The 144,179-nt window shown below is 43.9% G+C and overlaps 2 protein-coding genes and 1 non-coding gene across 4 annotated transcripts; 2 read left to right on the top strand and 1 right to left on the bottom strand.

Moving 5' to 3' along the window:
• Nucleotides 1-78,145: 78,145 nt before the first annotated feature.
• TRNAS-AGA (transfer RNA serine (anticodon AGA)) lies at nucleotides 78,146-78,227 on the top strand. Its single transcript has one exon. It is a non-coding gene; the product is annotated as a tRNA-Ser (tRNA).
• Nucleotides 78,202-88,895, top strand: CFAP418 (cilia and flagella associated protein 418). Of its 2 annotated transcripts, XM_005499492.4 has the most exons (6): nucleotides 78,338-78,560; nucleotides 80,054-80,153; nucleotides 82,769-82,839; nucleotides 83,358-83,423; nucleotides 84,230-84,325; nucleotides 86,239-88,895. In XM_005499492.4, exons 1-6 carry the CDS (start codon nucleotides 78,427-78,429, stop codon nucleotides 86,396-86,398), a joined length of 627 nt encoding a protein of 208 aa, XP_005499549.4. In that variant the 5' UTR covers nucleotides 78,338-78,426; the 3' UTR covers nucleotides 86,399-88,895. The 2 variants fall into 2 exon arrangements, with proteins under 2 accessions (XP_064910117.1, XP_005499549.4); XM_065054045.1 differs by lacking the exons at nucleotides 82,769-82,839; nucleotides 83,358-83,423; nucleotides 84,230-84,325; nucleotides 86,239-88,895 and adding an exon at nucleotides 81,737-82,759 and having other exon boundaries at nucleotides 78,202-78,560.
• Nucleotides 86,236-130,239, bottom strand: PLEKHF2 (pleckstrin homology and FYVE domain containing 2). Its single transcript, XM_065054044.1, has 8 exons — nucleotides 129,322-130,239; nucleotides 127,575-127,670; nucleotides 120,322-124,947; nucleotides 109,049-110,286; nucleotides 106,424-106,495; nucleotides 97,841-97,974; nucleotides 96,552-96,733; nucleotides 86,236-93,823 (listed from the first exon to the last, which is right to left on the bottom strand). The coding sequence occupies exon 3, from the start codon at nucleotides 124,931-124,933 to the stop codon at nucleotides 124,184-124,186; it is 750 nt and encodes a 249-aa protein (XP_064910116.1). The 5' UTR covers nucleotides 124,934-124,947; nucleotides 127,575-127,670; nucleotides 129,322-130,239; the 3' UTR covers nucleotides 86,236-93,823; nucleotides 96,552-96,733; nucleotides 97,841-97,974; nucleotides 106,424-106,495; nucleotides 109,049-110,286; nucleotides 120,322-124,183.
• Nucleotides 130,240-144,179: the final 13,940 nt, after the last annotated feature.

The following is a 144,179-nucleotide window of genomic DNA, read 5'->3' as shown; positions in this document are numbered from 1 at the left end:
GATACTGCCGACAGTGGCAAGTAGCAGTAAGTACCTGTGTTTATGCAACCAACCCTTGCTCTCAGATCACAAATGCATCATCTCATAGTTCACAAATAACTTTATCAACAGCACTAAATTATGTAAAGCCAGTTCTACCTATTTTTCTGTCTCCAAGGCTGAACCATGGACTTGGACATAAAACTGAATTAATAGGCATGGCAGCTTTCTGGTGCATAGAGAGGTCCCTTTCAGGAACCCATCCAGACTTGTTAGGGTGGAATTAATTCCCACACATTCCTGTCCCACAGCACTACAAGAACTAACATAAGATCCCTCTGCGCACAGCATGCTTACACGTGACACCAGAAAGGTGGATACTGCTGGGAGGATAGCTTCCCCACTTCGCACTTTCTATACATTCTGATCCAGAAAATAAGAAAACCAGCAACGTGCTGTAAGAATCCCCTCAGCAGAGTCCAGAGAAATACCAGGAGCAGCACTTCAGCCTGAACCAAGCCAATGCTGACATGTAAAACCAGAAAGAGGATATGCAACAAGATGTGAGGATGGTACCAGCTGGTGGCTTCAAAACTACCTCTCACCCTTCTCTGAAGAGAGGATGAAAGAGAAAAAAGCAGAGAAGCTGCTGAACAACAAACTCTTCTAGCCCTGCATAAAAACAAGAAAATGGCTTCATCTTCTACTGGAGGGGAAAAAGGTCACCTGGGCAGAAAAGAGTGATCTTGGCAGGAATTTGTTTGTATTTGTCACCTAAAATAGGGATGGTTTGCATGCTACATATTTAACAACTTCCTACCCATCTTCCTGTGGAAGAATGCATTTTGCAGAACATCTTGCTAAAAATTGGCTTTTCCTCCTCCATCCCTGAACCACTTCCCCACGAGCTGCGAGTACACTGCCAGCAAGGCTCCCTGGCATCCCCTACAGATCCTCACCAGCACTGGGCAAGATGGGCCAGTGAAGCAGAGCTGGTAGCACAAGATGTAGCAAGCATGGCAGCCCTCTGGCACACACCTGACCACATGAGGTCAGCCGCTTAAGTTTTACTTCATCATGAGGAACTCTCTCAAAATATATGGAGAAGCCAAAGGCTTCAGTGGGATGTACAGATAGGCTGCAATGTCTCACCTTCCAGAAGTTAATAACTAATATGAGTGGAACTATGACTCCTGTTCAAATGATCACCTGTGCAGATCTCCTGCACTGTTTCCAGACAGCAAAGCAGGAATTCAATCTTTGGGTTTGCACTTGGACATCATGTGTTTTAAACTATGGAATAACTGACCTTACTGAAACCACTCAGAGACACAGAAATATAGCCTACAAAGACAAGACATATAAAAGGCAGCAAAGGGCAAAAAGATAATTTATTTTTCAGAAGTAACATCAGTCCTTATGGTTGTAGGATTCAGAAGTTCTTGCTCGTCTCTTCATGCTTCCTCTCTAACAGTGAGATCTAGGACAGTATGAGTGGAGGAGTAAAACTGCTCTCTCTTTCCCTTACTCCTGACTGGGAATGTTCTCAGCACAGCAAATCCCACAGCAGGCATTCCATGATGGTGAAGCCAACTGTGCATGAACTGTGTTACCATCCCTGTGGAGCAGTGGATTTGGCAGCCCAGGAGGACTGGAATGATCAGGCAAGCTCCACGGCGTGCCCTGCCTGTGCCAGGCTGGAGGTGGCTCCACTGCTTCTCTGTTGGTTGATAATTCCCACTCACTGGGGAAGACTTTGCCTCCTAAACATCTGCAGCCAAAGTACCTAGCTTCTGAAGCACTCAGGTGGCATGGAAGGGTCAGGATCAGCTGCTCAAGGGTTGTGTACCTTCTCAGAGCACAGCAAAGCTCCACAAATGGTTTCAGGAGTGATAGTGGATCCTTTTAGTCACTGGCTTAGCATAAAAAAGCCCACAGCACCAGGAAATTAGTCCCTTTGCAACTCACATGTGATCACTTGTGAAGTATTTGGCCATATTCTGCTCCATTACATGGAGGCACTTCTTTCAAGTATGTGCCATTAGGCTAAGGTTACCATTATGCTACTAAGATTAGAATCAAGGCCTTCAAGCAAGCCCATCTCGGAGCACATCCACTATTTACCTCCTCATGCCTCACTCCATTCAAATGAAGAAGTGTGTGGGAGAGAAAAGCAACTTGATGGTGCAGCAGAACTGATTCTTGAGAAACCCCCTCTTCTGCTTCATGATATTATTTCAACACAATCATTTTTCAGTTACTAAATGGTACCCACCATCTGTTGCAGGAGAAACCACAGAAACAAAGAGAGCTGAGAATACCGGTTCACACTTAGAGAGTTTCAGGGTGAGGGCAGATGAGATGGACCCAACCCCATCAGAAAGTAATGAACGTGTTCTTAGCCTTGTGAGAGCAATTAACCACTAGCCAGGACATATTAGAAACACAAGTACTCACTCCTCTAAGACCCTCAGTAGCTCTGGCTTACTTTGAAATCAAATAGAAATGTGAATGCTGAATGAGTCCCTCATCTGAGCTCATACCTGTACTTTAGATAATGTCTATATAGAGTCTGCACTTACAGAGCCAAAAAGTTAAAAACACTGAATTCTTCTGAAATCAGCAATGTGAAGGGTCATTGAGGACTTAAAATACTTCCAACCCAACTTGCACATTTTTTGAAGTAATGTCACATGGATTGCCATAAAATGAAGGTTTGAAAAACAGCCTATTTGCAATGATGACATTTTATGAGTTGTACTTGGATGAAGTGAACTCTCAAAAGAAAAAAAAATGGGTTTGTAGACTGAGGTTGTTCAGCTCTAATATTGCTCAACACTGGAGAATAATTTAAAATGCCCTTACAGTTGGTTTTGTAAATGAGGCAGATACAGGCACCTGTTCAGTTACCTTAAGTACTCAGGATGGCGAGAGACTCTTGAGACCAGGCACTAGAAGAAGCAAATATAGGCAGAACTTGGCCTGTTCCATTTACTTGAAGCACATTATCCCACTGAATTCAAGAGAAAGAACAGACAAAAGCCAGAAGACAGAAAAAGGAGATGTGGCCAAAAACAAGCCACACAGGCTACACCACAAATTAATAATATTAAACAGCAGAAAAGGACAATATTAGGCCAAGGGAGAGGGGGTGAGGTGGGGGAGAGGAACAACAACTCTTCAAGAACAAACTCAGGAAATCAGACCAACTCCCTAGAAAGTAATAAGAGAGCTCAGAGAAAATTTCTGAGGTGTCTGTAGACAAATGCAACAACAAAGAGAAAGAAATTAAAGAAAGCAGAGACAGCAGTGGTGGGGGCAGGGGGGGAGGGGAGAGAACGAAAAAGAAGTTAAAGGCATAACAGAAAAGCAAAGAGGTCTGTAAAGATTAAATAGGAAGGATGGTGTTAGAGAATAGCCCATATTCACTGGGAATTTGGAAGAGAAGACCCACTAACTTTAAGTCAAGTATCCCACGAGTCTCATCTCCCTGAATCTCATGATTTGCATGTTTGATACCTCTTGGAATTTAACTCAAAAGGGATGATTGCCAACTTCATTAAGGTGCTCATTATTGCTATTTCTTCTTAATATTTGTAAATAGAAGGCTTGTCCATTATATCTCATCCTACTGTAAAGACAGCTTCTTCCAAGGTCTGGTGAGAGTTCCTCCCTCTCCCCTTTGAAGGTCCTAATCTCTTCTCCATCTTCGTGTTGCATGTGGTCATTATCTCTTCCAGGACATTCAAAATCCTTTGGACCCTTATGGGGGTCCCCTCTTCCAGCCATTTCTATCAAGACAAGGCTATGCTCAGACCCACTCCCTCTGCCCCCCACCAAGGTTTACCCACTTTGGTATCAGGGAGTTATCTGAGAGAGAGTTTTACAGTTTTTCTTCCCCTAAATTTCAGATATCCAAGGCAGGATCTGTGTTCCTGAGCAGGAGTCATTGTCTTTTCCTACCAGCTAACTCCCCAGGATAAACCAGGGAAGCACCCTGGCAGTTTGCAAGGTGCCCTGTGGGAACCTACTCACCCCTCTGTGTTCACAGCTGAAAGGTCCTGGATGAGCTACCTCACTCAGACGATATCTCACTGGATAACTCATTGAATAGGCTTTGCAAAGGTAGGCAAGAAGTCTGGAGAGTTGGAGTTTTTTTCAGCCAACAATCTTGGTAATTATGATATCTCTTCTCTCCTTTGCTCTTTTCTTCTTTTACAAACCTTTTCTTCATGGGATTTCATTTGCAGCACACATACATGCATACAACACATTTGTCTCGAGGGCAGCCTTAAGTATTTCTGTTTGTAATACTGGTGATGAGTGATGTTTTTCCTGTCTTGCAGAAGTGAAAACATCTGAAGTCCTTTCCTAACCCCGGTCGCAATATGTATATCTTCTTCTTATACTCTCCCCAAAGCATGCCCTGCAGCCATCGCTGGATATTGGCCCTGTGGACCAGCCCAGCGTGACTGTTCTTATATTCCTGCCTCCTCACATCAAATATTCTTCTGGGAGTGCATGTGTCAGCTTTCTAAATGTTCCCATCCTGTGCCTGTGTGCTGTTTTGCCTGTCAGAAAGGGCTAGCTTGACTCTCATTGGTATGGATAGGTATAAGCCAACATGATTAGCTAGAATAAGACTTTTTTTAAAAACACAGTAACACTTTATTCACTGCAAGGGGTAGTTGCAGGATGGTAACAGGTACCGGGCAATGTGCTAGATGGGTAAGTTTTGAAAATTCATCTAGATAAAGCTATGTCTGACCTGATCTAGTGATGGCAACAGTCCTGTTTTCACCAGGCAGTTTCCACCAACATCCTTCTCAGTGGTGCTCCCACAATTTCAAGCAGAACATTTAAAGAAAAAGGACAGCCCTAAAGTGGTTTTCAATCACTCAGATGGATCCCATCAAACAGATTCAAACTGTAGTTGAGCATATGCCCTTTATTAACTCCTGCAGCTTACAACAAAGGTACAGTTTGTTGAGCTCATTTAGACTGGAGCTGCTGAGGAGAGGTTCTTAACAGAACCGTTAATGTCAGTGCTTGAGTGCCTTATGTGCTTCTCACATTGGACAAGGTCAATTTCACCCTTTTTTTTTTTTTTTTTTTTTTCAAATAAAGAATAAAGCAAAACAAAACAGAATCTGAACTATCAAATAGTATGCAGGTTGGCAAATAGAGCATAATGAACCAATTCACAGATTCTTACACAATACATGGATTGGTACAAAATAAATGTGAAAAACAGGTTAACTGCTTAAAAGCAGAACAAGGCTGCAAGCTACATCCCTTTTTAAAATGTATTCTAGGAAAGTCAGGATTCACTGGAATTTAGAGTTCTTGTTTAGTATTGGATTTTTTTTTCTCCAAGAATAGTGAATGTTTTTATCAACTGAGCAAGCAAAGGTGCACTTGGAAACAAGCTGAGATAAGAAGAAGGCTTACCTACTGATGCCACATTCAAAGTCTCCCACTCTTGATGTATGTGGATGAAATATCTACGTGTTTGATTTCTAGGCCACCTTTGACAAATATGGACAGCAGGGAAGTGGGAGAAAAAAAAAAAAAACAAAAAAGCAGAACAAACAAACAAACAAAAAAGGAGGTAGAGGAAGTTTGTGCAGCTTTAATTCCCTGGTGAAATAACCATTTGTTTCCAAATAGCCCCATAGCTCCCAATAGCCATGACTGGCTATTACTCCACTGTTCTGGCAAGTTGCTAATGGCTTTGCAGTTTCTTTTATTGTCAGCAAGAATGTCTGTTATTCATTTAGAATCATATGAATAGCCCCTGTGCTTTCAAACTAGATTTGGGAATACAGCCAGGAGTGATCAGTGATTTCAGACTTCTGTTAATTCTATGGTAGCTCATCATAATTATCAAAGGACTGAATAAATAAAAAAGCACTTGGTAAGTTGTGAAAAGCTGTAGGTAGGTTTTATAAAGTGCCATGTAAATGTAACAGAATATCAGTTACATTACAAGAGTTGTTGTAAAGTTGTTGTAAAGTTCTAACAAGAGCGAAAATAAACTAAGAAGATAACACAGTAGCTATAAACTTAAAAAAAAAGCTTGTTCCCTGAAATAAAAATCATAGAATCATAGAATCACAGAATCATTTTGTTTGGAAGAGACGCTCAGGATCACCTAGTCCAACCATAATCTAACTCTAGCACTAAACCATGTGCCTAAGAACCTTGTCTAAATGCCTTTTAAACATCTTTTTAACATCTCCAGGGATGGTGACTCCGCCACTGCCCTGGGCAGCCTGTTCAAATGTCTGACAACCCTTTCCGTGAAGAATTTTTTCCTAATATCTAATCTAAACCTCCACTGGCGCAACTTGAGGCCGTTTCCTCTCATCTTATCACTTTTTACTTGGAAGAAGAGACCAACACCCTCCATGCTACAACCTCCCTTCAGGTAGTTGTAGACAGCAATAAGGTCTCACCTCAGCCTCCTTTTCTCCAGGCTAAACAGCCCCAGTTCCCTCAGCTGCTCCTCATCAGACTTTTGCTCCAGGCTCCTCACCAGCTTTGTTGCCCTCTTCTGCACTCTCCCTAGTATTTCAATGTCATTCTTATGATGAGGGGCCCAAAACTGAACACAGGATTCAAGGTGGGGCCTCACCAGTGCTGAGTACAGTGGCACAATCACTCCCCTAGTCCTTCTGGCCACACTATTTCTGATACAAGTCAGGATGCTGTTGGCCTTCTTGGCCACCTAGGCACACTGCTAGCTCATATTCAGCCAGCTGTCAACCAGCATCCCCAGACCTCTTTCTGCTGGGCAGCTTTCCAGCCACTCTTCCCCGAGTCTGTAGCGCTGCCTGGGGTTGTTGTGACCCAAGTGCACTTGGCCTTGTTAAACCTCACACAATCGGCCTCAGCTCAATGATCCAGCTGGTCCACATCCCTCTGTATGGCCATCCTACCCTCCAGCAGATAACACTTCAACTCAGTTTGGTGTCATCTGCAAACTCAGTGAGGGTGCCCTCAATCCCCTCATCCAGATCACTAATGAAGAGATTAAATAGAACTGGCCCCAAAACTGAGCCCCAGGGAACACCACTTGTGACCGGCTGCCAACTGGGTTTGGCTCCATTCACCACAAAAGTTTGAGTCCAGCCCTCCAGGCAGTTCTTTACCCAGTGAAGAGCATGGCTGTCCAAGCCATGAGCTGCCAGCTTCTCTAGGAGAATGCTGTGGGAAAAAGTGTCAAAGGCTTTACTAAAGTACACGACATACATAACCTTTCCCTCATCTACTGGGTGGGTCACCTTGTTGTAGAAGGAGATCAGGTTGGCTAAACAGGACCTGCCTTTCATAAACCCATGTTGACTGGGTCAGAGCGCATGGTTTTCTTGTATGTGTCATGTCATATCACTCAGGATGGTCTGCTCTGTGACCTTCTCCAGCACCGAGGTTAGACTGAGAGGTCTGTAGTTCCCTGGATCCTCCTTCCAGCCAAATCAAATACTTGCATCCATTCACATACTTTTAACTGACCATAAGGATCTAGCTGAGGCAATATTCACTTATAAGAGCTTCTAGAGGAAAAACAGAACAACCAGGCCCAATTATTCTTCTGAAGTGTGAAGAATGCATGCTTAAAACCCAGAAGACAACTCAGGGGGCTGCTCACAGTTGCCACATAAATACATTACATTGACTCAAACACAAAGATAGAAGTAGAAAATGTGGCCATTTAGGTTTTATTTTTTCTTGTATTACTTCTCAGCATGCAATAAGTTTTTAAAGATACAGGAATGTACCAAAACATTTATTTCAGACTCCCATAGAATTTTAAGTCTTGAAACGCAGCAGTCTTGGTACTTTCCATGCATTTTTCCTTACCTATGTGTATTATTTATAGCCAGATATTAAACTAGATACTCCTACTCAGCATGCATGAAATGAGGCTGGATCCCAGTGAGGACTACTAGCCTATCGAATAATCTCCCAAAGGAGGTGGTCCAGGGTAAATAGCTTCAGAAACTGAAAACTAGACTAGACAAGATACTAGGAAACATAACCAAGAAAACAACCCCCTACTGCAGAAGCAGCATCTGGCCAACCTGTAACAGCTGATGTGGTATTCTGTAATGTGCAATCCTTGGCTATCCCCAGGAAAGCAGCAGAAAAATATTGGACCTACTCACCTGGTCAAACACACAGTATGGGCTGACCTACTCATAGATATTGGCCTTCTGTGGATGATGCAATTCACTTAATTGACCATTTTTCTTTCACCTGAACCTGACAGAGAACAGTGTGTACATCACAGTAACAAATGAAGTGTGAGTTGGTGAAAGCCAACGTTGCAGAAAAAGAAAATAGGCAGAAGAGCTGATGGTGGTGTAATGCTCCTCCTGTCATCGATCTGGCCATCTGCCATTGGACTTGCACCTTAAAAGCCAGCTCCTGTTCCTTGCCTTCACACCCTGTGGTGCTCTCACACCCTCCAGTCAGGATGGGGAGAGGGGACCGAGTCCCATTACTCTAAGAGAAAATCTCCATGGAGTTACTGGAGGAGAAGACAAAGGTCTCAAAACACTAGTGAGCAGCACCGGGCACGTTGCAGGATTGTGTCCCAAGAGACACTAACCCTAGGGAAAATGCCTGTTGAACTGAGCACGATCAGATGATGACAGGGGCTTAAGCTGTGGCTAAATGACCTGAACAAAGCCTGGGAGGTGAGGACATGGCCATTACTACAATAAGTCTACGCGTTTTGATCTATACTATAAGGATGAGCATTATCAGCAGTAGCGATCAGGGCACATACATTCCCCTGGAGATTAATCACCGTTTGGAAAGAGCTGAGGGACAGAGGGCCTTAGGGCATTAACCCCCAATGGCCATTAATCCCCCAAAATGTCATCTACCCGGGCCTTTATCACTATTAAAACTTAAAAAAACTTTGAAAGGGAAAGGGATAGAAGGGGAAGGACTGCCTGAAAATCAGTATTTTCTTCTTCCTTTCTGTGAGACAGTTCAGATCTGTATAACAAGTCACATAAATCAAACGTTTTGAGATATTGAACTTTACTGGGACAGAAGCAATTCTCCCTTTTCCTCCATCCCTCTCAATTAAGAGTAAAAATAAATACAGTGCCTAAAAGAAAATGAGGGGGAGAGAGGGACTGTGATACAGTGCTGGGCTTTAAGCTGGTGTGTTTTATCCATTAAAAGGCCACATCAATCTGACCACTCTGATCAGTTTTGGAAATTCAAAATAGAAAAAATGATCTTCATACTAGGTGCAACTGACTCCCAAGATATCCGTATACACATAAAGTGAAATAATTAGACCTTGGATGAAAAATCTTGACAGTACAAAGAAAGACCATGATCTAATATCAGAACAAAGTTAACAGATGTCATTAAGTGAGACGATTAGCCGATGACGGAAGGTCGCACCCAGTTTACTTTTCACAGTTGACAGATCAAAGTTATTCGTTTAGTTTGAGCAAAGACTGAATACAGTTACCCAAGGAAAATCCTTTCACATAACATTAAGTCTCTCTCTGTCTTATGTTTCTTAGACATGAATTGTCAGGAAAAATACCAGTGAAACAGTACAGAGCAAGGGCAACCAGCTCACATAGTATTGAATGGAAATTCCCTTAGTGGTAGGTAAAAATAAATGTGCAATTTTATCCAGCGGCCTTGACACTCGTGTGAATCACATGCCTGAGATATTATGAACCTGACTCCAGCATGAGTTACGCAGCTGTGAATTGGGAGAAGCCACTACACCAGGTCCCCAGATGGATCCAGCCCCCCAGGTCTCCTCTGATGCCAACTCTCACAGGCCACTGATGGGGTCCCCCAGCCCATGTCCCCCTCCCTGCCCCAACTGCTGTTCCGCTGTCAATGAAACATGACTATCCAGCATGAGGGTGCGAGGCCAGGAAGGAGCATCCCGGCTGTGAGTGGCTGTGGGCTGGGCAGCACTGGGGGTCTCAGGGGATGGGGGAACAGGGGACAGGTGAGACAGGGGGAAGCACAGTTGCCTTCCTCTTTGGCAAGCCCCAGCCCAGTGCCTGGCACATGTCCTGTGCTCTGGAGCCCCAATGAGCTCCCTCGAAGTCAGTCTCCGTCATCAGCACTGGGGTGCTGTGCACTGCCAGCACACCGGCAGTGGGGACACGTTGCCGCTCAGCTGGGCATCGTGCCCCTCCTGCCCAGGTGGGCATCCAGCATGGACAATGCATGCTGCAAAAAGCCAGCAGGGTAGTCCTAATTTCTCTTCTATTATTACATTGTATGCATAGCATCGGTCCAGATTTTGGAGAGTTGCTGTTAGTGTTGGGTTTTGCTCCCAGTTTTTCTTGTTTGCTCTCCAGAACTGGGAGAAAGGGGAATATTTAAAACTCAGATTTGAAACCTGACCTCCTTCATACTTTTTCTATTATAAAGTGTAACTGATTTAATATTGGATTTTGCTTAGAAAGAGACTGAATTTATGCATGTGTAAACCTGAAATCTATAGTCAAAAAGAGGAGAAATCCTCAACTTCAGAAAATTCACTTTACTCCAATGGTACATCCAACACCTGTCCATTTACTTAGTAACACCATCACATAATAGCCCATATAGAACCATACTTCTTTTTTCCTATCCATTCAATATGCAGGCTGGACTCTGCTGATTTAAAAACTATGAGCCTTTATCTCAATACTGCCCACTTTGTATTCAAGCTTCCAAAAATGCACATCTTCCATCTAGGGGAAAATGAAGCTCCAGCCTCCAAATAAGTGACAGAAAAAGTTTTAAAAATATGCTTGTACCACAATAAATAAAAGCAAAAATAACACATTTGTATCGTAATAAAAATATTCACAAATGCAGTGGGGTAAAGTTTCAATAGGCTGCAGTTCAAATATTCTACAAAACTCTATGTCAGCTAAAGTTACCATTTGAATGCTGAGAGCCTAACATTAAAGAATGTTTCAAAATGCAGAAAGATTGTGCTGGCCACTGCCCTTTGCAAGCTGGGGAATTTGTTCCCTGCCAAACCTGCTGCAGGATGAGAATCAAGACATTCAGACCCTGCCGGGGAAGAATGATTGCTTCATTGTGTGAAGGTATTTCTGTTACATGCAGCACAATAGCGGGGTTCTTCATCAGAGAAGTGCACGGTGGATTATAAAAACTCTTAACTCTGTGGTCATCAGGAATTTTAGCAGTATCAAAGTAAGAGGACCAAAGAAGTCGTGCCTAACAGAAAAAAGAAAGGGAGGGCTTAACCTTTGTCCTGAGGGTGATAAAATAGCATCACATGGCTGAAAATCAGTCTAACTTCAGCCATGTGATGCAGTTGACAGTCACTTTGTGAAAGTTACAGGATGGCATCAGTAGTTAAAAGGTCATATTTGAAAGGACTTTATAATGATACCATCAAAATACTGACTGGAAGACTCTGTGAGGTTTTATTATGTAGTTACAAGTCTGAGTATATACGTTCCTCTTTGCATTAAACACCATTGTACATTCACAAGAGCAACAAACACATCACATGCAATGGAGACATTTACTTGTGGTCGCAAATCTTACTTCTCATTGCACAGACACCATCTCCACCTGTCTCAGCACTTCTACAGGGCCAATTACAGCAGCATTTGGGTGGAATTATGAGTGGACTTAATTGGCGGAAGACAATTCTAGAGCGATCACTGAAGACATGGACTATGTTCTCTATTCTATGTGTTGCTGTTGTTGAGAGCGTAAAAATGTGTTCGTGTCCTTCAGCTTTCTTTTGAGAGAAGACATATTCCTCAAGTAGCAGGAGCTACTTGTCACCACTGCTGGTGGACATTCAAACAGACCTATTTCAACTGGCTTTACCTGTGGAGCCAGGAATTGCTCTTTACTTCCTCTTCCCAAGGCTGTTCTGCTCTCATTCTCCATGACAGTCCACCATGTGCTGTCCTCCTCCTGCAGCTTTCAGATCATGCCTTCTTCTGGATGTGCTCCTACCTAACTAGCCAATTAATCTGTGTCTTTCTTGATAAACCCAGCTCCTCACCACTCACCCCTGAGTGCTAACAAAGGTCTTTTCCTATGCCTGCTCCTGCAGTAGCATCATCCACTTGCACACATGTGGCTTTTTCTCTGGTAACTCCTTCTCTCTCCAGACTTTCTAGCCCGCTCTGTGTAGCCCCTTGAATCTCTCTGCCACAGACATGTCAGCCTGTTTGGCCTTCTGCTGAGATCCATGTGACCAGAACTCATTTCCTAAACTTTCTTTCTGAAGTTTTCCTGCTCTCCCAGAGTCATTGGCAACACCAAGAGGTTTTTCACAACATACCCCATACCTTTAGAACCACTGACTCTCTTAAGAAATTGATAATAAAGCTATCTTTCACTTCTTGCAAATAACCAGTGAGCTTCATTTTAAACTGACCTCTCATGTTTATCACATAACTCGTACAGAACTGAAAATTTGCTCTGTGGTTTTGTGATCATATTCCTCCATGCTGACTGATGTAACATCAGATGAGAGTTCAATATCTGAGAGCATAAACTGCCATAAGAATCTGTAAACCAGCACAACATAAATTTCTCACACATCTCTCAGACAATTTCCCCAAGTGCCTCTAAAGGGGAACAGGCAGACATCCCAAGATGAACAGCCTTAAGCACAGATTTTGCAAAAGAGCAGTTTGCCAATCTGTGAAGAGTTCAGAACTTCAGCATCCCCCTTAACTCACAGTAACCTTCTGGAAGGCAGATGAGTGATTCCGGTAAAAACTTTCCCAACTTGCTTGTAAAAATAAGAAGACTGAGAGATAGGTCCAAATCCGTTTATTCTGAAAAATACTCTGAAAAAAAGCCCAGAAGCATACAGAGGACAGAAACTCCCTTGTTTTGTTTTGCAATTATCCTTTGGTTCCCCAGAAATCTCAGATCTAATCAGTCACCTTATTAAGAAAGAAGGAAGCCAAATTTACAGTCAGGCTTTTCCTGCCTACTGAAAAACAAACAAACAAACAAAACAAAACAAAACAAAAAAAAAACACAAAAACAAAAAAAAAAAAGTACAAAGTTGTGAGAGCCGTACAACCTTCCCGTGCCAATGAGGAGACCTGGGGAAAAGGTCCCACACACAGTTGGTTGCCTTGCTTGGCCAACAGCTGCTCCATGGTGGCTATTAAGCAACTCCAGCGATGACAAGCAGTTCCTGAGCTACAAATGCCTTTCCTGACACACAGCTTGCTGGGGAGCAACCATCAGCTCTTAAAATGTCGTGCCAAAGGCCACCCAGGCCTCACTGGACGGTGACCATTTTCTGTCACTGCTGGCTTACCTCTTTGTCCCAGATGATTTATATTTTGGCTGCACACTGAGAGCAGCCACCGCAGTGCCTGTGCCCCGGGCCCAGCTCTGGCCCTCACAGCATGCACCACTGTCGTTTTGGTACCTGAGCCATCTTGTTCACCTTGGAGCCAGGATGTCTTACCACGTAAATGTCCCTTCAGTCTATTTATAAAGCACATGCTGGGAACATCACTCAACATTGTTCCTATTGCAGGTTTTTATAACAGGAACAGGAGGCTAATCCCAAAATGTTATTTCTAAACAAACATCATCTTTCCCCTGTTTTATTGCAAAGTCTGTTGTTTTCTGATTTTAAGAGAAAGAACGTGCAATGCATCCCAGAACACATCGCTGTGTTCAAAAGAAAAGGAGGGAGTTACTAACCACAGCAGCGATTCAAAACTAATAAACACATCATTGTATCCAACATTTAAGGAAAGGCTTCCTGTTGGAGGGAAAATCAATGGCCAGTTCAACACATACTCTTCTTTTTTTAAGGAAAAATTATATTCTCTCGGGTATTGAAAGTCACTGTTTATAGCCAGATTCTAAATTCCTGAAACCTAAGATGCATTATGGGAACTTTTAATATTAACTATATTTAGTGGGCATTTTATTCTCCATACAGGCAATGCTATAAAAAAATATTTCTTTTCTAAGCTATATATATATATATATGCGTGTGTGTGTGTATGTGTGTGTGTGCTCTTGAAGAAACTCACATGGTCAGCAAAAAGGCTTTGAGTTATTTTTAAATGGATAGAAATTCTCACAAGATCTTACACTAAGTACAAAGGAAACCAGAAACGGACAAAGCATTTGTGAGTGCAAGCAGCCAAAACAGTTTGCAATCTGAGTATCGCCAGAATCGATCGTATATGTTATAACAAAGTTATTGTTAGTTTTTTGCCCACACACCAAGAAAATGTTTCAAAGGCCTGTGTCTCTTCAGACTTCTAACTCAGGAAATAATTAGGTGGGTTTTTTTCCGTACAAAAGAGCAAGCAGATACATTCACGTTTTAAATGAGGGGAACAAAAGCACAAGAACAAAAGCACCATTTCTGCTTGAGCACGTGTTTCCCTGTGTGGCAGTCTGCACTGAGCGGAATTGCAGCCTGGCTCTGCAGGCACCAGGGCTTGGGAACTGCGAAGGTGCAGCCCGCAGAAGGCGGAGATGACAGCTGCCCAGCAACACCGCACGCCAGGAGGAAAAGGGGCTATCTATAGCCACCTCCTCCAACACAGGCGCTGGCACACCGAGTCAAAATACTAAGTGGTCAGCTGTGCTTTCCTTTTTTTTCTGTCTTACCAGTGACCTGGGAGGTAAGCTACACAAGAGTAGCTCTGTCGCAGCCACCTCACGCAGAGTGTGGGGACGATAGATGGAACAAACCTCACCTTAGGCTACAACCCTGTCAGCAGACCTTGCTACAAAAGCGGTTGATGTGGATTTATCCCATTTATGCTGCACTCAGCATCAGCTGCTGGGGAGCAAATAAATGTTTGCCAATAATTATTGCTTTCAACCAGCAGTCTTCCTAGTTCAGGGAGAGGTCTTATGAGTTGAAGACTGCAGAACTGGCATCACACTAAACCTCAAAAGAGAATACAAATATTGAGGATTGTTTTGGTTTGTTTGTTTTGGGTTTTTTTTTCTGAACCTGAAGTGTAGGTGTTATCTCTTTAAAAGAGGAAAGTGGCAAGCCATATCTCTAGTAAACTTTCCTACTCTGTGTAAACCCTCATGTTGTCTTATCATACCAGGGAATCTGTTGCATAACCACCACTCACAAAAGAGATCACAAGGTCACACAAATCTTGTGATTTGTCTGTGGTAAAATTTCAACCAGCATACAATGAAAAGTCCCTTTGGTGTGATCACACTGACCTGATTTCTTAGAGAGGTTTCAGCAAAGTTCCCTTCTGAAATGACAGAAAAACATGCCTGATACAGCCACTGTCCTATAGACCTACTTATGTTGATCTCATGAGCCCTCCCCATGCGAGCCAACCACACAACCCAGCATCTTACAGGTACCATGCAGGAGGAGAAGCTGATGCTGGGCTACGTGGCTTTGATGCACTTCTGTACAGCACAGAAGAGCTGACTGCCAGGGGCAGGTCATGGTGCATCAGACAGACGGCTCTTCTTATGGGTCTTCAAGTTCTTCGACTCACCAGCTCGCCCTGAAAGTCCTGTCTCTTCTTGACATGGCCAGTTCAGATGCAGTTCGGGCTGTGTTCATTTTTGCTTTTCCATGGTGTGATACTGTTTCATGCCAGCCCACACGCAAGTATGCACCCATAGGGCATCCCACTGCAGCTCTTCTGCCACAAGCATTCAAACTGCTGAGTCTTGCACTTGCCTTTGTCCTCAGGGGGTGGGAGGGAAACCTGTCCTACAGCTAACAGAAATGGAAGGCCAAAGTTAAATCTGTCTTTCATAACAAGATCTAATCCAATTTATAGCTGGACTTAATGTGAAACTGAAGAAGTGTTATGGTTTAGAAGGAATATCAGCAGCATCTGAGACAGAACAGTCCTTGAGTACGAAGGTAAGTTTCCCAAGGATGAGGTGTGTGATTCAGATGGACAAGCAGAGCTGGGTTTATTATCCAGACTTCTCCAGCTTGTAGCACTGGGCTGGAAATCTCTTGAAAATATGATTTATTGGAAGATTTCTAATACTTCCTGCTTCTGCTGGGGCTGGAAGTACCACAAGAACTACATTTCTGTGGCATTTTGGTATTTCCAGTTGTGGTCCCAGCTGAACCTGAGAAGGGAAGAGGCGCACACACTTGGAAATGATATTTCTTTGGTCACCTGCATGTTTTTGGAATCATGGGAAAGATTTCTTATAGGTCCACTTTACGGCAAGATGTTCTGGGGAGATATTCTCATTCTAGCAGAGTTCTAAACGCTACATAAAGTCATGACTTTTCAATTACATAAAATTTGCACTTTAGGCTGGAATTTTATGAAAAATGCCTCTCTGGCTTACTGTTTTATATTAACTCTACATAGTTCTGTAACATAAGAATTTCACAATGTCAGTCATGCATAATAATAATATAACAATCTAAAATAATAATGTAATAAATCCACTCACTAGTCATCATGGGCCAAACTCTGGCAAACCTTTGTGAAAATGTGCTGCAAACACATGTACAAAGTCTCTTAGCTCAGTCCCAGCTGGCTTCAAGCCAAGAAGTTATCTAATGGCAAATCAACAGACAAGTGTCACCAAAATATCTCATAGCTAAACAGCTCTGCTGTGAGCATAAGTTATTCCATTTTAGACGTGGAAAGGTTTAATTGGGTTCTATGCAATTAACAAACCTTAATTATGAGTAATTTGTTAGTCATGCTTACTTTTGGCTAAGCCTCCCATTTTTCCTTCTCTCAGCTTTCCCTCTTGAAACACCTGCGAGTAGATTTGCAGGGGGAGCTAAGCAAGGGGGTTTCTGGCCAGAACTCTGATAAAATGTCTCGTTGGTACAGATTGTAATCGTTTTTATGAAAACAGCTGCTCTCTGTAGAGAATGTGCCCACAGGCAAAGCTGTTTTCACTTGTAACAACGGCCTGAGGAGCTGCACTGGCAAAAACCACCTGCTGGAACGGGTGAATCAGTACATTGCTACCCCAACGCCGTGCTGCTCTCCGTCTCACTCAGCCAGTCACCCCACACCTGTGGTAACCAAGTCTCCATCATCTCTGGCGGGGAAATAGCCTGGACTACTCCCCATTTGGACACAACAAGAGCTGGGGCAGCAGTCCAAGGAGAATATGCCTTTGAATCACCTGATGGAATACGCCTCCATGCTCTGCTAAATACCCTGCTTCCCCCGGGAGTGTAGCTGGTGCTCTCCCTCCCGCTCTCCTGTTACATGGTGCGTACCTTGAACCATCATTTAGCTCCTCAAACTTTAACCGTATCAACTTCTAAATACAGGCTAGTATCATATTACTGCTCAGACAAAGTCTTTGGAATCAACAAAGAGGATGAAATTTACCCATCTGTTTCAATCTTTATATGAAGATCATTGCAAAGAACTAGAAATGAAACAATTTTGACTCCGACGAAAGAGCTCATACGATCATTCTCCACAGCCAGCTGTCCTGGAGGCTACACACACTCATGTTCCACTCCACTGCTGTTTTGCAAAGTGGTGCTCTTTGAACAGAGGGAAATTTTACTCTGACTACCCCACTCAGTGCAACATGGCCCAGAGCCCCCCAAGAAATGGGAAAAAGTTAGTCCAGAGATGGAAGCAGTATAGCATGACCAAAAGTAATCCTCTTTAGCAGTGGTCTGGAGGCAGGCAAACACACAGTATCATTTTCAGGCCCACACTGATGCTGATGAGTGCTAACCAGTGCCTCTGCTCAACTCTTTGCCCAGCATGGCTGGACAACCCTCCTGCCATCACTGTCCACAGCCTCCCACCCTGCCTGAGACAGCCTGTGTGGAACAAGCAGTGCCAGGTCTGATCGTGTAAAAACAGAACCAGAAGAGTGCCATGCTGCTGTCTAGAACTAAGTGAGAAAAGAGAAATCCATGGTTAGGCTTCTTCTCTGTAAGGCCCTGCTGTATTTGGCTGAACTATCTCTTCAGACTCATTTTATGAGGCTGCCTATAGGTTTGAAGAGAAAATCCCTCTAGCTGCTTTTATTCCCTCTGATTTCTTCCACCGCCTCTTGACTATGGTGTCCTTACAGCAGCTAACATGTCCATCTTTATGTTCAGCAGGTACTCCGGACACTGCTGAGAATAGGTCCTCACTATGGAAAAAATAGGACCTGTCACAGATCAAAATTTCCCTTGTTTCAAACTCTACAATCTGAGATGAACATCAACAAACTCTCAAGTTCCTTTTCCCAAGGAACATGACAGAGAAAGACAGATTGCCCAGATCTGAAAAGTCAAAAGCATATTATGTTTTACATGAAAGTCAGTTTAACCTATAATGGCAAAATACCTGATGGTTTTGTGCCTGAAAGACCAATTACTTCTGATCAAAAAGCAATCTTGTGGCAAAAAATTACAGTTATCAAGGCCCCTCAGAAATATATAAAGCTCATGAACATAACCAGAGAGTAATTAAGCTTTGGAAAAGAAATCTCTGTGGCAACTGTTGTTATGTGCTATGTTATTCGCTGGGGTGAAAGCTAAAATCTAACATGAGGACTTGAAGATTTAACATAAAATAACAGCCAGAGGATATAAATAAAATGTAATATAGCAAATGGGGAATAATTATTTTGTGGATTTATGACACCTGCTTCCCCATTTCATATTCAGCACTGGTAAGGGAAAAGAAAAAGGTATTCACAGAGGTGAAAAGTTCTCCTAATTTTTTGTTATTATTATTTTTCAATTAATTTCTAAGTACGTGCTTACCAGCAACAGGGTATTGTGAAGGGAAAAAAAAAAAAAGGCTGAGCTATTAATAATATTTCCTCTCTTGGGAGTTTTTCTAAGCTGCAAATTTTTTGCTGTTGGCAGAAATGGGAAAACTGAGGAAAGACGCAAGTTTTAGATTTGAACTTCATGTGTCATTTTCACGATCTTGCTTTTATTTGAACCTTTTAAAATACTGACAGTGGTCTTGCAGAAAAGCAGCACTGTTTTCACATTTATTCTTCTTCTCTAGGTACATTCTGGTGTGTAAGCCTTTATACCAATTACTATACACGTGTTAAAGAGATTAACGGCTTCTGCCTTATTGTCTCTTCCATCCAGTCTCCCTCAAACTGTTTTTTAAGTACAATGTCTCGTACCGTAGCAAGTCAAATATTGTTATAATCACCCACCTCCACCGCCAGTGCTGACTCGGGTATCGGCAGGTTGCACATTTAGCGCTATTTCAGTTAGTGATGGGTGAGCTCCCAGGCGGCAGCGATGAACCCCTGAGGCCTCTCCCTGCCTCCCAAGGAATGCGCTGGGGTCACGGCTTGAGTGGCCTCAGATACTAAAGCAACGGGCACCAGGGAAAGGCTTATCAATAAATGAAGCCACGACTTTTGGTGCTTAATTAAACCTGAGGGACAAAATCCTCCCGCCATTAACGAGCAGGGAAGAGGGATAACTGCTTTACTTGTGAATGTGGGAAAAATACCATATTGATAAACAGGCCTGTGGGTTTGACATCAGGGTGATGACTTCTCCACGGTTTTGAGATTCTGTGCTGTTTTGTTTTGTTGGTTTTTTTAATGCATGATGCAGTCCTTCCAAAAGCAAAAAGATTTTCAGAACAGATGCCAGAGGATGGACAGACAGCAGGACAAGGACTCTAGCCTGCATTTGCTGCCCAAATGCTTGCCCCTGAACTCCCAGCAGAGTCAAAGAACTTTGCGAATGACTTTAACCTTTGCTTCTCACAAAATGCACTTTACTTTGATCCTTGAACCATGATCAACAGAAGGTGCAGAATGGCAGGGAAGAATTTTTCAGCTCAGAGGGAAACAATGTAGTTCAAAATGCTCAAATAGCCTTAAAAATCTCCCACTAGAATGTGTCCGGAGATGGCAGACGAGCTATTTACTTCTTCCTGATGGTTTAAAATAATATCACAAAGTCAGTTCCTCATCTTTGTTCTATGGGAGGAGAACGAGACCTGTGTGTGATAGGGACATTTCCCTGTAGTAGCAGAGTTTCCTTTGCTTGCACCCAGACTGAATTTGATCCCCTATTCTACAGATACAACAAAGTGGACGCAGGTGTCATACACCTACTTCGTCTATCATGTTATGCCAGAAGTTCCTGTACACAAAGAAAAGACATTCAACAAACAGCTACATCAGCTGATCAGCACTTCCAAGATGAGTTGGTCTACTGCAGGAAGAATGTACTTTTTGCAGCAGAAATAGCAGCATTTCACAGTCACCCAGGGAGGTTGTTTCCAAGAATAAGAGCCACAGGCATGTGAACAAATTAACTGGTTATAAACATTCTGACTTTGGTTACAGTCACTGGGCCAGATCATGTTTGACACTATATCTGAACCATCTCCAGAGTGGTTTGCTGTGATCCTGAAAATTATAGGCTAGATCCGCAGGTGGTTTAAACAGATGCAGTTCATTTTATTCTACTGTCAAAAGCATGCCACAGTAGTGGGTTAGAAAACTAGTTCTTTTTTTTTCCTCCGTTAAAACATCAGGTCGGCCATACTCCTGGCTTGACCATGTTGAAGAGCCCTCAGGTTTGCAGCCAGTGGAGGTCATTCCAAGGAGGAGCTCAAGCAAGGAAGAGCTGAAAGGAAATATTTTGGCTCCAGTTGGGGCCTTGTGATGGAGAGCAGAGTATACTGAAGGACTGTGAGTGTAAATTGCACCTGTGGCCCAAGTGAACACACTTGCTCTCTTTTTCTGTAACCCAGCAGTGGACAGTTGTCCCAAACATCTGTCTTATGGCCATCTTGCTAGCAAATATGAATTCAAACATAGCTATAGCATTCACACGTGCAAGTGCCAGATCCATCAACAAGGTTCATGCCGTGCCAGTTCTCACAGTTTTGGTGTGGTGTGAGAGCCCAACACCAAAGGGGAGGAGGTGCTCAGCGAAACGAAGAGTTAACTAATTCAGCCCTGCACAGGGGGCAGGACAGGTGGCACAGAACCACCTTCTGCTCTGCGTCTCTCCTCATGGAAGTACGGTGACAGTACAGATGTTGAGGCAAAGGCCGGCATTAAAGAAGGCAAGAAACTGTCCTCACAGCCTGCTATTCACTGTTCAGCTTACACACACAATAAATGTGATGCCAAGGCTTACTAGATAACTATGTCAGTAACTGTCAGGTTTATCAGCCCATGTCGTTCAAAGGATAAGAAACACAGAAGTGTTTTATAAGTCGCTATGCATCCGCTGAGCTAAAATACCTGCTGAAGTTTAAGTTGACATTTTCCCTTGTTTGCCCAGACTGTAAGCATTCACAGGGACAGCACTCACAGCTCAGCCAAGTGACATTATCTTGTGCTTCTTACCTGGGTGGTGTCCAAATCTTATGCCACATTGAACGATAACAGAGTACACTTTGTGCTGGCAAAGCAGGTATCTGAGAGATTTTATATCAACGTATTCTATCTGCATACTTTTAGGTACAATCAGGGAATTATGAAGATGATAAAAAATTACTGGCAATATTTTAATGGATGGCCCAGCAACTCACGACACTTAAAAAAGGTTAAAGAATATTTCGGGACACGTGTTTTCTATTCACAGCCCGGCAGTGGAGCAAAGCATTTGTCTTTCCTGTGCTGCAATCAGACCTACAATTTCATTTACATCATATATAATAATAATAACCAGATTAGTGTGAAACTAATACTCTGTCTTTGGATAACTGGACACCACCAGAATACCATATCAGCATTTTGTTCTTTCAGTCCACACTGGAAGACGGCTCTCTCCAATCTGACCTGGTGTAAATAACAGTCCAGCTCCAAGGTAAGGCTGAACTAGTTGACTGCTGGCGGCCCCTTCCAGAAAATATTTCTGTGATCCTGTGACTCAAGTGTTGCACTGAAGCATTCATAAATCAGTAACAGATAGATAGCCCTTGTTTGGTTTCAGGTTGTGTATGTGCCCTGATGAATTTCTTTATGTAGTTTTTTAGTGTTGCTTATAAATGTATGAAACATTTTCTTAAAGTCTGAAGTGAGTGCAAACACATGATCATTTCTGCCAATGTATCAGAACAATACTTCAGAGCTATCTGAAGGCTATCTCTGATATCACGGATATTAAATGAGTGATATAAAAGATAAGTTATTATGGATATTAAAAATGTATTGACTCACTAGAAGATGAAAGTGTGGGGTTTTGAGCTTGCCCATGCCTCTCATTGCCCGACTTATTTTAAAAGGCCTTAGACCTATGAATTTCCAGCACTGTTATCCTTATTACCTCTTTTATGTTGTTGTTGTTATATAGTATATTAAACATTATTTTAAAGGGTAGTATATCCAGACCATGAAGTATGTCACAACAGCCACTGGACAGGAGTCCTGACTGTGGTTAGTTCATTCTAGTGTGCTAATAATATCGCAATTAATACCAATGGTAATAATGGGCAGCTCACTCAAACAGTTATTCCTATAGGAATTGTGCACGGGAGCAGATCCAGAGTGACACAGCACAGAACTATAAGTTACATGTTCGGGATCCCAGCCTGCTAGTGAAAAAGATCTGCATATTCTATTTTTTTTTAATCAAGTTGGTCATCATAGGATCTCACTGTTCCTTGCTTCAGGAAATCAAGTTTCCTATTTCACAAGATCATTCAAGACATTTCTCTGAGATCAGACTGACAGCACCATCCCCATGACAGGATAAAATGCCATTAATGACGGAACATGACTTGCTTGCATAACATTTTTGTCTCACTTTCCTCATGCTGTAGTTTCTTCAAACATGCTCTCTTGGTTCTGAAAGGTATCTTTGTCAACAAGATAGGAGCTACTAAGCTCCTCTGATATTTCTACTTTCCAGTCCTCAAAAGGCATTGCTTTACTTCAGACACCTCTGGATCATTTCTCTTTCTGGTTTTTACGAGGGGTCTAAAAGGACAATTCACTAAAGCGTTGTATAACTTCGAACTGGCATGCCCTTAGGTGGTGAGTATATGGGCAAACAGCAAGCATTAAACATTACACCCATAATGTAGTATTAGCCACTCATGAAGCTGGAAGTGGATCCCTGGGGGCTCTTATACTTCCTGACTCACACATCTTCCTATTTCTGATAGTTAGTGGAATTTTATTTTTTTTAATTCTTTCTTTTTTCAAACACCAAGATGCATTTGTAGTCCAGGAGAAACTGATGATCCCATACTTACACACTTCTGCAAAGGACAGGGAGGTGACAAATACTTGTTTAAAATACTCCTAAGCTAAAGGGAGCAGGTGTTCTCAGATGAGACTGTTCTAGTAACTGGTTTTATTAGATTTAAACTAGATGTGGTTTTATGCTGTTATGTTTAAAAATGTCACACACTACTTGGTTTTAAAAGTAACACCCGCTTTACTATTTCCTGCTTAGCTCTCTTTCTAATCATCTTTACTCTCTTTATCTCTTATGTAAAAACAAACACAGATTCTCCCTGCTGTGCCTTGATGACTGCAGCAAAAAAGACAGCTACATCCCAGCTGAGACTAGAGGCTCCTCTGCTAGCCAGCTCTCCTGGTACACATCGACATGCCAGAAAGTTTGAAGGCAGAGGCAAACAGAAAAGGTCTGGTTTGGCTGGCGTGACTAGAAAGCACGCCAAGTCATTGAGGTGACTGTATACATATAGAAAAATAAATACATAAAATGATATATAGGGTCGCTTTGACCACTGGAAAGTCATGCCAAAATATTGTCACTGTCTTGGCTCTGCCATTTTAATGGGTTTTGTAGCCCAGCCAAAACCAGGCACTCCATTAGCAGCTTCGTTCACTTGCTCTTCTCTGTGCAGGCAGAGCAAAAGAGCTGCTCGAACCCCAGCTGCTCAGCCTAGCAAGAGAGTCGCTCTTTCTGTTTGGACCTTCTCTGCTTGCACTTCTTGGTCTCCTCATTTTAAAGATAGCAATGGAACTCCTGATCCCTGGACAACTCAGTAAGGGGTGCAGTTAGGAATGTCTCCAAGGGCCAGCTGTATCCTAGGGCTTTCCCTTCGGCATCTTCATGAGACATTCTTTGCTGTGAAAAATCTTCAAGTACTTTTTCCTACTGATTGAAAAGCCTGTGCAGATAACTGTGTTTGCTTTCTCTGCCTCCCCGCAATCACAACCTTTCCTCCTCTGCTTTTCCAGAAGGGAACATTCTGGGCACAGTGACATTTCCCTTCTCAGTGGGGCCACCAAGCACCAGAATGATATGAGATAACATGATGACATGGGAATGACATGGTACATGATGCAATGCAGTGATTAGAAATGCCTCACTTTGTTCTCATGGGGCTTTTTACACTAATCTGATGAATATTCTGCCAAACGACTTCTGCAAATGCAGTCAAGGCAGCAACCATCAGGTCAGGGAAGAGTAGCTGCCTTGTGTCTCACCTAAGATACTCAGCTTTACTGAGCAGAGATGGTTTAAAATATATGTCTCCTCTACAAATTTTGCTGTAGCATATCTTCTCTGACTAGCTATAAGATTTTATGAAATACAGAAAAATATCCCAACTCTGACCATATGCAAATTGCCCTAGCACTTGCTACACCAATGAACTCCTGCTGTATAAAACACAGGGATGGGGAAGTGTTTCCAGGTAGAGCTTCACAGTATTAGTTTAGCAGGAAGCAGAAGCAGAGTAAACCCCAATTAAAATCCTCATTCCCTCTGATGGTGCTTTCAAGTGCACATCTAGCCTCCAAAAGTTATGTTTCTGGATTAAAAAACTGCAGATGGGTAGGCCTGTGTATGTATTCAGACATAAGTTTTTATGGGAAAATCCTCATATGGGAGAAAAGCAGGCTATTATCACAGGTTAAGAAATAAAAGTAAGAATTAATCTGAACATCCTCCTCTTTCATCTGCCACCTCTGAGGGCTGGAAAAGTTTTCTTACTACTCTTCAGGAACATGCAAGCTCATATGCCTATTCTACCTCTCCTTTACTTTCTCTTTCTCTCCCACCTTTCTATTTATTGCTCTGCATTGAATGTAGGATGAGGACTTTAGTCTTTAGGCTGCTATGAAAACTGAGATCTCTTCCTCTGGCCTTTTTTGGGGGTGTGTTAATGTGGCTGCTGTGTTTCAGGAGGTTTAGGAAGAGGGGCTTTTTGCACCTTTGCCACTCTCCCAAATTTGTATCCTGGGTGACAATGTGCTTTTCTGGATGTTGGAGAACTTGGTACCGGTACCTGGGGAACTCTCATTATGGTTTTTCATTACATCCTCAGCCAAAGACATGCACTTTTTCGCTCAGTTCATTTCAGTTCCAAGTTTTCATCCCAGCACAGTTTCATTATTTTTCTTTCTATATCATCTTTCTTGATCCTACCAGGCAGCACAGGGAGAAGCACTGATGGACTGATAGATTTTAGGGGCAGAAGAGTCTGACATCTGACTTTTAGAGGAAAGTTCTCAGGAATTAATTCCTACTTCATGTTGAGTTGAGGTGGAGCCTGGGTTTTAGAAGAAAATCCAGTTCTAATAAAAACACTCAGGATTGTGACAGGTTAAGGTCCCATCAACCAGCTTAAGAAAACTATCCTCACTACTAAGTTCTAAAATGTCTAATTTTGTTCTTTAATATTTGACTTTTCTTTTTAAAATCTGATTTGCCATAGGTCTGTAGCACCTGTAATCTGACAAAGGATTCACCTTATTTGGCCATGTCCATCTAGGAGCTGGACTTCTAGCCCAGACTGTCTCTATAGTCCTCTGGGTAGAGGACTAGTGTCACCAGAGACAACTCATCCCACATACTGTACAGACTCAGTATGAGACTGACTGCTTTCTACACATCTCTCTATGATCTTCCAAAGAGGGCTGAGTACTCAGATCTGAACCCAGATGAACTACATGACTAAATTTTAGATGACACCTTAACAAAAAAAAGGGGAAAAAAAAATGAAGTTGCACAAGCATTGCCACTGAATGAGACTGCCGTCCTTTAGTACTCTTCAGCAGTCATTGACTTACTTGTTTCTGCAGTTCTATCACCTTCTCAAAACATAGGTGAATTTGGCTGGTCTTTATTCAGCCACATTTAACAACTCAGTATCTTCAACATTTATTTTTTTTTTAATAATGGCCAAATAATATTAGGGTTCTGTTTCAGTCTTCTCGAACATCCTCCAATATTTCAGAACAGAGAAACATTATTGGTGCCTCAAAGAGTGCCCTAGACTGCCTTTTTGAAAGCTATGTTTGCAAGCTACCCACACCTTTAGTTTTAAAATTTTACACTTTATTTCCCAAAAGCTGTGAAGCTTTGCAACTGCATCTGGACATCCTTCCTTAGTCTCTGTTTGGAGTGAACAGACATGATCTGTCTACTCAACTGGCTTTTCCCCAGCTGCAAAAAGTAACATTTATTGACCATGGCAGCTAGACTATCACAAGTGTGCGGTGTACTTACTATAGAGGCATTCTGAAGGATAAGTTGCACATTTGTACTGTGGGCAAAGCTCACGAATACAAGGCAAGTTGCAGCAGGATCTGTCACCACACACATAAAAAATGGTGGTAAATTATGATCCCAAACACTCTTCAGGAAGTCTACTTCCAATTCTTATTCGGGTCTGACATTTTTATGTATAATCAGTTATGAGTAGCATTTCAAAGTAAACCAGTTCATTCAATTCAAGGGATCATCCTGGAAAACCATTTCCATAGTTTAAAACAATTATGATTATCAGAAGGCCAGTGAAACCACCAATTCCCTGCTGAAAACTTTGAGGCATCGTCAGAGAAAGGCCGGGCTGCAGACAAGGGCCTCGCGGTACCAGAGGGGACGGTCACTCCCTGCCCTGCGCCCACACAAGCCCGGGGTGCCCCCTGAGCCCCAGGGCTCCCACCCCACTTCCAGCACCCTCAGCTGCTATGAGTGGGGGTGGGCACCAGGAGGGGCAGGTTGGGTTTTGCCAAGCCCAGCTTTGTGGGTTTGGGCTTGCAGTCCCCAACCAGCGTCGGTTTGCATCGGGGTCCCACCCAGTTGGATCCCTAAAGCCGGGTGGAAGGAGAGGCATCGTTTTGGCTTCACATAAAAATAACAAAAATGATGGCTTTGGTTTGAGCAAAGGAAAAATAGGGTGGTTTGGATCAAAGCTTTACTTTGCACTGACAGCCCGAGGTTAGAAAAAGTGCTCTGAAGTTTGATCCACGGCTAGAAACAAAAGGAGCAAAACTCTCCTGGTAGGTGCCCAAACCCACGACCCGCACCGGGCTGCGGTGCTGCTCCCCGCCCCGCCGCTGCTCCCGCAGCCGCCCTGCGCACACGGCGGGGGACACCTAGCGGGGCGCCCGGGCTGCTGCCGCCCGGCCCTCGGCCTGCGCCGCCGGGCGCCTGGCGACTGGCAGAGCTTCCCCGGCCGTTGTGGTCGGGCAGCCGGGTGGGCTCGGCCCGGCAGGGACCGTGACTGGGCAGGGCAGGGCTGTAGGGAGCTGGAAACAGGCCCGGCGGCGGTGTCGCTGGGGCAGGGATTGAAGCCCCGGGGGCTGACATGGGGTGGTGGGCAGGGCAGGGGGAGCCCGGGAGCTGCAGGCAGCTGGGTCTGTTTAGTTTGGAGGAGACTGAGGAGCGACCTCATTAATGTTTATAAATATATAAAGGGTGAGTGTTACGAGGATGGAGCCAGGCTCTTCTCGGTGACAACCAATGATAGGACAAGGGGCAATGGGTACAAACTGGAACACAGGAAGTTCCGCTTAAATATGAGAAGAAACATCTCAGTGAGGGTGACAGAGCACTGGAACAGGCTGCCCAGGGAGGTTGTGGAGTCTCCTTCTCTGGAGACATTCAAAACCCGCCTGGACACATTCCTGTGTAACCTCATCCAGGTGTTCCTGCTCTGGCAGGGGGATTGGACTAGATGATCCTTCAAGGTCCCTTCCAGCCCCTAACATTCTGTGATTCTGTGCCTTCAGGGCTCTGACACCAGGGTCCTGATGTAACTGAGCTATTAATTGTCAAAGCATCAGCTGGTGTGGCAATGCTGTGTTCATTAAATATGTAAAAATGTCTCTGAAAACCACAATGACTTTCACAGGTGACAGCCTACTTTCCCCGTCAGCCATAAACACAGGGCTGCCCACTGGTAAATTGAGCAAAGCCTGTGCCCTCCCCAACAGCCCTGACAAGCAGGAGGCTTTGGCAAGCCAAGGACAGTGTCCTTCTCTGGGACGGCAGAGAGCAGGAGAGGAAAGCACTCTTGGGTTGGACCAGATGATCTCCAGAGGCCACTTCCAAGCCCAACCATTCAGTGATTCTGTGAAGTCAAAGCATCTCCCACCCCTCCTCACTCTTCCCCACTAAGATGTGGCCTCCAGCTCCATGCAAGGTGATGCTTTGTCTCTATTCCCTAATATTCCCAACTACAGGGAATATTCCCTCTTGCCTGTGAGACGTTGTGTCTGGCAGCATCAGGCACTACTTAATTCTCCCCAGCAATGCTGCATCTTTTTATGGTATGTCCATCAGAAATGACAGCTCATCCTTTAAGAGAATATTTGTTGATTGTTTTGCTATTATAGTACAGCAACAGTTATTCCATCGTCATAGCAAACATTGTTTCATTTCTTTTTCTCCACAAGCACTTATCTGGTTCCCCATTCCCCTCACGGTTTTTTTTTTACTGTCTCTTTTATTCTTGCAAACCAATTAATCTCTTTCTTCCTAACCCATATCCAGAAAAAATGTATTTGCTCAGAGCTGACATATGAAGTTGTGAGCTAACAGTATAGTTTTTACATTTCCAGACAAGTGGTAGACCCTGCAAACAGGTGATAAGCACAATTCTACAACTCTTAAATAGTTTATAGCAAAAATATGGGGAAACTAAAGGAAATGAAACATACTGTAGTTTAATTGGAGAGACCAACAAGTAAACTGAGCAGGACCATTGTTTCTGAATAAACATTTGAACATATTGACTGCCTAGTCCTTAAATTACTGCAGTGTGTTACTGCAAGAAGATTTTTCTTTCATGTTAGAGAAAAATAAAACAAGAAGTCAGGAAGTATTCTTCCTTAAGAGGTCAGTCAGAAAGTTATCTGCTGTGGGATCCCCCTTATCTGGCTGTCTAAAAGCTCAACATCCAGCCTATAACCAATACAGAGTGATGGTCACCTTCCAAGGGCAACTTTTTCTAAGAGAAATGCCTAAGACATCTTGAGTCAATCAACCCATTTCTTCCCACTGAGGCCAAGCAACTAGATTAGACACTTGACTTCAGGATGTCAATAATTAGGTGGTGTGAGTGCATCCCAGTGCCTAAGAAGCCATTGCACTGGGTGAATACCATTAACAGGGAATTCACACGAAGCTTCAAGCTTTTCCCTAGTGAAGGACATGGAGAACCTAAGCTTCTTCCTAAGACCTGGAAAATCAATAGAGGGAGCTCCCTACACACTCTCCATCCCTAGTAAGACACTTCTGCTCACCTACTCTAGCTAGTAGTCCTCCTGAAAACTGCTTCTGTAAACTATGACAAATGCACAGAGGACTGGCGGAATAAAGGGCTTTAAGAGAAAGCAAACCATCCCTCCACTTTTCCTGAGCCAGGGAAAGGATACAGAAAGAATAGGCAGTGAACTCTGGAACTGGGCTCAGGGGTCTCCATTACAAACCTCAGGCCACCAGAGCTCTTCTAGGCTCTACAGCAGGGTAAAGCATGCTGACTAGCCCTCAGATCCCTTCAGGACCTCACAGAATTGGGAAGCTCATTGGAGCTTCCTTCACCTTTAGTGTGAGCTCATCTCACCTGCAGTGAGATGTGTATGTGTTTGGCATGTTTGGACAATCAGCTCGCTTTTGGCAGGCTAGGGCAACTTTTCACACTGCAAGTGGTACATGGTGTTTCTTGTCTGATACACCTTAAAAGATGGTGATGGAAACATGTAAGACCGGTGCAAGATCTGTGGGGCGCTTGAGATGTATTTTCGTTCATAGCTTGTGAACAGAATGAAATTATTTTTGCAAAGATCTGCTAAGTCTTGCTTGGCTGCCAGAACAGGGAATTATAAAAAAAGACAGTCCTGAAATACTTCTTGACAAGGTGAAGTTTGTCCTCTGAAAAGCAGGGAAGGGATTTCTCACATTGAAGACAACACCTGCAATGGCTGCTTGGAATAGGTTACCATATCCCTTGATTCCTAACACTGAGATCAGGAGGAGTAAGATAGATAGGTGATTCTGAGTATTTAGAAGGCAGTGGATTGGGATATGAACACCTGCAGTCTTCCAGGGCGCTCAAAGAAAGGAGCTCGGAGTGTGAGGACTGAGATTTGTTAGGTCAGAAGGCAGTGTTGGAGACACCAGTCATGCTTTAGGAGACATAAATTCTCAAGACTGATCTACAGAATAACACTGGGGGACTAAGACAAGGAGAAGACCTCGTGGCTCTATTCAGCCAAACACTAGTGGAGGGGCTCCCTCTCCACAAGCCATTGCAGCACTAACAAAACCCTCTGTTGTTCCTAACAAAAGTCTCTTTAAAAGGAAGTTATAATTGATGCAAAATTCAGTGAATTTGACTCACTTTATCACCTAGGACCTCTGGAGTTTTGAAAATAAAATCTAGACCCCTGCAATCCAAACTGTGATTTGCCCTGCTACAGTGGGATGTCCTGCACTGCATGACACTGGAGACTCAACAGAGTCAGCATGAACCCTTTTTGCTCCCATCTCGTGAGGGTGGGGGCACGCTGGTTTCACACAGGCTCTGCTGAAGATACAAGAACCCTGAGAATAATCAGTTTGTCCTGTTAACCTCCCTGTCCTACAGAGTTTCGTTTTTCAAGTAATTACACATCAGACGCATTCTCCAGAATAGTGGTTGGTCTGTGCTAGAGCTTCCTTGTACACATTAGAGCTTCCATGATGTACACATTATACAGAGAGATATTACAGCTTCCTCTCTATGGGAGAACAAGGTCTAAGAACCTTAACAGCATGTCCTACATTTTTAACTCATGACCTCTATTGCTTGTTTGTTTTTTATTCCAAATTGAAAGTACTTGACAGCTATTCTGATCTCAGGCTATTGATAATGTGCCTGCAGCTGAAATGTCACCCATTTTAAGGGGAGCTGGATGTAGATATCAAAAGAAAACAATCACTTCTCTCTTTGGCTTAATCTCTGGGGCATCCAACCCAGATTTAGCATCATCTGAAGCATTCAGCGAGTGCTTCCACAGATGTGCAGCTCCTTTTGAAGAACTGTCTCAAGCATCATTTTAAGCCTTGGGTATAAAATAAACTTCAAATCTGTTACAGCTTGAACAAAAAGCAAAGCTGGCAGCCATTCTTTCCTTTAAAGACCTCTGTTTACTGTAGAGAGTTTTAGCCATGTTTTAATTTCAGATTTTTTTTAAATATGTATTTTCTGAGAAATAAACAGAGATGACTAAACTGTAAATTAAACCTGAGCCCCCTGGCTGCTAGCCCAGATGTCTACCAAGAAGGCCGACTGTCTTGCAAGTTCGGCCTCATCTCCCTGGCTGCCCTATAGCCAGGACGAGCTCTGTTTATGTTCCTCTTAAAATGCATGTGTTCACTGGTACAGAGATCAGTAAACCAGAGTTTACTCCATTAGACTTTCTACTCTCAAGGTGTGTTATATGGTTGCTGGCCTGTGTGATGACGTCCGCACAGGTACAGAATAGAAAAACACTTTCTTTGGCATAGGAAAACCCATGCAGCAGTGCTGAGGCTGGTAGTTAAGATACTGCATGGCTTAACAGAAGAAGAATATGAAATGAGATTAGCTAGTAAAGCTGTGACAGTGGCTGGAGAGGCAGTGGTGTGGATGAGAGGGTAACAGCAAAAGGAGCAGCACGAATGCTGGGGGTAAGGTAGGAGGTAAAAGAGAAAACAGGAGCCAGCCCTTCAGTAAATTTGGTGATGACACCCACCGCTCGCTGCAGGTATGAGCATGTTTTGCACAGGCTGGTCCTTCCTCTGGATACAATCCTAAATTTTGTGTTCCTGGTTTCTGCTCACTGCCAGGGAGGTGTCATGGCTCCAAGCCTGACAGTGTCCAAGAAGAGACTGGACAATGCCCTCAGACACGTCCTCTGAACTGTGGCATTGTCATATGCAGGGACAGGAGCTGGACTTGATGATCCTTGTGGGTCCCTTCCAACTGAGGACCTTCTATGATTCTATTCAGGGACAAATCAGTGATGTGGATATCTCTGGTGACTGAATCCACTCAACATATCCCTGGAGATCCTCGCGGGAGTCTGTGGTTCCTTTTACTGCCAGGACTGCATTGTCTGAAAACTCTGGAATTGCTATTAGCAGTAATAAGCCTTAGAAGAAACACTCTGCATAAATACCACAGTGGATCCACAGGCGGTCTGCATCCTGGGCCCTCCTTGCCAGTGACAAGCACAATAGTGCACTCTTAGTTTTTAAGAATCTTTTGCACCTAAAACAAATGTAGTACGTGAAACACTATGAATTTCAGCAGCACGGAAAATAGCCAGGTGAGTCAACAAAACCTATGCTGCCGTTTTAAAATAGTAGATCATTACTTGTCAGTCAAAGTGCAGCAAACGGAAAGGATCTGAGTGTATTCCCACTTGATCCAGATCTGGCAGAAGCTTTTAGCCATCACTGATGAGACTAAGTTGGCTGTAATAAGCATGCAAGTGATAACCTATAGTACACCAAGGCAGCAGTGATGTTGTTCATAATAATGATTAATGGAGAATTACAATAACACAAACGCACGTCCATACCCTCTGCGAGTTGTTAAGTAGCAAGGGAAAAGATGCAGCCCTCACAAATCCACGCAGGCACAGTGCAAATGGTGTGGCTGTTTCCATGAAGAAAGCTCAGTGCAAACCGCTACAGAAGAATGGGTCATTTGGCTACATTTCAGTGAAAGTCTCTGCCTCCACAACAGGTATCAAAAGTTATTGGGCCAAGGGGAACTGTTTTGAGTAAGGGTAGATGCAGTAGCAAACACATCATGTGGTGTGGTGTGCAGTATTGGGGATGCTGCTTTTATGTCACGACAGTCACGGGCTACAGAAGAAAAGCTGCACAGCTGTCTACAGTGTCTATACTATCCCAGTCATTTTATTTCCGATGTCTAGAGCCACCTGCAAAAGCAGGTTCCTGAGCTGCCTGCAGAACCAACTTCCTGTGCTTGTCTACCTACACATAAATGTGATGTTTCATTTAGCTTTCATACCTGACAAAATTTATACTCCATATACTGATGCCCTATCCAATGCAGAGACAAGCTTCAGGCATTAACACAGGCAAATAATTGACAGACACACAAATTCAATGCCACAATGTCTTACAACACTCTTAGAAGAAACCATGTCAATACAACTTTGCTACACAAAAGACCTTGTGCAGAGAGTAGCTGTTAGATGTAGGATGACAGACAACAGAAATTTTGTTTGCCACTGTGGTGAAAAACATCTGCACCATAAGAGCTTAAGCAAATAAGCCTGGAACAATGGTACCGAAGTAACGAGATCCAGTTTAAAAATGGGTTTCACCAATAATCATAGGAAATAACAAGGCTTTTCTTACTATTTTCCTACAATTTCATAATATTTTAATACTCATCTCTGCATGACTTCAAGGAGGCCAGGTGAAGCCATGGTGACAGACATATCCAGTAACTATGTCACCACTGAACAAGCATTAGTTCTGATTGACAAAGATGTTTTATACTTTTGCTGTACAGTGTGTCTCACTAAGTAATGATGCTGCCAGGTAGCAGAGACCTCACGTATTATTCACAATAATAATTTACCATTTTAAGTGTTTGCCCTAAAGCATTCCTATCAACTGCCACATATTTTTTCTGAAAATAATGTTTGAAAATGACTTTCAATAACCAGCCTAGTTGCCCATTATGGTCTCATTGATGTTACTGTACTCAGACTTCCAAAGTGAATGAAAAAGATTTCTCTACTGCATCAACACAACAGGACTGTAACTCATCTTTGACAAAAAGCACTTTCTGTGCACAGAATTTGCTTATATGAGGCAAGAAACTCATCTCATTTGTATGGAATTTGACTCAGTCTTTACAAAAGCCTCACTCCTGAAAATGTAGCAAACATTATGTTTGTTCTTTAGAAATAAATGATGGCATGCAAAGCTTATCCCTGTACTTGTTTCAGCTGTGAAACTATTAAAACTATTCTTTTGTAGGAACCCCAAAGTTGTCTCAGATGGATACTGCAAAAATGTTTGAAATCATGAGGATCATGGATAGCCCAGGACTTAGGCTCTTTGATCCTGGATTATCTACAATTTACTGATGTCTTAGATGATGGACCAGAGCAGGATGTGCTCAACTTTATTAGGACAGCATGGAAAAAAAGACACTGCATTTGCTCAAGAGTTTTCAAAGGAGAAAAGAGTGAGCGGTCTCTTGTAGTAAAAGCTTAGCCTGGCGTCAGAAAGCCGTGGGGCTGTGACCTCCTGCTGCACACAGACCGTAGCCCTTAGACCACGCTGTGAGCGATGAATCTGCATTGTCCAGTGGTCAATGACACTATATGTACAATATCTATAGATTGGACAGACCCAGAAGAGATGTGAAAGCTGGCTGGTTGTCTGGCCCGCTCCTGCTCTTTGCCACCTACGCTGATGGATGATGACAGTGCACTTATTGCACAAACACACAGGCTGGCTGCAGCTGCAGGAAAGCAATGTAAAGAGCTTTGCTTAGTGTGTCTGATTCAACAAAAACAATGTGGTTTTCTGACACCAAGATGGCTTAACAGTTCCAAGCCTTGAGCCAGCTCCACTGTCACACTTCTCTAGATTCCAGAGTAAATTGTCTTTGCAGGACAAACGTGTTATACAAGCTATTCATCAACTTCTTATTCAGAGGAGTTTATTGGAAAGCATGCCCCCATGGCTCATGATGACTTCAAGGGGGTATCAGTACAAAAAAGTGTTTATCCAATCTGTGCTGATGTCCAGGACAGGATTCTCAACTAAAAGCTCCTTTGAAAGCTTGTGTTACTAGCCAGTCCCATGACAAGGCAGTAGCTGTTTATGTATATTTTCAATCTGTTGCTCTACCCGAACAGTGGGGAAAAAAACACTATTTACTTCACAACTCTGTAAGATCATTTACCGTTTAATTTTCACTGTGCTATCTCTATCATTTAATGCAAAAAAAGCATTTCTAATACATGTTTACATATATTTGCACAGGTGTATATATCTATATATATTCATGATTGCATATACACAAGTTTATATTTTCATCAGGAAAACAAAGAAACATATTCATATCAGCCAACAGGTAAAATTCCCTCTCATTAGAATTTGACATTTTTTGCGGAAGAAAAGCATCACATACAGAGCTCATCCAAGTATTACCTGTAGTCCAATGGAAAAAGCAAACATTACAAAGGGACTTTGAAAAAGTGTTTGCAGACTGTTCCCTTAGAAGAGAGGGTTTGAAGAGCCCTTGTTACAGGTCCCTACAAACATACCAAGCTGCACGCCATGTAACAACTTACTTCATGAATTTCTGCATGTTAGGGGAGGTGCATCATAAGCTATATTTTGCGGATGCAGAGGCTTAAACCCAAAGCAACACCACATTGAGACAACCATCAAATAGGAGCAGCAAAAATCAAAACATGCCCATTAATGTGTCAAGGAGTTAGGATTTGAATACAGTTTACTTGCAGTAATCCGCTGAGAAGTAGAAAAAATCTTCCTATTTCATCTCATTTTGCATTTTGTGCCTTGCCAACGACAGGATCAAAAGGTTTGGTCCTCCTACCTATTGTAGATACCTTCCTATTTTACTTCGGCCTCTCCAATACTAAATGCATGCAGGAATTCAAACTAGCTCAGCATCCTACAAAATCCCAGCAATCACTTGCATGGATGGGAAACAAAGTTCTGGGAAGAGATGAGGTTTCAATTATTTTTGCCTACAGCACACTTTGTCTTTTTGTTCCTAAGTTACTGGCAGCCTCATAAGTGATGATCAAGTAGCTGAGCAGTACAATAACAGAAATTCCTTGCAGTAGGAATCAGGTTTTCTTCCAGGAAAAGGAGGGAGCACTGTTGCCTGTCTGGTGGTACAAACAGCAGAAAGTGCCGTTCAGCTGTCCCCAAAGAGAAGTGCTGGAGCCTTTGCTGTGTTGATTGTCTTCTCCTTGTGCGTCCTTTGCAAGCCTCAGGCTGACACGGGCACTGCTAGACTGTCACGATCCTGTCATGATGGTCAGTTAACTTCTCACTGGAGAGCCCTCTCAGAACCATTCACACTGCAAGTTGCACAAAAGTCTTGAAGGTGAACTCAGCTCAAACCCAGACAACACTCCTGATGATGATGAAGCACTTTTTTCTTACCTAAGTGACGGAATCACAACCACCTTGTTCTGTAAAATAAAATGTCACATGTAAACCTGGCATCCTGCAGGTCATCTATTCCTAGAAAGCCACATTAAAGGAAAAAAAAGTCCTAAAGAAAAAACAGAGAGAAAAGCTGTCAAGATATCCCACACAAAGTACTGTATTTTTATATAACAGAAAGGCAATATACAATGAACTCCAAAAGGTCTCTGAAGACCTGAACTCTCCGTGCTGATGAGAATGAGTAAGAAAGATGCTGAGGTGGCTCCAATCTTTATATCCCTGGCCAGGAGCAGAAGGACATCCTGAGAATGTGCCTCAAGGGGCACAGCAGCCCAGGAGCTGCTAGAGCATGGCGTGAAAAACAACTTCCATGTTGTTTTTCAAGCCAGGTGACTAGACAGAGACTGCTACCTCAGGCAAGTCATGTAGACAAGGGTCTGGTGTTCAGAGGGACTGTGCACCAGGCATCTTGTTCCCGGCAGCAGGAAACATCAGCTGCCTCGGACCCACGGGAATCTGCAACCTGCAGTGATGAGAGTGGTGATACCTTCAGGTGTGCAATATGTAGGTGAGAGAAACTAAGGCAGTGGGATCCAAGGGCCATGTTCAGCTCTCAGCATCGCCACTTAACACACTTTGACCTCTGCCTTGCATGTTACAACCTTCTGCCTATTCATCCCCCTTGCCATTTAGTCTATGGCAGGAATTGCTGTCCCTAGTCCCACACCCAGTGCTATTCCACTGTTGCCTAGGGAATAATAACTGCCTCTAAAAACAGAAAATAACAATAATAAACTTAGAAACCAGAGTTTGGGGAAAAAATGGATTTCCAGAGATGCTTTGGTCAGCTTTTTACTTTCTCTGTGCATGCAGCTCCCTCAGTGCTGGCACCAATTCCACATTTGCCTCAGTCGGTAGGAGACAGAACTTTGTGTATGAAAAAAGGAGGTTTTCACATAACTCTGTTTTTTTATTTTTATAAGTGAGGTTTAAATACTTTTAAAACCATCGGGGGGGGGGGAAGAAAAAAGAGAGAAGAACTTAGTCTCCAGGCTATGAAAAACTGCATCCTGATTGACTTCCAAGCTGCCACCTGACAGCTAGAGAAGTGCAGTCCATCATGGTTCTTTTTCCATTTCCAGTCCTTTCCGAGAAGCCCTTCATTTCTAAAACATTCCCTTTCAGTGTCCCCCACACTTCATCCCGCTCATGACTGGCCTAAGTGATGTATCTGAAAGACCTGAGCTGTGTGAAACGCAGCTTTGTACAATCTGACACCAGGGACAGACGAAGGGACTCAAACAGCCCTTTTTTTTTCCTGCAGGTGTGATAACTTGGGAAACTCACAGATGCTGCATCTGTCACACCAGATCCATTAGTCTCAGCACAGAGTCCTGAGTATGTGCGTGCACAGGTTAATATAGACACATGCACATTCAGGAGAAAAATCAGGAAATATCACAGAGCTTTCCTTTCCACTAGCCTGATCTTTCAGCTATACCTTACTAATCTGAGAGGAGTGGATACCCTCCAGCTTATAGAAAGACCACCTTTGAGTGGAGGATTTATTTTCTTCTTAAAAACAACATATATATTTTTTATTAATTCATCCTGTGTGTTCCAGCTTTAGCAACAGCCCATGCCATGCCAGGCTTTACCGAAGGATTCTCGTTGGTGTACGAGTTGCTATACTCCATCAAGCCACATTCTCCTTAGTCTAGTATCTTGCTTTCAAGACTTGCCAAGACGTTTCAAAGGAAATTTCTGAAAATCCCAGTGGTGCTCAAACTATGGAATAATCTGTTGCTAAGATGCCACCTTCTTTTTAGCAGTTGGCTTATGTACTTATTCTTTCTGCTGTCCATTTTCAATATTTATGTAAGTATACAACATTAGATCTTAGTTATCTAAAGGGAGCATTGCTCCACCGATTCCAGTTGAGATGCATCCTTTCATACCAGATGAAGATGTGTTTTCCTCTCCCTATTGTGCCCATCACTGCCATGTTATCAAAGCATTCTCTTTTGTAACAGTAGGATCTTTTGTTTCGTTGGTTTTGAACACTGCTCATTTAGTAAAGGACTTCATAGTCTGTCTGCTGGGCTCTAATTTATTAGCTGTACTACTTCATTTTAAATGCACCATAAGACTGTGAGTGGTTGGTGTACCCCTTCCCAAGAGCTGCCGTGCACGGGGCCGGGCAGGCAGTGTAACCCTGTCCACATCCGAGACCTCCCCTCACCATTCACCTCTTTCTCCAGGATCATCAGGGACTATATTCTACAGCATGGGTTGCAACTGCTTCTCTTTCAGCCTGTCTAAAACCAGTCATTTTTCCTTTTTCTTCTGTTTCTGTCTCTCGGCCCATTTATAATCCATGACAGCACTTTTCTTCTTGTCCCGCAACTGCGTAGTTTCTTTAATACCCTCTTGTGAGGGATTTTATTGGAGACTTTTTGAATGTTTTGGTGATCTTCTCCTGAGTGGAGGGTATGACGTCATTTCAGAATCCAACCATTACTTTCCCCCATCTCTGCAAAATCTGCCGAGGTGAGAAGGGCGGAGAGGACTGAACAGCCATTGTGTGCATGCTGGCTGGCACAGCCTCCTCCATCTGATGGTGCTTTTCATGGAAATTGTGGCCGCATTCACTTTGGCTGAGTTTTGAGGGCTATTTTTAGAAGGTTTAAGAACCTCTAGGGAGCGACTATTATTCATGTAAAGGGTCTTGACTTTAATTTATTAAAGAAATAAAAACATGCTTCCCCTGCTTAACTTAAGTTGGCTTTCATAGAGTATAAAGAAGAGGGATGGCTGGAGCAGAAGCCAGGTGGGTACAGATCTCTGCTTTGCTCAGATGGCTTTTTAGAACCAGGACAGGATCAAATGGCCTGACAGGAGATGAGAGGGGGAAAAAGGAGCTGTGACTGAAGGATTGTCAGCCAATGATGACAGCTTGGGGCAGTGAATAAAAGCCATTTGGATCTTCCACAAGACTTCCCTCCAGGTAAGGGAGAGCAGTCAGGAGAAGAGAAGAAGGTTTGGGAGAGAGGTGGACACAGGACCAAAGAGGGGAGTTGTGGACTGTTTACCTGCACACAAATTCTTGAGTTATAAGCACAGACACTACACCGAGGGCAAGTCTCAGGGGTCTTTAGACAGTGCAAGGACTATAATCTGCCAATGCTCTCTATTACAGAACATAAACAGACTATGCTGATGCTACTGTGTAACTCAGGGTGGATGAGTTGTCCGTTTTTTTTAATCTCCTCTACTCAACTATACTAGGCTATGTGGACACATGAACAGAGATAATCTAAGGCATAATATTGGAGAAAATCAAGTCCTGTTGGCTTTTTTAAAGTGAGCAGCCTGTACATTCAAAAATCAGGCATTTGAGAGTATGTCATATTTTGTTTTAATTCACTGAGGGGTAAATCTGCCATTGTTTTGATTGGAATAAATTGATTCTAGAGGTTGCATAATTTGGAAGCTTTTTAAATTTGGTACAGCTGGGCTTCCCAAAAATTAACAAATGGCCTTAGAATCTGAAATACTCTTGTATTTAAATAACCATTAGTGACTAGCCTCCAAAACTAGGTACATCTTCTCTAAACCATCCTTTTCTTCTCTTCTTACCTTGAAATTCTTCCTTAGTTGAAGACATCTTCTATGGAGATCCAGCGACTTTCATCTACTGCCCTAACTTTTGGTTATAGATGGTGCCATATCTTTTTCAATAAGCTCAAGTGTTGGCATGTAGGAACTGATGCTGCCTTAGGGGACTTGGAAAACTTTTGAGCAATCAGATCTAAACATCTCTTACCTGCAGGTGAGAAGGCAGTGTGCAGTAACTCTCTAGCTAGACAAACTGGGATTGCTTGGGTGTTATACAGAAGGTACATCTGAATATAATGTATTAATGAGCCAGTCAAGAGGTGCTAATGCCACTGTTTCCCAAGTTAATAGATGCTGGTGGAGGGGAAAACCTCAGAAAAAATGGGATCAGTGGAAGTGTGGGGTTCAAGTGTCACTTCACTTCTGTAGATGGCCTTTCTACAGTAAACCTAAGCTGCATTGGTAATGAGGTTTTTTTTCAACTGCTCTTCCAGCAGCAGATTTCTATCTCCAGCACTGTAAACCTGGTACTTCTCATGAATCATAAAATCTTTTTTTAAAACTATACAAGAAAAAGAAATGGTCTCTTGAGGAACAAATAATCTAATATTGTCCCACAAAATGTGTAGGCATCTCCTGTAATAAACCTTCACTGGGAATGTATCACCAAAATAGATGCAGGAAGTCATACTTGATAGGGAAAAATGTGTCAGAGGTCAACAGAGAGACAACTGCTTCAAACTATACAGTGTCGCCAATCATGTGAGCACGGCAGTATTTTTGAGCAGGTTGTCAACAGCTGGAGTACTCTTGCTAGAGAGCCAAGCCTCAGTGTGTGCTGTGAACAATACTGCTGCAGTAAAAACCTAGAGCATCTTCTTGTGGGTGTAGCGAATAGCGTAAATTCACACTATATCAAAACCCCAGATTAGGCTTTGCACTGTCTGCAAAAATGAGTGTGAGTGTAGGTGTTGCAGAGGAAACCTGGGGAGGAGGAAGCGCTGCAGGAACAGGCAGCAGGAACATGGATGCATCACCAACACCCTTCCAGGCTGGTCCAAAACTCATCCTTTGGGTGTACTGCCCTCATCCAGCATTCCCACACAGCCATGGGCAGGCTGTGAACAAGTCCCAGAAAAATACCGCCCAGGGACGACTTCCCAGATGACCAACAAAGTCTGGAAAGAGAGGGAAGAATCACAGTGTCCTGCACCTTTTTCCTTCAAAACACTGTAAAATTAATACAAGCCCACATGACATACGTGTCTCAGTATGTGTTTGTTTTCTTAACGTGCTGCAGATAGCACTCTGTGCACACATGGTGTGAGGTTGTCATGGTAAATGCTGAGGTTTGGGGGTCAAAACACAGGGTAAATCAGTGGCAAAAGTGCCCCTCGCTCTTGTTGTGGCAACGCTGCACTGTACCTTTATCTCCGAGACAGTTTCAACTGGCTTATGTTTCTTTGGTACACTATGCCGTTTTTAAGGCAAGAGTAAGCATATGTGGCATTTTTAGTCTTTTCTGACTGGAAGTTTTGCTACGGCTTGGGACAACTTAGTGGAGTTTATCTTCTTAAATAAATTTACCTTTCAGCAGAGATTCCTGGGAAGGAGGTTTCCTACAGGTGCCTTATTTGCTGCAAATGTTGCGCAATGTGTCATTTCCTCTGAATTTTCTGCAGTGGCTTTTGTCTCTAGTAAAATTCTCCATAGCAGACAGTGAGTATCTCTTTTTTGCAATTTCATTCTGGTTGAAACTAGTTTGAGCAGCCGCCCAGAAATCCGCGTTTCAGCAGATTGCTATTTGTGTGCAAAACCTGACCGTGTTGTCTGAGCTGCTCTGCATCGCACCCACTGAGGATCTGGTCCCTTTTTTGTGTAAGAAATGGTGAACTTCCATTAGGAGAGCCTAAACCATTCCCCACAAGGGCCAGAGTCACACGCTCCTTTTCACAGACAAGGAAATGGAGCACAAAGAAGACAAAAGTGATTTGTGCCAGTACAGGAAGACAGGCTCACAAGGAAATTTTTAAAACATTATTTTGTTTGTCTTTCACAAGGGATTGTTTTATCAGCTTGACCCCCACATAGTAATGGCAACAAGGAAGCTGTGATTTCAGAGAAGTGGAAGATGGAAGGATGAAAAGATGGAGGTGAAAGCTTTGAGAACTTATCTCCTCCAAAAACACAGAGATGGACATCCTTGAACAGTTAAAGGCAGGCCTACTATTCCATTTACTTGCATATGACTGTGGTTCCTCACAAACCCCCTGATAAAAATCACAGAATTTTTGCAGAGAAATACACTATATTTTCAAGATTTTTAAATTATGCTTCCCAGGTCAAGGGGAGTTAATTGGGCCATGTAATGATAGTATTTTTTTCTCAGAAATTTCCAATTTGCCAGAAGTGCAGCATTACATGGGAAAATCTGCATTCAGAGGCATTTTCTTGACATCTTCAAGAGTACTTTATGAAGTTTTGAAATTATCAAAATAAAGTCAGGAGTTTTGATGTTCGAAATTCTGGTTCTCCAGCTCAGTGCTACTTTGTTTCAAAATATAACCAAATTAAATCCAAAGCCTTTACTCAGAGTGGAGAAAATGCCGTTCCACCTGTTCCACACAATTTTTGTGACCATCAGGTACACCATGAAGTGAGGAAAAGCCAGAGCCTGTAAGCAAAATTCATCACTTCTCTGTGCCTTGCGTAGTCAGTTAAAAGGGTTCAAAGTGGGTCCTGAGCATTATTATTTGTTTGTTAGTACAGTTGTTCAGCAGAACACCATTATTTAAGTAAAAATATGTCTTAAGGAACAGCCATAGAGAGCTGTTTTTCTGCCATCTGGAAAAAATAAAGGAGCCTGATTCTAAGACACGTTTGTGACATTTGTAATGTAGATATGATGCTGTAAGCATGCAGAAAATGTGCAGGTAATGATTTTTCCTTGTGAGCATATGAAGCATTTTTTGGTGATTTATTGAATTGCTTTCCTGCAAAGGTAAGGGAAAAAAAATTACAAGAGTCCAAGCAGGGGAGTAAACCTCCCCGAGGTGCTCTCTGCCTCTCGGTGCAGCCCAGCCTCAGTGTCCCCCCCGAGGTGGCTTTGAGCCCCCAAATGCTGCTGATCCCCAACTCGTGGCAGCCCTGCTGTGCTGGTCACCCCACTCCACGTCCAGTGGGACGGGGCTGAGGCCACAGGAAGGGGGTGCGAGAAGACCAGGTCCCTGTTTTCTGACCATGCTGTTGTCAGTCTGAGTGGACAATTGTTAAAATACAAAAATAAGCACATCAAGGGGGTATGCAGAGTCACAGTGAGAGACAAGCTGGGGTAACACCTGGGCAAGTCTATGAAAAACCCATTTTTCCCTGAATAACCCCAAAATCATCTCGTCCACCCTGCTGGTGCCTTTGCCAGCCAGGTAGCTTTAGCAGGAATTTCACAGAATCACAGAATGTCAGGGATTGGAGGGGACCTCGAAAGATCATCTAGTCCAATCGCCCTGCCAGAGCAGGAACACCTGGATGAGGTTACCCAGGAAGGCGTCCAGGCGGGTTTTGAATGTCTCCAGAGAAGGAGACTCCACAACCTCCCTGGGCAGCCTGTTCCAGTGTTCTGTTACCCTCACTGAGAAGAAGTTTCTTCTCAAATTTAAGTGGAACCTCTTGTGTTCCAGTTTGAACCCATTACCCCTTGTCCTATCATTGGTTGTCACTGAGAAGAGCCTGGCTCCATCCTTGTGAAACTCACCCTTTATATATCTGTAAATATTAATGAGGTCACCCCTCAGTCTCCTCTTCTCCAAGCTAAAGAGACCCAGCTCCCTCAGCCTTTCCTCACATGGGAGATGCTCCACTCCCTTAATCATCTTCGTTGCCCTACGCTGGACTCTCTCCAGCAGTTCCCTGTCCTTCTGGAACTGAAGTGCCCAGAACTGGACACAATATTCCAGATGCGGTGTCACCAGGGCAGAGTAGAGGGGAAGGAGAACCTCTCTCGACCTACTAACCACCCCCCTTCTAATACACCCCAGGATGCCATTGGCCTTCCTGGCCACAAGGGCACAGTGCTGGCTCATGGTCATCCTGCTGTCCACCAGGACCCCCAGGTCTCTTTCCCCTACACTGCTCTCTAATAGGTCATTCCCCAACTTATACTGGAACCTGGAGTTGTTCCTGCCCAGATGCAAGACTCTACACTTGCCCTTGTTATATTTCATTAAATTTTTCCCTGCCCAACTCTCCAGTCTGTCCAGGTCTCACTGGATGGCAGCACACCCATTTCTTGCCCTGTAGGCTGCTGACTAAAGTGGTGGTCCCGCTCTCCCTTCCTGCCCCATGCTCACCTCACCCGGGTTTCTGCAACGCAACACCTGGCTGCAAGGAGGGGCACTCAGGGCATGTGTGCATGTGTGTGTCCAAGCATGCGTGCACGCGTGCACACAAGTGCGTGCTTTCCAGCAGGCACAGCTCACCATGGTGGTTTCCTGGCACCTCCACCCAGTACAAACAGCCTGGGGCAGAGGCTGTGTCCAAAACCGACCCAGTCTTGTTTTTTGTCTGGCTCCACTCAGGGCAAAGACCCTAGGAGGAAACTCTCCTTTTCCCTCCTGCAGACCCAGCCTGAGCCAGAGTGGAGAGGGAAACCTGGTGCTGTGCTCACCACAGCCAGTGTGCACCCAAAGACCAGGCGGGAGCGGTGAGAAGGGAGCTTGCTGTGACTTTGGTCATTCCTTCTGCAGCACCAACCTGACCTCTGCCGGGCCGCAGGAGCTCCCAGCTCCCTAAAACACCACGCTGGGCATCTCGGTGCCTGGCTGCCAGGGTAGGTGCCTCTGGTTGTAGGCACCCCCTTCCAAAATGCCACCTGACATGTTCAGCACGTTTAGTGTAAAAACACGTTTCTGTCCCTAATCAGCAGCAAATTTTGCCAACAGCATGCTCAAGCTCAAAGAGCAGAGCGTGGCCTTCATCATGTCTAATCATCTGTGAGCATATTTTCAAGTGCCTGCACACATGCGTGCAATACAGCATCATAAAATGAAAGGAAAACACGCTTTCTGTGAAAGTAGACAGATGTGGGCATTATCAAATAAACTGGCTGCAGTTATAAATATATAATGATATTTAAATTTACAAATCTGACTGCTTATATCTAAAAGCCATTATTTACTTTTTACATAAAAGCACTTTACATCATCGACACATAATAAAGAAATGGAAAGTCTGAATTGCTCTACAAACACGGGACTTCATCACTTTCTAAGACTTAAGAAAGAAAAAGGTCACATGGAAAATTTAAACTTGGGCTACCAGGGTGGATCAGAGAGAACAACTAGTGACACGTATCAGAAAACTGAACTCTTTTTTTTAAACAGCAGTCTTCATATAATGTGCTTTAATTCAACAGAATTAGATTATACTTATCACTTTATTCTTTCAAGTACAATTCAGAAGCATTTTGTGATAGTTATTCTCAGTGAAAAAATGTCCTCTAGTTCACTGCAAGATTCGTGTTTCAGAGATACAATATACAAGTTAAAATATTATGAACCTAATCAATTTCTGCACATACTGCTGAATACTTTTGAGCTTCAAGCATCATCAGCTAATTTTGAAGTCAATTATTTGTAATTTTAGTATTTGCCTTAATGTTCATCTCATCTCCAAGGTGGATTTTATTAAGACAAATTTTGTAAACAAGCAGTTATTAACATTGAAATACCAGCATATCTGCATGTCACAGTAAACCAGTTTAGTGACACCATGAGCAAAAGAAAGGACAATATTCCCCTCAGTGCTTAAAGAAACTAGATTAAAAGTGGGATGAATGAGGGAAAAAAAGAAAACACGCAAATCCTGCTTTATAGGTCTAGCTCATCACTATTTCTACACATCACCTCTCCTGCGTTTATTAGCAACCTCTCCTTCTCTCCAGGAATAGGGGTGGTCTTCTAGTTAAAGTACATGACCAGCAAATCAGGACACTCGGCTTCTGGTTTCAGCTTTGACATGTCTGTTCCTTGGCTTTGGGAAAATTACATCATTCCTACCTACCATGATTTTCTCAAATGCCAAACAGGTCAATAGCCTTGGGAGGGAGTGTGAGTATTGACCCCCCTCCCCAGGTGAGCAGCCCAGCTCCTTTTCAGCCTGTCAATCAGAGGGATGATCCATCCTTCTTATGAGCAAACTGGGAGCAGGAGCCCATCTTCAGAGCCACCAATTGCCCTCACCTCTCTCTCCCCCATAAACACAGGTAAACTGCAGACCCTTACATGGGCAGCTGCCTTCAGATGCCCAAGGAGGACAACATGACCACCCGCCTGTGTCCACGGGCAGAGCAACGCCTTTTCACATGTAATTGGCAAGAAATTTATGCCTCAAGATTAATCACAGACCCTCATTTTGACATTTTTCAGATAAATATGCTAATGAAAAGTACTCTTAATATTATAAGTCATTGTAATCACTCTCAAAATAACAATTTTTCCCTCATCTGTAAATCAGTTTTACATATTTACGGGCCCTAGTGCAAAGATGTGAATAATTGAAGTACATATTGAAACGATTATGTAAGAAAAGGTTTTGATTTCTACATTACACATTTTTACATACACTGAAGTCCATTAGTTTGCAAATTGGATGCAATTTTGTACTTGTGTATATACATTACAGTGACTGGTCCCTTTATAGAACCTTCACTCAGCACTTGGAAAATCCACTGAAGCCTTGGATTTTTTTACTTCTGAAAGCTGACCTGAAACTTAACCCCTTGCTTAGAAAGTCCTATATGTCTCAGCAGCACCCAGTCTTTTTGTCTCTCTAATGCGAAGTGAAAAATCTACTGTGTGGCACACTGTTAACCAAGGGAAGAGGAATAGGATATCAGCCCTTTGGATATGATAAGGAATACTGATCTAGGTACTTCCCTTTTACAAGCTTGCATGCTCCTTTATTGCTGGTGGATTGACCTGGTCTTCCAACAAAGTCTACATGCAATTTTGAAATAGGTGAAAAGAGTAAGGCATGAAGAAGTGGGGCACAAGTGAGACAGTATGGATTTCAACTTGTAATTGCTTTGTTTAGCCTTTCGCAGCCCTGCAACTTGTCCCTCATATTAAAAAACATGATGTATTTCCTCCTATTTATTATTTGCACTGGGCTACTGAAGGAAAAAACCCAGTGAAGTATGCCTCTGAGTCAAAACAGCCTCTGCCAGGAAAAACAGCAAAGCTCTTGCACCAGTGCCTCATTAGTTTATGGAAAACAGGTCCCTTAGGAAATGGCAGGGTGTAAATAAATTTAAAACAGTTTAGCCTTGCAAGTAAAGGGGATGCCAGATTTTTAAAACAGTGGTGGCTCAACGCTGCCTTAACACTGTGTTGCACGTATCATAAATTTCAGCCAGGTTCTCCAGGATATTTATAAGCACCATAGAGTGATACTATTACAGACACATATTTTAAAACTGTAAAGTGTAAGTGTGCTCGTTGTCTGTCATCTCTAATGGTATTTTTACTAGTGGTGACAATCCCTGTTAGATGTATTTGACAGAGGCACAGAAGAACCTCTCTGCCCCTTGACACACCATCCCCACTGTTCTGCCCAACAAACTGACTTGCTTTGTGTTCAGGTGATATCCACAAACACCACAGGGTCAGTGCAGAGTGTGCTGAATAAACATCTCTCTGAATGCACAGTAAAGTCAAACTTCTGGACAAAAATCCTACTGCTGATAGAGACTCACATGTAGATAGCTCATCCAGGTTTCTGAAGATCCCATACCTGGAATCAGCCTGGGAACAGCATCCAGTTCCTCCATGCCAGCTCCATGGCTCTCAACTGCTGACCTAGCCTGTGATGGGTTTTCCCATTTGGGAAGCTCCCAGACTTGGATGTCCTTCTTGGAAAGGGTACCCAGATGCCCTGCAGTATCTCAGAAAGACAGATGCCAACTCCAGCCCAGGCAGTGAGACTTGTTCTCATGTATCTGCGGGTCCTTACACAATTTGAACACGCAGTCATCTTTCAGCCAACAGATGTGTGAAGACAGATATAAGGGATCCCTTAGTCAGTCATTACATAAAATAACATAATTGTCTAAAATCGGGTCAAAACCATATGAAATGTTTATATTTGTTTAGGAAAGTAATTTATCCAAAAATAAGGAAAATTAGTGCCCAGAGGTTTAGATGGGAAAATGTCAACATAAAAAAACTAAACATGTCGCCAAGACCAGATCCTTCAATACTTTTATATACGATGGCAAATAAATGTCCTCTGTGGCAAAGCCCAGCCAGGTCAGAGAAAATAAGGGAGAATATACCTTTGTTATGTTTTAGATCACTGGAAAAAGGCATCACGCAGCCTCACTTAAATGAGCTACCTAAGGCCAAAACAAGTCTGTGATATGGAAACCTTGCAGGCCACCACTGCAGTAACTATCTCATGTATTCTGGTGAAGCAATAACCCTGTCTTGCGTTACACAATATAGGCAGGAGGCAGTACCTTATTCAAAGGTGATATTCAGGCACATTTTAAATTCTAAGTCTCAGAATGCATGGCAAGTGTATTTCTGTGTCCATTAATAAGACACTCCTTATTGCTCAAGGATTCAGTGTAGCCGTCTGACAGCAATAAGCCCTGTTTCTACTTAACACATAGGAGCAAGATTATATCCATCCTGAGCTGCCAAAAATTTATGAAGCAAAAAACTCTCCAGGGAAAGCCAGAGCTTTATATAACATCAGTGGATATTTACATTTGCAGTGGGATATGGGACTTCTCCATTAGCAGGTATGTGTGAGAAAACATGTGAATCCAGCCATCCTCCCCATGCCTGTACATCTGGGAAAGCTACTGCATATCAGTTATTTCATCTGAAGGCTGCAATAACTGTTTTTACTGGCTCTGGTCTTCATCTAAGCCAATATCAGCATTGAAAATTTGATTTTACAATATATTTCCCTGTTTTGCAGATGGGAGTGGGGTTAATCCCCATCACCTCCACCAGGAATAAGCTCAACAATAAAGATGTGAATATCTGGAGTGAAGAGCAATTCAGAGAGTCACTCAGAGTTCCTGTGTTTCATTTTTGACATGCAAAGATGCTCACCTCCAAGAGAGTGTGTAGACCTATGACAATCTGACAGCTTTGGAAAAGCCATGTTGCTAGGTCCCAATTTGAGCAGGACAGTTTGATGCTGAAGTTTTTGCATGTGAGCATGGGCAAGTTTCTCCCTGCTTTTGCTTGATGGGCTGCAGAGCTTGCTCCAGGATAGAGTGTCACACCATCCCGCAGGAGGAAATAAGCAGGTTGTCCAACATCACCTGCAGCCCAGGCAGGGGAGGGAGGATGGCTGGGGGAGCCCTGCCAGACCTGGCAAGGTGAGACCTTGTCAGCTCAGAGGCTTACAAATGAGTTTTTGAGATATTGCAGGGAAGGTTTTTCTGCAGGAACAGGCACAGGTGACTCAAGTGTTGCTGAATTTAAAAAAAAAAAAAAAAAAAGGGAGGGGGAAAAAGCAGCATTTGAGAATCCTGACATTTGTCCACAGATACAGCTCTGCAGGACAAGTGCTTTTCTTTTCTCATTAGACTACACTAGTTGGGGTAGACTGTATTAATGAAGATGGCCAACAACCTCTGTGCATGACTCCAGCCATCCTTGGCGAAGATCCTGGCGGTGCCTGTGCTGCTCTCCAGAAGAATGCACCGAACTCCAAGGCTGGACATCACAACAGAAGGAGGAACAAGCCCATTGCTCCACTGCCACAGGATCCCAGAAGCCTCCTTCACTCTGGCTGACTGATCCCACTCAGGGTGCCGGGGTCTCCTGTTACAGCTGAATGTGGGCACAAAAGGACACACCTCAGCAGCAATGTATCTATCCTTCTGAAAGTTCTCAGGTCTTCAAACAGGCTTAAGCTGGATTATTCAAATTTGAAAGGTAAGAAAAAAACCTTTTTGTCAATTGATGTAGCTACAGGCCAAATATAGTACCTGGCGCAGCATTATCCAGACATTAAGACTAGAAAATTGTTAGAAAACACACCGAAAGCAGGCCAGGATCCTTTTCATGAACTTCAGGGTGGTTTTCAATTTGCTTGGTGGGAAACACTTCCTTCCACCACTGACATCAAGGAATACAAGTGTGATCTTCTCTGAAGAAGCAGTTGGTGCCAGTGTATCAAAAAGATGGACCCAGTTTCAAAGATACAGTGATTTCAAATTCAAAAAGCAGAACTAGATAAAGGTTGCCCATCAGTTTCCCTTGAAACATTTTTTTCTCTAGCTTGAGTCTCTGTAATGATCAGTAGGAAGATTACTGTGCCTTCCTTCTGAAAATCAGCCATCGGCCACATGTTGCCAACAAGTTAAAACCTTCCAGAGCCTGCTGGAAAGGAGTGGGCTGCTAAGAGAGCAGCAGAAAGCAGCTGAAGGGCTAAGAAGGGCATCAATGATGAAGAGGAGGTTCCTTAATGAGGGAAATGATACACTGCATGTATTTCAAATGGGGTTTATTTCCCTCACAGTAAAATGAGATTTATTTCTGATCCGGCTTAAAGACAACAGCCAAGTCTGATTCCAAACCCCAGACCCAAGAACCTGAGATAGCAAATGATCCTTAAAATTGTAAAGAAAGACTTAATTTAACTGCACTTCATGTCTAAACAATAGTTCGAACCTTCATTTAGTAGGACTAGAATAGCCTAATGTATTCCAAGCCTCAGTGGGTTTCCAGTGACTAAACTGTACAATAAAATTGAATGAAAAGTGTTAAAGAGGTAGAAGTCATGTAGCATTTGTTCCTTGATGTTTGCTTTTGTGTGTAACTTGGATTTGGCTGTAACAACACGACATAAAACACTGGTGCATGTTCTGCAATGCCTCTGGAACAAAAAAGGATGATGATAGGAGATCTCGCTACAGCTTCTGCTATTAAGTCTTTGGGAGAGCTGAGAAGAGATTGCTCATTAAATAAGTGTTATAAAGCATTCAGCACTGAGAGACTAGTTCAGAAGTAGAAAGTGAAAGGTCAATTGTTCCCACTAGAAAAGTATCCATCACAGCCAAGCAGTTATTATTGCCTATTGTCACAGCGCCCTTCCCAGAAACGTGGGAGAGGTCTTGGAGAAGTGACAGAAACTAAAATAACAGTGATTAAAGAGGACAGCAGTACACCCTGGAGTCAAAAGGACAAGGCAATCCAGAGAGCAGTCCTGTGCCACTGAGAGGGAACTATCTGGAAGCTGCTTCCACTGTATTCTTGTGCCATTCTCTACTGAGCAAACGTATGTGGACTGAGGAAGAAAATGGATGCTGGGTCTGTGGCAGCTGATGAAACAGACCATAGAAAAATGAGAGTAATTTTTAATTGCTTCTTGAAGGTAACAAAAAAAAAGAAAGAAAAGAAAAGGAGCACATTTCCTACTTTTTCATCTGTACTTCAAACATCTAATGTGCTCTACATCAGAGCACACTGTAAATATTACTGAAAAGCAGAATCTAACTCATAAATTATTGGCCTTCTGTGCCAGACAGGCTTGTACTAATGTTTAAAGAAGCAGATCACCTGGGAGAAATGTGCTCTACACGTTGCAGGAGAAACTAAAGAGACAATTAATGGGCATTGGCTGTGCTGCACATATTGTTCCTATGTTGTTCAGGCCAAAGTTGACTACCTGCCAATGGATTTAGAAGTAATTGTCAACAAGATTTACAGTTACTTTTTCATTTGCACAGTTAAAGTAGAAAGGTTGAAAGAGTTATGTGATTTGTTGAAGGTCTGTGGTAATAACTGATAGACCATAGCATCCTGCACCAGTGATCGGTAAAGAACACAGAACACAGACTTCACATTTTTCTTCATTCTGGAAGCTATTCTTCATGGCAGAAAGCTGAAGTGCCTTGCTATCATCAGCAACTGGTTTTTATTTCATACATCTGTCTGAAAAGCCATCCCTCCTGCTGCCAAACTAGGCACCAGGCAAGTTCTAATCCTACCAGTGCAGGAAAAAAAGGGTCTTTTTTATCAATTTAATGTAACAAAATGAAGGATGTCGTGTTTCAGCTTGTGTCAGAACTGCTAGCAGCTCCCGAGTTCACCACACTTGTGTGTGAATGTGGACGGCATTATTTAATTAGCTGTCTTAGGCCGAAACCTGATTGATATGCGTCTCCACTCTGCCAAAATATAAAATGGGAGAGTAAAAACCCTGTGTAAGTCAAGGAAATGGGTAAAACTAATCAGGCAACGGCAAAAGGTCAGAAGGATCTCTGCAGTTTCCAGGAGGCCCTGTTGCCAGTAAGATTACATGGGTATGACCATGTTTATCATTCAAACACAGAAAATAGATGATACAAATTACTTTGAAGGAATAGCCTGGCCCAGAAACCCTGTGAGTTTCTCCCAGGCTGCACAAAGGATCAGCAACAGTTCAGGATGAATTTGGAGATCCACGCAGTCTGTGGATGTGTCCTGGAGGTGCTGGATTAAAGAAGGATTCATAAGGTCTTCTCTTTGGTGGCTTTCTGAAATACCTCTAGAGCCTTGTGGAAATTCCCTCCTGCATTAGTTCATGGAAGGCAATGAAATGCAATCACCCATCGAGGCCAAAAGACATCCTCTCCTAGGCTATCTTTTGCAAAAATGACTGTACCTCTCTACTGGCTCCTTCAGAGCTCACTCCTTGTCAGCTCCACAGGCTTGTCCTCCAGCAAATCCTCCCATGGGGGCTCCCAAGCAGGGCAGGGGCCGTGTCTAATGCTTTCCTCACCCCGAGCTAACACAGCGCCCAACAGGTTTTGGCTGGTTTGTAGCTGCACCCCGCTGGCCAGTGTTTGCTTTGTGCTCTGACAGGGTAAATCATGACACAAGTGGCTCTTTCAGCCTTTTCTGAACAGGGTCTTCAGTCCCTGAAGGAGAACAGAGTTTAGAAATGTGGCTCTGACACAGTTTGGTGCTGTCCACCAGGTTTGTGAAAACATTTCATAAGCCGCCTCAGCTGGAAGCAGGCTTAACTCTGTCCTCTAGCAGAGGTGAAGTCCTTTGTCAGGGCCAGTGTAAACAGGGCTTAAGCTCAGCAGAAATTAATTGGGCTAATTAAGAGGTAACCCTAGATTTGTAGGATGATTCTATAAGGATTTGTATTCCCATCAGCATTTAAGACTGTGGCAAATGTTACTCGTTAGAGTAATTGCTGTGTGATTGTCACAGAAATACTGCGGGCCAGAATCAATAGGCTGCAGCTACTCAGCAGACTCAGAAAGGATGGAAAATGTGATGTGTCACATTAGGGGCAATAAGTGATGATGATGCTGAATAAACATGACAATAGATGTGGAGATATTTGAAGACACTTTTCAGCCTTCCACTCCCATAGAAAGGAAATGTGAAAATGCCAATATAACCTCCCACAGTATTTTGACTAGCCATGGGGCTAGGGATCCCAGGGCTGGGCTCCCTTGATTTATAGCAAAATAAATCCTGGACTTCAAGAAGCCTTTCCTCATTCTTGCATTTTCTGGTGCACTTCATTAAAATGAGTAACAGAGGAAAGAGGGGTTCAAGCTTCAGGTACAAAATCAGCAGAACATAGAACAACTCCTGCATGTTCAGGCAAGGGGAAAGTCAAGCTAGCTCTGAACTCTTGGGTCAAGCCTGACCAGTTCTTCCTCCAGAAATACCGCTGTCATGAGCTCAGGGGGAGAAAAAGCCAGAGGGAGAAAGTACAATTCATTTTCACTCCACCGCAGAGAAAGCTTTCATCCCAGCAATACGAACATCAGTTCTTAGTCCAGATCATCAGCACCAGTGCTCCAGGACTCCATGGCATCCATCCTCCAGGGTCCCCTCAGAAGGTCCCCTAACATCCTTCTTTAAGGAGGGATTCCTGGAGATGGGCTTCTTGGAAACCATAAAATGCATGGACTTGTCAATCAATCTGTCATCTCTATGCTAAATCTGTACAACTTTGCACACATTCCCCCTACTCAGTAATACCTCCTCACTCTTTTAGTTTCATTGTCCACACCACACAGTGGTTGCAGAGACTAACAATAGGTAACGTGAGACCTTTGGGTTAGCAACAGCTCAGAGGTGGGTAACACGCTCTTTGGGAAGGAAGAAACCATCTCACAGCAGGGACCCATTGTGGCCAAATGCTGGGGAAATAATTTTCTCAGCACAACTGTCTTCTCTTTTACACAGAGGGAAAAAAAAAAAAAAAAAAGCAAAAACACAACAACTAAGAATGTTAAGGGGTTTAGAAAACATGACCTATGAGAGAAAAGCTGAAGGAACTAAGTTTGTTTAGTCTAGAAAAGAGAAGACTGAAGTGGCACATGATGACAGTCTTCCAACTTGAAAAAGGCTGTCGGAGACAGAGATGATGAACTGTTCTCTGTGGTCACAGAGAGAAGGAAGAAAAATTCGTTTGCAGTAAAGATTTCAGAGTGATGCAGGGAAAGAGTGGTCAGCCTGTGAGGTGATCAGACTGAGCAGTGGACCAGAGCTTCAACCTATCGGGGAAGACAGTGCAGATCTTTAAAAACAGAGTAGACACATGTGTCTTCCACGGAATCCTGCCATGGTATGGGGGGTGGGACATTTAGTGACCCCAACTAGCCCGATAGCTTTGTGGCTTAGCTCTGGTACACATAAGCCTCACATTGAAGCCAATGAGTTTGTCTGTCAAAGGACTGAGAGAAAACTTCAGGCATTAGTCTGCTAACTTCAAAATCAAAATAGAAGGTTGCAAAGCACAACTGGATGCCCATTAGAAACAAATTTTCATTCCTAGCCCTGACTAAATACGGACTATTCATTAAGGGAAGCAGGAACTGGACATGGTTTATCTTCAGAAGACAGGCAGCTTGCTGGGTGACAACATAGAGAGAGGTCTCCTGAGTGTGCCTTGGTGAGAAAATACAATTCATTGGCACCAGCAGAGACAAAAAGACTCTGAGGCTGGTTACAATGCTGTAAATCCAAGGTAATGCAGAAGAAATCAGTAGATTTATAACAGCATAATTGTAATTAGCATAGAAGCCATTGTATTTTTTCTTGGGCAACGGTAGCTAGGCATTCAGCAAAGGCTCTACTTTCTCCCCTCGAACCTCTCATGCAATTCTGTGACACATTTCTGGCTTTTTCCATGCTCAGAAGTCACTTTTTTTACTTAGAGATTTCAGTCAAGCTTTAGCATGTCACAGAAAAGACCATGAGGGTAAACCATGCATCTGATTGTTCAAGTGCTTTCAGATTTTTGTTGTGATGTGTTCTTTCTCAAGTCTACTTTCAAAAATGATGGCTTGCCAAAAAGCCTGGCAGTGCCAGCATACCAAGAACAAATCATGGGAGTTACCTATCTGTTTCAACAGGCTGGGGGTAAAAATGGTTGCAATATGAGTTTTGGAATATAACACAGAATAGTAGCTTGGAAAGATATTTCCCTTATCTACCCAACAGGGATTCAATTTCTGCCATTTTTTTTCCATCCCAGCCCTCTCTTACTGCTTTTTACCTCTTTCACCTTTCTATTCCCTTCCCAGTCATTTTCCTGTTGCACTTACTGACAGGAGAGTCCCAACTTCCCCCCCATAAGCCCTAGGGGAATCCAGATATCTAAACAAAACAAGGAAAGCATAACTTGCAAAGAGATACCAATAGCATTTTTCAAGATGTCAATATGAGTGTTGAAACTGTGTTTGGGAGGAGACTCAATAACTCTACTGGCAGGCCACGCATTAGGTTTTTAATAATAATTTAATCTTACATTTATTATTTTAATCACACTAAATCAGAAAGATTTAATCTTCTAGTTTCAAAGGAGACCTTCAGCAATTCAGAAACATTGCTATTGTTTCATATACATAACTAGATAAGCATGGCCTACCACCACTTAGCTTCTTAACCACCAAGAAATGTACTGCCTGTGTTGCCACTGACCCATCAGATGATGGCAGCTATAGTGAAAAAATGACCAGAGGAAAGAAAGACATTATGAAGTCTGGATGTTCTACATATACATTGCTGTAACTTGAGAGTTATCTAATTTCTTTTTACCTAACTTTCACTACCTACAGATTCAACTGGTTTGCAAGGTTCGTGGCTCTTCCAAAGAGAGAGAATTCTGTACAGCCGTTGTAAAAATAATGTATTTGCAAAGGGTTGAGGTAATGTGTGGATCAGCATGTAAAGTTTCACACTGTTATAGGAAAACATACAGTAAAAAGATGGGATTTCCAATTGTAGATGCTATGATCATTCCCAGATGGTATCAGACAATATCTGTGCAGTGATACCATACAAGGAACTGATTGCTCTTCCATATATCGAACAAAGAAATAATGTGTGCTCAGAATTAACATAAAATTATTCTCAGACTCCTCCATGTGTTTGTGCAGTCAGATACATACCCTTTATGTACACATGGGAAAAGACAGGCAGGAGGGAATTCCTTCCAGTTACGAAGCTTCCCATTAAACAAATCACACCCAACCCTGTGAATATGTTAACAAACAAGTGGCCATGCTCCAAGGAAATGAAAATTCACACGTATACTCAATGTTGTCTATTCTGGAAGGACCAAGAGGAGAAAAATACTTCTAAGTAATTTAAAATACTTCAAGTGGGTTTTTTTTAACAGGAAAACACCCTTGAACCCCTCAGCCTTGCTGAAGTGAAGGCATTGTAGAGCAAATCTGGTGCAACTCAGAACATTTTTAGACAATAAATGTATCAAACAACTGAGCTTTGGAAAGAGTATAAATTTATGAGTCTTAGTAATGCTTGGAAAAATAATTTTGGCTGGGATTAAAAAATGAAGGAATTCTTTTTTATGTAGAAAGTTTTCATTTAGCAAAAGAAATATTTAGTTTGGGAAAAGTTTAGCTAGCATTTCTCCTTTTGAAAATGAACTTGTAAGCCTGTGTGGGTGACAAAAGGGAGGGGAGGTAAAGACCACTTGACTTGCATCCACCAGGAAGGAACTGTGGTGTGAAGATACAGTTATGGAGCTGTAGATTGAAATCTGCCCCATAAAGGAGAAAATGTGCCCATTTTGACCAGAGAGGTCTACAAAGCCCTTCTTTCGGTATGCACACACATCCCGAGATCCAGCCTGGATTCCAAAAGGCCCCTTAGTTTTTGAATAGTCTCAGAAGTGTGTTAAAAGCTTAACGAAGATGACAAATGTTGTCTTTAAGATTTTACAGGCCTTAATCACACAATATTTTACACAGAAATGGGCCTTTCTATGCTCATCAGAAGTAGCACACATTTATGTAGTATTAAATATAAAAGTGGCCTCAATAATTTCATACCTATTGGTGAAAATGGGTGAAATCCTTTATCTCTAGGAATGCAGAAGTTCATATCAATGTATTAACTGGCATGTTGACTTCTGTGAATTTCTGATATTTTCCCAGCTACAGTTACATGTTTTTCACCAAATGGTTCTTAATACACTTTTTATTTTGCATAGAAGCAGGTAAGAGTGGTCCTGGAGAATGCCACAAAGGCGCCTAGAAGAGCCACATTGGTAGGTCGGGTCCCAATCCTCTGGTCTCCTTGCACCCTGTGGATTTCAGTGGCATTTCTCATGTCTGCCAGTGTCCTCCTGTGTTACTCAAAGGACAGGATCAGGGCGTTGGTCAAAGAAGAGGGTCACGGGTTTTTAAGGGATCAGCACTAGAATTTTTGTCATACTTTTTATGTCTCCAATGCAAGTGTGGTTAAATAACCCATGGACTACAGCCACTGAACATTTCACTTAGCTATCCAGGGGTGAATATTACCATTTATTTGGGGACTTGTCAAAGTATTATTTTCATTACGCTAATAAATACTGTAAAAGTCAAAATAAAAAATGTTATAAGTTCTGGAACATGTCTTATCTAAATCTATATGATCTGGAAATATTTACCAAGGGAGTTCAGTAATACAAAACAGAAACAGAAAGGGTCCTGGGTAAAGCCTGAGGGAAAAGATGAACTATTAATTACACATTAAGTGGATGGTTTTTATTTTTCTGTTGAAACAGCAACTATTCAAAGTCTATGCTACAGTGCAACAAAAAATACTCTCTGGTATAACTTAGCATAGAAGTCCAACCTATTTTGATCCCTAGAGTCAAAGTGCTTTAAAAGATGAAATAAAATTGTGTTGGGATTTTTTAAAATTAGGAAATAGGAGAGACAAATTCTGGCCTATTAGCACAGAACTTGGCAAACACTAATGATAAATCAAAGCTATGCTCTGCAAATATTCTTGTAAGTTTAACCGTATACTTGCAAATTCTTTTTCTCACCTAAATCACTTTCCCAACTTGAATTTACTGTTGGTAAATATCACCAATACTGCTAACAGTTCTGATGTAGTCAAAAGGACTGCCCTCCTTTGCAGTGTACAATTGCCCATACGTGAGAATGTTTGCCCCGTCAAGCCCAACAGCTGTTACATGTCATTGCTTGCACTGCTGGCCATCCCTTTAAATTAATTATAAATAATGAAGATTATCTAAAAAAGGATCCCAAAATACTTCACAAGACATGGCCATAACCCTGTTCACACTCTGCACAACCATGGGAAACTTGCTTTTGTGTGCAAAGACCCCTGAAACACCCAAGTCCTCCTGGATACACTCGTGTGTGTGTTTACACAAAGGCACAAGCTGTGTCATCAAAATGCAGACACTTCCAGGATGGAGAAGAGCCTCTAATCAGAGTGTGGTATGCTCCTTTGCTCTGGGGAAAAGGTTACATTTTGGTCAGGACACGGGGGTAAATCCTTCCCTAGTATGTAAAGCACCACGGGATCTTTAATGTCTAGGCTGAGCAGACATGACCTCAGTTTTCTAAGGTTTCCTTAATTCCTCAACTCCCACCTGTGAAAGGTCACAGAGCAGTTCCAATGCTATTGAATTGATGCTTTGCTTTGGAATTTTGGGAGGACTATTTTGGGTTTTAGGGTGGGGGGTTTGGTTTTTGGTTTTTTGGTGGTTTGTTTTGGTTTGGTTTTTGTTTTGTTTTTGTTGTTGTTTTTTAAATTTTCATTTGACCAACCTGTTTCCTCCCCATATTTGTCTGGTCCTCAGAACCATTAAGTCACTTTCTGTGAGTGCCTTGGATGCAAGGTGGGAAAGAAGATGTAATCTGGAATCTGAAACCAGACAAGACACATCACTCCATGAATCTGTGCACATCTATGTCCTTTTCAGCATTTACCAGGAGCATCCTGGAAGCAGAAAAAGTACAGCAATATAAGCAGAGATCAATTTGGACATTATGGAAGGGAGCTGGAGAAGTCAATGTTCACGTCACCCACAAAATCAAGAGAGAATGAAGCTATGAATCTCTCTTAGACAAACTTCCTCCAATAACTATAGGCCTTCAGCTATCCTGTGTATTGAACTCACCATCCAGCACTGAAGGGAACTCAGGAGCCCTTGAATGACCAAGAAGGTCAAAAAGAACTGGGGATAAATTTATAAGATAAATGCTCAAAGATTCGTGCTTAGTGGAGACCCTTCTTCTTCTGAAGGTTCCCATCCAAGGAAGAAGAGCCTGTCTCTTTGCTCATAGTGATTTCTGCCAGCTGTTGCAAGTGAGCAACTGCCCTCCTCTAGGTATGATTAGTAACCTACCTCAGCATCTGGAACTCATCACACTGTCCAAAGACTGCTCCACAGAAGATGTGTCTGAGATCTGCAAAGGTGTATGAAATCCATATGACTACAAATTAATAAAACTCCCATCTCAAAGGACTGCAATTTTCAGGACAAACCTATGACACTTTCCCAGTTATATACTGGTGTATTGGGTCTGGCTGAGGTGGAGTTAATTTTCCCCATAGCAGCCCTCATGGTGCTGTGCTTTGTGTTGGCAGCTGGAAGGGTGTTGGTAACACACCAGGGCTTTGGATACCGCTGAGCAGGGCTCCAGATACTGCTGAGCAGGGCTCCCACAGCACCGAGGGCATACCTCCAATGCTTCCTCCTCACCAAGAGGTTGGGGGTGGGCAAGATCTTGGGAGGGGGGCATAGCCAGGACAGCTGACCCAAACCAACCAGAGGGGTATTCCATACCATAAGACAACTGCTCAGCAATAGAAGCTAAGAGAAAGGGAGCATGGCATTCATTATTATGACATTTATCTTCCAGAGCAACTGCTACGTGTACTGGAGCCCTCCTTTCTGGGAAGTGGCTGGACATCTCCTGCTGATGGGAAGGAGAGAATAAATCTTTTGTTTTCCTTTGCTTCCACACACCACCTTTGCTCTTGTTTTATTAAGCTGCCTTTATCTTGATCCATGAGTTTTTTTCCATCATTTTCTCCACCCCTTGCCCTGTGAGGAGAGGAGTGACAGAGCAGTTTGGTGGGCATCTGGTGTCCAGCCAGGGTCAACCCACCTCACCTGAAATCCGTAGAACTGCTGTATGTGAAAGAACTCAACAGCATGAAGTCCTGCTCAGCAGAGGATGCACCATAATTCATTGACTTGGACTTGGATGCAAGCAACAGTTGCTCTAACACCCTGCAAGTCTTTCATCAGAAAGTAACATGCTGGTGATGAACACTTCTTCCAAATGCATATTCTCCCTTTTTTTCATGTGTGAGCATTCTTTTTTGTGGTCTCCCAGGGAATGCAAGAGAAGATTTTCATAATCCACTTTCACAAAGTCCTCCCTCCCCACGAGGATATCATCCACTTGACTCACTAGTTAAGGTCAACATAACCTTAGGGAAGATACCACAGTAAAGGCACGTGCATTTGTCTAGAGCAGGACAAATAGCCCAGCATTCAGCAGAAGCAGGAGTTGCTGTGAGGAACTTCACAGATCTGAACCAGGTGAGGTCTCATGAAGTGCCAGGGCCAGTGAAAGCCCCCAGTTGATCTGTGTTCACTGACAGAGGGCTACCAAGGGAAAACAAATAGGGGGGAAGTCATTGAATAATGGTGGAATGGAGAGACTGTACATCATAGTTCACCCTTACAGTCTAAAAAGTCAAGATAAGCTCGCCAAAGGATGTTTTATCTTTTTTCTACTCTATCTTCCGTTGACTTTCCTCTGTCTGCCTCCTCCCCCAAGTTCCACTGGTGTCATGCTCTTCTTATTACACTAAAGCCATAAAAATTTAAAAATACCTTTGTTTCACCTATTGACCACTCTTAGGTCTCATAGTCCATAGCTCCTTTAATGAAGTCCTCAGGCAACATTTCTCTGTATCCTTATCTGAGTTTGGTAATAAAGCAAATATCTTGAGCCAACCTCCTTTTACAATATATGAACTAGAGCTGGGCAAGCTTTTCATAGCAAATGTTTTATTTAGTGGATTAGGCCTTTTGTTCCCTTTGTGAATTATTATGGACAAATTCTGACTTTAATTCATCTGGTTGTTATTCACAATTGTTCAAATAACTGTGTCAGTGAACATATTTCAGCTGTTCAGATTGTTCTCAAGTGATTCACTTCAGTTCTTTCTTTTGCTATTTGTTATATGGTATTTACTATTCAAGGGCTGTATTTGGTTTTACCAACCCCACCTGGTGACAATATTACTTGATTCTTACATTACTGGGAGGTCTATGTAGAGGAGTAAAATCAAAGAGATTTCCTAATGTCCTCTTTTCCTACTGTTCTCTGTTCACAACACACATTTCTTACAAAATTCTGTACAAATACATTATGAGTTATCTGTGATGAGGCCTATTTTCCACAAATAGGCTTTCAGTAAAAGTAATTAGGTATCCCCATGTTAATGGAAACCATTAAAAGGTCTGAGCATACCATCTAATGGACTGACAGCTTCAGTCAAATATCTAAATTAAACCTACAAGCAACAAGGTAATAGGATACCAGACTTCGTTAGTTCTGTACCTCATTGAGCTCCTTCTTTTGTTGAAATGAGCACTTCTAAATATTTTTTGTACAATATTCACCTGGCTTTTATGTGAACTAAGTAGCATACGTATCTTCAGATTTTCCAGTATAACTGCAGAAATACATAGTATCTTCCTGCAAGTATAAATCAAGAGACAGAATACATCTCACTAAATCTATTTCAAATTATTTTGATTTTTATACTTCATATAATAATATACCATGCATGTAATAACAGATCATGCATCTATTTTTTGCATTTAAAGAGATTCCCAGAAACTGCAACATTTTTAATCTAAACTTAAATTTGAAATGCAGCAAAATTAGAGTGTACCACTTCAGGATATAGTTCTGGTCCATAAAATCTGTATTATGTGCCTCGTGGCTCTGAAAATACAATTTCTGCAATGGTTTTCTCCACACATGCATAAAAAAAATAAAAGCAACACAAATTTGTCAACAAGAAAATGGGTTAAAAGAACTACAATGGGCCAAGTCAACACTGGAGCTGCAGGTACTGTTTTGTGGAGAGACTTTAGGCTCTCAGTTCTCACATTTGAATAGAATATTTGGTAAACTTTTTCTAGGATTCAAAGCTTTTGTTTTGAACACTAACAAACTGCGATTCAGTGAACCCAGGAAAAATACTTTGCCAAAATCTTTTCAGGTGCTGCAAATATTTGAACCTGTCTTCTCTATCAGAAGTTTTCATTTACTGTCTGTGTTATGTGTTCCGTGCATTTTCCTTTCAATCTGTCAAAGTTATCAGCCATGAGAATAAGTTCTTCAGATATCTGCCGGAAAAACTTTAGCTTTAACATTTACTGCATTTTTGCAATTTGTCACTCTTTCTACCCTAGAATAGCAAGAGCTCTTCAATTTGCTTAAGTAAATATTGGCAGCAAATCAAAGAAAGTACTGTAAATCCATGGAACACAATTTTAAACTAACTATGGAAAGCATGCCAGGGACAGCCATGATGTTAAATGTGTTAGGCTCACTAATTTTCCTATGTGGTATATTCTTCCCTGACTATATGCACACAAAGGGGGAAACACAGCCTATGAAATGTTTTATTGTCTAGTTTCTACAATGTCTTTAGAAATACTCTGTTCATTTTCTTTCAAGGGTCATTACAGCACTATTTATTTAGACAAAGCTGGCAATCTGACTAATGACATTTGTTAATCTTTCTATCACATTTCTGTAATATTTTCATTAGTGACACATTTCTCTTAGATCTGTATTTTCTAGAGTTGTACTATAGCTTTGTATTATTCTTCTTTGGTTACCAGGAACTCCAGCAGGGCACCAGAAAATAGTGCTATAAAGGATTATTGGGAATCCTGCCTGTGAACTTGTCTGGACTTGCTTACATTCACCAAAGGGTGGCTTGCAGCATGCTAGGCATGAACTGTCTTTAATTCAGCAGGAGTGTGGTCAGGACCTTATTAAGCTCCCTGTGGAGCTACTCCGGACTTATACCAGTGTGATTGTGATTAAGGTTTAACTCAGGCTGAAAGATGTAGCTGTAAAAATGTATCTCACTCCAATTTCCAGTGGCTGTAGAGTTCAGTCTTTTCAAACACTTATCTTCTTTTCCATAAATTGTGTGTAAACTACATGCAGGTACCCCAGAGCATATGAACACATTTAATACTCAAGACTTCAGTGCTGTCCTAAAGGAATTGTAATAAATAATGGAAAACCCATGACTTACAAAAAAAAAACCAACTGTAGTAATCCATGATTCACATTTTACATCAGAACTATAAAGAAAATACAGCCTTGCTGCAGGTGCAGTTATGTAGATATTGGTATTTATGCCTGGAGAATAATCACAATTCATCATAATGTTCATAAAATGCATGATTATATAAAATTACATTTTACATTCATAGGACAACTTCACTTTCACAGCTCAGCTTTCATTTGCTAGTCTTGGTTGTTCCATGCTGGACATAACACGGACATTTGTAAAAACAAATAGTAGAAGCAAATTTAAAAGTATACTAAAACTAATAACCTGCCTTCGGAATCATACAGGAGCTTGGTGCTTGGGTAGCAGGCATGGAAACCATTCACACTTTGGTCTCCAACAAACAGCAAATCCTCACAGTTTTTCTCTTGGAGGAAACTTTACTCCCTCCTTGTTTTTTGTACAAATATAGACTATGATAAAGTCAGCAAGCACCAGCCAAGCACCCCCTACCCCAGCTTCTTTGTGAAAGTGTTCCCTTCATCGAGATGTCTGCCCGTCTCAGCCACCCTTGCTCTTCTCCTGCTTGCCTGCAAGCACAGCAGCTTCTCCTCCCTCACCTCTGCCCCTTATCCTCCACAAGTTACATCTCATCTCTAGGAATGAGTCTTTGCCTCTCCCTCACAAGAATCCCACAGTATTGCCAGGTCTTAAGGCCGAGAGGGGAGACACCAAGGACATGAGGTGCCCTGAGTGGGTGCCAGGGTGGGTGAAGATGATGGCTGGATGAAGCACCAGTGTGTGCAGGAAGAGGATGGGAGCTCAGCGGCACCAGGAACCTGTGACTTGGTACAAAGCCTTCAGTGGTGGGGACAGGGCAGGCTATGGGCAGGGCCCTGAATCCAGTCCACGGTTTGGCTGGTGGGGTTGCCAGGGACACAAAAAGGAGGAATTCAGTACCTATGGCCAGGAAGGTACTCAGGAAAAGCAAGAAAAAGAAAGAAGGAAGAAATCATTGGGGAAGTAAAGAGACAAGGAAATCAAAATCAAGATCCATAGATACTCAGATATCCTAGGAGTATTTCAGCTGCCTAGAAACCACTTGCAAGCAAAGGACACAGCTCTAGAACCTGGTCAATGCCCAGCCCAGAATGTTTTACCGTTATGAAAATAGTATCTCTTCAGGCAAATTATTTTTTCTTCCTGGGCAGCTGTTCAGTGGCTCTGCCCAGAATTTGCCAATACACTGAGTGAAAGAACATTGCTCATCATAAGATCTTTGATCCACACAGACGAGCTGTAGCTAAAAACACTTTATTAAGCTAATAATCCATTCTTTTCCTCAGTCTTGGACCACATTGCATTGATTTATCCCTTTGCCAACTCCAGTCTAGATTCCTACCACACAGTGCTGGGGCCACACTGGAGATGCCTCACAGAAGCCTGGGTGAAGAAGACAGATGCCTGTTCCAGGGTGGACTTCAGCAGTACCCACAGAATGAGTAGATGGTTATGCTTTGCAGGGGATTAATAGTTACAACTTAGATTGTCTACAAATAAAAATACTATGGAGCTGGACCTTGACTCAGATGTATGCCCCAGATAAATGGCAGAAATAAAAAAAATTCATTGATTCCAGCCCATTGAGATAGACATCAAGAGCTTCATATCTGAACTCTAGTCTTGGAAAAGCAAGATTCATTAAGCCAGGCAACTCTGTGGTTTAAAAGTTCTGACAATACAAGAAGCAATGACTGAATGCCAAAAACCTCAGTGTCTGAATTGTAGGTTGTCACAGAGGCACCCCGTAGGTTAATTTAAGGGACAACAAGGTCCAAACACAACTTTTATTAGACCGGCGAGAAACAGGGTTTTAGCACTCCAAAAGTGACTTAAATACAGGTTCGGATATCAGTTGAGGAAAATTATTTGAGGGGCAGCAACTGATACAACCAACAGGCGGTCCACAGCGTGCATGCATGTGGCTTCACTCAAAACAATGCCGGAGCCGTCCCCAAGTCCCGGAGGAGTACACACTTGCCTAAACACGGTGCGGGACTATTTTTAAAGAGATACACGTACTCATAGTGAGTACGGAAAGTGTGCACTCACGATTCCGCGAGAGTAAATTTATAATACGCTCGCAATCCTGCGAGAGTTAATTTAGTTATACGTGCAAGTGTGCACAGAATCCTACACGTGCTTATGTGGAAGCACGGGAGGAGAATACACTCGCGATTGTGCGAGGAAATAAAGTACTCGTGCATATGTGCACGGGAGGAAGATACACCCGCGATTCTGCAAGGGTTAATTTTACACGCGCTCATATGGAGCGCGGAAAGTTATACGTGCATATGTGCACGAAAGTATAAATATACTCGCAGTCCTGCGAGAAGTTTTACTTACACCCGTGGCGGCGAGGCAAGCGGAGTCCCCATCCCGGGGAGGGGGGCTCTTGGCGGCAGCATCTTGCTCCTGCTCCGAGAGACCCGCGGCAATGGGCAGAGTCTCGACGAGAGTCCCGTTTTTGTTATCTGATCAGACCTGACTGTAGGCACTCTAGAAGCTTCTCTGCACCCCCCACACTGGCTGTGGGTGCCCCTGAAGCCTCCAAACATCCCCCACACTGGGCTCGGCTCAGTGTGCCTTGGCACTCCCTTCTTCTAATGTCCCAGGAGCCAGGGTGCTCTGGGCCAAACAAAAGAAGCTGTTAGCCTCAAGTAGCAGAGGAAGGGGGAGATGTGCCATACTGAAGGAGGGAGGGGGGTTTGCATTCTGCCACATAGGTGCTGAAATAGAAACCAGCCCCTCCACAGCTGCGCTTCCCATGAGTGCAGTTCGTGTCAGAAACCCCAGGAAGGGATCCCAACACCCCCAGCACTGAGGGGACACATACCTAGAGCTAGCTAATTTGAACCATGAGCAGCAACAGGGTGTCAGCAGCTCCCTTTCCCCACAGCTGAAGTTCCTTTCTTTGTGCTGCAGAGCACCCTTCTCCTTGAGATCAAGAACTCTTGAGTTGCTCCCAAAGCCCTTCTTTCAGAAACTAGCTACAGATCATTATGGTCTTTAAAAAGCTGCTGTACAGAGATCCTACCACCAGTGTTTTATACAGTAGCTTAGTGGACAGAGCACTCACAGAATCACAGAATCACAGAATCACAGAATCACAGAATCACAGAATCGACTGGGTTGGAAGAGACCTCAGAGATCATCGAGTCCAACCCTTGGTCCAACTCTAGTCCGTTTACTAGATCATGGCACTAAGTGCCATGTCCAATCTCAGTTTAAAAACCTCCAGGGACGGCGAGTCCACTACCTCCCTGGGCAGGCCATTCCAATGCCTGACCACTCTCTCTGTAAAGAATTTCTTTCTAATATCCAGCCTAAATTTCCCCTGGTAGAGTTTAAGCCCATGCCCCCTTGTCCTATTGCTAACTGCCTGGGAGAAGAGACCAATCCCCACCTGGCTATAACTTCCCTTCAGGTAGTTATAGAGAGTGATGAGGTCACCTCTAAGCCTCCTCTTCTCTAGACTAAACAACCCCAGCTCCCTCAGCCTCTCCCCATATGTCTTATGTTCAAGTCCCTTCACCAGTCGTGTTGCTCTTCTCTGGACCCGCTCCAGCACTTCAATGTCTTTCCTGAACTGAGGGGCCCAGAACTGAACACAATACTCCAGGTGTGGCCTCACCAATGCAGAGCACAGGGGAAGGATCACTTCCCTTGTCCTGCTGACCACGCTGTTTTTGATACAGGACAGGATACCGTTGGCCTTCTTGGCCACCTGGGCACACTGTTGGCTCATGTTGAGCTTCCTGTCAATTAGCACCCCCAGGTCTCTTTCTGTCTGACTGCTCTCCAGCCACTCTGCGCCCAGCCTGTAGCGCTGCAGGGGGTTGTTGTGACCAAAGTGCAGCACCCGGCACTTGGCCTTATTGAACTTCATCCCATTGGAATCAGCCCATTTTTCCAGTCTATCCAGATCCCTCTGCAGAGCCCTCCTGCCTTCCAGCAGGTCGACACTCCCTCCCAGCTTGGTGTCATCAGCAAATTTGCTGATGATGGTCTCAATCCCCTCATCTAAATCATCAATAAAGATGTTAAACAGGACTGGACCCAACACTGACCCCTGGGGAACACCACTAGTGACTGGCTGCCAGCTGGATGCAGCCCCATTCACCAGCACTCTCTGGGCCCGGCCCTCCAGCCAGTTCTTAACCCAGCGTAGAGTACACTTGTCCAAGCCATGGGCTACCAGCTTTTGCAAGAGTATATTATGGGAGACAGTGTCAAAGGCCTTGCTGAAGTCCAGATAGACCACATCCACAGCTTTCCCCTCATCCACCAGGTGAGTCACCTGATCATAAAAGGAGATCAGGTTGGTCAGACAGGACCTGCCCCTCCTAAACCCATGCTGGCTGGGTCTGATCCCTTGTCCATCCTGAAGGTGCTGTGTGATTCCATTCAGGATGATCTGCTCCATAACCCTGCCAGGCACCGAGGTCAGGCTGACAGGCCTGTAGTTGCCAGGGTCAGCTCTGCAGCCCTTTTTGTGGACTGGGGTAACGTTGGCCAATTTCCAATCATATGGGACCTCCCCAGTGAGCCAGGACTGTTGGAAGATGATGGAGAGCGGCTTGGCAAGTTCTTCTGCTAGCTCCCTCATCACCCTAGGATGGATCCCATCTGGTCCCATAGACTTGTGAGGATCCAGATGGCTCAGTAAATCACCAACTATTTCCTCCTGGAATACAAGGGGCCTATTTGGCTTTCTATCTCTGCCAACCACCTCCAGAGATGAGTTGTCCTGAGGGCCACCTGTATTACTGGTAAAAACTGAGGCAAAGTAGGTATTAAGTACCTCAGCTTTCTCCTCATCTTTGTTAACTATATTTCCTTCAGAGTCCAACAGAGAATGGAGGTTTTCCTTGCCCCTCCTTTTGTTATTAACATATTTGAAGAAGGACTTTTTATTATCCCTGAGAGAATTGGCCAAGTTAACTTCAAATTGCACTTTTGTTTCCCTGATCTTTTTTCTGCATGATCTAGCTATTTCCATAAATTCTTCATAAGTAGCCAGCCCTTTTTTCCACAGTCGGTAAAGTCTCTTTTTATTTCTGATTTCATTCAAAATCTCCCTGTTTAGCCAAGCCGGTTGTCTTCCCCGCCGGCTAGCCTTTCGGCACACTGGTATAGCCTGTTCCTGTGCACTCAAAACCACCTGCTTGAAGCATGTCCAACCCTCCTGGGCCCCCTTGTTTTTAAGCATTGTTTCCCAGGGTATGCTCTGAACTAGACTTCTGAATAGGCAAAAATCTGCCCTCCGGAAGTCCAGCGTAGAGGTTTTGTTAATGGTTCTCCAGCAGCTCTTTCCTCTGCCTGAAAAGTTCAAGCTCCCTGCCTTAAGCAGAAGACATCCCTCCAGGCTCCCAAGTGAAAACTATGTAAGCATGGCTGCATATCGAGCTGGGACACTCACCTGGAAAATGTGGGACTTGAGGTCCAGTCTGTACGCCGAGGCTTACAGAGATATTTTCATACTCATTTCATATCCATTGGGGGTAGGGGTGGCAAAAGAAGATACAGACACAGCCTTTGAAAGAAAGGAGGCTCTGCTGCACCCTTTTCAGTATTTATTGATGTTGTCCCTGAGAGCTGGGTTCTGAGAACATCTAGAAGATCTTTCCCATCTGGAGTCCTAGTTCTAGATCCTCACCTGGTTTAGATGCTAGGACTCAGAGGGCTATGGGCCTGACTGGCAGCACAACTGCAGGCAACTGAGGAAATATGACGTAAAAAAAAAAAAAGAATTAGAAACCATTTGCGAAATCCCCAAAACTCTTGATCTGACGCCACTGCCTCCTTGAGGTGCTTAAAACCCATTTAAGTTTTAGGTACCTAAATCTAACCGGAGTGTGACCTTCAGCTGCAGACATCCTCATTTGTTTATATTGTTGAGAAATGCTGACTTTCATTTGAATGAAGGTGATGAGCTCTGTCATGCTTACAGTAGGATAATTCATGTCAGTATTCACGGGTGGCCTTTATGTAAAGACTGGGTGGGTGACTTTACCTAAAAACAGGAAAATACAGACTACCTCATCCTAGCTACAAGCAAGGGTTTGGGAGATCTGTCTAGTTTCCATGTTTCAGAGAATTATCACTGGGATGGCTACTACAAAAAAGTATTATACTTGCAATTCCCCTTAATCAGAAGAAAGAAGATGAGATTAGTTCCATAAGGATTATTACTGTTTATTTCTCTTCATGCTGCTTTTCTGGGTCATTATTTAGATGAAATTTCAGTAAATTTGTTTTCTTTTTGTCCTATAGACGTTTTCAGACTACTCGGAAACCCACAGAAGAAGAATAAAGAAAGCCCATAAAAATACTCTAGAGAAAACAAAACTATCATCAATAAACAACCAAACAAGAGAAAAATATTAATTCATTTGGAATCAGAATAATAATTTAAAGAGTTTCAAAACAACAGCTTGTTCTCTTTTGGACACACGCAATTTCCAAAATGTAAAAGAGTTTTGGACGGTGTCATTCACTTTCAGTGGCATTAGATAGGGAAAGCAAGGAGCAGTGGGATAAAATCAAAATTAACATAGATCAGGAGAACTAAGAACTTACTATCTGTAGAAATGTGTGCTTTATTCCACCACAGATTAATGAAACACCTCACAAATGTTGTGCATTTGTGGAGAGCGGGCAGGTCTGTAGGCAGCATACATATTACATAGAGCGCACTACTCCTGTGCATTGCTTTCGAGCATCATCACCAGAGGCTTTTTAAGACTTCACAGCCATGGAATTAGCTGTGGTATTGCCAGCCAGCTGTGTATCCTCCATGGACTTTGGAACAAGTTATAAAAGTAAAAAGAAAAACATACTTTGCCAGCTCCTCACAAAACAGAGCCAGCGCTTTAAAGCCAAGTGGGTCCTTTTCCGCCCGGCAAATCTTGAGGTCGGCCTCACAGGTCACCACACGGGATTACGTCAGGGACCAACTGGTTGGGTTCAGGCAGGCTCGGGTTGGTCTGGCAGGCTGTGTGAAACAAACAAAAGCCAGACCAAGACAAAAAGTTGAGGGAGTGGGATAGGAGGAAATGAATAAGACTGTTCCAAAGGCTTTTAAATTACGATGGCCATGTTGTTGCAATACTATTGGAAAACTAAATGAATCGCTCCCTTCCTTAGCCCCCTCCTGCTGTGGCTATATTTCTTTTAGCTAAGGGCCTGAGTCAATAAAGATGCATCCAATTTCTCCAAATGCTTGGAATCACTGCAGAAGCCAGATAGAGATTTCAGTAAACTGAGCTTTCATGATAAATAAGGCCGTTCCTTAGGTGGCTCTTGGCCTGCAAAGTTTTCAAGACAACTGAACTACTGTGGGAAACTCACAAATTTACCTTAGAAAGGCCTGATCTCCACAAAACTCTGCTCATCTATTTTCTTAAAAGCAGAGGACTTTAAAGAGTTTATGTTCAAGAACCCAAAAGCTGAGGCACCTTGACCCAAATCACTACTGAAATTAAATAATAATAAAAAAAAAAGCAGCAGACTATCTTTATTATGTTTCAGTTCACAGTTACAGTACTGGAAAGCCAAAGGTTTTCTAGGCACTGCAAAACCACATAATAAAAGCAGTACACATTTTCTGTAAAAGCCCGGGGCTCTTTCACTTCTGAATTCATAATACAATTTGCAATGATGCAGCTACACAGGAAACATTTTTTTAGTACACCACAGTAAAAATCATCTAAGTTTTGCACAACATTTGAGCTTCATCTGGCACAGGTTTCCAGAATCTCATCGGTAGCATTCCAAGACAACTCTACTTGTTACACATGAAATCTAAGACCCTTTCTTGAGTTGTTCTGTAGCCATCAAACACCCCATGAGTGCAATGACAGCCAGGTAAGTGAGCAAGTTCCCTGTACAGCACAAAGAACTATGTTAAAAGAAACTGAAACTGTAGAGCATAAGTAGTTGTGAATTTCATGGTGGATTCCTCTTCCCTTTGTTTGCCTTTCTTCCCCCTTAAACACCCAATGTGTCTGTTTAAAGAGTGAGGGTTGTTTTCTGATTTGCGTTTTGTTTCCTCTTATTTTACCCATGTAATTTGTTGCAGACTTCAGGGCACTAACCTCTGCAGAATTTGCTAGCAACCTACAGAGCTAGCATAAAATAAAAAGTTACAAGTCCACATAACCTTAATTTTATGGTTATAAGCTATATTTACTGCTGTATTATAAGTTTGGAAAGACTGCTAAGTGTTCAGTGTGGGAATGCAGGGAATTTCTCTTAGGTTAGTTTTATGAAGAAATGTGTTGTTAAACTGTAGGAAAGGTTACGGTCCTTTCAAGTCCTCCAGAGCAGAATGCCTATTAGGTGTTTTTAGGGTATTTATAAAATACCCAAACCACTCCCTCAGTATCATTCACTGAAATTCAAATTCAGGACCTTTGCTCTGTTCAAGTCCCTTTGGTTTTAACACTGTAAACTAACCTGAGTGAGAACACTATCAAAAATCAAAGTGGGAGAATTTTCTTTTTAACTCTTGCCCACCTGTACTTTTTTAACTTTACAAGTGTTTCTCAGTGCACTGCATAAATACAGTGCAGCCCAGTGAGTTTATAACATACTATGCTGAGAATTCATCAACAGGAGAGAAGGCAGTGCTTAGTACTTCTGTCCTGATTTTGCCTGATGAGCCCAGGCAGGATACAACCTCCTGGGTGCCTCAGTTTCCCCACCTGTAAAACTACAATGATGATACTGACTTCCAAACATGCTGAATCCTCTTGTGATCTGCCAAAGAACAAATGCTAAACAAGAGAAAGTACTGTCACTCCACACACCGCTCAACCTGCCCTCATTCCCTCAATCCCTCACTCTCCCCTTCCAAGGCAAGTGCCCACTCAGTTTGCAGGGTGGCCACGCAATAAGCAGGACTAAACACTGCCTGCAGACAGAGACCTAACGGGGTGCCTGTGTTGTGGAGTCAGCCTGATCCTGTACAGTAAATCCAGTACTTCCTGAAAGTGCAATGGCACTACTGTTATGGGACAGGACAGGCCACTTCAGCGGCCCTGTGTGGTAGCTACATCCCTGCCTGTCTCTTCCTGGTCTGTAATGTGGGGGCTGCAGGGCTTGGGGCAGAAATGGGAGGAAAGACAGAAAACTGGCACTGAAGGCTATGTACTGCCTGTGGGTACCTGGGCACCCCGTAGCTTCTGGTTTGATACACAGCACACTCCTGACTTTTAAAAAATCTCCTTTCTTATATCCACTTTTTGAAATTACATTTGTCATTCATATCTACCACATATGATGAAGTTTCTCTCTCCTCCTCTTTGCTCACATCATTTTTACTTTAATTCTGCATTTCATTTTTATAGGAAACAGTTTATTATTTTTTACAGAATGTCAAGAGGATCTCAGCCTGAAACAAGCCTTTGCAATTCAGCCTACAGTGTCGTTTAAAATAGGAAAATAAATTGTGTGAAAGAGACACTGAAAACAAATGCTTTCTCTTTCAGGCATTAGGGCTTTTTAGGAGAAAAACTTCATTTTACCTTTCAACCACAGAGCTTGCTAGCAGCATCTTTTGGTTTTAAATGACTGATAATCTACTCTTCCAGTGAAGATCATTAAAATAAATTTTAGACTAGCCAAGGAACCCCTTAAAGTTCAGTTTACCTTCTGCCAGATTGTCCTAAAAAACAGTAATTTCACCCTGCAATGCCCTCTGCTGGGAGGCACGGCGTGGAGCTGGAAGGAGAGCTACCAGTTCGTGTTCTGAAGCAAGGGACACTTGCAAGGAGATGAACTGGATTTCTACCTTCTGTGTGAAATCCTGACCCCGCTGAAATCAGTGGGGTTCTAGCTTTTAATTTTCACTTTGCCATTAATCATTCCCCTTTTCAAAAACTGCACTGGTATTGAACACATTAGAAGAAAACGGTTTATTTCAAGTCCAAATTTAAACCTCATTACTGACTTACAGATATGAAGATCTCCTGTTGGCATTTATTGAGCACCTAGCGAGAGGTTTCCTAAAGAAACTTTCAGCTGCAAAATACATTGTTCCTCTTGACATTCTTCTAAATCACTTTAACTATAAAAGCCTGTACAAAATCACACATGCAAACAGCATTCATGTACCACAGGTGTGATTCTGCCTAACACACATCTTCACTGAACAGGATTCTTATACTAAGAAAAGGATGTCAGGAAAATGCTATGCAGTAAAAGAAAGGAGTATACCTGGAACATGATGTGTGACAACACCAATTCTGTCAACTGCCACCTCCAGCTTCTGAGATGCAGCATCCCTGTGCCTGAGGAAGAAAAATTTCAACCAGCCCTGCCAAGGAGTGGGATGCCAGCATGGAGTTCGCACAAACACCAATCTTCTCCCACACATGCATACTGGTGCCACAACCCCATAGCTTACAGACTGGTTACTCCCAGCTCACAACTCATCTGGAGAAATCATCCCTGAAAAGTATTTTCCAGCCTTGGCAAGTGGGACGTAACACTATCACTGCTTTGGTTTCAGCTCCCGTGTCCCTTGACTAGGATGGTCTTGTGTGCTCTTTGTCTCTCACTGCAGCTGTGCAATGGGCAGCAAGGATTTTTGCACAATAGCTCCCAGTCCACTCTGCTGGGCACTTGCTCCCTACTACTCATGTTCCACAACTTAGGTCCTTCCTGGCAGCCCAACTATTTTATATTTACTACCAATTATTATTTCTGTCTTTCAAATGGAAACATTTTTTCCTTGTGATGAAATGTTTCCTCTGCATTAACCTGCTTTATCACCATGTGACTCCCTCTACCCTGCTTTACAGGGAGAGACACCCTTGGTGCCAGAGAATGCAGGTGCAGCAAAGCCACACAGTGCTTGGCAACACCATTTTTATTTGAAGACACATAATTATCATTGATTTGGAAGTGTAACCTTCTTGATACACAGCCTTACGAACTAACAGAATTTTTTCCAAAAACTACTTTACAATGTTTGTTATGCCCTCACGGAGATCAAAATGGCATGCTTATAAGCAGTTTTCTGGACTATGCCAGGTTCATTAAAAAGCCCCCTGACAAGTATTTCTTTTCTTTGTCTTCTCTCCTCAAAAACTACTTCTTCCCTTGGTAAGCACCACACTGTCATGCTCCTTTGAGAACAGGCATGTGTGCCTACAAACCCCCTGTTTATCCCTGACAGCAAGGGCTCAGATTGTCACTCTGGACACTTACCTGCTCTTCTCAGAAATATCTTCCTTTGCAAGAGAATCGGGTAGCCCAGGGACCAGATGGCAGGTGCTCACATACCCTAACCCTGAAATTATTAATTCAAGGGAAGGCTGGAAGTAACTGAAAGTTGTTCCAGTCCTGATGCCAGTCTGGTCCCCCACAGGTGAGGAAGCTGTGCCAGAAAACCAAACTGGTACCTTTGATGAAAGGACTGGCAGCGAATTCCAAGACTACATTGGCCTCCAGCTTCAACCGTCCCCTGATCCAAGGCTGTCTCCCAACATCACAAATGAGAAACATTATATGAGGAATATTGCGCACACTGCTGTTTTTGCTGCCAAGTGGTCTTTCAAGAAGTAGTCTCCCAATCTGATATCTTTACACAGAATAATTTCATCCACAGAAATGCTAGCTAGTGGTTAAATTATGGCCAAGAATCAATATTCAGCCTGAATTTGCTCACGTTGATGCACTATACCACTACTGGAAAATAAGTGTGGTGTCACTGACAATGGCATTATACTGGAGTGTGACAAGGAACAGAATTAGAGCAATATCCTGTGACTGGGAGCAAAGGCTTGAACTGGTTCTGCATTTGCTGGAGGCACCAGAACACCTTGGTGAGAGGTAGCTACTGTGCTACCTCCATCCCAGTTTCTGAGACAAGAGACAAGAAGGCAGAAAGGGCTGCAACATGTTGTTACCACTATCAGAAAGAAGAGTGCCTCCCTGCAATCATTACCCTCCAGGCTGGCAGCAGGTAGCACTGAGGAAATGACAGCTTTGGTATTCCCTGATTCTACTGACCTCTGTCATTGCCTGGGCCCTGGAGAGTTCATCATTCAAATCAGAGGACTAAGGAAAGCTCTGCTCAGCCTTAATTAAGGCTCTCTTTGATTTCCAGAGAAAACAGAGGAGGCAAATCAATATCCTGCCCTAGGAAGTTTTTTTGTCCTCATCCACTGCAGTGGCAAAATCCAGTTTTATCAACACTGCTGAGAAAGCAAGCTTGCAGTGGCTTGAGGATTAGACAACATGATGGCTTCTGCCCAGGACAGCCTTCCAGCTTTCTGTCCTCTCTTCCTCAGGATACACTGAGAAAGTATAAAAGGAAAAAAAAAAAAAAGCATAATCGTCAGACAAAGTGGTCATTCTGTACTTCTCCAACCCTCAAAAGTCAGTAACCTTGCTGTCTGCACCAATATAAGCCCCAAGCTGTCAGTGAGAGACACGATTTGCACAAGCAAATTCACTCATTTCCTAAGAGAGGGCAAAATTCAGGGTATGACCTCAATTCCTTTCTCCTGGCCACAGCTTAGCTGAAGGCCCAGTATGTCAGATTCACCTCAGTGTGATTCCAGGGACTGGTCTGGAATCAATTTGACCCAGTAAGTCTCTTTGATTGCATCAGGCCCTTCAAAAGTTTTGAACAACAAGGATCTAAACGGCAGGCAGCAATCTGCACAAAAACAATCCTTGCAGTTCAAGGAATTTTTAGAGGTCTGTGCCTCTTTTTTTTTTCTTTTTTCCTTCTTTTTTTTTTTCTTTCATTCTTTTTTCTTTTTGGTTTCAAATGCTTTCCAACTGAGCAAATGCTGCAGCGGGTTCATGGGAGAAGGCCTTGAGGCACCCCTGACTTTGGCACTGTTATCCCATAGACACTCCATACATTTTTGGCACCTTGCAGCAGACACATTGACAGCCGCAGGATTGATGGAAAGGGAAAAAAGCTGTTTTGCAGTCAAAAGAGAATGTACTCGGATTTCTAAGGCCATTTGAAAGAATGCCAGAATGATACTGGATTTCGGCATTCTTAAGCTCCTTTAAGATGATGCAGCAAGTGGTCTTTTCCACATGTGATGATGTATTTCAGGACAAGAGTTTATTCAAGATTTTCCAAGCCTGTGGGCTCCTGATCCTTTTTCAAATTACAGAGATGATAGCATACCGGGGAGAATTGTGATTAGTTTAAACTCTCCACAGCTGCAAGAGATGAATGTAAAAATTCCACCAAAAAATCCACTTCTTCTGGATTGAATTTACCTACACGACACCGAGTCCCAACCAAGGGACCACTTAAAAGAGCTGGAGCAGCATCAACACTATTTAGTTTCTTCCATCACATCAACCCAGGGAAGGCTCACAACTGTTCTACCCAACACATCTCTCCCAGCAGCACTGCCATCATAGGGGCTGGGGTATTAACGAAGCCCCAGGATGCGTGGGGAGGAAAATGGAACGATGAAATAAAAGCCTAAGTACAAGGGAATTCAAACAGGGCTTGCAACTCATTACTTGGAGTACCAAGAGAACTGTAAAACACCTTGTAACCGAGAGGCTTTGCTTGGAGCTGTTAAGGACTGCAGCCCCCACTTCATCACGGGCTGACAAATTTTGAACAGCCTTGGCAACGGGGGCGGGGGGTGTGTGTGAGCACCGAGTTCTCGGTCTCAGCTGACCTGAGGAGGGGGCAATGCTTTGTTTTGCTTAACAGGCCCTCTCTCTCTCTTAATTGCCTCCTTGGGTTTCTAATCAAATATTATAATATACAGCATTCACCTCCATCATTTGTCTCCAAGCGTCAGCATTGACAATGCCAGCAGCGCATCCACCTCGAGACGTTGTCTCTGAAGACAGAGGAGACCAGAACAGACATCGGAAGACCAGTCACTGAGACCCCCTACATTTGTCTGCATTTATTAGTATGGCAATAGGTGAGGCCCTGTTTTATGGGACTTCCCTCAAAAATGCTAAATAGAGCACATTAAAAAAAAAAAAAAAAAAATCACATCCCGCTTACTTATCTTTTTGTCAAGGAAAAGGAAGCCTGTGGCTCAACTGCACAAAGTGCCCAAAACCCCATGGTCTGGCGGGAGCCAGCAGAGGCTTCCCTCAGTTCCCCAGGCTGAAACCGGCTGGAACCAGCCAGAACCGGCTGAAACCACCGTGTCATTCCCCCACCCAGCACCTGGCCACTTATGCTCCTGTGTCCCCGTCTGTGCCACGGGCTGTGGGGAACGTCTGCTGGTAAAGGGGCTGAGGCCATTCTCGTGACGTTATACATAAATCCGATTTTATGTCTTTCATGCCACTCTGTGAGGAAATATGCCCGAAATACCAAACTGTGATCCTCACAGTTGTATCAGGTAGCGTTACCCTGAAACATTCCCGGCGCGGCTGGGCTGGGCCGGGCCCCTGCGGCCCGTTCTGAGGCGGCCAGTCGAGGCGGAGCGGCCCGGTTCAGCCCGTTCGGAGGCGGAGCGGTCCGGCCCGGCTCGGTTCGGCGCGGGCTGTTAGAGGTAGCATGGTGGGAAAACAAACACCAGCATGCGTAGTCGTGGCCGAGTGGTTAAGGCGATGGACTAGAAATCCATTGGGGTCTCCCCGCGCAGGTTCGAATCCTGCCGACTACGGCAGAGTCCTACAGCTCTGTGTTAATTTTTCTTTTCGCTCATTCCCTTCTCCCGAGGGTGGCGGGACATCAGGCGGCGCTGCCCGATGGCCAGGCGGCCAACGAGAGCCCCACGCACCCCACAGGCACACCCAGACCTCGGCGGGCACGGAGACTCCGCCCCTGCCGGCGCCGCCGTGGCAACCGCTGGCGGCGGCAAGATGGCGGACGACTTGGACGAGTTGTTGGATGAAGTGGAGCGGCGGCTCTGCCGCCTGCCGGGGATGGGGACAGTACCCGGCCCCCGGCATGGCGATGGCGAGGAGGAGGAGAGGTCGGCGGCGAAGGAGAGCAGGTCAGCGGTCCTGCGTCGGTCCCGGCGCCCTCACCCCGCTCCCCGCCAAGCAGGCGGCCGCAGGGGCGGCGCGGCCCGTCCCTCCCCCGCACTGTGGGGAGGGAGGTGTCGGCGTCCGGCGAGACCCCTCGGGAACCGAAAATACCGAGGTTCGGGAAGTGAAACGGTGGCCGGAGGTCATCCACTGACCCGTCTCTACTTGTTTTTAAACCACCAAGTCGTGTGCCGATGAGCTGAGTTAGTTCAGATGGTCTTTGTCTATCGGGAGTGTCCCAACCTCGGATTAAATATGGCGTTAAAAGCTGCGCTAATGTGCTTGTGAGTTAGGATCAGGGGTTACTTAGCTATATAACCGACCTCATGATACATAAAATAGCTATAAATTTTGTGATTTATGGCAGGAAGAACTTTAGCAATAGTATTATAAAACATTTTATTCTGTTGATACTGAAGTAATTTGTGTATTCTGTTCATACTTTTTTTATTGACCCCATCTTCCACAGTAAGTGCATAGCTTACACCCTATGCATTCATGTATCCAATTCAAATTTCACAATTTTCCAGTGACGATCTGAGTACTGACAGTTTCAGGCATGACAGGGTCGGTGCTGACGGGACTGCCAAGGCACTGCCACGTCGCTGCCATCCCAGCTCTCACAGGTGTCTTTGCTGCCCTCAGGTTTCCATCCCAGCCCTCCCAGGTGTCCCAGAGTCCGGCTGGGAGGTCTGTGGACCAGGGAGGCTTGGCCTGATGTCTCCACAGGTGGACTGCTGAGCGCTTACCCAGTGGACATCTCAGGGTCCCAGGCAAGGATCCTGAGGAGCCAAATGACTAATAGAAGACCAGCCCCCCTACCTTTGGTCACATTACTGAACTTACCTGTTGTTTGCATAATGGTTAGATGAGCACCTAAATTTAGTCAGTCTAATTACAATATTTTTTTAAAATCACAGTTTTCTTTCTCAGGAGTAGACTTGTTCTTGATTGGTTGATGCAGCAGTACTCCATGTCTCCCTTTATTTGACAAAGAGCTATCAAACAGCAGACTTGAGTGACAAGACTCCTCACTTGGGTGAAAAAAAAGTGCAGGTGATCTCTCTAGATGCATACAGTTTGGCAGAGACTCCTCAGAACCCCTGCAGTTGTATAACATGAGGAGAGAACTCCCTCTGACCTTTTTATATTCCTGCTGCTGAAGATTAATGTGAAAAATCAGGGCTGTCCAGTTTGTTGCTCAGTAAGTGCAGGGTTGGAAGTGGTTGGAAATAAAAGAAGCAAGCAAAAATAAGACCTATGATGAGGCAGTTCGACAGGGACTGAAAGGCGTCATCGTGCAGTTTACGTCTGTCCGGTCATGATTTGGATGGCATACCTTAGATACTACAGAAATATTAGAGGAAAAAGGCTGCAACTGATCTTGTGTTTTAGCTTACAATTCTTAGAACTGCTCTGATCATGCTACAAAATGAAGGCTGATTTGTTTTCTTTTCAGGTCAGCTAAACTGTTGATGAGTGCTGGCAGCAGTGAAGAAGATATAGATGACATTATTGATGAGATCTGTAATGACAGCAGCTTTGCCAAAACACCTCTGGTGAGTAGGAGTTGGGGGAAATGCAGAACGAATGAGAAACTAAAACTGTTTTAAAGCGAAAAATGAACTAAAACAAGCTGTAGGATAACTTGGAAATAAAGCAGAAAGGAAAATGCAACATTCCTATAGTGAGGAACAGGAGAGATATGTAGAGATGGCCTTACCCAGGCAGAAAGAGGCAATTAAAGGAAATGTTAAAGGAAATGTGAGTTCAAGATAGAGCATACTGTCAAATATCATAGAATCACAGAATGGTTGAGGTTGGCAGGGATCTCTGGACGTCACCTGGTCCAGCCTCCTGCTCAAGCAGGGCTACCCAGAGCTGGTTGGCCAGGACCGTATGCTGGTGGCTTTGGAATATCTCCAAGGATGGAGACTCTACAGCTTCTCTAAGTAACCTGTTCCAGTGTTTGACCACCCTCACAAGAAGTAAAGAAGTTCTTTCTTATGTTTAACTGGAATTTCTTGTATTTCAGTTTGTGCCCATTGCCTCTCGTCCTGTCAGTGGGCCCCAGTGTCTATTCTTCCCCATAACATATTCTTATACATTGATAAGATTCTACTGACCCTTGTATTCTCCAGGTTAAACAATTCCAGCTCCCTTAGCCTCCACCTATATGTCAGATGGTCTTAAGTCCTCAATCACCTTCGTGGTCCTTTGCTGGACCCACTCCATTATGTCTATGTCTCTTTTGTACTGGACACATCACTCCAAACATGTCTATGAGGCCATATCTGGAGTACTGTGTCCAGTTCTGGGCCCTCCGGTACAAGAGAGAGATGGAGCTGGAGGGCCTTCAGCAAAGGGGCATGGAGAAGATCAAGAGACTGGAGTATCTTTCATATGAGGAGAGGCTGAGAGAGCTGGGACTGTTCAGCCTGGAAAAGAGAAGGCACCAGGGAGATCTTATCAATATATGTAAATACCTGATGGGAGGAGTAAAGAAGGGGCCCAATGCTTCTCTGTAGTGCTCAGTGACAGGACAAGAGGCAATTAAGTTCCATCTGTACACAAGAAAATACTTTCTTACTGCGAGGGTGGTCAAATATTGGGACAGGCTGCCCAGAGACGTTGTGGAGTCTCCATCTGTGGAGACTTTCAAAATGCAACTGGACACAGTGCTGGGCAAGCTGCTGAAGCTGACCCTGCTTTGAGCAGGAGGGTTGGCCTAGATGATCTCAAGAGGTCCTCTCCAACCAAAATGATTCCGTGATTCTGGCTCACCAGTGCTGACTAAAGAAGGATCATCTCACTCGACCAGTTGGCAATGTCCCTCCTAAAGCAGCCCAGGATGCTGTTGCCTTCTGTGCTGCTAGGGTACCCTGCTGGCTCATGGTGAACTTGTAATTGACCACTGCTCACCGTTTTGTATCATCTGCAAATGACTTCTGTCATTTGACAGGAGGAGACAGAGATGAAACCGCAAATTTACATTGTCAAAACAGTCAGAGTGATAGGAAACATTGAAAATAGATATTCCCTTAGGTATCATCGGAAGAAAATTGTATTATTTATGCTTCATAACCCCCTGTTGTTTTCATGAGTGACATTGGTTTTGGTTTTTTCGTCTTTGATTTCACAGAATCACAGAATGTTAGGGATTGGAAGGGACCTCGAAAGATCATCCAGTCCAATCCCCCTGCCAAAGCAGGAACACCCAGATGAGGTTACACAGGAATACGTCCAGGCATGTTTTGAATGTCTCCAGAGTAGGAGACTCCACAATCCCCCTGGGCAGCCTGTTCCAGTGTTCTCTTACCCTCACTGAGAAGAAGTTTCTTCTCAAATTTAAGTGAAGCCTCTTGTGTTCCAGTTTGAACCCATTACCCCTTGTTCTATCATCGGTTGTCACCGAGAAGAGCCTGGCTCCATCCTTGTGACACTCACCCTTTATACATAACATTAATGAGGTCACCCCTCAGTCTTCTCTTCTCCAAACTAAAGAGACCCAGCTCCCTCAGCCTTTCCTCATAAGGGAGACTTCTTACAAAGTGGCTAAAACTGAACCAACAAAAAACACTTGTATACCACAATATATATGTCTGAGTCAGAAAGAATTATGTCAGTGAATTTGTATGATTTTATCATTTATATTGTCCTGAGGACAACAAGTCCTGAGGACTTCCCATTTAGGATCTAGAATTCTAGCATTCAAGATTTCAAATAACCTGTTTCCTGTGCTGCAAATAGCAAACTTCAAAAACACTTTAACGTTCTGAATAACAGAAGTCTGTGATATGTTTCAGTAAAACAAAAGCTCAAAAACACCAAGGGAGAAAGTTCCTAACTTAAAACTGGTTTTAAAAGCATAATTATTAAAAAGAGGGCATGAAATACCAAGTCTTGATTATAAAGTCATAGTGATCATGTGGTGTTAAATTCCATCAGGCAGAGCTGGGAATTCAGTATGAGAAGAGAGTCCTCATTCCCCATTTATTTGTTACTTCAGCAGCTTTTGTCCTAAAGAGCCTCACAGAAACACAGGCAAGAAAATTCCCAAATTCTTAGTCCCCTTCTTCTGTAACTGAGACTTTCTGGCTCCTGCTTTTTAAGTAAAACGATATTGTTAACTTGCTGTAATGCTGCCTTTTATTCTTTGGTTGTTTTTAAATAGAAATTGAAGTCTAATTCAGCAGGTTTCACATCGGAAAGCAATAGTGCTGTTGTACAGGCTTATAGGAAAAGGTAAGTGAAAAATGTCTTGGCTAGTTGAACATAGCTTGATTATATCTTGTTGTCCACCTAATAATACTGCTGCTGTTTAATTTGTGTTGACAATAACTAAGAAAGAAACTGAGTACTTAGAGAAGCATTCATTTTAAAGAAAAAGGTAAACACAAAGATAATTTTGAAGAATTACTAACGTTCTTTCATGTCGCCAAAATTATTTATTATAAATGTATTAATTATTTAAGTTATTGAACAACAGCTTCCTTTGTCTTATGGAAATACACATTTATCAAATGCTGCAATATATAGTCCCATATATATTTAGTATAGAGAGATGTTGTCATAGTGTTTTTCTTTGAACACATTGGTAATGATATTTTAAAATTCTATAGTTTGTAAGCGTTTGGATGCTTTGCCTATATTTAATAAATATTGGTTTAGAAATACCATTTTGTTGAATTAGGAGAAGCATTGTAGTACTATCTCCAAAAGGTTGTGGTGTAATTTAATATTTTTTAATGAAATCCATATAGGTGCTGTCCAGTGTACCTGGGCGGAAGCTCTTCACCATATGGCATAGGAACAAATATTTCAAAAAGGTATGAAACGTAAAAAAAAATAGTTCTACTTGCTTTATCATTATTTTTATTCATACCTATGTTTCTGGAGCTCTGCATTTGAACTCAACAGGACAGCCCTACTTTCATCTAAGCATGTGGCTGCCTGTAACTGCAGTTAAGTCATCTGGTCCCTTCCAATCCTCTGCTGTTGACCATGAGATCTTTTGTTTGTTTGAGGAGTTGAAAGATGTGTGCAAATGAGACAGACTCCAAAAATCAAAACCATGTAGTTAAGGAAATTGCTGCTGTATTGTTACTTTTCCCCGCCTCTCTTCGGCTCTCTGTGTGATGCCAAGTATGTCACGCATCTAAGTGGGCTGCTTTAAGTCTTCCTGGGGCCTGAACTGAAAATAGCCAGAGTGCTTTGCAGCTGCAGCTGAACTTAGCAGGAGAGGTATAACACTTTAAAGATTATCCCCAGCACCCTGTAGAACATTGTAACATTTCCATATGGGAATTTTGTGGTAAGTACTTATGCACTTGATGCGTATTTGGATGCTGGGTCAGGTGCCATACCATTGAGGAAGACCAAAGAGAATATATCCAGAATATCCATTTATTTTATTTGTTCAGTGAGGTTAGGAACCCATAAAAATAATACATGATCATATTGTTAAAATACGCACCATAATGAATGAACCAGAGATGTAAAAAAAAAAATAAGGTTACAGGGCAACCTTGCTTCTAGTATATGTGAGTGAGTGCTGTACGTCAAAACCGTTATGGTCTGTGTAGCTTCTGTGATTGTAGTAAACACTTGGAACTTTCTGTTCTTTTTTGACCAGAACGTGTGATCAACTACGTTGCACTGCTTGCGACTTCCGTGTGTCACTTTTCAATGATTACATCTGGGATCAGTCCTGTGATTATCTTTTTTTCAGGTATGTCTGAGATATGTTTGGTAGTAGTATCCTGTTACTGTGTTTTGGGGCTTGATAGAAACAGGAAAGTTGAAAAGTCCTTAGCACTCCTGTGTTATCTAAAAAGGAGAATACATGCAACCTGTTTGCTGATCAGGTGGGAAAGTCTGGAGGGATGAAACACGTCCCATAATCTGTTTTCATATCTACTGCAATATGCAGACAGTTTGTGTGATGGATTGGCCTCTGGTGTGCCATTCCAGCATGCCTGCAAAATGAATGGGGACTGTTTGGCATGAACTTCTCACCATACCTTCAATCACACAGACTGTGATTGCTTCAATCATATTTTCTTTTTTCCAATATCAATTACTATGTGGTCATGTTCAATGAAAATCAAATACATTTGTTTCTTAACAGACTTCTTTTTGAAGCAAGATGTGATTAAATGAGGGGTGGGACTGTTTTTTTCTTCTTATATTGTGATGTCTTTGACTTTAATTATTTCAGGTTTTTTTTAAGACTTAGGGAGTTCTTACTTTCAGGTTCTCTAAAACTGTATCTAATGCCAAGACTGAGTGAAGGGTAGCGTAGTAGGCATGCTCCTAATACAGACATCAAATTTCAATTCCTCTTATTTTAGTGAAGTCTGAATGTGCCCATTAACTGATGGAGGTAGTGGTTGTATTCAGATTGTGTTTGGCCACCAGGGGTGTGACAGCTGTAGTAGAACAGTAAGGGAGACATCATCTCCTTTTCCATTACTTTCTTTTATTACATGTTATTTTTTTCCTGTATTTCCCTTCCAGTTTCAAAATTTGAATGAAAATCTTATGTTCATTGCAGGGGGGTTGGACTAGGTGACCTTTGAAGGTCTCTTGCAATCCAAAGTATTCTATGATTTTCCCATTGTTTAAAGCAGCGTTAAATATACAGTGTTGAACTAGTCTTCTAAGATGAGTTTGGTAGCTGGAAGTGTTAAATAAAAATATGCTTCTTTTATTTGCTTAAAGTCTAAATTATTCTGCTTCTGAGATCTTGAAATTAAGAAATTTTTTTTTTTTAAAAAGATGTGAAAGGCATTAGTATCAGATACTTGGAACATTGATTAAAATCTGTGATCTTTAGCAAGATATCTAGCTATTTACTTAGAATAATCTGAATTTTAAAAAGCAAACTTGAAGATTAAACATTTGCTTTCCATGAGTAAGAGTCTGACCTCTTTTTCTAAAAATTCTTCCTTCAATGTGTGTTTTGGGTTTTCTTTCTTTATCTGGGCTTCTTAATGTTGTTTCTGAGCAATTCAGTGGCCAGTAATGGGTGGTCAGGGGGAGGTCATGAGAGCAGGGATAGTTAAAATGCTAAATTTTCTTCACTTGTTTTTTGAAACAACTTGTTTTTGTAATAGCCATGCTGATTTTTCATTTGTTGTGACTGATGCTTGCACAGGAGTTATTTGTGGTTTGATCTACATTCTCTTATGGCCATTTCATTTCAGTCACTTAAACAACCATCCTGGGTAACAGTTCCTGATGAAAAGTTTAACTCTCTAATTGTTCCCATTCTGCATAGGGATTTTAACAGTAAATTTGATAAAACATTTTTGGTAATTTCTTAACACAAGAATTAACTCTACCTGGTTTTCTTCCCCACTCTTCTTCTGGAGTCTCACACAGGGTCTCTAAATCTGACGGAGAACATTGTTTACAAAAACAGCAGTCTCCAGTTGATCTGAGAATACAGCAACTATGCACCAAGACTGGTCTCAGAAAAGGATTGTGTTCAAAACAGAATTTAAACATATCCTTAAACTCATTCATAACAATGGTACTCAGAAATGTTCGTAAGAGCTTTTCTGAATTGAAATGGCCTCATGAATCTTTTTTCTTTCAAAAAAAATGTGTGATCCTCAACTGAGTTCACTCCATTGACAGGAATAACATGCCTGAGCTCAGTAAACTAAGAGCGAAGATGATCAAGAAGAAAGGAGCACGAGCATACGCTTGTCAGTGCAGCTGGAGATCCATTAATGAATTAACGGACCTCCAAACAGACCAGCAGCTTCGGTGGGTTTGCGGTAAACATACAGAATAAAGTCGTCTTGCGTGTGGTACCTGCTTGCCTGGAAATGGGTTGTAGATGCAATTCTTTCTCGCACAGTTTTCTGAGAAAAGGTGGAAACCTGAATACTTATACCTAGAAACAGATTATAACACCCAGACTTCAACTCAAAAGCTTTTTTTATTCAATTCAACTGTCTTGCAAGCAGTAGGGGGAGTTGAATTATTAGAAAGCTCAGCCAGTTTGGAGGCTTGCTGGAAGGTAAATGAGGTTAAAGCTCATACTCAGTTAAAGGAAGAGGAAATTGATAGATTTAGCCATGGGGCAAAGCACCTTGAGGCTGTTCCTCATATCTAGCAGAGCGCCTTATTTCCTTTGCAAAATCTTGGACTCCAAGTGGTGAGCTGGGATGCAGCCATGACACACAAGCATATGAACTTCTGCATAGAAATTAGTACTGCTGTTCTGCATTGCTCGTAGCTGTTAATGAGCAAGTGGGTGTAGATCTCTTTAAAAATTACTGCAAGATCAGCTCTCACTTTGAAGGTTTCAGCATACCCCAAAACTTTATTTTACCCACCAGTAGCCAAAAACTGCAGGTGCTGGAAATTTCCTTCCAGTTCCTACTACTTTCTTCAAAGCACTTTCAGCTGACTCAGGACCTTTACCACAGTGAATTTCTTGGACTTCCCTTCAGCCTTCACTGCAAGAGGTGAACAAGTTATTGTACCATTATTAAATATTGTGCAATTTTAAAGAGATTCTGAAGAGTATATGACTCTTTTGTCATTTTTTTCAAGGGAAATAAGGCTCAGGCTTTTAAGAGGGAGAAAATGTATATCCCCACTGGCGTTCAAGTTTGGATTTTTCAGTTTCACTTAGCTTTCACTTCAGCTTCACTTCAAAATACTACATATTCAGAAAGTGTAACTGTCTTGTTTCAACACACTCCCTTCCTCCAGTAACATCATAAAACTACTTCCAGTATCATTTTACTTGGTGAATTTTCTTGATTACTGTTAATGTCACTATAGTTTACGAGCTCTTTCTTTTCATTATATATAAATAACACAGGAGATGGATTTGAGTTTTGGGCAGGCAGAGAGGAAGGAAGGGATTACCAGTCCTGGCAATTGCTACACTGAAAAGTGTGTCAAAATGGGAAGTCTGTCAGTGTTTTTTGCTATGCAGAATGTGGTACTGTACAAATAAATTCAAAATTGATTACTTTGTGCAATTCTATACAGAGCCTTCTTTTTTGGTGAAGTTTTGCTCATGGCTCTAAATCTGTATATTGTCAATCTGTTCTTTTTCTGAGCTTTTCCAAAACAATAATGTGATCTTTCGTATAGAAATCATCTCTTGAATCTGTCGCTTTTTCTGTACCCCTCTGAAGGAGCAGATCCCGGTAGTGACCAGAAGCATAATGTCGTCTGCATCGCAATCACCTTGCCACCTCTGTCAGTGGTTTTTTAGAGCCTGCACTTAGAACTCTAAGCAGTAAGTGTTCTGGGTTTTCTTCAGGTGGGCCTGGGTGATTTCCATTCCCAGAGAAACATCCGTGTTGAAATGGTAGGAGAAGGACCCCCAATAGTAGGATGTAATTTATTAACAAGCTCCAGAGAAGAATAAACCTATTTTCTATCCTTTTTCTTGAAGAAGGATGCATTTCAAAAAGTGCTAAGCTGCCTTGACTTGCCTGTTCCAAGGCCATTTGAAACTAATGACCAAGTAGCCCCACAGGATGCTCTTTTGGCCTGAATTTGCACTGGAACTTGTGGCACAATGTCAGGAACAAGTTAGGCTTGCAACTTGTGAGCAGGAAACAGGGAAAATAATAAGACCCATCTCAGTTCATGAGACCAAGTCTTATGTGACTTGGAAAAGGAGCATGTCTCCTGTACCCTGTTTTAAACAAACCAGGAGAAATAGTCACCCCCACTGGAGCAGTTTGCACTACCAAGTGTGCGGAGCAAATCGTGCAGAAACGAAAGTTCAAGACATCCATGCTGCTGATTTTTGTGGCAAGAAGACAGCCTGGAGCACTTGAAAAGTGGAGACTAGGAAGGAATTGAGACGAAAGAGTGTAGGAGAAGTGAAAAAGGATTAACACCAGTATCTATTGACATTAGTCAGCATTTCTCCTAGGTCACCTCATCCCTCGCTCTTCCGTTAGCCTGGAGAGCTGTACAAAGAGAGCTCACTTTCTGAACAGAGATTGTTGGCAGGTGATTGTATCACTAACGACATTAAGACTGTGGTCCGAGCATTGGAAATGTTCGAAGATAATCTTTACTGGTAAATATATATGGGAACCTGAGCATTCCCATGAAATCATCATGTTTATTCAAGTGTAGTTACTTGTTTCTGGCCTTGCTCAGAATGGTGGGATATGACAGCTCTTTGCACAAGTGAAGTTTTAAACGCACAGAAATAGTGCTTATTTTATTGGTCTTCATTACAGAATGTGGAGTATTTTTAGATGTGAAAATAGTTACTATGTCAATAAATAAAATTATTTTGTTGGAAAGAGCAGTGGTATTAAGTATTTGATTTCCCTTCCTGTGCTTTCATCAGTTGCATGTTACAAACCACTCTGAAGTCATAAAATCAAAATAATGTGAAGGTAAAATTTGAGCTTGAATATTCATTTGATGAAGGCTTTGTAAAGTGGCACAAAGTTTTCAAGTTGTAGCCCAGACCCCTAAGTGATACTTCCATGTCAGTTATCTGAGACAGCAGGGACTATGTAAAGAATTCTGTTCAAAAATGCCATTCAGCTGTTGTCAAAGGGAACTACTTGGAACAGTTTTGCAAAGTGAGTATGTGACCACGGTTTTGCTCCATTATTTTGCTTTGGAAGTTTATAATACCATTTCTGTTTGTGAAATGGGCAAGACTAAAACTTCAGAGTTTCATTTTGCTTGGGTGATATGCCTGGAAATTCTCTAGCCCGCAGCATTAGTCTGCAGCAGATCCCTCACCAAAACAAAAGCCAGGAAGGATGGCAAAATGAGAATCCACGCAAAAGCGTTCCCTTGGAAATGTACTCAGTAGTTTAATGTCATACCAGCTTTTCTAAATCTATGTTCCGTCAGTACTTCTGGATAGGAATCCAAATCAGATGTACATCGTACATTTTGATAGCTTTCCTTTATCAAATTTTAATGTGCTGTTCTAACTATATCTCACTTGTTCTACCTACAAACTGCGGAGGGTGTCCAAACCAGATGGTGAATATATAGCTCAGAAGAGTCATTATTAAGGCTTTTGCCCTGCCATAAAATTTAGCTTATAGAAGCCTAATTGCATTACATATTGCAAGCTCTACACTGTATAAAATTGAATAAAGATTTTTTTTTCCTGAACACCCGTTTCAGTTTTGTACTGAAGGTATTCTGCAAATGCCAGGCACTGGAAGCTGCCACTTGTTGAAAGACTGCTCACTTCTCTTGTTTCCTGACATGTGAGTCTTCGGGTCATGTAACCAGCACATGTGGTAGTCACACAATAGCGGAGGGACTGGGCTGGGTGCTATGCAGGCAAATTTTTCTTCCTTCCAGGCTCTTTTTGCACAAGATATGACCATTTTTTTCTGTTGCGTGACACCTGATAGCTGCAGACAGGCCAAGCTGTAGGGGTTGGAGTAAAGGAGTATCAGGTGCTGCGCATCTGTGAGGGCTGCATGTGATGCTTGGGACTTGGCAGGTGTGCTTGGAATGAGTATTTTTGAAATGTCGATACTTTAATAAATAAAAAGTTGGAACAAATCTGAATTGTGTGTCATAGAAATTCTACTGTGTTGTTCCTATCCAAGAGAAGCCTTATGAAAATGGTGTAGGACCATGTTTTCTCTGTCAGAAGGGTTAGGAAATGCCCTTAACAAAAAACCGTTGTCCAGCTTATCGGAAACAATAAGGACTGTTGTGTTTTCTCACATCAGAGAGGATGTAGCACATACCTGAAAAGGAAATGAGTTTTAACATTCTTTACGAGATAGCATGAGGAGAGCACATTAAATTGCAAAGAACTCATAAAGGTGAATGCATTTACCACATTCCTTGGATATTTACTTAGAAGAAAAGGTGGAGCCAGCTGCTGTGGGAGGGGGCAAATAGCTGAAGTTCTTGCAGAGTGGGATGCTGGTACCTTGGTGTGTCCGTCAAGGCAGGTTATCACCCATATCATACTGGTCCCTTACAAGTGGGAAATCAGTCAGGGAATGGCAGCATTTGCTGTCCCATGAATCTTGCCGTAGAAAACCATTCTTTGTACCAAGAAGTTGCTCTACAACAAATCCTGGTTCTCCATGGTGATGAAACGCTGCCTGGCACACATTAGAGTAACAGACACAAATATTTCCTATAGTCCATTCTGAATTTGGACTCCAGGTGTCGGTGCTCTTCAGGCAGTAATTACTTCCCAGACTTAGTGTGGACTCAGTGAGAACACACAGGAAACACTCGCTGCCTCAGGAATACTCCTGACTTACCCTACTTAAAATTGCAGTGTCACAGAGCACCCTCAGGAGGTAGTGTCCATATATGTTTAATTTACATTGACAACTTTTGGTCTGTTGGGCTTTAAATGTGATTTGGGGTAAGATGTGATTATACAATCTAGTCTGCAGAGGGCAGAGCAGCACCGCTGAGTGTTACAGCTCAGGCTTCTGCTTCATTAATACAAGCTCATACTTTTTTTTTTTTTTTCTGGAATAATGAATGTTGATATTCAACGGACCGAGGCTTCTTGCATTTGTTTTCTAATGCTGTAATTATAAGTGGGGTAGCCAGATTTGTGGCAACTCCCCTTGATTTTTGTGTGCTCATAAGGGAGATGCTCCACTCCCTTAATCATCTTTGTTGCCCTAATAGGAGAAATAGTTGAACAAAAAGTTTTAGTAGAGGAAATAGAAACAAGCAAGGCTGAGTAGCAGACTGCAACAGGCTGCATGCAGAAAAGTTTTGTGAAAATATTTTCTTAGGCAAAAAATAAGCCATTGTTTTTTGTTTACTTCTAAACTGAAGAAGACACACCTTAGGGGAAGAAACAAAAATAGCTTGCTGCAGGGAGATGTGCAAATGCCCACAATTTGCCAGAAGCAAGGACAGAACTTCATGTGGGAGGTGTCCTTTTTAGGAGTCCTTTAGAATTGCAATTCTAGGGGCTGGCACAGAAGCCGGGGGTGAATCCACCCCCCCATCCACTGCCCTTCAGTCACTTCCATCCCAGGAACCTGAGCTGCAGAGGGAAGCGAAGTGCAGGAGGGACTCGTCCTCTGAGGGTACCTGCTTGCTTCCCCAGGAGGATGCTGTGGAACACTTGAGCTGAGTATGATTCATTTGGGTTTGGGGGTTGTCCTCTAAAATGTGTGAGAAGGGTTTCCTGCAGTATTTTGAAACCTGTTTCTTGGTGGTAGGTTTTAGATACAAGAGCTAAGATAGTCACATATTTTATTTAGATATTATAGTCAGATATTACATTGAGATACAAAAGCTAAGACATTCAGGGCTGCTAAAATCCTCTTAGCCAGTGATTATAACTGTTATTCAAACATAAGCAAATAATCTTGAAGTTTTTCATAACAGTTTAGTGAAACTGAAACCCTTACAACCTCAGAGTGCACTGAGAGGCAGAGAGGAGGAAGACATTTTCACACTGGTCAAACAATACTCTAGCTCCAAGTGTCTTAAATACACCTATTTTAAAATGGCATTGCTTACAGAGCAGAAAAAATGTTAACTAGCTCTTGAGTGGTGGTAGGATATCTAATAAGTAGCCATAGAATTTTTCAATCTCTGTTTAAAGGCAAGCAATATGGCCTTACCTAAGGCAATGAAATGTATGTGATAGTAATTAAATACAGTGAGCACAGATCTTTCAGCTAAGGCAAAGAAGCTTTGGGCCAGTCAGCAATCTGACAGTACTCGGCAGCCCATGTCCTGCCCGCCCTGGTGTAAACAGCATTCACAGGAAGGGGGGAAACAGCTACCAGAGACAGGAAGGTTGAATTTAGCATCAAACTCCTTATCTAGGAGAGCGGGCTGCTCAGGATGCTGGTAGGAAAAAGTGTACTAATTGCTCCAGCAGGCTCTGACAGCTGCCTGGCCCTTCCTGGGGAGACCATTCATAGCCATGTAATCAGGGTACATTCTTGCGTATGCAGATGGATTTAGGAAGAGATTATATCCTGAGGACGGTTATCCAAAATAATGCTTAACATGGCGTATTATGGTCTCGCTAAGTCTCAGTTACTGACACTTGCAGGAAGAGACTGATATGCAAGCTGAAGTAAGAGGGGGGGTGTCTTTTAAAAATCAAAGCTTTATCATAGTAAGAGTTATTAGTTTTTAGCCCTAAAGAAATATAAGCCTTTCATGAATTTTAACACGAACTGCAATATCTGGTTCATATCAGAGCTGGCACAGCTCTGGTTCCAGCACTTTAGAGATAAAAGTTGTTGCAGCATTAGTTTATGTGCGTTGAATCAGTGAGGTATTCTGTTTACAAGTGGAAGACAAATGGCTTCAAAACTTTCCTTACAGAGTAATCAGTTGCTCATTAACATACGATGCCCAATTTCCTTTTGATTTTTGTGTAGATCTTGGGAAATCTGTCTGCCCTGAGCTTACAGCACATCAAGGCCCCATTCAATCAACACATGCTCCTCAGTGGCTGAAGAGTTAACACAAAATTGTAGTGTCCACTGTATTGATTTTCCTATGAATGATGACTCTTCTTTCTCCAGTCTTCCCTAAAGTACACTGCAAAATTATTTCAGATTTTCTCAAAACTTTATTCAAGCTAAGACTGAGAACTGGGAACACTTAAAAGCAGTCTTCTAGTTGCATCTTCCCACATATGTCACTTTTCACCTTTTTTTTTTCCATTCTAGATATATATTTAGTTCAATTCCAGTAAGGAAGGCTGGAAACAATTAAACTGTGAAAAAGGAGAGTGGTATAAAGGAGTCTACCCATGTACCAAAGAGCAATAAAATATATCTGCCCTGGGTAATTGCAAAAAGAACATTCTGGATTTGAATTGCTAAAACAATTTAAGCCAAGAAGATATCAAAGTCCATCTGTTCTGCCAGCTGAACGTGGGTAGCGCACATCTCCTGAGCGCAGGAGGATACGGTGCCACAGCCGTCAGCAGTCTGAGCACCCAGAGCACCCATCCAGGTGCTTCTCGCCGGGGTTGCTGGTGTAAGCTAAAATCCTTAATCACTCTGGTTTTGCAAAATAATTTTCTCCCCCAAGGTATATTGGAAATCCCTCCTAAAACCTGGAGAGCATTACTTCTTTATAAAGAATATGTTTGTAAAGTGGATAATTTCCAGATGTCAAATGGTTTCTCAGACCTTGCAATAACAATTCACTACTCAGGGTTCTCAGCCAGTGCTGGGCATGTGGTTTCGCTGGGTATTTTCAGGATCCATGGTCAGGCAAATGACACCTTTAAACAGGGGAAAAACAAACAACCTAATAGGCAGAGAGCACCTCATCAGGTTTGTCCCAACACATTCTCACGTCATTGTTCCATAGGGTAACAGGCCATAAAAGAACAAAGCAGCTACTTTCCTTTTCTGTCAGATGTTGCAAGTTACTCATATTTCCTGTTCTGCTATTTAAAGGACTAAGGTCTGAAAATGGGAGTTCATTAACTTGTCAGAAATGAAGTATTTTTAATCTACAGCCACTTTTGAATGAATGACGTAGGCACAGGCCTGGAAGGCACCTCGGCGAGCGGGTTGTGCCTCCTGCCCTGGGACAGGACTGCCCTTCTGCAAGCGCAGGCTGGGCCTTGGCGCAAGTTGCCACCAGAAATCTCCCTCCGTTCTGCAGGGGAGCTGGGTATAGCACTGGTCAAAGAAAGAGAGACCAGGGGGTTCCATGCTGGCTGTGGTTCCCAGGAGGGGCAGGAGGAACATCCCTCTCCCTGCGCCTTGGTGGGCTGGGCTGTATTTTAGCCAAGAGTACACAGGAGAACGCAGGAGAATTCCGATAAACTTGCACCACTGCTATTTGGGCACCAAATCCCTCTGTATTTTTGACAGTCTCTCCTTAACTGAGCACATTCACGCTTCAAACATTTAAAAATAAAACATTGCTTCCCACTCTATTTTTCTTTCCTGATGGCTGTTGTTTTCTTTATGGGCTTGAAACTATGCTTATTCATCCCTCAGAAAAAATCTTGTCTCAGACTGGGAAAAGCTCAGGAGACACTTGCAATGCAGACTTTGAGGAAGTAAATTTAGTTTCTCGATGAGTCGAACCACTTCAACCGTCACAATTGACAACCACCCTTCTAAACTCCTGATGGAGAAGAGCTTGCTGCTCTGGGACATGCAGCCTGGTGCTGCAGGCCCTAACGCAGCTTTGCACCCCAGGAGGTCACAGGACACATCTTTGGGGCCCAAAAAGGGTAACTAAGAAAAGCAAGTCTGTTGTCAGCAGCCTTAAATTTGCTGTGCTGGAGTCTGCACTGCTGAGGAAAAAAAAATGAATAAATAGAGGTAAGGGTTTGGAGGTTGAAATACAGGTCTGAGAGCGAGGCCACAAGTTGGGTACCTGCAGCTGTTGTGTTTTGCAAAAGGCAAAGTCTTCCTGAAATGCAAAAATGTTTGCAGGAAAATCTTTTCACTCTCACATACTCTGACTCAGCACCAGTATGTAAACTATAGACCATGAATATACTTGTGTATTATTGTCCTCATGTGAGTTTCTGCCATCCAGGTAGGTGTGGGTGAGCTCTGAGGAGTCTGCTCACTGGATAAACATACCTGAGGAGCTTCCTTTGCTCTCCTAATTATACTCTAGGGAGCCTTGGTGTGTACAGCACCAACCCATCCTGCCAGCTTCTGGGCTACATTTTTTAATTTGTGCACCTTAAATGCAAAGAAAGGGGCTCCCAGCAGGAGCTCCTCTGTGGTTGCTGCCAAAAGAGTAGCAATGGATTTGAAAGGGGGAGGAGATGGAGGATGCTGTCTGGGAGATGAGAGCCAGCAGAGATCCTTCCACACATCCCCCTGCCCTAAATCCCACACAGGGAGCAGGGATTTGAGGCTCCACCTTGTAAGAAGAAGGAGCCTGTCAAGCCAGGAGTGCACTGAGCCTGGGGAAGGCAGACGCCGTCACCCAGAGAGAGGGGGAAGAGGAGAGGGAGGAGGAAGGCTGCACTTTTACTAAAGTCTGGGGAGTTCAGACAATGAATAGTGACATACCTTACTTACCTTTTAAAATCTCTCCATATACTGCTAGCCATTAAAAATAAATAAATAAATAAATTGACAGTCACAGCTCTTAGTGAGGAAAGCAAAAAAAAAGATAAAGACCATAAGAATAAGGTGCAGAGCCACAGCCCTAAATCAATGTAAACAGAATGTGCTCCTGACCCAGAGATTTTTATATCTTATTGCCTTGAGAAATTATCTTCATTTGATTCATAAAATAAATCAAAATTATGCAAACAGCGTCAGGAACTTTATAGTTCTGAGAGGCACTGATACTAAAATAAGGTATGTGGGTGCTGAAATGCCTCCCAGCAGGACAGCCTGACGTGTGGTTGTGTAATGGGGATAAGTACAGTATTTCTTTGGAGCATTAACCTGAATTAAAGGATGAAATCGCTGGGCGGCTGGGCAGGGATCAAGCGACGCTCCTTGTCACTGCTGAGGCCTTGGCAACTATTAGAGAAATTGCCAGACCATAATTTAAATAAGGAAACTCTCACTAAGGAGCGCAGCAGTGTCCGTGCAAGGGTTTTCTTCTGCCTGCAGCACCAGATCAGCTCTTGAGGCAACGGCAGCTGGGGAGGAGGAGGTTCAAGAAGGGGGTTCAAGGAAGGGTTCAGCATTCACACCCCATCACATCTGCCCCCAGCTTCTGAAGGGCACAGCTCTGGTCTGGTCCTGCTTACCCGTGGGCTTCAGCGGCTCTCTGTAGGGCCGAACAGTGCTTTCCAGGGACAGCAGCTGGACGAAATGTCAGGGACTGATGCAAAATCAGTTTATTGTGTCTATTATGCAGCCGCATTGGGAGTTACATACCTAAATCCCTGTGCAGCACGGCGGGGGAATGCTCCCCACGCAAGGCTGCTTGTTCTCAGTAATCCTCTCAACTCACTGCTCAGAATACAGCATGCGGCAGTAGCTGCTGCGCCATGGACAAAACGTGATACGCACCAAAGTCATGTAGAGCCTGATCTTCATCTGGGGTCAGGCCGTGTAAACCGAGGCGATGCCTGCCGCAGCCGGTCCATCCCGCTGGAGGCATTCCTTGCCCTGGGGGCAGCGGCAAGGCCACACACTGCCAGGAGGCACCACTTTAAATTCAGAGCCCTTCAACAGGATTATTCCAGATTTTCCTTGGGGAGATAAATTATTAATTTAGCCGACAGCACATGTACAAATGCCATTTGTTTGAGTTAAATCCACCAGCTTTGCTTCAGTTTGAGAGATGCTTCCAAGGAATAACCCTCTCCACATGCTTTGCTACTTGAAAATGGATTTTGAGGTGCTATTGACTGCATATGGCCTGTAACAAAGTGCGCCCTTGCAGAACTGCCTTGTATCCGGCAAACAGCAAAAACTTAAACCCTCTCACCTCCATTTTTACACACTAGATAGGCTTACTGCAAAGGATGCCCACTCGGGTAGTATTACCCTTCAGTGAAGGGAAGACTGGTCCCTGTGTAAGCGTATTACATTCTGGAGCTGAGAGAAGAATGACGAAGGCCTTGCCCACTAGATGAGGATTTTAAGGCTCCCAAGTGTTGGCTCACTCCGTTCCCTCCCTGCACCAGCAGCCCCAGGTCTGACAGCTTTCCTCTGCAGCTATGTGGTTTTGTTGCAGTGACTTTCATGCATAGAAGTTCTTGATGGGATGAAGCGGGCTGGCGCACACATATCCCCTCACCACTGCTAGCTTCTGAGGGCTTCTGCTCCCAAAACCAGTGCCCAGAATTGCAAAAGAATACGGCCCAAGTCGAAAGATGTTAACATGTAATTCCACACTGAAAAAAATCTTCTTTTGCCACTGATTAAAGGCAACATGAAGACAGTTGGATGATGTGTTCCCCTAAACAGATCATGTGCCTGAGCACTAACGCATCCTGTAACTAGGCAAGGCAAGCTGTCTGTAGGACAGCTTCCCACCAAGACTGGTTTAACATGTGCTAGGGAACAAGTGACGGTGCCTTCACTTGGTTTAGAGTGTAGGGTACATCAAACCAGCTGGGATGATTTTGCATCATCCCTTTCAGCACTGTCTAGAGCTAGGAAGCCAGAAATAAGAACAGTCATCCAGACTTCAATACTCTCCTAAGAAAACTAGTTTAAGAGTCATACCTCAGGAGATTATCTAAATGTAGAATTGCATTAACTCAAAAAAAAAAAAAAATAAACTAATTGAAACTTTTGCAAAATATTGTGCACATACTCCCCCTTGCGTTTTAACCAGGTGTCTTTTGTACCTGTCTCCACCATCGCTTGCTCCAGTGATTTTCAGTGTGTGCTTCCTCCACCTTCAGACAGGTCACAAAAAATAACTGAGAAAAGCAGTTTGGCAACAGGTTTGAATTCCCTTGGTGTAAGCACTGAAAAGTATCTGGGAGAACGAAAAAAATAAAAAAAATAAAAAAAACATCAGCTTCTTTAGTTAGTTAAGTGTACATGTAGCTAAAGGCTGAGAATAAAACCCACCGCTCCCTTGGATGATAAGGCCTTGGGAATGACCTGGCCAGCTCACACGGCAGCACGGGGCAGGGGTGCCACAGAAGGACACACACCGAATAGCTGGGAAGTGGGATCCCACCCTGTCACTTATTTTCCCCATGCTGAATGCTTCAAAAATAAAAAAGTCACCGCCGCTCATCTCACCTCTGCTAAGCCCAGTGCTGCTCAGGTCTGCTGTGATTTCCAGAGCATCGCTGACCAGCTGCAAAACTGGTCCTTGCTCTTGGGCGACCAAGCCCCAGCACACACAGGGCACTACATGGCACTGCCCTTCCCGCTGTCCCCTGCCAGGAGATCTTCTCCTACACGTAGGACTGCAGAGACATCCCTGCAGTGCTGTGGTTCAGCGTCACAGGGAGCCCTCAGCCCCGTTGGCAGGTGGCAAGTTGAACTGGGCTGGCTCTTTGAGGGAGATTTTGCATGTGTGATTTATTGTTCAGTGCTTCCCACAGCTAAAACACAACACACTGAGGCTGCAGGGTTTAGAATCTGGGTCCATACTGAAATGCACTGATTATTTTATAGAATTACTACTCTATTGAAGGTTTGAGATTCCCTCTAAGGCAAATTCTGAGGTAGTGATATGTGGTGGGAAGGAGAAAGGCTTACTGGGGTTTCGCCCCTTTTTATTCTTTAAATGATATTTTCAAATGATAGAAATCATATCATGCATCTGATCACATTCCAGACTGGCAGAACCATTCCCAATAGAGCTGGTCTCCTTAAAGTGTTTAATGTTTAGAAATAAATAGAAATATATTATAGATAACTTCTGCCCCTGAAGTGTCAGTTCATTTACTCTACACTCACCACTTTTTCAATTTGACAGTTTTTTAGGAACTACTTTTGCAGAGGCAAGAAAGTAGCATAAATAACAAGTAGAATTGCATTGTCTTTACCTGCTCAAAAATTAGTAGTGTTTAACTACATGTTTAACAACTATCACTCCTAGCTACGTCAGTTATAGCTGAACCCATCGATGTGCTTAAATGCAGCTAAGAAATATGAGAAATATAGAGGGGAAAATCTAGCAAGAAAGAGACACTTTGGAGTGTTTGTGTACATACACGTCCTTTTACCAAACTGGGATTTAGATATCTTATAAAGGAGAGAGTCTGGAGCAAGGAGCTCACCCATTCCTGCAGTTCTTTAACATTTGTTTAAAGCATTGTGCATTTAAAATGCAAGAGGATCACCTCTATATTAGGAAATATCAACCTGCAGATGTGTCCTCTGGTCAGTGAAAGTGCCTGAAGCTCTGTCCTGGTTTCGTCAGGGACAGAGCTCATTTTCTTTCTAGCAGCTGGTATAGTGCTGTGGTTTGGATTTAGTGTGAGAAGAACGTTGATAATACACTGATGTTTTGGTTGTTGCCACGTAGTCAAGGACTTTGTTTCATCTCCCCATGCTCTACCAGGTGCACAAGAATCTGGGAGGGAACAAAGCCAGGACAGCTGACCCAAGCTGGCTGAAAGGGCATTCCTTACCATACAATGTCAAGATCAGAATAGAAACTGTAGTTGGCCAGGGAGAAAATACCACTGCTCAGGACCTAACTCATTGAACGGTAAGCAATTGCACTGTGCATCACTGGTTTTGTACATTCTGTTATTATGATCATTATTTTCTCTTCCTTTGCTGTCCTATTAAACTGTCCTTATATCAACCCACGAGTGTTTTTTTCCTTTCCCACTCCACTTTGGGAGGAGGAATGAAGGAGTGGCTGTGTGGTCCTAGGTGCTAGCTGGGGTTAAACCACAACAAGCTCACAAACTTTTCTCTTGCCATCAGAGCAGATGGGCATTAAGGCAGGTGAGAGACTGCTTATTCGACACAGAAATAATCTATCAGTGACTGTGCCATCACTACCAGCCCCGTTCCACCTGCAGGCGCTTGGCAGGGGGAAACAAGAGATGCTGCAATGAGGAGAGGTGTCACTGAGGAGCGCAGAGCATGACTAGTAGCCAAGTGGTAGATGGGAGATGGAATATAACTGATGAAGAAGCTTGAGGAGGTAGCACATAGCAGAGAAGAAGAACTGAAGTGTGTATGAGAAGTGCAGGACTAATCCACCTTTCCAGAGGAAACACAGAAAGGAATAGGGCAGATATTTGTGCAAAGGAAACCACAAGGGACAGCAATGGATGCGGCACAGCAAAGGATAACATAAATGCCCTTGGAGAGGACCACAGCACCAGCAGCACTGACCAGAAGAGGAGCTTCTTCATGTCCACAGCAGCAGCCCAAGAGGAGCCGGTGAAATACTGGAGAACAGACTCCTTGGGTGAGGGCTGGAGGTGGCACAGTACCTCCCCACCTCACTGAGAGCTCTCAGCTTTTGGCCAACACGTCCCTCCTCTTGTCCTGGGCAGGGCTCTCCATTTAGTGGGTCAGGCTTTGACCTTCTTACTACGCTTCCTCTCATTTTTTAACTACCACAGTGCAGGACATCAGCAGTAAGATCTGGAGGACTATCCCGGCCTCACTCAGGAGGGACAAGAGGAGACACGAGGGCTTGTTTGTGCACCACATGCTGTTTCCTCCTGCATTGGATGGGTATTCTATTTCAGTGGCTATCAGAAACTGGGAAGGGGTGTTGGCCACAGAGAGCGTAGCTGTTCTTCTCCAGCTCCCTGAAAGAACTTAGGAAAAGGAAGAGAAATGAAGCAAAATGAGGCACCTATTTCCAACTCCCCTCAGAGCTCCCTTCCCTCACTCCAGCAGCTCGAGACACACTGTACGCAAAGAGCATTACCCCAGTGCAAGCAGGGTTGTGCTTTACCAGGGCATTGCACAAGTCCAGAGGTGCTTCCCATCCACATCCCACCCATCAAAAGGTTTAAGCTGCCTCCAGTTGTTGCTTGTGGAACTGCAGAAGAGCAATGCACAAACTCTTTCTATCTCACCAAACAGGGTAAAAAAAAAAAAAAAAAAAAGGTACTTTTAAACATTGCAGGTTTAAATTTGCAGAAATTTATCTTTCTTGCAAAGTAGGGAGGATGCATTTTTACTTCCTATGATCAATGCCAGCTAAGTGCCCCCCTTGTCTTTTTCTCCTCTCTGGGGCCCCAGAAGTGATGCTGTTCCTCTTGGCACTTGTGTGCACCTCTCCTGCTCTTGGTCCTTGACTCAACGGCTTTTTCCAAACAGTGAATTTTCCATGAATCCTGTAGCCATGTGGCCTGCACTAAACTTGACTGCATTAACACTGCAGCAACTTTGGAAACAGCAACTTTAAGAACATGCTAGGTGAATTATATACAGGTTTGAGCTATTTCCAGTTCCCACTGTGAATACTCAGCTTGTAGAAGAAAAGCCCAGGTACTTCAGGAATGAGAAAAACCACAAACCTTAAGAAGCTACAGATCTTAATTCATTACCTTGGTGCTCTACGCTGGATGGAGATCCCATCCCTGCTCTAAGCAAAAATGGGATGATCAAAAATGTGAGGTGAATATCCCACTAAATGAGAAAATAAAAGCGAAAGCCTGGACCTTTAAACCCCACATCTGCCTCTGCCAGGAATGCCATAGCACTGCCAAACGCCAGGAGCAGCAGGTAATACCATTGCCTGTATAACACCGTTTTCATTGCCATTTTTTTTTAATTAAATCAACACCTAAGCTCTGTTCTGAAACATCAGACTGCTGACAAACACCCTCTAGTCCCACAGGGTACTCATAACCAGGCACAGAGGTGTAAAATGGCACCTGGCATGCTGGGGCCCAAAGTGTCCTTCACCAGTAGACACTGCCTGTCTGCCAGATCAAAACCGCTCCCTGACGAGGTAACATGGAATGGGGGAAAAACACCTGCTGGGCCGGATCAGGCCCTGCTCCTGGCTGGGGATGCTCATCAATGCCCCTTTCAGAGCAGCAAGTTTAGCATGAGACACCTGAGCAAACATCTGCATGTTTCCAGGCTATTTGCACACCCCAGGGTTTCCAGATGTCGCTCCCTGGCCTCTGCGGGTGCCCCCAGCTTGGAAGCACCCCCCTTCACACACCACAGAAGTGGGACACGCATCTTTACCCAAACCCATAGGCTTTGGAGTGGTTTTGAAGCAAGTTTAGTCTCCTGGGTACTGACTGTGCTGGTCCTTGATGCTTCAGCTGCTCCAATCTGCTCAGAGAAATGAGCACTGCTCTTTTTTGTCAAGGAAATGGCTGTAGCAAAAGAAAAACAATCATTCCTTTGGTTTTCCTCCCCTCTCAAGAAGACTTTAAAACAGCAGAGTTTCTGTGGCTTCAGCCGCAGCTTCTGCAATGGATTGTGCGCACCATGGGCGCTTGGCAGGGCGGCATTTGCTGCCAGGCACGGCGGGAATGTGAGGTGCTGTATCTAGATTCCTGTTTTCTGTATAAGTAAAGACAGGGTGAACAAGGGACTTTCCTCTGAGCTTACAGGACCTACCCTTCATCCCCACCAGTGAGCCACTCGCCCCATGCCCTGCGCTGCCCCAAAGCTCATGCCTTTGTGAGTGTGTGGAAGCGCTAGTGTAAATATTAAGAGAGATGCTTTGGCCTGCTCAGAGGCTCTGCAAAGCATCTGTACAGCAGAGCTGCCAAGGATGGGTTGTTCTTAAAGAGCTACAGAATATATTTTTCTTGTGCTAATGTGACTTGGAGGGGGTAATTTTGGGGAGGAAAGTCCATGTGTTTGGAGACAAGCGTAAAATGTGCCTGTGACACATGTCCAGAGTGAGATCTGTCCAGAGAGGCCCATGCATCCGTATGGGCTGAGATGGGGAGGTTTTATTTTCCCCAATGGAGAAACGCATTTGAGGTGGCAGAAGATGTCAGGGAGGGGCAGAAGGCTGCAGCCAGCCACTGCTCCCCATGCCCTGAGTTTAATAACCCAGTTTTCTGTAAGCACCATGAAAGCAAAAGACTGAAGGTACATGCAGCTGCACAGGTATTCCAAGCTCAGGGGGGCAAACTGCACCCTGGCTTGGCTCTCCTACCCATGGTCCACAGCAGTGGACGCCTGGGGCTTAGCACCACCCCTGTGCCCCGTGGTGATGGGACAAAGATGGGGAGCTGGTGCTAGCACCATGCAGCTCTTCACCCCAAAACACATGGAGGACGGTGGCATGGGCTGACCCCATGTCACCATGCAACTGCCCAGGCAGCTCCACCTCTCAGCCATCCCGTGTCATATATGCCTGGCTCAATGACCGCAATATTTAAAATTACCACCACCTGAAATGCCTGTGCACCAATGCACGCAGCATGGGGAATAAGCAGGAGTTAGAATCCTGTGTTCGGCCAGGAGATTATGATCTGGTGGCAATTACAAAGACATAATGGGACAGCTGACATGACTAGAATGTGGTCATGGATGGCGATGTCCTTCTCAGGAAAGATAGGCCAGCCAGGCGTGATGGTGGAGTTTCTTTTCACATGAGAGCAACTACAATGTATTGAGTACTGTCCAGGTATGGATGAGGAGCGAGTTGAGAGTCTATGGGTGAGAATTAAGGGGCAGGATGGTAGGGGTGATATTGTTGTGGGTGTCTGTTAACAGACCACCAGATCAGGGTGAGGAAGTTGACAAGGCCTTCTACAGACAGCTGAGAGCAGCCTTACAGCCACAGGCCCTGGTTGTCATGGGGGATTTTAACTACCCTGATGCTTGCTGGAAGGACTACTCAGCCAGCCAGCCGCAGTCCGGGAGGTTCCTCCAGTGCACTGATAACTTCCTGATGCAAATGGTAGATGAGCCGACTCAGAGAAGAGCACTGCTGGACCTCATCCTCACTAACAAGGAGGGTCTGATTGAAGCGGTAAAGGTTGAGGGCTGCCTGGGTTGCAGTGACCATAAATGGTGGAGTTCAGGATCTCATGTGGCAGGAACAGGATAGCAAGCAGAATTGCAACGCTGGACTTCAGTAGGGCCAACTTTGGCCTTTTCAAACAATTGCTAGGGGAAATCCCGTGGGACAGGGTACTCAAAGGTAAAGGGGCCCAAGACAGTTGGCTAGCATTCGGGGACTGCTTCTTCCAAGCTCAAGATCAGAGCATGCCAACAGGTAGAAAGTCAAGGAAGGGGCCAGGAGACCTGCATGGTTAAACAGGGAACTGCTGGGCAAACTCAAGTGGAAGAGGAGAGTTTACAGATCATGGAAGGAGGGGCTGGCCACTTGGGGAGAATATAAGGCTGTTGTCAGAGGGTGTAAGGAGACAACTAGGAAAGCTAAGGCCTCCTTAGAATTAAACCTTGTGAGAGGGGTCAAGGACAACAGGAAGAACTTTTTCAAATATGTTGCAGATAAAACTAACACTAGAGGCAATGTAGGCCCACTGATTAATGGGGTGGGTGCCCTGGTGACAGAAGATACAGAGAAGGCAGAGTTACTGAATGCGTTCTTTGTCTCTGTTTGTAGTGTCAGAGGCTGTCCTGAGGAGCCCCGTACCCCTGAGGCCCAGAGGAAGTCAGGAAAATGGAGGAGTTTGCCTCGGTTGATGAGGACTGGGTTAGGGACCAATTAGGCAATTTGGACATCCATAAATCCATGGGTCCTGAGGGGATGCACCCACAGGTGCTGAGGGAGCTGGCTGAAGTCATTGCTAGGCCACTCTCCATCATCTTTGCTAAGTCATGGGAAACAGGAGAGGTGCCTGGGGACTGGAAGAAAGCAAATGTCACTCCAGTCTTCAAAAAGGGCAAGAAGGAGTACCCAGGTAACTATAGACGGGTCAGCCTCACCTCCATCCCTGGAAAGGTGATGGAACAACTTATCCTTGGTGCCATCTCAAGACATACCAAGGATAAGAGGGTCATTAGGGCCAGTCAGCATGGCTTCACCAAGGGGAAGTCGTGCTTGACCAGCCTCATAGCCTTTTATGAGGACATAATGAGGTGGTTAAATGATGGTAAAGCAGTGGATGTGGTCTATCTTGATTTCAGTAAAGCATTTGCCACAGTCTCCCACAGCATCCTTGCTGCTAAACTGAGGGAGTGCGGTCTGGACGATCTGGTAGTGAGGTGAACTGGGAACTGGCTGAAGGAAAGAAGCCAGAGAGTCGTGGTCAATGGGGCAGAATCTAGTTGGAGGCCTGTATCTAGTGGAATCACTCATGGGTCGGTACTGGGACCAGTACTATTCAATATATTAATCAAGGACTTGGATGAAGGACTAGAGTGCACTGTCAGCAAGTTTGCTGATGACACCGAGCTGGGAGGAGTGGCTGACATGCCAGAAGGCTGTGCTGCCATCCAGCGAGACCTGGACAGGCTGGAGAGCTGGGCGGGGAAAAATTTAATGAAATATAACAAGGAAAAGTGTAGAGTCTTGCATCTGGGCAGGAACAATCCCAGGTACCAATATAAGTTGGGGAACAATCTGTCAGAGAGCAGTATAGGGGAAAGGGACCTGGGGGTCCTGGTGGACAGCAGGATGACCATGAGCCAGCACTGTGCCCTTGTGGCATCCTGGGGTGTATTAGAAGGGGGGTGGTTAGTAGGTTGAGAGAGGTTCTCCTTCTCCTCTGCTCTGCCCTGGTGAGACCACATCTGGAATATTGTGTCCAGTTCTGGGCCCCTCAGTTCAAGAAGGACAGGGAACTGCTGGAGAGAGTCCAGCACAGGGCAACAAAGATGATGAAGGGAATGGAGCATCTCCCATATGAGGAAAGGCTGAGGGGGCTGGGTCTCTTTAGCTTGGAGAAGAGGAGACTGAGGGGCGACGTCATTAATTATTATAAGTGTATAAAGGGTGAGTGTTACAAGGATAGAGCCAGGCTCTTCTCAGTGACAAGCAATGATTAGACAAGGGGCAATGGGTACAAACTGGAACACAGGAGGTTCCACTTAAATATGAGAAGAAATTTCTTCACGGTGAGGGTGACAGAACACTGGAACAGGCTGCCCAGGGGGGTTCTGGAGTCTCCTACTCTGGAGACATTCAAAACCCGCCTGGACACATTCCTGTGTAGCCTCATCCAGGTGTTCCTGCTCTGGCAGGGGGATTGGACTAGATGATCTTTTGAGGTCCCTTCCAATCCCTGACATTCTGTGATTCTGTGATTTGTAGGTCCAGCTGAATGTGAGTTTCAGGAAGCATGTGCTATACCAATTAGTGCTAATCACTGTTTACTCCCTGCATCCCTTCCTGTCTGCCCACTTGCAGCAAGTTCAAATAAATGAATACTATTTAAATAAACAGTGCATTTGTGATTCCTAGTAATTTCCCTTGAAGTAGTTATGACAACCGCATTAACTGGTACTAATTCAACATGCTGCTTGTAATTTGGCCAGTATTCAGATGGGAGAACCTGTTTTCATAGCAGCTAATAAAAGGTGGTTTATTGCTGCCCTACCAGGTGTCCTGTAGCTGCAGCCTCTTTCCCAGCACAGGAGCCACAATCATCTGCTTGTCTTGGCACATGCATCTGTTGAAGAGACGATACTGTACAAATAGGCCATGTTGGTTATGAAGCAGCCCTAAGCACCACAAGCAGTCTTTCTGTTCCATCAAGGGAAAACTAGGTGGAGCAAACATCTACCGAACAGTTCCACCTAACGCCACGCAGCTCAGGCACATTAAATAGCACCTGGAGCCCAGGGTTGTGTTCATAGGCCTTGCCCTAAAACTCAGCTCAGGCTTAGGAAACCAAATTACACCATGACCTTGCTTATGCATCATGTTCACAGCTGTTTCAGTTTATGCAGGTGCTCCTGGAGTTGTTGCTGAGATCAGACCTGTGGTGGTGACCAGCCCGACAGTGCCCCAGCCCAGCCCCAAAAATCAATAGCAAAATGGGAAGCTGAGGGAAAGGACTGCAGGAGGTTATCAGGATCCCCAGGTCCACATAGGCAGTCAGGCTCTGCACTTACTTCACCTCAGCAAGGCTGGAATTGAATTAAAACCTGGCTTATGAAGGCTGTGTGGGCTCTGCTAGCTCATGATGGGGTGTCAGATGAGGGGGTTTGCCCTGTTAACCAGGGAAATGGCCAGGCTGGGAGAGGAAGCCAAGGCTGAGACTTCTCTTGTCAGTGCACCCAAATGCTGGAAGTGAATGTACTCACCTGGTGACTGAGTGAGAACTGCTTAGGGAGACATAGAGTGGGATTTGCTCATCAATAAGCCCCTGTACTTTGAAATGGTTTGTCCTGGTACGGACAAGGACAGAGGGCACGTACCCCTAGGGGATGTAGGAGAGTTTGCCAAGTCCCTCCTTATGGCTAAAGATGCTAAGCTTCTGCTAAAACCGTCAGTTAGTAATAGCCAATAGAAAGAGTATTGGGTTTGGTGGTTCCAGTCAAGGCCATATGAAGACCTAATCAGTGGTGGACCCTGAGCCAGCTGGGGCTGCTAGTAGCATCATGGAAAGCTGCAGTGGGTTTGCTTTGGGCCTGCCTGTGTCACTGCGCAGCAGCACGTCCCTGCCCCACCAGGTGCTGGAGCATCCCTGTCCTACCCCTCCACCTAGAGCAGCCAACTGCACTTCGTGCCTTGATCTCCAGCTGCCAGGCTGGGGGAAAAGCAGTTCAGCAGCAGCAGGAGGCACCACAAGGTCCTTGGGTCACATCTGGCTCTCCTTCCCCACAGGAACAGTCTCCTCGATGTCAAGTGCTTCTGACTTGAGAAGTGCTTGACTGTGAGAAGCAAGTCCTGGTCCACCCGCTTTCACTCACTGCTGGTGATGCACCACATGCGCAGCAATGGCAAATCTCGTGGGTGTCCAGCCACGTGCTTAAAATTTTAAAAGCCTTGTAGCTGCATGCATACAGCAGTGACCCTGTGTGCAGTTGGATGAGGAGATGCCACCACCAGTGAGCAGCACATGGGGACTGTCCTGATGGAGCTGCTGTTTGCAGCAGTGCCAGCTCTTCACTTTCCAGCATTTTGGAAGATGCTCTGTGAAAGAAGGTGTTATTTTTTGGATCCAGGCTTGTTTTAATCGGTCAGTACTCCTTGCTGTTTCAGGAAGATTGCAACCAGGAAGAGGATTGCTGGGGCATTACAACACACATGTAGCTTTGTCTCATAAAAGGCAAGTTGCTCCATGGCCTCAAGCAGTTATTTTGCTTGATATCTCCCTACTTAAAACCTGGGCAAGCAGCAGTGCAAAACAGGCTGTGGACACTCAGAGGGGTGCTGTGAGTTTATCTGGTGCTTAGCCAGGCACTGGCTTGCCCCTGATGGGCGATCAGTCACCCAACTAAGTCAGGCGTGAATGTTAGAAACTGCATTTTGATTCCCTGCATGCTTCACCACACCTTCAGTAACCATGTCTTTATTTATTAAAAAAAAAAAAAAAAAAAAGGCAAAAGCAAACCACAAACACGACTGGTATGTTTGAAAGTGGGTGGTGATGGTTTATCACACACTAATGCAGACTTAGATTCTTTCTCCAAGATGCAGTTAATTTCACATTCATTACACTTGGGCATCTCCCCTTTCCCAGGTGCAGGCCCCATCTAAATTCCAATTTTCAGCAGCACAGCATAGGGCTAGGGCTGGCCCTGTGCTGAGGGATGAGAAGGGAAATTTTATAGTCTGAAACACTACAGAAACCAAAAGCCTCATGCATTTACTACCACATTATCCTAATTTTCTGCTGTAAACTCTGGAGAAACATCACCCCTGGAACCTCTTCTGTAAGCCAAGTTGTTGCAGCAGAGAGCTTGCCTGGCCAAATGACTAATCCTTTAACTCTGCAGGTAACAACACAAAGCAATCCTGCACATCTCCAAGGGGCAGGCAGCATTTGCTCACCTTTGCAGCACCCTCCGTCCCCACCCTCCATCCTCCTACCCCTGGGGCTGTGCCCATGAGTAATTCCATGCTCACAGCCACATCACCCGCCACCCCCTTCTCCCCGTCACCCCAACCAGCAAAGGGTTGGTTGTGAGCAGCAGCTCCTGGCCCAAGGGTGGCCAGGCACTGGTATGCACCCCAAAATCATACATGATGAAGGGCTTAAAAACACTTGTCTCACCTTAGCAACAGGGTTCCCATTGGGGTGATGTAGGTTGCAGGAAGCCATGTCTAAGTAGCCAGCTGTCCACATGGCTACAAGAAGAGCTGAAAAGACCACATTCTTACTGTTTTCGAAAAGAAAAATCAGATCCCCAAAAAATTCTGTTTCAATCAGCATGTTTAAATGTTTTTTGAGCTGTCCAGAGGGAAAAGGGTTGCTTCAAGCAGGGGTTTTGGCTTTTGATATGAGCTGTGCTGGTGCTAGGCTCCACTCAGGGTACATGATGGGAAGCTGAAGGACAGGGAGAGCACGGAAAGGAGACACACTCATGCTTGGGCAGACCCTCGTGCACCCAGAGGAGCAGGCCCACAGCCAGCCCCCAAACACCAAACGGGGATGGGGGCTCGCGGGATCCAGCCCTCAGTCCTGATGGTGAGGGACCACATGCTGCACCCACGCACCTGCAGCTGGAGCAGAGACCAGCAGTGCTGGCAGGCAGGGACAGGGCAGGGAGCACATCAGCACCATCCCCAGAGGAGCACCAGACCCTCTGCTGCATTAGAACAGACAAGCAAAAGTGTTCCTTAGTGGAGCCACTCCAGCATCCCTCTCAGATACTGTATTGTATTAGGAAATTTTACTAATTTCTACGTTATAATTTTCTACAAAAGTATGAATTTGTTTCTCCTGCCTGGGCTAGAGACCAGCCCACCAAGAGAAATGTCCAGCAGGACAAGTGTCATCCTAGACCAGCTTGATCACATCTCAAATCCTGGGTCTTTTTGTTGTTTTGGGTTGTTTGTTTTGTTGGTGTTTTTTTTGAAGCGGTGAAGCAGGGTGGGGGTGGGGGGCTGTGTTTGGGTTTTGTTGTTGTTGTTGTTTTTTACCCATTTTACCTTTTTTTTTTTCCAATCTAATTTATTAATATCTTACCTTCCTCTTTCTTATGTCACTTCCAGACCATTCTCTCCCTTTTTTTTCCCTTTGCAGCCCCTTTACTGGTTGTCCTCCCCTCCCTTTTTGCAGCATTGCAGGGAAAACCATCACCCCTGAATGTGGCTATGGGTACTCAGCAGTGCAGATGATGGCCTCATGTGCCCCCTCTGCAACTCTCACCTCGCAGGCTCAGCAGCTGTATTTCAGGCTCATGGCTCTTACCCATCTGCATCCAAGTGGGCAACAATTGAAGAAACTTTCTTGACCTTGGCAGGAGCCCATGTGGTGTTACCAGCAGTGGTCACATCACCAGTGGCCACCTGAAAGGGAAAGGCTGGGTTTACCCAGGCCAGCCCTAGCCCTCCCCTGAAAGAGTTTCAGCTGCTAAAGAAAGATGCTGCTAAATTGTCAAGCAAGAAGAGGGGACTGGCTCGCATAAAAGGTTTGTACTTTTAGGCCATTACACTAGTTGCCACAGAGGCCAGGGGCAAGGGGGTGACCTAGGGAGAACTATAGGCAAGGAGAGCGGAGATGCACCCCAGACGGCAGAATCAGGCTTTGGAAAGGGCTTCAAAACCATCACCTACACCGTGGCTTAACCAGGAAAGATACTAAAGCTGCCAAACGAAAGAGAAGACAGAAGCAGGGTTGCACCTTGCACAGAGTTGCCACCTCTCAAGAATTCAAAGATCACAACTCAGTGCTTAAAAAGCCAGAATTCACATATAATACATTTGGAGTCTTTATTTCTCCTTCAGATTGGGAGCCTTTAGGGTTCTGTTTCAGTTTTCCTCCCAAACCACTTACTGCATAGTGAAACCTGACATTTTGATGTACTTCATATTACTCCAAGGAGGAAGAGCTTTAGAAAAACACCAAATATTAGCATATCTAGAGGCAACAGCACCACTTTCATGGCCCTGTGCAGCCAGTTGCGATGCTAATAGTCAGCAAGAGGGTTCCTCCACTGCCGGCTGCCAGAGCAAATTAACCGTCCTGACTTCCCTGCTGAAGGAACTCTGCAGTGTTATCAACACTAAGGAAACAATAGCAAAATGTGAGAGGGGCAGAATCTGGTTGGGAAGGAAATTAACGATCAGCTGCATCACTCGGTCCCCACTGCTTTGTGGAAAGCATCACTGAAGCAGGGCACTGCCTTCGTGCCAGGTAACGTTGCAGCATCATCCTGCCCGCCGGCAGGCAGGCACCAGCCTTGCTTTGCACAAGGAAAACAGCATCGTATTGCTACCCAAAAATGAATGCACAGTGCTGCCAGGGGGGTCCATATGCACGGCCTCCAGCCAAACTCTTGCCTTCTCCAAGGGCTCTTCACAGTCTTGGGTTTCTCATCCTGTTTGTGTTTCGAAACCTAGAGGTATGGTTTTAACCAGGTCTTCTGCGTAAATCAGCCCTGTTCTCTTACACTGCATACACACATGCCTAAACAGCTTTTTAATCTGCTCACGATATTTTAACATAATTTGATAAGGAAAAGAAAAAAATAAAAGCCTTGAAGCCTACAGAAGTCTTGCAAAGACAGAGATAGCGAATAAAGATCTTCCTGTCACCCTTGTGGCAGGACAAGCTGATAAATGAAGCCAGCTGGCAGCAGGCACCATGGAGTCCCACAGCAGAGCATGCCCCCAGGAATGCATCTCTCCTGGCTCACACAGCTACCTGTTTACAGCACTTCTGTAAAAATCTTGCAATGGACAGTTACAGCATTTCAGAAACACATGCAACATCTATCTCACCCTACATGGCAACAGCTTCACCTTGCAAACAGCAGCTCTGGCACCACATGTCAGCTACATGGGTACCAGTGGGGCTGAAAGGTTCAGTGGAGAAGGGCCCCGGAGGATATGGTGACTCCGCACAATAATCAGCAGATGCCCTTTGCACCACAGAAAGCACAGCATAAGCGAGGTTATGGCAACGAGCAGTTTTCTCTGTGTGCAGCACGGTCTCCCTGTGATGTTGGCTGCATCTAGGTGTCTACTCAGTTTGAATCATGAGTCTCCTGTCTGATTTCCCTCCATGATAAGGCTTTTAATAACTAACAGCACATACAACAAAGTAAATATTCAACCAGCTCAGAGCTAGATTGCAGATCAAACATCTTCAAATCTTTCTTCTTTCCCTTTTAAACACAAAAACCCACACACGCAGCCTGCAGGGGAGAAGATTGCTCGCCTAGCACTTCCCTCAGCTCATCAGATAAATAAGCAACTACGTTTTGTACTTTACAAAGAAAACAGGCGAGGCAGCTGCTCCACTGCATACCATGGTGATGTGATGGTGAAGAGCCAGATGCCTGCCACAGTCTGGCTCCTCTCCTGACCTTGCTCTTTAGCTCTGTCCTCCAAGCCAGCACACTGGTGTGACAGCACAGGCTGCCCCAGCTGCCTCTGGGCAGGAAGGGTGGCAGCTGCCATCTCCTGTGTCCTTCCCCACCGAGTAGGAAGGCCACATTCAGACTGAGACTAAAGCAAAACTCTATAGACTGACCATGGCTACAAAGCATTGGCTCGAAACAGAGGGAAGAAAAAGGGAGCAGGAGCCACGCCTTCTTTCCTGGTTCTGGATCCTGCAAAAGCAGATGCCAGCCCCATGGCAGGATGTCCCCAGGAGGACCAGCCAGAAGTTGATGTCCTCCTAGTTCTGTAAACCATCAGGGCTTGCCAGGAGCATCTTCTGCAGGGCAAGGCAGTGGCTCTTGGTAAGAGGGATAAACTCTCCATCCCCCCTTGCTGGGCTCATTTCACCTAAGGTGGGATGTGGTCCCTGTGTAAAACATCCACATGGGAAATGGCAGAGAGGGTTTGTGTCCAGTCTCAGCCAGACATTCAAGAAGTCACAACTCCATCCATGTCCCCATCTGAGGAAAAAGAAAACAAAACAACACAACAGCACACTCTGCAAACCACTTTGGAACTGCTAGAAAATTGCTTTATAGTCCCTCTCACCCAGGTCAGAAAAGTTCTATTTATAAGAGCTATCAGACTGGACCTGTGAATGGCATGTGTTTGGGGCTGAGCAGTGGCACCAGATTTAGAGAAGTGCTTTGTTGGAAGCAGCAAGTCTAAGATGGGAACAAAGACTTAAAGCTTTTCATCTGTGAAGAGTTAAAACTTGAGACAGGAAAAACCTAAAATTAACCCTGCACTGCTAAAGCACAGCCCAGAGAGTGTTAGTGAGGGCTGTGACTGTCGCTCTACCTCTCATTCTGGTGGGGTAACAGAGCCGGGTCTCACTAACAGCTCGGTATTTAATCTGGTAGCACCAGACACTGAACAATTTCCCCACAGGGCAGGTAAAAACTGACAGTCACTTACCCCCGAGCATTCTTTCATGGTGGGAGTTCATACTCATGAGTTTCAAGTAAATTGTGCGCCTCTGTTCACGTTAGTTGTACGGCTACATATGCTGCTGGGTCACAAGGATAAGGATTCCCTTAAAGGGTTTTGACTGTTATTTCTATTAAGAATTGTGTGGCGAAACCAACTCACGGCACCTAAAAATTCAAGTTTTCCTCCTTTCCCTCAGCTTACAGGCAAACAGCAGAAACTGGCTGTCCTTCCCTTCCCTTCTGTGCCTCTCCTGCTTTCCACTGCAGCATGCTAGGGTGAAAGCAGGCAATTTTCTTCCACAGGTGCTCCTCTATGAACACCTTGGGACCCAGCCTGCGTTCCCACACCAGATGCAAACATCTCCTTGTCTGCATTTGCTCCTTGGGTTAAAAGAGTTGCCCTCTCTCACAGCTGCAAGGAGTTTCATGCCATCGCCTCAGCGGAGTGCATCGAAGCAGAGTCATCGCACAGCCCCCGCCGCAGCACGAGGGGAGGACAGAAAGTGGCTGTACACCAGACACCAGGGAGCTCCTGCTTCACAGCTCCCAACTGCAGCAGCTCCTGCAGCCCCCCCACCCCATCCTAGGACAAGCTGCCTTGGAAATCTGTTAAACCAGGCTCAAGTTCTTGACAGTGCCAAGCTAATGCGGGGGGGACTGCAGCATGTGCACGGGGAAAGGGAGGATCAATGGCATCTTTCATCAGATGAACAAATCTGGGTAAAGCACAGGACTTGAAGATTTGGGGGAGGGTTTCCAAAGGCACTGAAGAGCTTGGCTGAAGGCTGCATCACACACTGAGCTGTGAACCAGCCCCCGCTCGACCCCAGTCACATCCCTGGGAATGGCCCATGCTCAGCCCAGGGACACGGCTGCTGCGAGCAGGTGGCTGAACTGGGCAGATGTCATCTGGGGGCAGGCGGGCTCTGACGCAGCTGGGATTTAGACCATTTAGAGCTTTACAGAGCATAAACTGCACCTTACATGCTCCTGCTGTAAAAGCCCTGATGGCTGCTAGCAGCCAGTGCAGCAAGGACGGGGCAGAGCAGGCACAGCCCAGCCTGCGAAATCCTCTCTTTGCCCCCATGGCCTCTGCAACTCTCAGCACAAACAGTTACGCAGATCACAAGAGAAAAATCCAATCTGAAGCATTTCTTTATTTAAACTTGGTTCAGCTACCCCCACGCCAGGGGTCTAGAGAAACGTGCATGTAATTCTGTTTTGCCATCATGCATAGAGAGAACACCAGTTGCTCAGTCATCAAGAGGAGTTTGCTTTAAACTGTACATACACTGCACTCTCCCCACATCCCAATATCCCTGAAACGCAGCTCTTAACATCCAGATAGCACCACCATATGGGTCAAGCACCCTGTACAGTGGAGGACTAACTCAAAGAGGAGCTTGGTGCAAATTTCCTGGAGCCACAGCAGTGCTGAGGGTACTCCCAGTGCACAAACACCATACAAGGCAGGATGGATTTGCATTTGGATCCACAGCACTGTCATATTCCCACCCCAAGATAGCTGAGGGTATTGATTCTGTGAGAAACAGGAGGTTGGGCCTTGTCACCAGGTCACTGTGGTAAGCTAGAGAACACAGCACACGGCTAAGAAAGGGAGCCAGGAGGAAAGGAACACACTGACAGCTCTGGGCTTCTCTTGCACTGCCCTGAACCAGTTGTTTCTCTGTGACTCATCCCTACTTCTCCTTTATCTGCCCTTTTTTCTTCCAAACTTGTTAGAGAAGGCAGGTCTAGGCATTTATATGAGGTGAAGCAACAGAGGAGCCCTTATCTCAGCAGGGATGCCGGGCTGTTTCGGGGTGTTGCCCCGCAGGGGCGTTGCAGCCGAGCAGGAGCGGCACCGCTCCCCGCTCCCCAGCCGCCTGCCCGCAGCTGGGCGACGCCTGCCCTGACACACGCTTCTGCTCCAGGGCAGACAAGATGGCAAATGCCTATCCTGATTTGCTCCACGGTTCCTTGCTTCAAGTTCCACATCTTTCCCCAGCTTCTGGATGGAAGCGCAGCAGCGTTGTAAGCCATGCCAGGAGGGTTATGGTTACCACAACAAGCAGAATACTCCTCTGCCGCATTAAACTGCTTTGGGCATTAAGGATAGACACATGCAGGTGAGGAAAGTCTTCTTCCCACTACCATAAGCTGTCATGGTACCAACACCCACAGACGTGCTATTTTAGTCACAGGCAGACCCACAAGTGGGGCATGATGCACCGTGGGCCATGTGTCATCTGAGACACAACCACCCCAAACGTGGCAGGCTATGCCAAGATGTTTGACAAGCAAACTCCAGCCTGGAGCAAACCAAATCATCACACTATGCTGGCGAGGCCATATTGAACCAACGTCAGCACTTCTGCTAGAAAAGAGTATTTAAGAGGTTGGATAATAATTTTCCCACCCAGAAAGAAATATGGTATGGGTGAAAATGCCTGGCAGAGCAAGGGATGGTAACAGGGTAGGAGAAACATCCTTGTGTGAAAAACCTGGGTACAAATAAAGAAAATACCAGCAACTTCTAGAATCTCTCCCTCCACCTTTCCAAACCCATGAAGTTACAAGATTCCTTTCTCTTTTTTGGGGAGAAAGGGAGAAACACAAAACACAGGCAGGACAAACAAAACTGAAATAAAGAATCAAGGTACCAAAAGTTTATAAATGCAAAGCAGCACCTTTATGATCCACCTTACATGAAGCAGATATATGCCCTTCCAGCAAAGGCAGCTAACAGTACCTCCAGCAGGTTAAGGGAGCTGCCCCTGCCCCTCTGCTCAGCACTGGTGAGGCTGCACCTGCACTACTGCGTTCAGTTCCGGGCTTCCCAGTACAGGAGAGACATGGACACACTGGGGAGTCCAATAAAGGGCAACGAAGATGATTAAGAGACTGAAGCACTCTCCTGTGGGAAGAGGCTGACTGAGCTGGGACTGTCCAGCCCGGAGAAGAGAAACCTCAAGGGGAACCTCATCAATGTGTGTAAATACCTAAAGGGCAGATGCAAAGAAGACAGAGCCAGGCCCCCTTCAGTGGTGCCCAGTGACAGAACCAGAGGTGAAGAGCACATACTGAAACACAGGAGGTTACCTCTGAACATCAGGAAACACTTTTTCACTGTGAGGGTGACCAAGCATTGGCACAGGTTGTCCAGGGAGGCTGTGGAGTCTCCATCCATCAAAAACCTCCTGGATATGGTCCTGGGCAACCAGCTCTAGGTGCCTCTGCTTGAACAGGGGTTTGGACCAGGTGACCTCCAGAGGTCCTGCCAGCCTCAGCCATTCTGTGACTTCACATAGGAGGCAAACAGGCACTGTCCTCCTCTTCATTTATACAAATTCAGCAAGACAAAGAGAGCAGCTCATGGATTTTTCTACAGCCAAGGAGTCAGGTCAGTCCCAGCCTTGTGTCACTGGTCCAACAGCCCACAGGACAGAGAAGCAGAAGGGACCTGTGTGGTTGGCCCCGTTCACAGTATCACAGTATGTTTGGGATTAGAAGGGACCTCAAAAGATAATCTAGTCCAATCCCCCTGCTGGAGCAGGAACGCCTAGGTGAGGTCACACAGGAACATGTCCAGGCGGGTTTTGAATGTCTCCAGAGAAGGAGACTCCACAACCTCCCTGGGCAGCCTGTTCCAGTGTTCTGTCACCCTCACTGAGAAGAAGTTTTTTCTCAAATTTAAGCGGAACCTCTTGTGTTCCAGCTTGATCCCATTACCCCTTGTCCTATCATTGTTTGCCACCGAGAAGAGCCTGGCTCCATCCTCATGGCACTCACCCTTTATATATTTATAAACATTAATGAGGTCCCCCCTTAGTCTCCTCTTCTCCAAACTAAAGAGACCCAGCTCCTTCAGCCTTTCTTCATAAGGGAGGTGCTCCACTCCCTTAATCATCTTCGTTGCCCTACGCTGGACTCTCTCCAGCAGTTCCCTGTCCTTCTGGAACTGAGGGGCCCAGAACTGGACACAATATTCCAGATGTGGTTGGTTTCTTGCTACTGCAAGCAATCACATCATATGCACTTGAGGGACCGATGCCCTCCCTTTTATCCCTGCTTAGGTTGTCACTGCGTGCTGAGATTAATAGCATCAGCTACAAAACCGGCATGGTCAGAAGCTGGCCTCGGGCACCAGTCACCTGTACACAGGCACTGACATTTGCACAAGCGGGAGGACAACGACATGCACCTCTGACACTGTTCTGACACAACCGAAACAGCCTCTGAACACAGGTACTGCCAAAGAGCACTGGATCCAAGGCTGAAACTGCAGATAAAGCTTCTCAGGCAGCAGCTTCAGTGCCAAGTATTCATTGTGAGCCCCACCTACCCGACCACAGCCAGGCGACGCACATGAGATGTGCTGACACTTGCCCCTAGGAGCAAATCCAGCCTCTGTACTCGCTCCACCAACCGACTGCAAACTTCACCCAAACCCATCCATAGCCCGTGGTGATCCTCCCTGCACCCCTCACCAGCTCCAAGCCACCTGGCCCACTCAGGTGGGGTTTGCAGAGGCACAGCCAGGCAGCAAAAGAGCTCACAGCATTTTTGAAGAGCTGCTGTAAAGCAGCCAACAGCGCTGGACACCCCGTTCCAGGGCAGACAGCCACAGAGCATTTCAGACGAGGCACGGTTCCTCCCCATGTGTGGTTACCTGTCTCCAAAACTACACCAAAGAAGCCTGTGGCATTTGCAGCCTTTAAGGATCACTCATTGCACTTTTTGGCATTAATTTGTACATACTGACCAGCGACAGCAGTTAACTGTTTTTCCTGCTCAAATTGTTCCTGTCCATTGGAACAAAGGGTGACAGGGACCATGAGAGCAATTGTCCTCATCTGCTGCTCAAGACCTGCTGCCATCACCTGGGAGACTGAAGCCACCAGCTTCCACTACACAGCACATGGGGGCTGCTTTGTTCTAGGCATGACTAGAACCGCACTGTGCTTGTCTGCATCAGGTTAAATATTTCCTGCAACAAGTAAAATGGGTTTATTCACAAAAAAAAGAGGTTCTCCTCAGATTTACCACATTTAGCTTCCATTAAGGGAGATAACAAACTCTTTTTATTATGTGGACTGCAAACACTAAGAAGCAAGCACTCCAACGGGAGGTAACTTTGTCTGCTTCCAGAGATCTCATATGAGGGGACATGCATCCATCACTAAAAGCCAAAAGATAATGGGCTTTTTCAGAATGGGCTTTTTCATGCATTCCTTCTCCTGTACACTGCTGTTTCAGTGCTGTTAAAAACATTACACAACTCTCTTGTTTAAAAGCCAGATTGGTCCTTCCAACCTTTAAGACTCCTCTACTCAAAACAAGTTATACATAATACAGGTCAGGTCAGATACACACAATGAGTAACACTATTACAGGCCTATTGCAGACTTCTTTTTTCTTTTAAATAGTACATTTAGCTTTAGAAGAAAAGCCTCAGAGCACGCTACAGGCCCTCTATGGCCCATTCTCACTGAAGCTGGTTCCCTTTCCTTCTGCATCTGGCAGCAAGCTCCACAGCACTTTGCATGCTCACAACAGACTTAGGCACCAGGTCTTTCCTTCCATACAACGTTAATTTACTAGCATGTTCATTTTCTCAGTGTAGCAATTAGCTCTGTTGTCTTCCTTATTCCCGGCACACACGTACACATCCCACAGCCCATCACAACACGGGAACAATGCTCTCATCATCCCTGTCAGACAGGAGAGGCAGGCTCAGCCTTTGGTTATTCATCTTATCTTGCATAGTAATTCCCTGATAAGGCAAGTATAAAGCAAACCAGGAAGGGAAGCAAGGAAATTACCTATATACATACATATATATATATATATATATATACACATATACATATAAGCAGGGGTGCCAGCTCATTTTGAAGCAATTAGTTCTGGAGACACAGCAGAGACCAGGATGGGGCAAACAGGTACCAGAAGGAAGTGACTGCTATTTCAAACAGGTGCCCTTCCTTCGCTGCTAAGACAGCTTTCTTGGAGGCTGCTGATGTTACAAAAACCTGTTACATGCTCAGAGGTTAAAAATGCTCAACAACAGCATCAGGGTCTGTAAAAAGCATCCAGCAAAGCCCTAACTCATACTACAATGCAGACTATGATTAAATTTGCATACAGGCAGCACCTTTTGGAGAGAAAATTTAAGTGGCAAGTCTAGCCAGAAGCTAAAATGAATTGCTAACAAGCCACTCACACCTGTAACAGAGCTGACCACATCTCCTTTTCATCAGCAAAAAAAGACTACCTAAGAAAGGTCAACAGATGCTCTTGAACATCTGACTGCTGAAAGATTTAAGGCCTTGAACTCATTAACATTACGTCTCAGAACATCTGAATTAAATGAGCTCTTGCTTTCTGACTGAATACCGTTTAGGCTCGGGGAATCATCTGTAAAAGGATTTCTAAAGAAGGTTTCTTTTAGATGTGCTCTTACTATTTAATCCAGTTACCCTCTGTGTAACTGAGCATGACCCACAATAGGGGGGGGGGGGGGGAAATCAGGTCTCTTTGCATCACCTTAGGTTTGTGCTGCTGCTATCTGGTAGCACCTATGCTTGCAGAAAATAACCTGAGACAGAGTTGCTTAAAGTACTAGATACAAGCATCTGCAAGTTTGATAAACGTAAAACTTAATCCAAATGGAAAGATTATTCCACTGAGGCAGGCCAAACAACAGTTAGAGGCACTAAGTGACCCAGAAATGACTCCTGCACCTTGGCAGATTATTTCACTGTCAATTCAGTCAATTTACATTGTTAGTTTTTACCCTGTGTCCAAGTGCAGTTGTGGTGTTGTGATTTTTACGCTGGGCACAGGTAGGATTTTACAAACAATTAAAAAAAATAATATAGAAAACAACTGAACCTCCAGTCTGAAGATCAAAATTCAGACTTCTTATTCCTGATGGAGCCTAAGAACACTTCCAGATAGCTGCGGCAGAGCAGGGCAGCCCGTCACCGCGCAGCAGACCCACCGTGGCTGTGCTGCGCTCCCCAGCAGCTCCAGACTCACTCACGAGGGAACAGAGCAGAGATTCTTCGCGGCGAGCGCGCCGATGAGTCACAGGAGCCAGCGCTGGCAAAGGACCGGCTGCAGGCACAAACAAGTAGCTCAGATTTCATCAAACGAAAGGCAGTAAACAGCCAAGAGACTTTCTAATACATACAACAATAATTTGCTACTGAGGAAAAAAAAAACAATAAATCAGTACTCTAACTCTATTCCAGTTGTATCGTTAACAAAACCAGACATTCTTCTAAATTACAGGAAAAACACAAAAATCACAATAACGCGATTCATAATCTGCATCCGCTTAAACATTAACCAGCAGCGATGATAACCACCGTTTCATTTGCATTAAGAGATTAGCTCAAGTGTATTCCCCAGGGGGAAAGCCCCACATAAATACAAGGTTTCTGCATGTCAGTTTCATAACCTGACTATTAGAAAAGAGACTGCAAAAGCCCAGCTGCAAACTCAGTGCTCATTGATCCACTCGCCTCTTTTTTTTTAACTTGATTTCAAACTCAGTTACAGCACTTGACCCTCACGTATTACTCATTAGCTACAGGAAGTTCAGCTGCAACAAACCTGAAGGGAAAACAGTCAAATTTATCTTAAGATAACAGCAGTTAGGGTGTAGAGGCTAGAATTAGTAGGTTTCAATTAAAACCTTCAGAAGAGTGACTCTTTCCTTTCCTTTCATATTTCCAGTGAACAAACCATGAAGTATTGGCAAAGAGTGTGCAAAATGTGAACTCTGCTAAAGCAAATAAACACTTCATTTTTTCAAAATAGCATCTTCTACAAGGCAGAAGCTGACAGCAGAGCCTTGCAAGAGAGATGCTGCAGGCACGGCTGTTGCTTTCCTTCCCTGGGATTTCAAAAGCTCATCAAAAAAGAGCAGGTGAAGACTACCACCAACCAAAAAACTGCATAAAATATACAGAGAGTGACCGTATTTAATCACCATTTTAAGACCTTAAGAGTGCAGAAGCTCCAGGAAAGCACCAAGTTCCTCCTCAGTTTGACACCATGAGCAGTCTCATCGCCAGCGGTGCTATGATGGGGCGCAGAGCTGAGCCAGCACCCCCGGACCCAGGGGTCCCTCCAGCCTCTTCCAGGGGCTCACCTGCCACTGCTCCAACGAAAGGCAACTTTGCCAGCCTGCTGCTTGTCACGCTTGAAGTCCCAGAGTTAAAAAAATAAATAAAACACATAGGCTTAAAGCTACACCATATATTTGTAAATAAAATAATTTGACAGAACAAGATTACAAAGTAAGAAACGAGCCCTTTCTAAGTACAAGATAAGTCGATGTTGAGTCCATTTTGTAAAGTTTTAAACACTGAGGGATAGGAGTATTACCATAAAACATTTTTTTTTCCCCTAATGTTTTCTCAGAAAGGTTGGACCATATACATCAATTTCAGATGAAAAATCTCCCCCTGCACACATTGGTTTGGTTACAGCTTCAGGGATCAGTGCAGCACAGTGCAAGTTTCATTCATAGATTAAAAGATATCTGAAGTAGGTACAAGAACATTCTGCAAAATCTAGGATGTGATCTAACTCTCAGCAACCCCTTTCCCACCCCTTAAAAAGGGCTGAAAAGTAAGCAGGATGTTTAGAAACACAGAGAAAAGCACACAAGGAGATGGACTCTCTAACAAGACAAGTTAATATTTGACAGCTTGAGGAAGAAGAAACAATCACATCAGAAAGAAAATGCTTATCAATCATTAGAAGGTACATACAGGGGAGGTCTGTACTTTGATTTGGTAGAAAAATTGAAGCTGACAAGTCTCCATTCCTGAAACATAAATATTGAGTAAGAGAGGTACAAAAAGTAAGCACTATTAACTGAAAGCGCCTTCTCAGAATCGTCTCTTTTCCCCTGCTGCATCATTCTCTAATCTTTCAATAAGTATATGCAACCACTTATTTCAGCCAGTCTTTGAGTATATACAACTGTTTATTGCTATCTGGCAATTTTACAGAATCTTCCTGGTCCCTCGTCTCCATCAGAAAGTGTTGTCCCCTCTTTATATCAAAGTAGATCAAATACTCTTCAGTGCTTTTTGAAAAAAAAAAACGCTTATTTTTAGAAACTGCCCAAGCTAAAAATATGGATGCAATGTTCACCTGAAGCAATGTATTGCAGACTGTCAATGCAGAGTGCCTCCCTAAAGATGCTAAGTGCATCTTTAGCTACCAGAAATCTCACAGAGGGCTACGGCTTCGAAGTGCTCTGCTAATTTTTATTAAAAAAATATGACTGACATTTACAGCATACAGAATGGGAGACTAGTGCAATATGCAGCATTGATTGTTTATTCAATAAATATTTAACCCAATTATTGCCAACCAAGGCAAACAGTGCAGAAATTGTCACTTAAAGAGATACAAAAGTTTAATAACATTTTTTTCTATAAAGTCAGTTGCTACTATATTCATACAACTATTTCAAAAAGGTTTTTCTGCTTCAAAATTGACGCTACCATTATAAAAATATAGAAACATAGAATTTGGGGGTTTAACATGTCTTTGCAAGTCTAACTTTTACATTTATATAGGAACATGACATTTCTGTATTCAAGAACTTATTAAAAGTAAAAATGAGTGCTACAGTAGAGACATTTTCTGCACTGACGATTTCATTATAGTTCTTAAATACATATTTCTTGGTCCTGGATATACGTTTAGAATGAAGTAACTTGCATCTCACATTTATCCTGAGGTCAGCTGTGTAAAAAGGAAAGCCAATTCTATACAGATACTTGCAGGCTTTTTGTTCAAAACATGAGGTTATTTTTAAACAAGCCAATACAACCCTAGGGGAAGGAAAAAAGGAGGAAAAAAACCCACCACCAATGTTTTAAGAAGCAATCTAGTGTCATTTTGAAGATTTTTTTTTTTTCCAAATATACATTGGGTGTAACGTCCAAATGCTACATCACCCAACTAAAATTTCGGTGTGCATTTGCCAAATTTTAAACTTAGAAACCATTCTGAAAACACATAAATCCCCGCGAAGAGTCACCTTAAGCTTCTCATCCCAAGATCCCGACCCTCAGGCAGCTCCTGCGAGGAGATCCCCACCGAAGTCTCTGGGAATCTGCAGAGCCTTCGGGTCTCCGTCACTCACCACGGGGCCCGGTTGTGACCTTGTCAAAGCTCCACTTTGAACACAGCAGTTATTTTCAATAGCACCAACAATCTCTCCAACACCAGCACAGGCAAATACAGATGACATAGGTTTGTTTCTTCCTGAACGAGCACAATTGGTACAAGGCACCGCTTGGCATAGGAAGTCATAAATAAGAGCAAAACAAGATAATTTCGAAGTTTTGTGACATTTAAGTTTGCAAGTTATGCCACATTTGAACTCATTAGATACCATGGTTAAAAAATAGATGGTCTAAGAGATTAACCAAAACATCACTGTTTCATACATGCTTACCAGTTTTTCCTCCCCATATCTGAAAAAAAACACATAACGTATCAGTATGTAACATTAGGAAGTACGGGTTCTTAAATTAAAGTACATATTACTCGCCAATCTTCCACAAAAGTATAACCTAGACAAAACTCAAGTATGAGAAGTCGGAAAATATTCTGATAACATTTGCAATAGTCTATCCCTGCAGAGGAGTGAAAAAAACTATTGTCTAGAGAATTCATAGATTGAGGCACATTGCAATTGAAGATATTCAGGCATATTTTATGGCTAGAACAGGATTTTTCTGAGGAACCACGCTACAGACTTCCCCAAAAGCAGCTCCATATGGTTTGAATCGCAAATTGCAACACGTGGGAAAAAAAACGTTTGGTCCTTAATCGCTACTGTCTTCGTCGTCATCATCATCGGATACATCATTTAAAGATGATTTAGGTGACTGGCTGTAGGAGTCTGATCTCGTGGACTGACAAGCAGTCATCTCCCCAGTAGAAAGAAGATCGTAGCAGAAGTCGCAAATTCGCACAGGCTTGGAAGACTGGCTCGGGAGGAGGAACCTCTTTTCGGAGCAGGGCCCGCACACGACAAAGCCGCACTTGCGACAGTGGTGACGGCGGTTGACGGGCGTGAATTTTGCTTTCTGACAGCGCATGCACACAGTGGCCTCCGAGTCTGGAACCCAGACAGCTGCATGTTCGTTGCTCGGAGTCTTCCCGCTTTTGGAAAGCAAATCAGAAACACACTTATTGATGTGGTTCATCCACTCAGACTTCTCTGTAGCGGTGGCAGCGTACACTGCAAAAGACTTTGTTGGCGTCTTGATAAGCCACCCGTTCCGTAAGTCTCCCTCATCCTGGATGGAATCAATAGTGACATTTTCCAATGGGATTATGTGCTGCTTATTGTATTTCTTCTTCTGGATGACAATGTTGCCATAAACAAGAATGTCATTGAACAAGAAGAACTGCCTCGCTTTGGGCTTCTTCCTACACAGCTTTGTCAGTACTCCCTCTCCGATCAGAACACGGCCAGGAATAGTCAAAGGTTGACCAGCTGCTCCAAAGCAGTTTTCCACTATACTTATTCTTCTAGTATTTGCCTCGCTGTTTGCCAAGCGATCCACCATCTTTCACAAGTATCCTAAAATTAGGAACACCAAGAATAAGAAAAGTTTGTTGTTAAAACAGGACTGATTGAACAGCAGCCTTCCCCAAAGGAAGGCACCAACCCCACATTTCTTAAAATATCTAACAGAACCTGCTGGCTCAGAGGCACCGACTTAGGCTAGATTTAAATAAGTATTAACACCTAAGAATTTTTAGCAACCCATTAGTATTTTTTCAAAAGCAAAAATGTTCCCTCCAGCTGACAGCTATCTTGATCACACAGGCAGCACCCACAGCTCCGCTCATGAGAGCCTCTGGCAACAGACTCAGAGGCTTCCCCTCTGGTAAGGTTACTGCGTCCTGGTTTAACGCTCACATCTCTCTGAAGATCCTCCTGCACCTACTCTCTGGATGGTAAAAGAAAGGATCCATTGTTCCAAATTCTGACATTGATGGAAACGACTACTTAACTGAGCAGACTGGAGACCCATGTTAGTGTTAACAGAATAAAAATTATGCAATTGATGTTCGCATAGGAAACCATCTCTAAGCTCAGGATTCTCTTTTTTCAGTACGTAAACCTTAAATCATGGGCTAAAACCATGAATCTACCTACTAGAAACATTTTGTACAGGCCACAGCTTGCACCCCCCACCACCTGCTTCCATGGCAAACTCTTGAGCCAGGAGCAGCGAGTGAGTCACGGCTGGTGGCTCATCCCCTGCTTGCTGTCATCTTCTTTTTGCAGGGCCACCCCGGTCCATCCTTCCTCATCTACTCGAACCACACCTGCGTCCATCACTATCAGGCGATGTGCACAGGCAGACGAGCAGAGGACAAGTCACACGGCTCTCACCTGCTCCCGAGAGACACCAAGTGACCTGCACCAGCTGAAAGTTCAGGCACAAAGGCTTCGTATTGCAGGAGGTGCTAATTAACCACAAAGTACATGTTCCAGCTATGGATTAAAACCACCCCTTGTCCTTCCCCAAGCAGCAAATAAGATTCTCTTGTAAGGGTGAGATTCCTGAGGCATCCAACAGGGAACTGAAAATAAGAAGTTAATACAGTGATGCATACCTCAGCAAACCACTTTTTAGCCCACGTTTTACCCCAGGGTAGAAGTGAGGCAAAGGAAACTCCTGCCTGTCTGATCCAGATCTGCTCCCCCCAAGCTCCCCCTGACTACGACCACAAAAGTGTTAGACAGAGCAGTGAGACAGCTGGCAGAGGCAGGAACTACAGACAGACCTGGCTATGGCCCACATCTCCTGGGCTTTCTCTTCCAGCTACTGCAGGTGCTCCTGACACCCTCTGGTAGAAACCACTGCTTTGAACAGGTCTGAAGCAGAGCCGAGTAACAAATGCTCCAGCACCAAGTACCTGTGCTTCCCACCACGATACCAGTTTGGGAAGTCCTCTGTGTTCACCTACCTTTTCTTTTAAATCTACACTGCCTGCCATCAATACAGCATCAGCCTATAACCAAGACAACACTGGGCTGGTGGTGGCAGAGAAATCGCTCATCAGGCCTCATCTACATAAGCATTTACCCATGACTACACAAATCCTCATGCCCAATGTTAAGTGTGATTTAAAAAAATAACCTATAAGTTACTGCTCTGAGAATTTAATTAGTTCCACACTAAAGTAGTCTGACAAGTTGGCTTTCTCAGATATAACTAAACTGACCTTTAAGCTCTGCACATGCATCATCTTACATAAAAGTCTGACATGGAAGACAGAAGAATCTATTAAAGATATTACTCAGCACTACTTTTGAATTTTCTTCATGTGCCTCACAGCATCAGTTACAATACGTGAGAATTAGGGTTGGTAGAATTACAAAGCCACCAAATTGGAAATTATTTTCATCTGTAGAATGTCAAGACGAAACACAAACTGACTTATAAAAAGGGTTCAAGACATTTAATTGTGCTGCATCAAGGCACATAAGCAAGTACACCTATATTATTTTCACCAGGTATCAGCCAACCTTGAAAAAAATACACACCACACAAAGGCTGACTTTCTCCAGTACCCCGTCCAGTGGTTCCCCATTCAATCAGTTCGAAAACATTTTCCTGACAGTAAGTTTAAGCCACCTTCACTGCAAAACAAACAGTTCTTTTCGTTCTTCAGTCAGAATAACCATCACTACCTGTGGCGGATGCACTCAAATTCAGTTGCCTGACTGCCAAAGCTCAGGACTGGGATTGAGGGTTAAATTGCCATTAACTGCCAAATAACCATTCCCACCTAACAACATACCAGCAATAAACAGCCTTTGTAAAAGCCAAAGCTGAACCAACAGACTTAGAAAAAGCAAAGAGTCAGTCACTGGGTCAGTGTGAAGTTATTTAGTAATCCCATGGGGAGAAAAAAAAAAAAAAAAAAAAAAAAAAAAAAAAAAAAAAATCAGTCAGCAGTGTGCAAAGGGGACAGACCAAACAAATACACTTTTCTGCAGGTACAAATCAACATGCACTACTTCTAAACTTACACTTTTATATGAATTACCTGCAAATTACAGCAAGCTAAATGCTTTTGCTAGTGCACATGGAACACACTCATCCCCCCCAAGCCCCACAGTCACACAGATGAGTTTCAGCAAAGCAAGCTCTTGGTGTGAAGTTGCAGCGACCTGTGGTAAGTACTCACCGCTTCACAACTCCAACTCAGCGACCTCCGCACTCCCTGCCAATAAACAGCAAACTCTGCTCAAGGTCACCACGAAAGCTTTCAAAATACAAGTCGCTGGGAGAAGAAAACAGGGGGAGAAAAGGCTAAAGGTTTTAATTAACTGTTCTCTAGGATGACCTAAGAGAAAACAACTCTAACCGGGATCATTTAATAATCATCCTGGCTTGACACCAAGACACGTGGCTCCAGAACTTGTGCTGAAGACCGTACTTCCAGCTCGTTGTGAAAATAATCACTTACTGGACTTCAAGCAAGAATCCAGGGCAAGTTAAAGACCATTAAGAAAGACAAGATAATCACATCTCTTCTAGATTAAAACTTCATAACATTCAACAAATTGTCACCTACCACTCTCAATTCAGGCAGTAAAAGCCACGGACTGCTGATGAATTACTCCACCTTCCCATGGCATGAATTGTATTTTCCCACACAGATTAGACTTTTTAAAATTAGCAGTCTGACATTTTTAAGTTTTAGAGAACTGAAAATCAAAAGTCCACCTGAAATCGTATGCAGACTAATGCTCATTCACCTTCACTAGCCTTTTCTGAGAAAGGAAGTTCAGAAATGCATAACGAGAAACTACTTGGAAAGTATCGTGATTACAAATAATAATGAATCATGGGAAAAAATAGACCAGGAGTACAAAAGAGAAGGCATCCCTAAGTTGCAAGAGCTAAAGTTAGGAGAAGAGGTACACCCCTTCTGCTCAGGAGCACACAGGCCAAGGAGAATATGTTAAATTTAAAGATTGTCTATACACACAAAGGTACTTTTAACCCCAAGATGTCAGAGTCCAAAAGCTATGCAAGTTTATCAATTACCAGTCTGTTGTAGTTACAACAATCTTTTCCTAAAGCATGTTCAGATACATAGTAGAAGACGACAGATCATACCCACACCCTGGAAGTTCGTGGCAATTTCCTCCTCTTTGCCAGCTAAAAACTTTCTTTAGAAGTTTCTGCTGTTGGCCACTATGAGAAGTGTATATCGGATTACTGTCCTCAAGATGAAGGATGTCAAAAGCCAATCAAACAAAGCAATGCCCAAGTGATGGCAAATTGCTGAAAACATGCCCCAAATCTTCCCCAAAGCAAATGAAGAACAGACCAGAACCAGGGGCTTCAAAACAGGCCAGGCAGCTCCACTTAAAGGAAGAGTGGGAGCATCTTATACATAGTCTCAGTTTATGGATGCTATGGAGTCAAAAACCTCATAACTACTGTTCAGACTTTTATCGTGTTTGACTCCAGTTTCACACTTTTTGCACACAAACTCCCAAACGTCCCCAGGCCCTTATGCAAGAAGGGCTCCATTTGCCTATAAGGACGATCAGTCCATCACATCAGATTCATCGTGATCTGTGTCCTGACTGCAGCGTAGTACTGGCTGTCAGGCTTAACATCGCAACAAACAGACCACCTTGTAAGAAAAATCAGCTACGCAGAGCTGCACCATGAGCAGGGTTTAGCAGCCTTTCTGAATAAATAAATCTCAACTCTCTAAATGCTGCAATACCTTCAGTTTGTGCTCCTTCTCACACACATGCTCTCAGTAAGCACATTTCACCATGAGGGTGCTGGGCAACAACTTTCATCTCTGTAGTGTAATATGCTATTTAAAAGTGACAAAATATTTCATGACACAGAAACCCCCCAACTCCTCTACTATATGCAGACACTAAGTTATTTCTACTTTTACTCACCAGAAGCTTCTACAGAAACGACAATTCTGTTCAAGATAAAGATCTTCTTGCTCCTCTATTTCACTCCAGTTTTACATTTGTATCCTGCTAGGGGGAACTTCAAAGTGAGCAAACATGGATGCTACTGAAACCTTTGAAGAACTAACAAGTTACCCACCTACCTAAAACACAACCCACGTTGAGGAAGTCATGTATTTACTCTAGTTATTAACATTCCAGACTAATGCAGTAGGAAGACAATTCTGTTAGGGTTGCTGTGCGCTGACCAGCCACTTCCCACATAATTATTTCTTTTTGCCACTGTATCCTGGTGACCAAACAGACAACCTCCCAGGACTTAATGCTGCTACAAGTCTTATTTAAAATAAGAAAATGTTTATGTGCCAGCTCTGTTCTTGATAGAGGGCAGATTAAACTGCACCGAAGAATAACTGTCATTGAGGACAGACGTAAGGAGTCAACTAAAAAAAAGCAACTGTGACTGACACAGCTACACCTAATTCAACACGGACAGGAAAGTCTTCTGCTACTACATTACCTCTGTAGCAGTTGGCATGATCGTCAGAGCAGAACCACAGATAACAGAAGGGTTCTGGAGGGGAGAAATGCGGTGAAAAAAGCTATTCTGGTGCAGTGGTGCAGACTGCATAGAGCTCAGCACAAAAACCTCTCCTCGCCCCAGCTCAGCACATACTGTCATCACGACCAGCGCTCCCTGCAGAGTGCAGGACAGGCACACGTGTGTGCAGGAGGGGGACACAACCTGGATTCCAGGTTTCTTCAGCGATACAGCAGATCCAGCAGCGCTCCGTTGCTTTCTGGCCCGGGCAAAAACAAGCCTTGTCCAGTATAAAGTCCCTGCTAAAAAGCATTAATTAATAAGCATCTAATTTTTAGCATTATTTTTCTTCAACACTCCTTCAAGGGAGGGAAATGCTACTGGCCTTACCATAATTGCCAGTTCATCTATAATAATCTTTCCAATTAGGCTGTTAATGATTACATTTAACACACTGCATTAATACAAACCAGCCAGGCAAGATTTCTCAGAGCCACAGTATCAGGATGCAGGTATTTCATCCATTACTATGCACATTCACAGTTAAGGTGACAGCTTTACGGTGAAAAAAAAGAAGAAAAAAAAAAGAAAAATAAAGAAAAAAGTGTATTTAAGGTGCTGGGGGAAGTACAGGAGCTCAAAACCAAGCACACAGAGGCCCATCCAGTCCCAGAGCAGCAGCACGTCCTGGATGTGTCCAAGCCAGATGCAGTAACACAAGTGCAATAAAAAAATGTCACTAACCACAGTATCTGATTGCACCATTGGGACAGATGAAATGAGATCTAGATATTGCTACAGTGAAGCAGAGAGAACAGAAAAAGACTCAAAAATGGAGAAATGCAAAAGGAATAAAGAAAGAAAACGTAGAAATAGCAGATCTAAATTAAGGCACACCACTCTTTCCCATCCAATAAACTTCTACCTAATTATCCAGTTGTCATACAGAGCCCTCGTTCTCACACGTACAGACAACATCAGCAACCCTGATCCACCAGGTACATTTGAACCAACCCATTTTCCTTCTTGCCCAAAAGTAACATATGTTTCATAATAAAAGTTTCTCTTTAGAGTCAATAAAAGGCAGAAGTTAAAGGTTTTATCATGTCTGACTCTACAACTCAAAGGCTCTGAACAGAGATTTCCAATAGAACTGTTGTTTTATTATACATATTATTGCATATGTGAAATGTGCAGAATATCAATAAAATTTCTACAGGACAGAAACAAGTAAATTGTGAGCCTCTACATACAAGACATCTAATGTGCTTTAAATGACTGGTTTGTAAGATGACTCATCTTTTGGATCTACAGAGGGAAATATCACACTCTCCTTAAAGAGAGTTCATCTGGCAGAATCAGTCATTTAGTACATAGTTATGTATATTTTTAGTAATAAGTTTCAAACAATTGTTATACATTATACTATCACATCAGACAAATTCAGTTTTCCTCTTGCACTTGCCCTATGCGAGGAAGACATACTAATTTGACTTACAAAACTTGACTTACTAACAATTAAGTTACCCAGGACCCTTCTATATTCCCCCTCTGATTTAAAGCTGTCTGAAGTAGTAAAATCTCTACTCTTTATGGACAAACTTTCAGCTATTAAGGCACCTCAGTACTCTAATGCAGCACTCTAATCTCTAGTAATATTAAATGTCTTAAGAACAACACTAGACTTTTTCAACACTGCTAAGTAAAACACGGTGTAAATTCCTGAAATGCAACCTGTTCAAGGAAACTTACGTCTAATTCTTTGAAAATAGTGTTGGTGTTGAAAACTGTTGAGCTAAGCATGTGCACAGGAGATACTCAACATTTCTGATACACATCAGAAGAGAAATCGGCATAAATCTTAAGTCTTACTTTGGCCTCACCTCCTACGTAGCTCCTTCAATACATACAGAGACGGATGACACCATTGCTTGTCCTGAATGCTTCCCCATCTCAGCTTTGTTGGAAAAATTAAGCTTTCTATGCACTTATATCTGATTAGCTGATCAGAATCCAAATGTTCATGCACAAGTCAGCACTATCTGTCAAGTACCATAAAGGTAATAACAAGAGCTGGATTAAATATGATATAGAAATAAAGATAATATAGATAATATATAGATATATAAAGATAATATAAAGATGATATAGAAATACCAGCAGGAGATACTGAATTAAATTTTATTTCTATTCTTAGGTATGTATAATAAAACATTGAGGAAAATGAAGTTTTAAGTATCCATTAACTCATTTATTAATTCATTAATATTTCATTCTATATATTATAGTTACTTAAATACATCTATAACAATTATCTACGGGGGGGTAATATAAATTTTATATATTTATATAATATATTTCCATTGTTCATCAATTGCTTTTTATAAAACAGCAAAAAGACCAACTTGACCATAAAGTTTAGTGAAATTGAAAGAAATTTCACTCCCAAAAATATTACGTTGAGAGAAGACACAAGTATGACAAATGCTTTCTAAAGGTCTTTATCACTGCTGAAAGCTGACGTGACAGCCGCAACTAGATGCCTGTGCTGTAGCTCACTGTCCTGGATGCTATTTAAAACATCAGACAACACCTGTCACTTAAGGAGAAATACAGCCTTCTAACAAGCAGTTCTCTAATAACTCTCTTCACAAAAGTATTCCCGAAAATGCTGTATTTAGCAAACTGTCCCACCATTGCTACTGTAATCAGCTGGGTAAGGCTGCAGAGGATAACCTGATAATATCTGAAATATATGAATATCAAGAATGACAAAAAGCTACATCACAATACTTCAAGGAAATAAGAAAGACCAAGAGATTGAAGAGACTATATCAAGGTAGAGATGACAGCAGGAGACTGTAAAATCCTTCTGAACTTCTTCAACACAGTCTTTATCCAGAATCACTTTTGACTAATCTAGTTAATGACTGCAGCATTCAGAAAGGTAACAGTAGCAGAACAGAAACTTTGACTTGATTTACAAATAATACAATCAATTTCCTTTTCTCTTAAGGCAATGTATGATGATGCTTCTTTGCACCATTTTCACCCCCTTATTAATTACTGGCATTTAATAAAGTCAAAAAAGCAACAAGATGAAACACCAGAAAAGGATGATGGCGATACCAATGCTGCTTTGGGTTATTCTAAGGAAGCAAAGATGCTTGTGACATTTTCATCCAAACACTACATCAAAAACATCCTGTAAGCATAAGTCAACACTACACTGGCAGGAAAGTGGAACAGATGATATTGTGAACCTCTCCCAATTCTCATTTCTATGAATCTCAACATAATGTCTTCTACATAAATGTGCTTGGTTTTTTATTCTTCCCCCCCGTGAAGACATGGCTTCCTGCATTGCACAAGCCTGCAGAGCAATGGCTGCAGCGTGGGGAAACACCCATGAGCTCACCCACTCCCTTACTGGTATATCCAGTACGAACCAGCAGGTTTAACCTTCATTTGCCTCAGCCTGTTGGCTGATGTTCTTGCACCGGCCACAGACTTGCACAAACCCCACTGGAAATACACGAACAGCAACCACCTTCCTCCATCCTGTGCGACCTGGGAATACTCGGCCTTGCCAATATTTTAGAAATCCTTAGATTATTTCTCAGTTCAGCATTCAGTCATGTCCAAGGCAAATCCATGCATTTGTCTAGTGGGATGTCATCATAAACCTGTCATCACCACAATAACACACACAGATCTGATTGGTTTTACTCTTCCTGCAGGTACAACATAGAAATCCCTTTTTTTACTGCCTAACATATTACAGTTTAATCATTCTTTCAATACATTACAATTTAGTATACTCTAATTTTCAACTTCCACGGAAGGATTGCTGTTTCCCTTTAACTGACTGGTTGTGTAAAAATTGCTTATTGAATGTAAATTCTAAATGAAGAACAACAGAAAACAACTTTATTATCAAAACTACACGTCAAGTGCACTCCTCTTCAAATTTGCAACAGCCATTATCCAATTGAGCTAGGAATGCCTAAAAAGGCCAATTCGATTTTGGGGACAGAGATAATTTCTAGGTAGATCTTGCAAGATGTACAACCTTATATTCCTCAACCCACTCTGAAGCTCGTTTGGGTACAGAAAGCAATTTTTAGCAAAAGGCTATGAGTTTTGCCAAGCAGCATATGTACTAGCACAGCAAGAGCAGAGCAATGCTGTTGCACTATCCAAGCTACTCTGCTGAGCAGTCAGCACCCTGCCGGAGCTGCTGCACGCAGGCAAAACCATCCTAGATCAGCACATCTACTTCTCACGAGGTTTGGTATTTAACACAATAAACCTCAGACCTGCTTATAAACAGAAAGACCAGCTCCCGTGTCCTGAATGACTTATAATGCTAAATAATCACAGAGGAGAGCTGAGGAAAACCAAGGTGAGCAGAGCGGGCTGCACCGCCCGACGAGTTCGGCCGGTCTTCGGCCCGCCCCGGGCCAAGGGCCAGAGGAACCACCGCAGCCGTGACGCCACGTGCCGCAACGCCGGCACTCCAGCTCCGAGCAGGAAACATGTGCCACCCACTTAAGAGACACAGAAATCCAGAACTGCCGAGTCCCAAAGCTGTTCCTGTTACCTTCTCCCACTTGGTAGTAACAAAAGATAAAAAGTGGAAATCCAAACAGCGTTGAAGGATTCAAGTACATGACCATGAGTGCCTCAATCCACTCCTAGACCAACTGGAAGTGGTTGCATTTTCCGCCCGCCACCAGCTTCCTTGGAGAAACTCCTCAACTACCTCTTAAGGGAGAAGAGACCTCACTGCATTAGTCCAGGAGCAACATTCTTGTAAGAGATCCAGCTTTTTAATGAAATCAGCTGCTTATTACCACTGTCAGGCTTCTATTTATAATAAACCATGGTAGCCTGGCACAATAGAGACAGATCTGCTGCTGGAAAGAAATAAGCAGATCTCCATTCCTCAGCTGGTAGTCAAGGGCTGGAGCAACACAGGGAGCAAATTCCTAAACTTGGTTCATCTCTGTATCCTAATGCATCTGCCGATGAGCCGAGCACTCCCCAGGCACCGATACAGGTTTAGGTGGCTCTGAACAGCAGCTGGGTAACACAGCACTGCCAGCCCAGATGTGAAAATAGTTAAGGCCCTTGAAGAGGCAGAGGAGGTAGCCAGCACATGCATGTTGAAAACAGGCAATGGCTAGAATTAAAGGAATTTTTAAAAGAAAAAAAACCTGACAGAACACAGCCACACAACCCCAAAAGCTTGAGTTCTGTGAACAGAGGTAGAACAGGCAGGCCTGACCCACCATGAAGAGTGTTGCCAATCTGACATCAAACTCATTTGTCAAAGCACAGAAAGCAAGATCCAGGCAACTATGGGCATGTCAAATGCTTGCAGCTGTCAGCATACTAAAATGGGTATACCTAAAAAGGCTGAGTTTTTCTATGTTCACGTAAACATACAATGTATTTATAAACTATATAACACACGTCCTCTTTTAAAGTAATGATCAAACAATTAACTGGGGAAAAAAAAACAAAACAACACACAATATTTAGATCAAATCTTTGCTGCCACGGGAAGATACTCTAGTATTTTAACTTTCCATTTGCATGCAATTGGGAGCACTAGCAGTGGTTAGCTTAGCTACCAAACTGCATCTTAACCAAATTGCTGAGAACATACAGCAGAATACCACTTCAAAACCAGCTTCCACAGATCTTGAGGCCAAAAAAGTTCGAGCTCCTCCCAAAGTTCTCTGCAGTTCCAAGTAGCTAAAGGCCATCAGAAGAACAGCAAACAACAGACCAACACCTTAGAAATGTGCCTCAGAGTCAAGGGCGAGGACAGGAGCGTGGGACCCTGCTCCAGCTCGAGATGCTCCAGCAGACACCAACCCCACGTGCTGGGCCAGTGCTTAAAGGATCACTCGACCAGGATGTCACACCAAATACTAATATGTTTTTCTGTTCACAATTTAATGTTTCTCTACTCCAGTTGTTCAGCTGCCTGAAGAGTCTTTCCCAGCAAATGTTTTCCAGTTTGGCAGCAGCAGCTCACCCCTCCCTCCCTTCCAGGCTGCCCTTCCCATCCGATACACTGCCTCAGAAGGAACAGCTTAATTAACGACAGCCCGCTCACAGCACCGCAGCACACATCTGGGACAGCAAATAACTCCACACGTGCAAATACTACCACATCACATCAAACCGACATTGCATGAGGGACATGAAAACTCCATCAAAAGCATCTGACCAATTTCAGAGCAAGTTAGATCCTGCCTTAAGTTTTGCTAACCCAGCACAACTAAGAGAATCCACAGCATCAACACAGCTTTTAAATCTTGAAATAGATGTATATAAATTCTTTTGCGGGGAAGACACGGTATCATTAGTATAGAAAAAACAGATCCAGCTACAGCTGTTACACTAGAAGCATTGCCAAATCCATCTTGCAAGCAGTTCCCTAAAACCAGGTTGGTTGTGTGGTTTGTTGTTGTTATGGATTATTGTATTTGGAGAACACATGGAGGCAACTTGCTAACGGCTAGTTAGGCCATTTCTCAATCTAGGAGAAAAAGGGGATTTGGTCTTCAGTTACTGAAAAAGATAGTATTTGCCAGCATGCTTCTTGTAGCATCTTTAACCTACAAGTAGGGAACATTTAGAGGATTTCTGATGCGTATCTCTCATACACAAACATACACTAAAAATAGCACCTCCTGGACTTCAGAGCACCTGCAGGCTTTAGCACTTGAGAGCTACCAGAACATCTACAGCCAAAATGAGCTTCCTCAAGTTCTGAGAACTTTATTTCCCCTTTGCTCATGAATGCACACCTATGACACACCTGGCTGTTCACTGCCTTATGTCTTTCTACTATGTACGGGTACTTAAAACAGCCAGTGTAAAAAAAAAAAGAAACAAAAAAAAACAAACAGAAACCACACAAATGTTTTAAGTTTTGTTTGGTTTACTTTTGTTACCATTAGGAGAGAAGCTACTGAATTTTACCAACAGTCCAACAAGGATGAGACTACAGCTAATTGCTTATAGCATGCTCAAGCTACAGAGAGTGTTAGCAAGCCAGGCAAGAACCATTAACTTCCTACAAATTACTGCAACACAACAGGGCTTTTGCCTTTAGCAAGCCATGTTTCAAAACAGAGTGAAGTTTTCCCATGCAGTCTCACAATTTACAAGCACAGCAGTATAAACACATCATCACTATCTCATTTTTTATTATATCAATATTCATTATTTTCACATTCATGTGTCCTTTAGATTCAGATATCCTGCTACAGGAAAGGAAGCTACACGATAAAGATGTTTCTTTTACCAGCTCAGCAATTCCAAGTATTTCCACAAAACTAAACAAGACACAAGCCAAGCAACAACACAAACTCCTCCTTCAGCCAGGTGCAATCACCTCTTCTGCTGCTCTTGATCTAAGTAAGTGAAGAAATCTCCACTTTAGGAAGCAACCCTAATACTACACTACAGAAATAATTTCAGGAGGCCAGGCAGCTGGTTGCTACCTAACAGAGTAGAAACACAGAATCACAGAATGTTTGGGATTGGAAGGGACCTCAAAAGATCATCTAGTCCAATCCCCCTGCCAGAGCAGGAACACCTGGATGAGGTTACACAGGAATGCGTCCACACAGGTTTTAAATGTCTCCAGAGTAGGAGACTCCACAACCCCCTGGGCAGCCTGTTCCAGTGTTCTGTTACCCTCACTGAGAAGTTTCTTCTCAAATTTAAGTGGAACCTCTTGTGCTCTAGTTTGAACCCATTACCCCTTGTCCTACCATTGGCTGTCACCAAGAAGAGCCTGGCTGCATCCTTGTAACACTCACCCTTTATACACTTATAAACATTAATGATGTCTCCCCTCAGTCTCCTCCAAGCTAAAGAGACCCAGCTCCCTCAGCCTTTCCTCATATGGGAGATGCTCCACTCCCTTAATCATCTTTGTTGCCCTGTGCTGGACTCTCTCCAGCAGTTCCCTGTCCTTCTGGAACTGAGGGGCCCAGAACTGGACACAATATTCCAGATGTGGTCTCACCAGGGCAGAGTAGAGGAGAAGGAGAACCACTCTCAACCTGCTAACCACCCTCCTTCTAATACACCCCAGGATGCCATTGGCCTTCCTTGGCCACAAGGGCACAGTGCTGGCTCATGGTCATCCTGCTGTCCACCAGGACCCCCAGGTCCCTTTCCCCCATGCTGCTCTCTGACAGGTTGTTCCCCAACTTATATTGGTACCTGGGATTGTTCTTGCCCAGATGCAAGACTCTACACTTTTCCTTGTTATATTTCATTAAATTTTTCCCCGCCCAACTCTCCAGCCTGTCCAGGTCCCGCTGGATGGCAGCACAGCCTTCTGGTGTGTCAGCCACTCCTCCCAGCTTGGTGTCATCAACAAACTTGCTGACAGTGCACTCTAGTCCCTCATCCAAGTCCTTGATGAATAATATATTGAATAGTACCAGTCCCCGTACCAACCTGTGAGGGACTCCACTAGATACAGGCCTCCAACTAGATTCTGCCCCATTGACCACAACTCTCTGGCTTCTTTCCTTCAGCCAGTTTGCAGTCCACCTCACTACTCGGTCATCCAAACCACACTTCCTCAGTTTAGCAGCAAGGATGCTGTGGGAGACTGTGTCAGATGCCATATTGAAGTCAAGATAGACCACATCCACTGCTCTGCCATCATCTATCCACCTCGTTATGTCTTCATAAAAGGCTATGAGGTTGGTCAAGCATGACTTCCCCTTGGTAAAGCCATGCTGACTGTCCCTAATGACCCTCTTATCCTTGATATGCCTTGAGATGGCACCAAGGATAAGCTGTTCCACCACTTTCCAGGGATGGAGGTGAGGCTGACCAGTCTTTAGTTACCCGGGTCCTCCTTCTCACCCCTTTTTGAAGACTGGAGTGACATTTGCTTTCCTCCAGTCCTCAGGCACCTCTCCCATTTCCCAAGGCTTGGCAAAATTAAAAATGAAGTGCTACTGCAGCACATTGTCAATATTATAGCAGAAAAACAGAATATTCAGACATAGTAAGGTCCTTAAAATTCTTAACCCCTTAAAAAAAAAAAAAAAAGCCAAACAACTTCTACCACTAGTTTACCAGCATGACCAGACAAAGGGCAAGTATTTCTGGCTGCAGGGAACCTTTTTCCTACCATTGAAACCTTCTGAAAGCAGTTGCTCCAACTGGTACCACAAATGGCTCCAGCCCCAGGACCGATGTGCATGGCAGAGCTGTCACCAGGCTGCAAACCAGCAGCCCAGCCAAAAACAGGGGCACACAGGCAGCTGGAACACGGCTTGGGATCTAACCACATGCGACAATTTTCAGGAAGCTCCACGACACTGATGTGCTGCAATCATGGACCTGTCACGGTCACCCCCGTGCAGTATTTAAAATGTATTTATCCAGCAATATTTAAAATACATAAGCCAAGCATTTAATTGATCCTCTGGAGCAAGGGACATAAGCCCTTTTTTATACCTAGTGACATAGAGGTGGACAGCAAAGACCCAGAAAACTGACATTTGACAGTTACTGACAAAAGCCAAAAGGAGAGCTTTAACAATGACATCATAAATAGAATGTGTCAGTCTTCAATGTAACCAGCTTTTCAGCTATAACCTGTGTGGTAAAAGGGTAGTTCACTTGCCTCCATGCTGCTAACCTAGACCAGAATCAGGAAAGAGGAGAAAAAAAATCACTGTCACACAGAGCTCTCAGAACAGAAGTACACTGAAAAATCAGTCTCCGAAGTTTTATATTACCAAGTATTGACAGCTAAGTCAGGAGAAACGTAAAGGCAAAGGAGGGAAAAGGAGCCATCTCCTGCAAGAACCTCATCACCACAGCCACTGACTGTAGGTGGCCTTCCTGGGAAATGCACTCACTGGCCTTGTTCCCTTTTGCCGCTTGTCTGATGTGTTTGATGCATTTCAAAGTTATATGGAAAGCACTCGGAGTACAGACATTAGAGGACTCAGCACAACCCAGCCCTCCAGTAACTGCATCCAGAGTAACGCAGGGCTCCTGCTCCCCGTGGTTCTTATCCAACGGGGCATTTTCCTTTGCTGTTACACCCTTATTGCTGCAGCAAAATGACACAATCTAGAGGAAACTTCAAAGAGCACACCAAGGTTTGCACTGAAGTTCACCTGCACTGTTCTGAGAAAGATGCTATCTGACAACATGAATGGCAGCAGGTGCTGTACACTCTAATATTAATTTGCATTAACAAATTATGCATACACTTTAGAAATGCAAATGTCAAAGAACACATAGTAACTTTTGCAGAAGGCATACTGCATACTACAGGGCAAAACAGTTACATCTAAATGATAGGTTTGAGGTACAAGAGGTATCTAGTGAAAGCTAGAGCTGCTGATAGAAATAATGTAAATCACTGTACAGCAAGCCCTGTATCTGTTTGAATCAGTACAACTTCACGAGAGATTACATCTGAACACAGTAACTGCTTGCACATCACCTTATTACATTCGAGAATGGGGGAGGTGTAGAGAGAATATTCCTGCATTTGAAATCCTTAACTTTCAACTGGGATTTTTGTCTTTTACACTTACAGAAAATGCCAAAATCCTGCTATATTACATACAGAATATGCTTAACACTGTTTTTTTGTAAAACATAATGATATAAAGAAAAAAAAGCCACTCTTCCAAATAGTTTTTAAAACCCTTAAATTATTTACAATCACTAGTAGGCTAAAAAAATAAAAATAAATAGCATTATTACATCCAAGGCAGCAGCACTCTTACCTATTTAAGAAACTTGGAAAAAACAAAGTAAACATATGAGTGGATTTTTTACTATGTAGTATTAAAGTGTCAGGCTGAAAAACATTAAGTACACTTCTGTTCAATAACACTTCTGCACGATATTATTTATTTTCATAAAAGGAGAATCTTCATCCTACAACTCTCAGTCAAGTCACTTCTCATGCGAGCAGACTCACCCAACATTTTAACTGACAGGTATATTTTCAGAAAATTACACCTGCAAGTATTAAAAACTTCAACTCTCCCTCACCTGCACGCCCTGCTTTGACCCTAAGCTGTCACTTTTACACCCCCAGCCCTGTTTGGTGAAGACAAGTCACCAAAAACATTGCAAGTGTAACAGAACTGGTATTTGTACCCCGACTTTATTGGCTCTTGGCAAGGTAAATGAGATGTTTAAAGCTCTATCACACCACACCTCACCTGGAGCTGCAGTTCCACCTCTCTCTGGGGCTCTCAAACCTTCCCGCATTCACTACCCACAATGATAAAAACCCAAAAGTCACAGTGCCATTTGAATATAATGACCATTTCACCAATGATCATCTTTGTAAACTGCAGGGCTTCATGATGTTACAGGTCGATGTTCTGTTAGTCCAGGGACACATGTAATACTAGAGTTAAGCCTCAGCACATAATTTAAGGGAAACAGAATGCAGCTCTTGCTAAACAATGATTTCATCACCGCATCTAATGAAAACTTGCTGCTAGGTGAAAAGACACTACTCTGCCGCTCTCTAGAAGATACGAGAGGAAAGCAATCCAGCTTCTCCAGCTCAAAATTTCTACTCATCAGTTTTCATTTAACATTTAATGGACTTCCTCTCCAGGGGCTTCTGCGCAAAGCAACATTCACAGACACATCAAAAGGCCCATGGCCCATTTGCATTCAGAAGAATTTGGGACTTACAACACTCCACTTTCACTGCTGTCTTGCACATAAGCAGCGCAACACCTGGGAAAATGTTATTTAACAAACTCAGCTGATATAGGTGACATTTACCTATAGAGAGATTCTTACTTGCCACTTGATTAGCCAAAAATATTGAGATTATATAGTTTAACAGCAAAAACATTGCCTTCTAGGGTAAGAAAATTCCTTTCTGCATGTTGATGAGTGCATACAAAGCAAATAAGCTGTAGGATCTCAGCACTGGTTGCATTGCTGTCTTTAAACATTTCCCTTCTTTCAGAGAGCCACCCTTAAAACAGTTCAAGCCTTAGAAGCTGAAAGCTGAATATTTAAGTTCTCTTTATTTCGGGAAAGGAAGAGGAATTAGCAACGTCAGTTCTAGAACCGATTCCAATGTTGCGGGTTTGATTTTAGACTTGCTTTGCCTACTGTATTAACCTCGTCTGAACTGAAACTGTCAGGCACATCACAGCCTCAGATGCGGTGTGTGTCAAATAAGCATCAGTCCCTACAGTAACTACTCAGCACACTGGACAGCCTGAGTTAGGGCTTAACGATACTTCTGGAACCACTCACCAATTCAACCAAAAGACAGGCAGAGGAGTCCTCGATCTCTGGTTAAAGATATAACCGTTTGCCTTGGTTATCAAAAACTTGCACCAACGCTTCACGACAGAACTTGAGCTACAACCTCTTCTCTTAGCGGGGACAAAGTCGATGCCAAGATGTGCTGCTCAGCAGACTCACTCATCGCTTTCTTGCTGTGATGAGCAGTTTTGCATTTATAAATATCGGCGTCTATGCACACAGGATTTCAAATGAGACGAGAGGAAAAACACATGGCTGTCCTTTCCCGAACCGCTTTCAGACACCACCTTATGTGCCACATGTATCTTCAGCACACCAGTCTCATTCCTCTCCAAAATACACGAATTTCACACAAGAACAACAGTACCTCATGCTCGCAGCCGCACCACTCGCGGTTCCGCTGCTTTTTGTTTACCCACAGAATGCAGACTTTCCCGGCGACTCGCCCCGAGAACGAGCAGCGGCTTCCCCCGCCGCTCCCGTCCCGTCCCGTCCCGTCCCGCCCGGGCCCCGGCGCGGTCACGAGTTGGGGAGTTTCGGGCACTTACGTAACGCGCGGGACCGGGGCCGCTGCTGCATCCCCCGCTCCCGAAGGCGAGCTCGCTGCCGAGGCTCCGCAACGCCCTCAGCGCCCCGGGACCCGCCGCCGCCCCGCTCCTCCCTGCCCAGGTCCCTCCCGCCGCGGCGGGAAGCGGCGGTGCGCCCACCGACGGCCGGGAGCGCCCCGGCCCCGCGGCGGGACAGCCCCGCACGGCGGCCGCCAGCGAAGCCCGGCGCCGTCTCCCGCTGGGGGAAGCTCCTTCCCTGCCAGGCAGTCCCCGGCTCCCAACATGGCCGCGGAAAAGCGGCCGGAGCCCCGGCGGGGAAAGCCTTCGCGAGGAAAGTTTCTTTTTCCCTCTCACTCCCTCCGCGGCCGGCCCCGGCGGCCGAAGCCCCCTCACCCAGGAGGCGGCCGGCCCCACGCTGCTCACCTAGCCCGCTCCGCTCCGGCTGCCGCCCCACCGCCCGGCCGCCGCCAGCCCCTCACCGCCGCGGTCATACACCCCGCCGCCGGGGACGGGCTCCGGGACACCGCCCGCAGGGCGGGGCCACCGCCATCTTGGGCGGAGCCAGGCGGCGGGAAGCGCTGAGGCGGTGCCGCCCCCTCCGCGGCGGGCGGGCGGGCCGGCCGGCCGCGGGTCTGGCGCCGCGGAGCCGCCCTGTGTGGGGAGAGGGCGGGAGGGCCCTTCGCTTCTCAACCCACGAGTGTCACCTCGTGGAGGAAGGGTTCTCGGGACAGGAAACTGCTGGGGAGAGTCCAGCGCAGACCCACGATGATTAAGAGAGCGAAGCATCTCCCCTATGAGGAAAAGCTGAGGGAGCTGGGTCTCTTTATCTTGGAGGAGACTGAGGGGTGACCTTATTAATGCTTACAAATATATAAAGGGTGAGTGTCACGAGGATGGAGCCAGGCTCTTCTCGGTGACAACCAACGGTAGGACAAGGGGCAATGGGTTCAAACTGGAACACAAGAGGTTCCACTTAAATATGAGAAGAAACTTCTTCTCAGTGAGGGTGACAGAACACTGGAACAGGCTGCCCAGGGGGTTGTGGAGTCTCCTTCTCTGGAGACATTCAAAACCCGCCTGGACACATTCCTGTGTAACCTCATCCAGGTGTTCCTGCTCTGGCAGGGGGATTGGACTAGATGATCTTTTGAGGTCCCTTCCAATCCCTGACATTCTGTGATTCTGTGACACGGGAGTGTTACTTCAGTTCGTTTTTTAAAAAAACCCACATTTCCATTCTTGTGGAGTCTCCTTCTCTGGAGACATTCAAACCCGCCTGGACACGTTCCTGTGCGATCTGCTCTGGCTGACCCTGCACTAGCAGGTGGGTTGGACTAGATGACCTCCAGAGGTCCCTTCCAACCCCAACCATTCTGTGATTCTGTGAAGGTTCTGGATTTCATCTGCGTTTTTTATCCCAGCTC

Source organism: Columba livia, chromosome 2, assembly GCF_036013475.1.
Source record: "Columba livia isolate bColLiv1 breed racing homer chromosome 2, bColLiv1.pat.W.v2, whole genome shotgun sequence".
In the NCBI taxonomy this organism is placed as follows: Eukaryota; Metazoa; Chordata; class Aves; order Columbiformes; family Columbidae; genus Columba; species Columba livia.
Note: the sequence above shows the minus strand (reverse complement) of the source record. Positions and strands in the feature narration are given on the sequence as shown.

Excerpts from the sequence above, each read along its gene's own strand:
- CFAP418 (XM_005499492.4), top strand. The coding sequence starts at position 78,427 with ATGGCGGACGACTTGGACGAGTTGTTGGATGAAGTGGAGCGGCGGCTC. Across the intron at positions 78,561-80,053 it reads TCGGCGGCGAAGGAGAGCAG|GTCAGCTAAACTGTTGATGA; the intron begins GTCAGCGGTCCT and ends TTTTCTTTTCAG. Across the intron at positions 84,326-86,238 it reads TGTGATTATCTTTTTTTCAG|GAATAACATGCCTGAGCTCA; the intron begins GTATGTCTGAGA and ends CTCCATTGACAG.
- PLEKHF2 (XM_065054044.1), bottom strand. The coding sequence starts at position 124,933 with ATGGTGGATCGCTTGGCAAACAGCGAGGCAAATACTAGAAGAATAAGT.